This window comes from Salvelinus alpinus, chromosome 21, assembly GCF_045679555.1.
Source record: "Salvelinus alpinus chromosome 21, SLU_Salpinus.1, whole genome shotgun sequence".
NCBI lineage: Eukaryota > Metazoa > Chordata > Actinopteri > Salmoniformes > Salmonidae > Salvelinus > Salvelinus alpinus.
The window spans coordinates 27,271,644-27,399,511 of NC_092106.1; the positions used below are offsets into that span (position 1 = coordinate 27,271,644).

The 127,868-nt window shown below is 43.7% G+C and overlaps 3 protein-coding genes across 5 annotated transcripts in view; 1 reads left to right on the forward strand and 2 right to left on the reverse strand.

The window, feature by feature from the left end:
- LOC139548158 (collagenase 3-like) overlaps nt 1-4,883 on the forward strand; it is a 4,926-nt gene extending 43 nt beyond the window's left edge. The window contains exons 1-10 of the mRNA XM_071357608.1: nt 1-91; nt 418-662; nt 874-1,022; nt 1,256-1,381; nt 1,472-1,627; nt 3,253-3,373; nt 3,473-3,606; nt 3,777-3,936; nt 4,055-4,158; nt 4,273-4,883. The exon at nt 1-91 is cut by the window's left edge and continues 43 nt beyond it. Coding sequence (XP_071213709.1) covers nt 1-91; nt 418-662; nt 874-1,022; nt 1,256-1,381; nt 1,472-1,627; nt 3,253-3,373; nt 3,473-3,606; nt 3,777-3,936; nt 4,055-4,158; nt 4,273-4,373 — 1,387 coding nt within the window. The 3' untranslated portion in view covers nt 4,374-4,883. The remainder of the gene's footprint in view (nt 92-417; nt 663-873; nt 1,023-1,255; nt 1,382-1,471; nt 1,628-3,252; nt 3,374-3,472; nt 3,607-3,776; nt 3,937-4,054; nt 4,159-4,272) is intronic.
- Nucleotides 4,884-21,538: 16,655 nt separating this feature from the next.
- Nucleotides 21,539-32,995, reverse strand: LOC139548159 (tsukushi-like). Of its 2 annotated transcripts, none has more exons than XM_071357609.1 (2): nt 32,670-32,995; nt 21,539-24,584 (listed from the first exon to the last, which is right to left on the reverse strand). In XM_071357609.1, exons 1-2 carry the CDS (start codon nt 32,676-32,678, stop codon nt 23,529-23,531), a joined length of 1,065 nt encoding a protein of 354 aa, XP_071213710.1. In that variant the 5' UTR covers nt 32,679-32,995; the 3' UTR covers nt 21,539-23,528. The 2 variants fall into 2 exon arrangements, with proteins under 2 accessions (XP_071213710.1, XP_071213711.1); XM_071357610.1 differs by lacking the exon at nt 32,670-32,995 and adding an exon at nt 25,696-25,874.
- A 2,259-nt stretch (nt 32,996-35,254) lies between these two features.
- LOC139548160 (serine/threonine-protein kinase ULK2-like) lies at nt 35,255-85,770 on the reverse strand. Of its 2 annotated transcripts, XM_071357611.1 has the most exons (26): nt 84,424-85,770; nt 76,214-76,306; nt 75,964-76,005; nt 59,668-59,700; nt 54,829-54,865; nt 52,764-52,937; nt 52,238-52,311; nt 51,997-52,098; nt 50,733-50,791; nt 50,539-50,621; nt 50,373-50,423; nt 50,140-50,228; nt 49,597-49,765; nt 49,247-49,301; nt 44,165-44,311; nt 42,370-42,518; nt 42,168-42,251; nt 41,074-41,336; nt 40,776-40,957; nt 40,580-40,689; nt 40,106-40,249; nt 39,477-39,691; nt 39,203-39,381; nt 38,864-38,982; nt 38,401-38,694; nt 35,255-37,947 (listed from the first exon to the last, which is right to left on the reverse strand). In XM_071357611.1, exons 1-26 carry the CDS (start codon nt 84,511-84,513, stop codon nt 37,883-37,885), a joined length of 3,102 nt encoding a protein of 1,033 aa, XP_071213712.1. In that variant the 5' UTR covers nt 84,514-85,770; the 3' UTR covers nt 35,255-37,882. The 2 variants fall into 2 exon arrangements, with proteins under 2 accessions (XP_071213712.1, XP_071213713.1); XM_071357612.1 differs by lacking the exon at nt 40,106-40,249.
- Between the last annotated feature and the right edge of the window lie 42,098 nt (nt 85,771-127,868).

The following is a 127,868-nucleotide window of genomic DNA, read 5'->3' on the forward strand; positions in this document are numbered from 1 at the left end:
CACAGCTTTACTGCTTCTTGTGGTGGTTGCTCAGTCATTTACTATGCCTCTGTCATCGCTGGAGGAGACTGACAAGTGGCTATTAGCCGAGGTAAGCCAATTAAAGCTGTGGTTCTGATGTCCTTTTGTTTATCAATGTCTGTTTGGTGCACTGAATATTTACGTTTTAATATTGATTTTACACTTATCCTCATACTCGAAATAAGGATAAATGCGATAATGTATAGTATCAACAAAATGAGCATTGTTTTATTTAAACAAAATTGTTAATTGCATACAATATGCCAGACGTTGTTGAAATAATATAACCCCTCAAATTGAACCCTATGTTTCTCTTGTGATTTTGCTCCTTAAATGACCATATTTAACAGCTACATATCATGAAGGTGTTAACTTATGTTATTGTTTCCTCTTCAGAAATACCTCCGCAAGTTCTACCACCTTCGAGCTGGACTTCAGGGAACCCCGACCCACAGGTCGTCAGATGCCATGCAGGCTAAGATCAGGGAGATGCAGTCCTTCTTCAACCTCCAAGTGACAGGGAGCCTGGACACTAACACCCTGGAACTGATGAGCATGGCCAGGTGTGGTGTCCCTGACGTGGGGGAATACAACCACTTCCCCCGACACCTCAAATGGCAGAACACCAATGTGACCTTCAGGTGAGGCTTCTCAAACACTCTGGGTCATAGATTGTGTCATAACCCTAATTTGTGTTTTTTTATGGTATAGGTGTAATAATGTTAATTTACTCCACATACACCACATGACCTTGGAATCAATGGATATTATCAGCTTTCATTACTTTGGATAAAACTTGTCAAGTTTCTCTTGAATGAAGACATGTTTCCTCTCTCTTGAACGGTCCTTCAGAATAGTGAATTATACTCCTGATCTGAAGAAGGCAGATGTGGACAGAGCTATCCATAATGCCTTCAACATCTGGGCTGACGTCACTCCTCTGACCTTCAAGAAACTGCACGAGGGGAAGGCTGACATCATGATAGCATTTGGGACAAAAGGTAGACCAATTTCTTTATTCTGGCCTGCAGTTGATAAACTATACAGAATATATGGAGAATATCTTGATTAGTTTGATAATCTTACTGTAGTTTTGTTCAACATTCAGTGAACATTGTTTAGAGTTGTGCAAGACGCTCTCATAGAATAAATTGATTGAATGCTGGCTTGCTGGCAACACTTACTGAAACCATCCTCAAACATATTATTTTCCCTGGCCTTTTTTTTTCTTTAGAACATGGAGACTTCAACCCTTTTGACGGCCCTGACGGTCTCTTAGCCCATGCCTATCCCCCTGGCAGAGACATTGGAGGAGACACACACTTTGATGAAGATGAACATTGGTCAAAAGACTCAGACGGTAAATATTTGGTACATTTATGTGGGGGATCAAGGAAAATGTATGACATTTAATCAATGATTACTTACTGACATATTTCCTCCCCTGTAGCCTACAACCTTTTCCTGGTTGCCACTCATGAGTTTGGCCATGCTCTTGGCTTGTCCCATTCTTCTGATCCTGGAGCTCTGATGTACCCAGTCTACTCCTACAGCGAGGGTTATCCATTGTCTGAGGATGATGTCACCGGCATTCAAGCTCTTTATGGTCAGTGTTCCACTTATTAACCCAAACAGAAAATAGTTACAGATAATTAAGTCAAAAGAAAAGTCAAAAGTTTGGACACACCTACTCATTCCAGGGTTTTTCTTTATTTGTACTATTTTCTACATTGTAGAATAATAGTGAAGACATCAAAACTATGAAATAACACATATGGAATCATGTAGTAACCGAAAAAGTGTTAAACAAATAAAAACATATGTTATATTTGAGATTCTTCAAAGTAGCCTACCTTTGCCTTGATGACAGCTTTGCACACTCTTGGCATTTTCTCATCCAGCTTCATGAGGTAGTCACCTGGAATGCATTTCAATTAACAGATGTGCCTTGTGGAATTTCTTTCCTTCTTAATGCGTTTGAGCCAATCAGTTGTGTTGTGACAAGGTAGGGGTGGTATACAGAAGATAGCCCTATTTGGTAAAAGACCGAGTCCATATTATGGCAAGAACATCTCAAATAAGCAAAGAGAAACGACAGTCCATCATTACTTTAAGACATGAAAGTCAGTCAATCTGGAACATTTCAAGCGCTATGATGAAACTGTCTCTCTTGAGGACTGCCACGGGAAAGGAAGACCCAGAGTTACCTCTGCTGTAGAGGATAAGTTCATTAGAGTTACCAGCCTCAGAAATTGCAGCCCAAATAAATGCTTCACAGAGTTTAATAACAGACACATCTCAACATCAACTGTTCCGAGGAGACTGCGTGAATCAGGCCTTCATGGTCGAATTGTTGCAAAGAAACCACTACTAATGGATACCAATATGAAGAAGAGACTTGCTTTGGCCCAGAAACACGAACAATGAGATTCTTCGAAGTAGCCACCCGTTGCCTTGATGACAGCTTTGCACACTCTTGGCAAATTTTAGATTTTTGGTTCCAATCGCCTTGTCTTTGTGAGACGCAGAGTAGGTGAACGGATGATTTCCGAATGTGTGGTTCCCACTGTGAAGCATGGAGGAGGTGTGATGGTGTGGTGGTGCTTTGCTGGTGACACTGTCAGTGATTTATTTACAATTCAAGGCACACTTAACCAGCATGGCTACCACAGCATTCTGCAGCGGTACGCCATCCCATCTGGTTTGTGCTTAGTGGGACTATCATTTGTTTTTCAACAGGACAATGACCCAACACACCTCCAGGCTGTGTAAGGGCTATTTGACCAAGAAGGAGCATGATGGAGTTCTGCATCAGATGACCTGGCCTCCACAATCACCCGACCTCAACCCAATTGAGATGGTTTGGGATGAGTTGGACCGCAGAGCGAAGGAAAAGCAGCCAACAAGTGCTCAGCATGTGGGAACTCCTTCAAAACTGTTGGAAAAATATTCCAGGTGAAGCTGGTTGAGAGAATGCCAAGAGTGTGCAAAGTTGTCATCAAGGCAAAGGGTGGCTACTTTGAAGAATCTCAAATATAAAATATATTTGGGTTTGTTTAACACTTTTTTGGTTACTACATGATTCCATATATGTCGTTTCATAGTTTTGATGTCTTCGCTATTATTCTACAATGTAGAATGAGTAGGTGTGTCCAAACTTTTGACTGGTACTGTAATTCCACCCACTAGAGTCCTATTTTGAAACGTTCATTATGTGGTTCAATCCTTTAGGCCCGAACCCCAATCACAGGAAAGTGAAGCCCAAACCAGATGCCCCAAACAAATGTGACCCCATGTTGAGTTTTGATGCTGTTACTGAGCTCAGAGGAGAAACAATCATCTTCAAAGACAGGTAGGGAGTGTGTCCATTCATGAAAAAACTCTTCTGCACAAACTATAAGCTTAAAATTGACAAAATGTATGTGCGTTGATGTTTTCTATTTGATTACAGGTTCTACTGGCGTCTCCATCCTCAGTTTGCAGAGCCTGAGCAAACCCTGATCAAATCCACCTGGCCCTCCCTCCCCAACAAAGTGGATGCTGCCTATGAGTACCCTGAGAAAGACATGGTCTTCATATTCAGTGGTGAGTTACATGCTGGCAACACTGTTCACATAGTCCTCTGTCATTCTGAATATGCAATTACAGTTCTACTTTGCTCATTTTCGTCACATATACAGTAGATATCTAATAAAATTGATATCGGTGCAAGAGACATAGGTTAATTTTGTTGACAAATTTTTATATTTTTCCAGGTATTAGAATGTGGGCCCTGAACGGCTACAGCCTAGTGGAGGGCTACCCAAAATACATCCATCAACTGGGACTCCCCAAGGCCGTGCGGAGGGTGGATGCTGCTGTGTACATCCCAGACACCGGCAAGACCCTTCTGTTCTCTGAAGAGCAGTTCTGGAGGTAGGACGGTATGGTCTGGACTGGTCTGGCTTGGTCTGGTCTAGTCTTGTTGAGAGATGTTATCTGCAAACATACCTGTTCATTATAGGTTATAGTCTTGGTTGTGTCTTATTGACAGTTATGATGAGAAGACTAACACAATGGACAGTGGCTTCCCAAGATCCATTGAGATGGATTTCCCTGGAATGGCAGATGAGGTGGATGCTGCCTTATATAAATATGGTATATCACAATCACTCATTTCAATAATATTCTTATGTAGTTTCCGTTGCATTTGCTTTGAATATATAATAAATAGCGCTCTCTAACAAATTCATCCTTTCTTTCTCCTTGCAGGATATTTGCATTTCTTCCATGAACATACACAGTTTGAATACAGTTACAGTGCAAGGAAGGTCATTCAGATTGTTAGGACAAACTCTTTTCTCAACTGCTGATCCACTGGTGGAGAACTACTGTTATTTTATGGGAAACGTACCAATAGGTAATTTGTGCTGGACTCCTGTTTGTTATTGTTATTTGTAACTCATCTCAAAGTACGCTGGAAAACTGCATGTAAAATGCATGTCTGAAGACTGAAGTAGGTGTAATATTTATTGGGAATGGGAAAATGGTTGGCTTATGCATCGAACAAATGCAGAAACCACTATGCAGGGTCTTGCTTTAGGGTATCAGAAAATGTGCATCATATTCACATACTTGTTATAGTATTGAAGGGTGGGATAGAAACCACTCTGATATACTTTAGAATACTGTAATTGCATTTCTCTCTGTATGTAAATGTTACTTGGGGAAGTTACAGTAATGCGTTGCAGATCCACCAATAGGTGGCATTCAAGGACACCAGATCTAGAGTACGAGCTAATAATGCTTTTTATGGACTGTGAATGTTTTTACTACTAATTTTAATGACACATTTTCATGAATAAAATAATATGTGCAAATGGTATTGTCTGAGTGTTTGTGATTTAAATACTCTATAGCAACATTTAGAGTGAGACGTGTTGGCCCACATCATACTCAAAATAATATTTTTCTGTAACAAGACAAAATGCATCTGTTTGGAAAAAAATATGGTAAGAGACATGATACGATTGGTAAGAGATGTAGGAAAATAGATATAGGGATGGGAAGAGATGGGAATTTATGGGACCACATTCTACACTGGGTACTTGTTTTGGCATGCGTTGTCATACTACCACAGAGTTTGATCTTGGATCATCTAAGGTCATTGTGGTCAGGAAGTATACAAAATAGATAGAGCAGACTGCATAAAAGACTGCTTATGAATCACAAGTGCACACAAACCACCTACACAGCACCATGCCACGGTATTGAGTAACCAGCCACAACTGCCAAAATACTCCCTCTTTGTCATCAATACTGTAACAGGGATGACTTGGCAGCTGAGTTGGCATAGCTCTGCCATTCTGTTGTAGGTATTGACTTTCCCGGCCCTCCCTGCTTGTTTTTACATGGATACATCCTTGTATTGCCATTGGCCAGACAGCAGTTAACACCACAAGAGGGTGCTACGTCCACAACGTTTCCTGCAAGCTCAGTCTGAATCAGAGGAGGCTGGTGGAAGGAGTTATAGGAGCACGGGCTCATTGTAATGGCTGGAATGGAATTAATCCAACACATCAAACACATGGAAACCGCATTCCATTCCAGCCATTACAATGAGCTAGTCTTCCTATAACTCCTTCCACCAGCCTCCTCTGGTGTGAATGGTTGTTTACCGTGAGCTCAGTATGAATGGTGGTTTACTTTGAGCTCAGCCACCCAAACAAAAATGGCATACTCTGAGTAACATGTGTCACTTATTAAATGCTGTGATTCTTCCAAGAAAAGCTCTGCGTGTTAAGATGCAGCCACAGACCCACATACTATGCATCTTAGCTCAACTATGGGAAAATTGACAACCCTATCAGTGCCAAACTGTAGCAGCTTATGTTGCTCAAATGTTTTAGTTCGTTCTGTCAAGCCTTCCATAGCCTACACCTGTAGTAAAAAGTATAAATCAAGTCCATTGACAAAAACATGTACGTTAGAGTGAGCAAATAGAGTTTAAATCTAGTAGTTATATCCTTAGTACATGTTCTTGAGCTGAACTGATCAGAATGGTATATATGATGCATCAGTGAGTCAGCATGAGGCTTCTGAGGTCCAGACAGGCTCCGAGACTCTCCAAGGTGGAACAGTTGCGATCCAAGACTCCCAACAAAAATAGCAATGAAGCTTGTGAGTTTAAGAAACTTAATCTTTGGGCCGGACCATGTGGATGCAATTACAGAGCAGGCCCCTAGTCTTCTCGTTTCCTCGTTAGCTGCGTCACTGATTTCTCTCAGACGAGCTCTGTTGTTGGCCGGTGGTACGTCCCTCTCCCCCGACCATAGCTAAGAAGATATAGGAAAATATCCATAAGGTCTCAAAATGATACAAAACCGGTCATGTTTCATATTGTTACCATCCTGATTCTGACTGATATTGGCCATTTACTGTCTGTCATCGAACCCAATGTACTGTGGAAATGTAACATGTAGCGTGATAACACAATGAAACACCTAAAGAAAATAACTTTCAAATGAAGGAATGAGTTGTGTTAAGAAAACACCTCAGGCAGAGTAAAGACCCACAAATAGTTAACTGCATGGATGTGTTCTATTGTGTCCTGCTGGAAGTAACTCCAGTCTTGGCACCTCTGATGGAAACCAGATGGGAGGAAAAGAGAGAGAGAGACGCCATACAATCTCAGGATGTGTCCCTTTTCCTTAGGAAAAATCCCATCTCAGACCACCACTACTGAGAGTGATGCAAGCTCTTTAAACTTCCCCCCCCCCATTCCCCGCAAGCAACACAGTTGGTGGAACTGATTATTTTGACAGTGAGTACGCATCAGGCCTGCTAGATTAGAAAGGGTTTGGAAAGAGGAGAGCGTGTGAGGAATTCCTAGACAACAAACCAACATAACAACCACATAATAACATAACTCGCTTGTGTAATCAATTTGTATGAACTATTAAATCACCCCCTCTTAACATACAGTACATGTTTTATTCATGTTTCTGTCGTCTATGTAGTTTAGTGTTTTGTATGGAACAATCTTTCACCACACATCAAGTTCCCTATCAGGAATTAAATACCTGGGGTGACAGGTAGCCTAGTGGTTAGAGCGTTGGGCCAGTAACCAAAAGGTTCCTAGATTGAATCCCTGAGCTGACAAGGTAAAAATCTGTCGTTCTGCCCCTGAACAAGGCAGTTAACCCACTGTTCCTAGGCCATCATTGTAAATAAAAAAATCTAATTGATTTGAATAAAGCCTGCCGTATTACAAGTACAAACATTTATGCACTCACTACTCTAAGTCGCTCTGGATAAGAGCGTCTGCTAGATGACTAAAATGTAAATGTAAATTGAATGAGATTATAATCTGCTGTATTCTGCAATACACATACCTGACGTGTACTGTATACAATGCCCTTCAAAAAATGTATCCTCAAATCAAATGTTATTTGTCACATGCACCGAATGCAACAAGTGCAGACCTTACTGTGAAATGCATAACTACAATCCATTATCCAACAATGCAAAAAAATAAATAGAGTTGATAAAATATTACTTTTGTTTATTTAGTTTTAAAAAATTGAATCCATAAAAAAGTAACATGCATTTACATAACAATAACGAGGTTATATATCAAATCAAATTCTATTTGTCACATGCACCGAATACAGGTGTAGACCTTACAGTGAAATGCTTACTTACAAGCCCTTAACCAACAATGCAGTTTTAAGAAAATACCCACAAAAAAATTAAGAGATAAGTTTAACAATTAATTATAGAGCATAAGTAAATAACAATATCGGGGCTATATACAGAGGGTACGAGTTCAGAGTCAATGTCAATGTGTGGGGGTACCGGTGTCGAGGTAATTGAGGTAATATGTACATGTAAGTCAAACCAAATTTATTTGTCACATACACATGTTTAGCAGATGTTAATGCTAGTGTAGAGAAATGCTTGCGCTTCTAGTTCCGACAGTGCAGTAACATCTAACAAGTAATCTAACAATTCCCCAACAACTACCTAATACACACAAATCTAAAGGGGTTGAATGAGAATATGTACATGTAAGTACATGGATGAGCGATTGCCCGAGCGGCATAGGCAAGGTGCAATAGATGGTATAAATACAGTATATACATGTGATATGAGTAACGTAAGATATGTAAACATTATTAAAGTGGCTTTATTTAGAGTGGCATTGTATAAAGTGACTTGTGATCCATTTATTAAAGTGGCCAGTGATGGGGTCTCAATGTAGGCAGCAGCCTCTCTGAGTTAGTGATTGCTGTCTGGGCCTTGAGATAGAAGCTGTTTTTCAGTCTCTCGGTCCCAGCTTTGATGCACCTGTATTGACCTCGCCTTCTGGATGGTAGCGGTGTGAACAGGCAGTGGCTTGGGTGGTTGATGTCCTTGATGATATTTTTGGCCTTCCTCTGACATCGAGTGCTGTAGGTGTCATGGAGAGCAGGTAGTTTGCCCCCGGTGATGCGTTGTGCAGACCGCACCACCCTCTGGAGAGCCTGACAGGATGCTCTCGATTATGCATCTGTAAAAGTTTGTCAGGGTTTTGGGTGACAAGCCAACTTTCTTCAGCCTCCTGAGGTTGTAGAGGCGCTGTTGCGCCTTCACATCACTGTGTGTGCGGGTGGACCATTTCAGTCTGTGATGTGTACACCAAGGAACTTAAAACTTTCCACCTTCTCCACTGCTGTCCCTTCGATGGGGATAAGAGGGTGCTCCCTCTGCTGTTCCCTGAAGTCCACGATCATCTCCTTCGTTTTGTTGACATTGAGTGAGAGGTTGTTTTCCCGACACCACACTGTGAGGGCCCTCACCTCGTCATTGTTGGTAATCAAGCCACTACTGTTGTGTCATCTGCAAACTTGATGATTGAGTTGGAGGCATGCATGGCCACACAGTCGTGGGTGAACAGGGAGTACAGGAGGGGGCTGAGCACGCACCCTTGTGGGGCCCCAGTGTTGAGGGTCAGCGAAGTGGAGATGTTGTTTCCTACCTTCACCACCTGGGGGGGCCCATCAGAAAGTCCAGGACCAATTGCACAGCGTGGGGTTGAGACCCAGGGCCTCCAGCTTGATGATGAGCTTGGAGGGTACTATGGTGTTGAATGCTGAGCTGAAGTCAATGAACAGCATTCTTACATAGGTATTCCTCTTGTCCAGATGGGATAGGGCAGTGTGCAGTGTGATGGCGATTGCGTTGTCTGTGGACCTGTTGGGGAGGTATGCAAACTGAAGTGGGTCTAGGGTGGCCGGTAAGGTGGAGGTGATATGATAGTCTCTCAAAGCACTTCATGATGACAGAAGTGAGTGCTACGGGGCGTTAGTCATTTAGTTCAGTTATCTTTGCCTTCTTGGGTACAAAAACAATGGTAGACATCTTGAAGCATGTGGGGACAACAGACTGGGATAGGGAGCAACTGAATATGTCCGTAAACACACAAGCCAGCTGTTCTGCGCATGCTCTGAGGATGCGGCTTGGGATGGAGTCTGGGCCATCAGCCTTGCGAGAGTAAACACGTTTAAATGTTTTACTCACGTCAGCCACGGAGGAGGGGGGGGCAGTCCTTGTTAGCGGGGCAGTGATGGTGGCACTGTATTATCCTCAAAGCTGGCCAAGAAGGTGTTTCGTTTGTCTGGAAGCGGGACGTCGGTGGCTGGTTTTCTTTTTGTAGACCGTGATTTCCAGTGGACCCTGCCACATACGTCTCGTGTCTGAGCCATTGAATTGTGACTCCACCTTGTCCCTGTACTGGCATTTTGCTTGTTTGATTGCCTTGCGGATGAAATAACTACACTGTTAATTTTCAATCATTTTCCCAGACCTCTTTCCATGGTTAAATGCGGTGGATTGCGCTTTCAGTTTTGAGCGAATGCCGCCATCCATCCAGGCAACCCTTGCTCTAATTTCGTCTACCTTGTTGTCAAGAAACTGAACATTGGCTAGTAGTATAATCGGGAGCAGTGGGTGATGTGCACGCCAATGGAGCCTGACCAGGTGGCCGCTTCGTCTGCCCCATCTGCAGCGCCGTTGTTTTGGGTCAACTACTGGAATTAGATCCATTGTCCTGGGTGGTGGTCTGAACAGTGGATCTGCTTCGGGAAAGTCGTATTCCTGGTCTTGATGTTGGTAAGTTGACGTTGCTCTTATATCATATAGTTATTCCCAGCTGTATGTAATAGACTTAAGATTTCCTGGGGTAACAATGTAAGAAATAATACATAAAAAAACAAAATACTCCATAGTTTCCTAAGAACTGGAAGGTGGAGTTATTAAAGTGACTATAAATAGATAATAACAGAGAGTAGCAGCAGCGTTCCGGGGGGGGGGAGGCAATGCAAATAGTCTGGGTAGCCATTTGATTAGCTGTTCAGGAGTCTTATGGCTTGGGGGTAGAAGCTATTTAGGAGCCTCTTGGACATAGTCTTGGCGCTCCGGTACCGCTTGCGGTGCTGTAGCAGAGAGAACAGTCTATGACTAAGGTGGCCTTGCGGTCAGAGGCCGGGCAGCTGCTATACCAGGCAGCCCGTCAGGATGCTCTTGATGGTGCAGCTGTAAAACCTTTTGATGATCTGAGGACCCATGCCAAATCATTTCAGTCTCCTGAGGGTGAATAGGTTTTGTCGTGCCCTCTTCACGACTGTCTTGGTGTGCTTGGATCATTTTAGTTTGTTGGTGATGTGAACGCCAAGGAACTTGAAGCTCTCAACCTGCTCCACTACAGCCCCGTCGATGAGAATGGGGGCAAGCTCGGTCCTCCTTTTCCTGTAGTCTACAATCATCTCCTTTGTCTTGATCACGTTGAGGGAGAAGTTGTTGTCCTTGCACCACACGGTCAGGTCTCTGACCTCCTCCCTATAGGCTGTCTCATTGCTGTCAGTGATCAGTCCTACCACTGCTGTGTTGTCAGCAAACTTAATGATGGTGTTGGAGTTGTGCCTGGCAGTGCAGTCATGAGTGAACAGGGAGTACAGGATTGGGCTGAGCACGCATCCCTGACTACCCTTACCACCTGGAGGCAGCCCGTCAGGAAGTCAAGGATCCAGTTGCAGAGGGAGGTGTTTAGTCCCAGGGTCCTTAGCTTAGTGATGAGCTTTGAGGGCACTATGGTTTGAACACTGAGTAGTCAATGAACAGCATTCTCACATAAACTCAGCAAAACAAGAAATGTCCTCTCACTGTCAACTGCATTTATTTTCAGCAAACTTAACATGTGTAAATATTTGTATGAACATAACAAGATTCAACAACTGAGACATAAACTGAACAAGTTCCACAGACATGTGACTAGCAGAAATTGAATAATGTGTCCCTGAACAAAGGGGGAGGGTCAAAATCAAAAGTAACAGTCAGTATCTGGTGTGGCCACCAGCTGCATTAAGTACTGCAGTGCATCTCCTCCTCATGGACTGCACCAGATTTGCCAGTTCTTGCTGTGAGATGTTACCCTACTCTTCCACTAAGGCACCTGCAAGTTCCCCGACATTTCTGTGGGGAATGGCCCTAGCCCTCACCCTAAAATCCAACAGGTCCCAGACGTGCTCAATGGGATTGAGATCTGGGCTCTTCACTGGCCATGGCAGAACACTGACATTCCTGTCTTGCAGGAAATAAGGCACAGAACGAGCAGTATGGCTGGTGGCATTGTCATGCTGGAGGGTCATGTCAGGATGAATCTGCAGGAAGGGTACCACATGAGGGAGGAGGATGTCTTCCTTAATACGCACAGCGTTGAGATTGCCTGCAATGACAACAAGCTCAGTCAGATGATGCTGTGACACACCGCCCCAGACCATGACAAACTCTCTACCTCCAAATCGATCCCACTCCAGAGTACAGGCCTCGGTGTAATGCTCATTTCTTCGACGATAAACGCAAATCCGACCATCACCCCTGGTGAGACAAAACCGCGACTCGTCAGTGAAGAGCACTTTTTGCCAGTCCTGTCTGGTCCAGCGACAGTGGGTTTGTGCCCATAGGTGACGCTGTTTTGTGGTGATGTCTTGTGAGGACCTGCCTTACAACAGGCCTACAAGCCCTCAGTCCAGCCTCTCTCGGCATATTGCAGACAGTCTGAGCATTGATGGAGGGATTGTGTGTTTCTGGTGTAACTCGGGCAGTTGTTGTTGCCATCCTGTACCTGTCCCGCTTGGTGTGATGTTCGGATGTACCCATCCTGTGCAGGTGTTGCTACACATGTTCTGCCACTGCGAGGATGATCAGCTGTCCATCCTGTCTCCCTGTACCGCTGTCTTAAACGTCTCACAGTATGGACATTGCAATTTATTGCCCTGGCCTCATCTGCAATCCTCATGCCTCCTTACAGCATGCCTAAGGCACGTTCACGCAGATGAGCAGGGACCCTGGACATCTTTCTTTTGGTGTTTTTCTGAGTCAGTAGAAAGGCTTCTTTAATGTCCTAAGTTTACTTATTTTGCTGAGTTTTGGTATTCCTTTTGTCCAGGTGTGAAAGGGCAGTGTGGAGTGCTGTGGATCTGTTGGTGCGTTATGCAAATTGGAGTGGGTTTAGGGTCTCTGGGATAATAGTGTTGTTGTGAGCCATGACCAGCCTTTCAAAGCGTTTCATGGCTACAGACGTGAGTGCTACGGGTCGGTAGTCATTTTTGCAGGATACCTTCGAGTTCTTGGCCACAGGGACAATGGTGGTCTGTTTGAAACATGTTGGTATTACAGACTCAGATGGGAGAGGTTGAAAATGTCAGTGAAGACACTTGCCAGTTGGTCAGCGCATGCTCGGAGCACACGCCCTGGTAATCCGTCTGGCCCTGCGGCCTTGTGAATGTTGACCTGTTTGAAAGTCTTACTCACATTGGCTGCGGAGAGCGTGATCACAAAGTTGTCCGGAACAGTTGATGCTCTCATGCATGTTTCAGTGTTACTTGCCTCGAAGCGAGCATAGAAGTTATTTAGCTCATCTGGTAGGCTTGTGTCACTGGGCAGCTCTGGGCAGTTTTCCCTTTGTAGTCTGTAATAGTTTACAAGCCCTGCCACATCCGACAAGCGTCGGAGTCAGTGTAGTACGATTCGATCTTCATACTATATTGACGCTTTGCCTGTTTGATGGTTCGTCGGAGGGCATAGCGGGATTTCTTATAATCTTCCGTGTTAGAGTCCCGCTCCTTGAAAGCGGCAGCTCTACCCTTTAGCTCAGTGCGAATGTTGCCTGTAACCCATGGCTTCATGTTGGGGTATGTACGTACAGTCATTGTAGGGAAGACTTCCTCGATGCACTTATCGATAAAGCCAGTGACTGATGTGGGGTACTCCTCAATGCCATCGGAAGAATCCCGGAACATATTCCAGTCTGTGCTAGCAAAACAGTCCTGTAGTTTAGCATCTGCTTCATCGGACCAGTTTTTTTATAGACCGAGTCATTGGTGCTTCCTGCTTTAGGTTTTGCTTGTAAGCAGGAATCAGGAGGATAGAATTATGATCAGTTTTGCCAAATGGAGGGCAAGGGAGAGCTTTGTACGTGTCTCTGTGTGTGGAGTAAAGGTGGTCTAGAATTGTTTTCCTCTAGTTGCACATTTAACATGCTGATAGAAATGAGGTAAAACTGATTTAAGTTTCCCTGCGTTAAAGTCCCCAGCCACTAGGAGTGCCACCTCTGGATGAGCGATTCCCTGTTTGCTTATGGTGGTATACAGCTCATTGAGTGCGGTTTTAGTGCCAGCATCGGTCTGTGGTGGTATGTAGACAGCTATGAAAAATACAGATGAAAACTCTAGGTAGATAGTGTGGTCTACAGCTTATCGTGAGATACTCTACCTCAGGCGAGCAAAACCCAGAGACTTCCTTAGATATCGTGCACCAGCTGTTGTTCACATATATGCATAGGCCCCCGCCCCGTGGCTTACCAGTGGCTGCTGTTCTGTCCTGCCGATGGAGTGTATAACCCACAAGCTGTATTACATTTACATTTAAGTCATTTAGCAGACGCTCTTATCCAGAGCGACTTACAAATTGGTGCATTCACCTTATGATATCCAGTGGAACAACCACTTTACAATAGTGCATCTAACTCTTTTAAGGGGGGGGGGGGGGGTTAGAAGGATTAGTTTATCCTATCCTAGGTATTCCTTAAAGAGGTGGGGTTTCAGGTGTCTCCGGAAGGTGGTGATTGACTCCGCTGACCTGGCGTCGTGAGGGAGTTTGTTCCACCATTGGGGTGCCAGAGCAGCGAACAGTTTTGACTGGGCTGAGCGGGAACTGTACTTCCTCAGAGGTAGGGAGGCGAGCAGGCCAGAGGTGGATGAACGCAGTGCCCTTGTTTGGGTGTAGGGCCTGATCAGAGCCTGAAGGTACGGAGGTGCCGTTCCCCTCACAGCTCCGTAGGCAAGCACCATGGTCTTGTAGCGGATGCGAGCTTCAACTGGAAGCCAGTGGAGAGAGCGGAGGAGCGGGGTGACGTGAGAGAACTTGGGAAGGTTGAACACCAGATGGGCTGCGGCGTTCTGGATGAGTTGTAGGGGTTTAATGGCACAGGCAGGGAGCCCAGCCAACAGCGAGTTGCAGTAATCCAGACGGGAGATGACAAGTGCCTGGATTAGGACCTGCGCCGCTTCCTGTGTGAGGCAGGGTCGTACTCTGCGAATGTTGTAGAGCATGAACCTACAGGAACGGGTCACCGCCTTGATGTTAGTTGAGAACGACAGGGTGTTGTCCAGGATCACGCCAAGGTTCTTAGCACTCTGGGAGGAGGACACAATGGAGTTGTCAACCGTGATGGCGAGATCATGGAACGGGCAGTCCTTCCCCGGGAGGAAGAGCAGCTCTGTCTTGCCGAGGTTCAGCTTGAGGTGGTGATCCGTCATCCACACTGATATGTCTGCCAGACATGCAGAGATGCGATTCGCCACCTGGTTATCAGAAGTGGGAAAGGAGAAGATTAATTGTGTGTCGTCTGCATAGCAATGATAGGAGAGACCATGTGAGGATATGACAGAGCCAAGTGACTTGGTGTATAGCGAGAATAGGAGAGGGCCTAGAACAGAGCCCTGGGGGACACCAGTGGTGAGAGCACGTGGTGCGGAGACAGATTCTCGCCACGCCACCTGGTAGGAGCGACCTGTCAGGTAGGACGCAATCCAAGCGTGGGCCGCGCCGGAGATGCCCAACTCGGAGAGGGTGGAGAGGAGGATCTGATGGTTCACAGTATCACAGTATGTTCTTAATGTCGTCATTCTGCCACATGACTCGGTGAAACATACAATATTACAGTTTTTAATGTGGGATATATGTGCTTTCAGCTCGTCCCATTTATTTTCCAGCGATTGAATATTAGCTAGCAGGACGGAAGGCAAGGGCAGATTAGCTACTCGTCGCTCGTCCTCACAAGGCACCCAGATCTTTTTCCACAAAATCGCAGTTTCCTTCTCCAGCAAATCATGGGGATCTGGGCCTGGTCGGGTGTCTGTAGTAGTATATCTCTCCCGTCTGACTCATTGAAGAAGAACTCTTCGTCCAGTTTGAGGTGAGCAATCACAGTTCTGATGTCCAGAAGCTCTTTTCGATCATAAGAGATGAACAATGCGAAAAAACAAACAAAATAGCATGGTTGGGTAAAAGCCGATAAGACGGCAGCCCTTCCCTCCGGCTCCATCGTGACAAATGTTTTATTTAAAAAAAATGGTACTGAGTCAGTGTGCGGGGGTACAGGATAGTCGAGATTATTTGTAAAGTACTGTCAATGTTGATAGTCGGTTGGCCATTGGATTAGTTGTTCAGAAGTCTTTTGGCTTGGGGGTAGAAGCTGTTAAGGAACCTTTTGGTCCTAGACTTGGTGTTCCGGTACCGCTTGCCATGCGCTAGCAGAGAGAAGAGTCTATGACTTGGGGACTGGAGTCTTTGACAATTTTTTGGGGCCTTCCTCTGACACCGCCTAGTATATAGGTCCTGGATGGCAGGAAGCTTGGCCCCAGTGATGTACTGGGCCATATGCACTACCCTCTGTAGTGCCTTACGGTCAGATGCTGAGCAGTTGCCATACCAAGCTGAGATTCAACCGGACAGGATGCTCTCGATGGTGCAGCTGTAGAACTTTTTGAGGATCTGGAGACCCATGTCAAATCTCTCCAGTTTACTGAGGGAGAAAAGGTGCTGTCGTGCCCTCTTCACAACTGTCTTGATGTGTTTGGACCATGATAGTTTGTTGGTGATGTGGACACCAAGGAACTTGAAACTCTCGATCCGCTCCACTTTAGTCCCATTGGCCCTCCTTTTCCTGTAGTCCACTGTCGGCTCCTTTGTCTTGATCACGTTGAGAGAGAGGTTGTTGTCCTGGCACCACACTGCCAGGTCTTTGACCTCCTCCTTATAGGCTGTCTCATCATTGTCAGAGATCAGTCCTACCACTGCTGTGTTGTCAGCAAACTTAATGATGGTGTTGGAGTCGTGCTTGGCCACGCAGTCGTGGGTGAATAGGGAGTACAGGAGGGGACTAAGCACGCATCCCTGAGGGTCCCCAGTGTTAAGGATCAGCGTGGCATATGTGTTGTTCCCTACCCTTACCACCTGGGGGCGGCCCGTCAGGAAGTCCAGGATCCAGTTGCAGAGGGAGGTGTTTAGTTCCAGGGTCCTTAGCTTAGTGATGAACTTTGTGGGCACTATGGTGTTGAACGCTGAGCTGTAGTCAGTGAATAGTTAATTCTAATATGATGCTGACAGAGCCAATAGCTCTCTTTCCCATCAGGCCCAGCCCAGCCAGCTGGACAGGTCATGCTCTCTGGAGGCAGTTGGAAGGAAATTCTAACAGCAATTTTAAACGCTGTCCCTGAATAAGACCCATAGAGAAGAGCCAGAAAAGAGACATTGTGAGTTGTACATGACATTATTTTCCCCAAAATAGGGCTTTGACTTTTGACTTGAATTTAAGAGAGTATTACAGACATCTCATTCACAGAGGAAAAGTGGATTATTTTAATACATTAGCGTTATCAGTTCTGCTTTATCATGCATAAATACATTATTATTTGATCACAGGCAATAATGAGTCACCTGTGTAACAAACTCATAGGGTCATGAGGAACATTCTAATTTGCCACTTTGCCCATGTTCAAAGTCGTAACACTACTGCCATCGTCTTGCAAATGGTAACATCCTGCATGAATTTGTTTCTTCAGAAATTCACTTTTTTAAAGTTTTGTTTAGTGAACAGTAGGTCAGAACAGGTTGGTTACCATACCCAAACAGTCTACATACCAGCCCGTTTGTTCGTCCCAGTTTGAAGGCTAGAGCTTGGTTTAGGCTGCTGATAGTGACTCTGCTTTCATGTTGATAAAGAAAACCTTCAGTGAAGGGAGAATCGCTGGCTAAAAACTCTCAAAGACACATTCTTTGATGTTCTTTGCATGTTCGCCACAGACACATCAATCAGAGATTATCCTGAACAGAATGTTAACAAAGTGGTGAGTCTCATTGGCTCAGTTACTCAAATCAGAGGGATCTTCATAGGCTAGTGTACAATAGTTATTGTAGTACTTTTATTATAATGGCAAATCAAGTTTTAAATATACAAAGGAAGTGTCTGGCATGGGGATTTGTGGTTGAAATCCCTGTGAACTGCTCTTTGGCCTTCGGTTAAGAATTTGGAAGGCTAATTCTCATCCGCGTACTATTATTCAAAACTATGTATAAAGGCCATACAAAACAAATAACAAAGATTGGATTGGAGGTATCTAACAATGTGAGCTGCATTCCAAAATGCAGCACTGGTCTCCAGCCAATTTGATTTTGGAATGAAATATGATCAACATAATGTTCATGTAGTGGCAGGTAGCCCAGCGGTTAGGAGCGATGGGCCAGTAACCGAAAGGTCGCTGGTTCGAATCCCCAAGCCGACTAGGTGAAAAATCTGTTGATGTGCCCTTGAGCAAGGCACTTAATAATGATCGTTCCTGTAAGTTGCTCTGGATAAGTGTGTCTGCTAAACTGATGACTGGATACCATAGCCTACATTGTATCTAATGTCACAGAAATTAACACCGGAAAGCAAACCACACAAGTCCAGTAAGTCTGTTGTAGTTGTCTGACACGACAATGGCACGTCCTCACAACCCGTAACATAGTGTGTCAGCTCCCATTGTTGCCCTGCATAGAAGCCCTAAACATTGTGTTCATTCACCCACTGTTTCCTGCCAGGCAGCAAACAATATCAGGTTGGCCTGTGCTGTCTAAACAAACCCCAGCTTTATGAGGAAAGAAATATCATTTTCCCTTGAACTGCGGCAATCCTCTAAGGCCATACAAATCCTGCAGTTTACAGAGAACCATGAAGCAATAAGCTATGTGAGCTAAATGAATTAGCTGCTTCAATAACTCTCTGCTCTAGAGGATCTGTCCGTTTTAAGGTCAGATTGCATCTGTCTGATAGCGGTTCAAGCGAGCGTGGAGAAGTTAATAAAGACACCCTGGTCTTGCATGCCTGAACTAATTACACACCCCAAAAGCTCCCTCCCTTTGTAGTAATTACATCTCAGAGCCAAACCACTGTGGCACAGGAGCCCGTGGAGGACACAATTATTACCTCTCTGGCCTATTTCAATCAACCCAAATAACCAATAAGGATAATAAGAACCCTTACCCTATAAAAGTCTTATGAGCAGGTCAGAGGTAGATGGAGATGTGCACACACCTGCTCAGGTGCTGTATCATTCCCACAGTCCGTGAGAATAAGGTTTTTGCAGATTGTTTGCCAATCCTCCTTCCCTCTATTTTACCCTCCCTTGTTACAGTTGTATTATTGTGCAAAAGGTGATAAACTATCCTACATGAAATAGGGCAGTGTAACCAATTTCTCCACAGGACCTGCTACAGTGGGTCATTTACTGACTGCTTAGAGTCATGTCTGAAGCCTTGAGCTGGCTGATTGTGTTTCTGATCGTATCGCTTTAGCTCTCTCACAGGAAACAGAAAACAACACTTCATGGCTTACATGCCCCAATTTCAACTCCAGCAGAGGTAACCGTAAAAGGGCAAATGTATTCATGTAGTTTCTTCTTCTACTGTACTGTATGTGCCATTGTAGTAGGGCTAAGAGATTCAAAAAGTGGGTCATCCATCAACACATGGGCTAAAGCGGAACAAAGAAGGCACTTCATGTGTGATTATTAATAGGCCAGCTCCTTGGATCTGATCTACCCATGGGTTTAACATCATCACATTTCCTATTCACATGACATTAGAGACGGAAGAGGAAGCGAGATCTCAATCACTCCTTTTTTTCTGGTTCGTATACAGTCAATGAACTAAGCAGACCAGACCCAGCTGCTAATGCATTGGTGCCTATGGGAAAGCCATCCTTTAAGCAGACCGGAATTGTGACATTTTTCTTTCAATCGTAAACGGCCTGAGTTATCCACCATCTTTGTGGAATGCTTCTCTGTCTCTCTTGCTGAGATTCCCTAAAAACACGCCACTTCGATTCAGCTACCACCAGAAGTCACTGTTTTTGCAGCAGGTTAGAAGAATTAGGTTCAGGTTATGAAAGGGTTAGTGAAAATGCTCTACTAATCTGCTCGGAAAAGACACTTCCAGTTGTAGCTGTATCGAAGTGGCATGTTTTTAAGGAGTCCCCTCTCTTGTTGGCAATAGATGTATAACTTCCTACTGTCAGGTGACCGGCCAATCAAAATCCTCATCCAGGCTGTATCACATCCGGCCGTGATTGGGAGTCCCATAGGGCGGCGGACAATTGGCCCAGCGTCGTCCGGGTTTGGCCGGGGTAGGCCGTCATGGTAAATAAGAATTTGTTTTTAACTGACTTGCCCAGCTAAATAAAGGTTAAATATTTTTTGTTGTTGTTATAGTCAAGCCATATCCAGAGGCAAAGAGATTATGTAGATAACTGGGCGATTGGTAAGGGTGCTGCTGTGGTCTTTAAAATATATTTTGCCAAAACATGACATTAGTTCAGTGCAATACAAATGCCAACACGATATATTGTATGTATGCAGATAGCTACTGTAGCAGATAGCTACTTAGCAACCACTCTTAGACATCCAGGTTACAGTATGATCCTTTTCTGTGAATTCCACATTATGTTACTCTATTTGTCAGATGAAGACACATTGTCATAGAAAGTGTAATGAAAATCTTCACATTTACTGGGAAGCATTGGTTTTTCTCAGCCAGTGAATCCATAATGCATGGAGCAAATGGCCAGCTGTGTGTGTGTTTGTGTGTATCTTATATTTTAGAATCCATTATGAAGTGCCCTGGGGATGTTGAACATGTCTCCAGAGGGTTCAGTAAGCAAATCACTGCTGCATTAAAACATCCCAGGAGAGTTGAGCCTTTGGCTCACTGATCTGTGCTCTATTGGGCTACCCTGATACAGTAGTTCTGAGTGTCATGACCCCTCATATACCTGAACCTTTTATATTGCCCTGGAGAGACATGTGGGTATCATTCTATTTCAAAACCAAAGATAAAGTAACAACCAAGGTACTCAGCAAATTGAGTCACTGGATTACAAACATGTAAATAAATGGTAAAGAAAAGTTCAAGACTCCTTTGTGACTCTCTTATGACTAATTTATGCTAAGCTGATTAGTTGTATTTGGATTGCAAATGTTTGTTGTAATTTAACACCGTTCAGGTTGATCCTGGCAGGCTGACCTGAGGGAGGTAGCTGTGATTGACAGCCCTCCAACCACCCCGCCTCCAAATTCCTGCTCTCCAGGAGATGGACAAATGGCCCAGACATCTGGAACTGGTTTACTAAATGGGACAATCCGCAGAGGGCCAAACTCTCAGAAAATCACATTTGCTCTTCTTCTCTCTCTCTCTCTCTCTCTCTCCTTGGTTGGCAAAAATATATCTAAGAGTATAAACTGAAGCAAAATCATAGCAAGCTTTTCCTACAAAGCCGTACTTTTCCAGAGCAGGATGTTGTAATATAGGAGATGTAATCTGGAGTAAACCTTTTGTGGAGTCAAACTTCTTTTGGCTCTGTCTTTGGCACACGGGTCTCTTAGAATTTCAAAGGACTGTGCTTTGGCAACCACTGCAAGGAGCTGAGGGGATATCTGAATGCTCTCTGTGTCTTTAAGGAGGAGCACACAATGGAACACTCTCAGAGCACAGAGATCTGTGGAGTTACAGCCAGCCGCCATTACACAAAGTCAGGCCGTTCTCCTCCTTTCCCTCTCCCCTTCTCTTTCCCTCTCACAGACTTCATACATCAGTCCACAGTATCATGGTTCCCTGCCTGGAACTAGTGTCTCTGACTGCTTCTGTTTAAGGACCTCTCAAGACCACTAGTGTGTGTGCGTTTACAGGAGGAGTTTCAAGTAAATAAAGGAAGGATGTTAGGCAGCATGTGAAAGTAAATATAGTGCTGCGCTAGGCACTGAGTAAGACATAAGTGCTATTGTTACAGGACACACCCTGTGAGTCAGTAAAGCACACAAAATGAAATCACATGAATCCAGCTCTATGAAATACAGGGAATTCTGTGAAATTGTGAAACCCTTTTGGAGTGACAACAGTGTGGTGTGAGTTGAAACCCTGACAATTTATATATTTTCATATACAGACACACCTAGCAATTGTGGAATGCCACAGGCTGTTGGGGACAGGGTAGTAAACAAAGCTTAAAATTATTAAAAGTTAATACATTTATGTAAAGTACACAGATGTGTAGAATAATCCATCTATTTTACATCTATACAAAGTTATACACCGAATGTACAAAACATTAACACCTGCTCTTTCCATGACAGACTGACCAGGTGAATCCAGGTGAAAGCTATGATCGCCTTATTGATGTCACTTGTTAAATCCACTTAAAATCAGTGTAGGTGAAGGGGAGGAGACAGGTTAAATAAGGATTTTTAAGCCTTGAGACATGGATTGTGTACATGTGTCATTTAGAGGGTGAATGGCAGAACAAAATATTTCAGTGCCTTTGAACAGGGTATGGTAGTAGGTGCCAGGCGTACCAGCTTGTGTCAAGAGCTGCAATGCTTCTGGGTTTTTCACTCAACAGTTTCCCATGTGTATCAGAATGGTTCACCACCCAAAGGATATCGAGCCAACTTGACAACTGTGGGAAGCATTGGAGTTAACATGGGCCAGCATCCCTGTGGAACGCTTTGGACACCTTGTAGAGTCCATGACCCGACAAATTGAGGCTGTTCTCAGGGGTGAAACTCAATATTAGGAAGGTGTTCTTAATGTTTTGTACACTAAGTGTATACACTATTGATAAAGAAATATAAAACAACGCAGATGTTTAACATTCAAAACAGTTCAAGTGCAGTTATGTCTCTTTCAGTCCATATTATACCACAGGGATAGCAACCAAGGCAGGTGTTCAAACATGCAGTTGTTGTTGCACAGAATATCTGAAGGATTTTGGCCAATGTAGATCCAAAGTCGATGCTGTAGAATAGCTGCGACATTTATAACATTTCAAAGTAGGGTGAATAATACAATGCATCAAATACATCACGTATAGTGTTTCAGTTAAAACACACTTCTCTGTCAGAAGAGATAAGAAAATACAGGACGAAACATGTCTGTGTCTATTAAACTGCCTGGAGACAATTTTATGTTTCGAAATAAATGGTCACGGTCATGGGAAACAGATTCAATAACAGAGCAGCAAAAATCCTAGGTGACGTTCAAGAATTTGTTTCTGCATTGATTTGTTCAGATCACATTTCAACCCGTTGTGTAACAGCTCTTTGATACAGAACAGGCAATGTTGACTTCCAGGTCTTAGGCCATGTAAACATGACTGAGGAAGATAGCAGGAGAATTTGTCCACAATAATATCTGATTGAAATGACAACTAGACATCCGAGGAGGGTGGTGGGAGGAGCTATAGGAGTACAGGCTCATTGTAATAGCTGGAATGGAATAAATGGAACATGGTCAAACATGTGGTTTCCATATGTTTGATGTGTTTGATAACATTCCAGATTTTCAACTCCAGACATTACAATGAGCCTGTCCTCCTATAGCCCCTCCCACCATTCTCCTATGCTAGACATACATAACTACATACTCTACATAAGATGTTTACCTTTTGGTCTGACATAAGAGTGGTCCTTGCACAGTAATGTGCATACTGATGATTGTTATGGAACATAATATGTTTCCTAGTGGCTGAGGAATCTTTTTTAGTTCCAGGTCCTAAAATCTCCTTAAAAATTGGAAGAGGAAAAGCTAAATGGTTTGAAGATAATATCCATCAATGCTATTGCTAGCTTGTTACTGTAATTGAAATACATGATTTATGCATAGCAAGCATGACATGATAGTGTATCAACAGTGGATTTAAATAAATACCTCAGGCCTTCGGAATAAAAGCAAAACACACAAATGTAATTAAAATTTAAACAAAACTGTTCAAATAGTAATTATCATGTTTGACGGCAATAACAAAAAGTGTTCTTTGCATATAGTGGTATAAGGCACAGTTTTAGCACTAATGTGTTAGCTAGATGTCCATACTGAAGGCAACAATCCCAACACATTCACGACACAATGCCTTTAACGTCACAGGTTAGCACCTCGTCATGTTTCTGTTCCTGTCCGAGCTGCCTGTGAAACTGGCCCTGCTTTTGAGCCCTCCAACAATGGATATTCTGGCCCAGGGTAATACTCTTGATGCTTGGCAAGTGACTTAGCATGTTATTTGGCAATGACGTTACACCAGAGTTGGACAGATTGAGCTCCTGTAGAGACACAAGTCCACTGAACACAGCTGGGCTCAGTGTCTTTAGCTTGGCATTGTTGGACAGGTCCAAGACCTGAAGGTTCTGAAGGCCTCTGAAACTGTTAGGCTGGATGTCAGAGAGCTCAGGAAGCGCACTGAGGGATAGGTGAACCAGGTCCTTGAGGTCCTCAAAGGCCCCCTCCTCAATGCGCAAGATAATGTTCCCATCCAGGCTTAGGTCCCTCAACGGGATGCCTTTTAGCTTGGGCACGGCCCTCAGCTGATTGGCTGCTAGAGTCAGGCTCTGGACATGTAGTAAGGGGCTCCTAGAGGAACTCCTGGAGACCACCGTCAGCTGGTTGTGGGACAGATCCACGTTGATTGGCTCTCCGTGACCTTTAGTGATGAACATATCGAGGTCAAACTCCCGGAAGTGGTTGTGGCTGAGGTCCACCTCGGCCAGAGGGAGGCCAGAGAAGCAGCCCTCATCCAGGCCCTCCAGGAAGTTGTGGCTGAGGTCCAGAGACTCCAGGTAGCGCAGCCTGGACAGGGCCTTGGGGCTGACCATGGAAATGCGGTTGTTGCTGAGGTCCAGGCTGACCAAGGTGGTATAGCCAGGTCCAGAGAGCATGTTGTCGGTCAGCAGGAACATGGAGTTGGAGGACAGGTCCAGGTGGGCCGTGTCCAGGGGGATGGGGATGGGGCTGGTGCCCACTCCCCTGCAGTCCACCCTGGTCAGGCTGAAGCTGTCGAACAGGCCGAAGCTCTCCACCTCACAGTGGCAGCTTGGGTGGCAGTTCTTCACAGCTCCAGCCTGGCCATGGACAGCCAGGAGCAGCCACAGACTAACACACAGGGGGAACGCCATCATGCTCTGAAGGGGACACAAATACAAAACAAAGATGTTACTTCTAATGTATGTTTGGGCTATAAACAAATGATATATTGTAGTGACTAGCAGATATCTGAGAAAAGGTCAATGGAGAGATACATGGAATACGTGACTAGTAATCTAATGTCTTCCATTCTTTCAAATGAAAAGGAACAGCTAATTGGATATTATTCTGTGACCCAAAATAAACAAACACAGTATATGGGTCATTAACAGCACTCTGCATCATCCAGTGAACAGAGCAACATCCTGATAAACTAGAGGAGATTGGGGCTCCATAGACACTACAGGGAGTAAAAAATGTCTGTGAATCACAATGATATGCACTCCATTACAGGGATACATTAAGGATATAAATACATACAGCTAGCGTTAAACACATCATGCATAAATATAATCTCTACATACACATTAAATACAAAATAATATGACAAATGTGGTAATGGCCATAAGTGACTAATTTATTTTTTATTTAGCAGACACGTTAGCAGTATTCCTTCCCTCAAGCCGCTTCTCTGAACAACGTAACAAAGATTACTCCCGGAACAGACAGTAAATGTAGTGTTAGAAAACTGTAATGTAGAGTTTTTCCCTTTCAAAATGCCACCTGTTACCGGAAACACGGCAAGCTTTCCTTGCAACACACACCAACAGCCCAGATTTCTCTTTTCTTTGGGCTCCCAATGGATTGGACCTCATTTTCCTGATCAAAGAGCTCATTTCCACTTCTTTTTCTTAGTTTACAACACAAACTATTCATGGTTGTGAGGATGCAAAAGGAGACATCATCACTCAAGGTCCTTATAATATCTGTGTCTCATCTCTAAAAGTGCTTACACTGGGAAGAAGGAAATGTGACTTCATCATCAGTCTGCTCCAAGCAGACAGTTCTGTATTAAGATGTCTGAGACACCAGTAGCTACTCATTAGAAAGTTCACATTTACATCTTAAGTACTGTGTGTCAAATGGCACGCATTGATGACTACCGTATCCAAAATAACAATGGAATGTCAGGCAAAACAGCTAACCCTGAAAACATGTAAATATGTTTAATAACCAAGCAATAACTAAAACAGAACATGCACTTCATACCTCTATTTTCTGTTGTTGTCACTAGTCTCCTGTTCACTCCACAGCGCTAGATATCAGACTGAGAAGAAGGCTGGTGGTTCACAGGACTTTTGTTTCCAAACGCACCTAACCCGCGTCCTTTGTGGAGGTAAATGATCTGCTCCTAAACCTATTAGTTCACTTGGCAGCAACACTGCCATAATGAGCAAAGCACAGAGTACCCACACGCAACACATGGAAATTGTGCAAAGGTTAAAGGGGCAATCAGCAGTTTTACTTAGAAATTAATGATATGTACCCATTGAGTACTTTAAAAGAACATAACTTAGAAATGCCTCATGAGCTTAGTTCAACTGTTGTACCCCATCAGAACCCAAAATATAAGCTTGTTTTACTCCAATGTTTGTAAACAAAGTAAATGTAAACAAACACTGCATTGCCTAAAAACATGGATAAAACTATAATTTTGATGTCATGGATGGTCTGTCCTATAACTTAGTCTTTGAATTTGAGAGTGGTAACATTTTTTTAGCCCCATCCCAACCGCTTTTTACCGAAACAGTGGTGGGGAGAACGGTTTGATATTGTTTAAACGGCTCATTGCTGCTTTAACAATTGTAGTTGTATAACAACTGAATAAGCGTTCACTGGTCAGGACGTGTATACCCAAGCATGACCCAGCAGAAAAGCCATTGAAGGGTTGATCATTAATTTGTGCAGTGGGCCAAGGTTAGGTACTGTATAGTCTGTGGAAGGTTGTCACATCAAGCTTTCGTGCAGACAAATTACCCTCTAGTGGCCTCATGGGTGGAAGGTTATTACTTTGCCAAGATAATGCATCCACCTAACAGGTGTGGCATATCAAGAATCTGATTAAACAGCATAATCATTACATAGGTGCACCTTGTTCTGGGGACAAAAGTCCACTAAAATGTGCAGTTTTGTCATACAACAATGCCACAGATGTCTCAAGTTGAGGGAGTGTGCAATTGGCATGCTGACCACAGGAATGTCCACCAGAACTGTTGCCAGATAATTTAATGTTAATTTCTCTACCATAAGCCTCCTCCAATGTGGTTTTAGATAATTTGGCAATACGTCTAACCAGTCTCACAACATTTCCCAGTTATTACATGGCCTGCAGGTTTGGGATGCTCTGGATCGTCGTGTACGACAGCGTGTTCCAGTTCATGCCAATTTCCAATACACCCATTGAAGAGGAGTGGGACAACATTCCACAGGCCACAATCAACCGCATGATCAACTCTGTGAAGGAGATGTGTCGTGCTGCATGAGGCAAATGGTGGTCACACCAGATACTGACTGGTTTTCTGATCCATGCTCCTACCTTTTTTTAACAAGGTATCTGTGACCAACAGATGCATATCTGTATTCCCAGTCATGTGAAATCCATAGATTAGGGCCTAATGAATATATTTCAATTAACTGATTTTCTTATATGAACTGTAACTAAGTCAAATCTTTGAAATTGTTGCATGTTGCATTTATATTTTTGTTCAATATATATAGTGTAATATTGGGACGCAAACTCAAAATTGAATACATACTATATTTGACATGGTACAAGAGTCTTCTTTTTTTAAAGTCTAACCATGTGTGAGAGGTGTATACTTTTGTTTCAAATTAGATGTGTTTAAGACTACCAAGAAACACTGGGTGACCCTGATTTAGCCCACAGCAGTAAAATGTTGTAAGAGTTATCAGGTATGTTAATCCTAGATTGCCTACAAAGGATACAGAAGGTTATTATGTAACAGGGGATGTTGGATAATCAAAAAGGAAATCTGGAATACTTTAGATTCAACATGAAGACTGATGTGGTAAGCTGCCCAGAAACTCTGATATACTCAACTGGAGCTGTTCATGTTGTGTGGCAGATGAGTGAGTTTATTCTATTAATGTAAAAAAATAATAATAATAATCATGCAAGTTTGTACAGAATTTCAGTAATGTAGCAAAATATCATCCCGCAAAGATCCATCTTGGATTTCCATATATACTAAACCAAAATATTAACGCAACATTCAATAATTTAAACGATTTTACTAAGTTACAGTTCTTATAAGGAAATCAGTCAATTGAAATAAATGAATTAGGCCCTAATCTATGGATTTCACATGACTGGGCAGGGGCGCAGCCAATCAGAATGAGTTCTTCCCCACAAAAGGGCTTTATTACAGACAGAAATACTCCTGTTTCATCAGCTGTCTGGGTGGATGGTCTCAGACCATCCCGCAGATGAAGAAGCCGGATGTGGAAGTCCTGGGCTGGCGTGGTTACACGTGGTCTGCGGTTGTGAGACCGGTTGGACGTACTGCCAAATTCTCTAAAATGACGTTGGAGGCGGCTTATGGTAAGGAAATTAACATTCAAATCTCTGTCAACAGCACTGGTGGACATTCCTGCACACAGCATGCCAATTGCACGGTCCCTCAAAACTTGAGACATCTGTGGCATTGTGTTGTGTGACAAAACAGCACATTTTAGAGTTGCCTTTTGTTGTCCCCAACACAAGGTGCATCTGTGTAATGATCATGCTGTTTAATTGAACCTTTATTTAACGATGCAAGTCAGTTAAGAACAAATTCTTCTTTACAATGAGTCTACCGGGGAACAGTGGGTTAACTGCCTTGTTCAGGGGCAGAACGACAGATTTTTACCATGTCAGTTTGGGGATTCGACCCAGCAACCTTTCGGTTACTGGCCCAACGCTCTAACCACTAAGCAGCTTCTTGATATGCCACACATGTCAGGTGGATGGATTATTTTGGCAAAGGAGAAATCCTCACTAACAGGGATGTAAACAAATGTGTGCACAACATTTGAGAGAAACAAGCTTTTTTTGCATATGTAACATTTCTTGGATATTTTGTTCCAGCTCATGAAACATGAGACCAACACTTTACATGTTGCGCTTACATTTATGTTCAGTATAAATAGCTCAGCTTCCCCGTCTTGAGTTGAGCCACTCTGTCCTCGGTGTGTGAAAGAGAGAGAATGTGTTTTCTTTGGATTTGTTGACTCAAAGCCGGAATCCCCCCTACCATACAAGATAGGGCAGATAGACAAAATAAGTAGAAGATATCAAATGACGGTGAGTGAGTATTTCCCCATTAAACAAGATCAATAGATGTATTATGCTTCTGGTTGCCACAAATCCAAGATAAGGTATGTATCTTTCATGAGGTTTTGTTTTCACAATACTAGATGAACTTTTACTACTCATTTGTTTCCATTTTAATAAAAACAATTACTTCAACAGGGAATCATCCTCCGCCATCCTCCCATCCCACGTTTACAAGCCTGCATACTCCCCAGACACGGACTACACCCTGCCGCTATGACATCGCTTGTCCATATATGTATATATTCTTAATGTCATTCCTTACTTAGATGTGTGTGTATTGGGTATATGTTATGACATTTTTAGATATTACTGCACTGTCGGAGCTAGAAGCACAAGCATTTCGCTACACCCGCAATAACATCTGCTAACCATGTGTATGTGACCAATAAAATGTGATTTGAGTGACTAGCTTTATTAGAACACAGATGAGGGGGCAGTCTAAAGCCATGCAGTGGGAATCTGTGGCTAAAACTAAGTGCTCATTTAGTTCAGAAGTCTATTCTACTACATTGGTGCTAGCTAGTGTATTTTCACACTCTCTTCATTGTCCATGAAATACATCTGCTGCTCTTTTACTGGGGATATTGAACTTCTCCACACCAGGTGTTCCTCTCATCCTTTCACCAATAAATTACAGCAAACAGTAAATGGCTGTTAGGCCAGACTTACAATCAGCCCACTATAATTACTTGACAACTACGGCTGTCCGCGCCTCAACTCTCCTCAGGGGAAATTGTAGGCCACAAACACATCTCACTTTTAGGATCTTGTCTTTCAACATGCTTATATCCTCAAAAGACACCATATACATTTCATCTGACTTTCCGTATTCTTTAACGCTCAACATGTGAGTAATGCTAAGCTACAGTGCGGCAAAAAAGTATTTAGTCAGCCACCAATTGTGCAAGTTCTCCCACTTAAAAAGATGAGAGAGGCCTGTAATTTTCATCATATGTACACTTCAACTATGACAGACAAAATGAGAGAAAAAAAATCCAGAAAATCACATTGTAGGATTTTTAATGAATTTATTTGCAAATTATGGTGGAAAATAAGTATTTGGTCACCTACAAACAAGCAAGAGTTCTGGCTCTCACAGACCTGTAACTTCTTCTTTAAGAGGCTCCTCTGTCCTCCACTCGTTACCTGTATTAATGGCACCTGTTTGAACTTGTTATCAGTATAAAAGACACCTGTCCACAACCTCAAACAGTCACACTCCAAACTCCACTATGGCCAAGACCAAAGAGCTATCAAAGGACACCAGAAACAAAATTGTAGACCTGCACCAGGCTGGGAAGACTGAATCTGCAATAGGTAAGCAGCTTGGTTTGAAGAAATCAACTGTGGGAGCAATTATTAGGAAATGGAAGACATACAAGACCACTGATAATCTCCCTCGATCTGGGGCTCCACGCAAGATCTCACCCCGTGGGGTCAAAAGAGAATGTCATATGGTCAGATGAAACCAAAATAGAACTTTTTGGTAAAAACTCAACTCGTCGTGTTTGGAGGACAAAGAATGCTGAGTTGCATCCAAAGAACACCATACCTACTGTGAAGCATGGGGGTGGAAAACATCATGCTTTGGGGCTGTTTTTCTGCAAAGGGACCAGGACGACTGATCCGTGTAAAGGAAAGAATGAATGTGGCCATGTATCGTGAGATTGAGTGAAAACCTCCTTCCATCAGCAAGGGCATTGAAGATGAAACGTGGCTGGGTCTTTCAGCATGACAATGATCCCAAACACACCGCCCGGGGAACGAAGGAGTGGCTTCATAAGAAGCATTTCAAGGTCCTGGAGTGGCCTAGCCAGTCTCCAGATCTCGACCCCATAGAAAATCTTTGGGGGGAGTTGAAAGTCCGTGTTGCCCAGCAACAGCCCCAAAACATCACTGCTCTAGAGGAGATCTGCATGGAGGAATGGGCCAAAATACCAGCAACAGTGTGTGAAAACCTTGTGAAGACTTACAGAAAACGTTTGACCTCTGTCATTGCCAACAAAGGGTATATAACAAAGTATTGAGATAAACTTTTGTTATTGACCAAATACTTATTTTCCACCATAATTTGCAAATAAATTCATAAAAAATCCTACAATGTGATTTTCTGGATTTTTTTCCCTAATTTTGTCTGTCATAGTTGAAGTGTACCTATGATGAAAATTACAGGCCTCTCTCATCTTTTTAAGTGGGAGAACTTGCACAATTGGTGGCTGACTAAATACTTTTTTGCCCCACTGTATGTGGGAACTGGGAATTATGTTTTATTGCATTTTCCAGTGTAATTTGATGTCCTGGCATCGGAGGATGGTTTGAGCCTCATTAGAATAGGTCTAAGTAGGCCTTTGCAATGTTGCTCATACCTGATCTCTGCAGCGCAGACAGCAGGTCTATCACAGTTCAGAAGCATTGTCCATGTGATGGAGTACACTACCAGAAAAAAGGGTTCCAAAAGGGTTATTTGGCTGTCCCCATAGGAGAACCCTTTTTGGTTCAGATAGCACCTTTATTTCCCTAAGAGTGCATTTTACCAGCTAAATCCCAAAGTCAAAGCCTACAAACAATTTAATTAGGAGAGATTGTGTGGGCACGCTAATCCATTTAAGCCAAATTAATCCATGACATTAAGAAGAGCCAGGTTTAATGTGAGCTTGAAGTAGTGCAGAAAACAGTATAGGCTAGTCTCATCAGGACAACAAGTAAGTCCTCAGTTTCCATGATTAATAGGATTGAACTATTGCACTGATTGCACAGGCTATATGTCAGTGTTGTCACCGTAGGGTTAAAGTTTACAAAGCATTTCAAGACTTCAAAAGTGATCTTCTCAAGATGAGTTCCACACCATCTGTTGTGAAGATCCAGCTAAATGACTCAATCCCAATTATATGGAAACGATGGGCACAAATTTGATAATTTCATACACTAATTTCATAATTTCAGATGGGCCTATCTTTTCCATTCATTTGGTATTGAGGAATACACAGTATGGTGCATGTGTGGCATTGGGTGAGTCCCCCGTGGATGGTGGTCTCTGAGCCCTCTAGCTATGTCACAATGAGACGCCGGAATATCGCGTCCTAGCGTCAGTGGACTATGATTTAGTTTAAAACATATTATATAGATATGGCATGCAATTATCTCAATATTAAACCTATTTTGAGTCATGAAAACTTAGATTTAGAGTGAATTCTTCAAAAAGTAATAATCGTTAAGCCATGGCAATGTCTTGCTTGCATTCTTTAAATAAAGTCTGACTCAAAGCCCTGTGCATGCATTTCCACATAGGGTGACTAAACGCCCCTTTCAATAAAAAAAAGCGGTATTTAAGCGCAATATGAACTGCCCTCGGTGAGTAAAACAAGGCTAGCAAATTGACTTCGTTTGCCACTGGAGATCAAATTTCCTGTAGCCGTGGCAAACCTCGCCTTACCTTGCAGCCTGCCGACTTTTCTGAGACTGTCAAACTCATCCGTGTGGTACCTGAGAAATGAATCAAATCTCATATGTACCAGACTACTCCCAAGTCCCGCCACCTTCTTCTGTCAATTATCACTCGACTTGTCACATTTCCATGAAGCACATCACTCAACCAAGTTTTACGCATTTGGCCCGTGAATAAGTATTCTTCAATGTTTTAAGTACATGATTATAAGTGTAATTAACTAATAGGTACAATTTGCACATAATAGCCTATCAGAGGAGGGCGCGCAGTTTTTCTAAGAAATCAGAAATATGATCTGACCTCCGTCGTTCCAAGGCTTGAAAACCTTGAAATCCAAAGAAAAGTTTAAAATACCGTTGATAATAAGAACTATTCTAACTTGCTCACACATTTCTGACATACCTTTACCATGAAATAGGAATTTAGACCGTTAGCTCTCCTGGACAATCCAGTTTACTTCACCACGCCAAGGAATCTTGCAAGAGACTCAACCTCCGCTCCCATTTTTGAAAATCCCATATCGTTGTGCGGTTCAGGCAAATTAGAGATTTCTTGCGGTTTTATATTAACTGGCAGTGCTGCAACTATCTATCCTGACTTGAGGTCGAGACGAGACTCCCCAGACTTCTTCGTAGAGCACTGAAGTCCAGATAGGTTTCCGCCAGCATCGCTTTGAAGTCGGACACGAAAGAGGCGCACTCCAGTGGCGAGACTGTTGCTTCGGCGACCGACATGAAATTATTCTATTGTTACAGATACTCTATGAAGAATGTTGTGCAATAGAGCCCCACAGTGGAGGTGTCGTAATACCCATAATACATAGGGGTCAAACAGGGAAATTGTTCCAAATGTTTTTCCACTATTAATTTTTCCCAAAGGGGATTTTAGAAACGCTTAAAATAACGGCTGTGTTTCGTGTATGCTTACACCGGTGTGACGTTTGGATGACCATGCAAATCTCTCTCAGGCAAGGTGACTTTTCTCAATATTTTTGGCTCCATTTACTCTCAGATTCGAAAAGTAGACATCATGCAAAACTACAAATCCCTGCAAGCTCCTGCACATCATCTCTAGCTGACACCTTTGCTAACAGGTATTATGTAAATTAAAAACTTTCACAAGACAGTTCACAGAATTGTCAATTTAAAGAAATGTAGCCAATTTATTGATTACTCCATTTAGCTATCATTAGAGAGTTAATCTAGAGATGATCATCTATGCCTCGAATCGACAGTCTCGTCCAGATCATCTTGGCAAATGTAGTTCTTTATAATAGCCACATTAGCAGCTAATTAATGTGTGTGTGTGTGTGTGTGGGGGGGGGGGGGGGGGGGGTAAATTCAGGCAAATATATTGATAAATGTCACCTTGTCCTAGAGAGAGATTTACACTGTTATCAAAACATCATGCAGGGTAAGCCTACACGAAACACAGCCCTTATTTGAAGTGCTTTAAAATCCCATAGTAAAAAATTGTGGGAAAACGATTGGAACCATTTCCCCGATTGACCGCTAGGTTTTATGGGTATTATGACTCATAATGTGGTACTCTATAGGATGTCTGTTTTTACTCGGGCAATGATGGGGTTCTACTTTAGGAAATATAGCCCTTTACCAAAAAATATTCTCAATTTATTTTAGCCAACTTGCGCACCTTAGGGAAAATGTGGCTGATGATGAAAATGGAAAATAGGAAACCCCAAATAGATAATAGATACTGTAAGCTACAGACAGTAGGCTATCTAGAAACCCTTTATTATTAAGGGAATGCTTAACAGAATTTCACAATGTTATGTAGCCTTTAGCCTAAATCTTAAGATAGCTTTTAGGAAATCTAAGTAATAAAGGGCTAAATATTTAGTTTGGGCAATGGCAAACGTCCCCAATAATGCAGACTAATGGATTCCATGCTTTTAGTTTTTTTATATTTACTGCAGCCTCAATGTGGTGATGAAGGCCATCCATAGCAACTGACAAATGGTTGATGTAGACATAAACAACAGGGGCTCTGCTCTGGGTGGTAACAAAGCTTTAAGAGGAAGCGAGAGGGATGGGAAGGCCAAGTGGGAGAAATTGATCAACATCTGCTGCAGCACAATACTGGGCTCCCCGCTGTCCACCTGTGGGTTCTGGGCTACATTCATTGTTTTCACAGTATGATGACAGAGAGTGGGCCCCAACACACACACATACCTACAGACAGATGAAGAGGCAGGTATGAAAAATATTGAAGTTGAGAGAGAAAACAATATGTTTATTCAACTGTGGGCTTACCTTCTTTTTTCGCAGAAATGGTCTTGTTGTCAGCAGTATTTGGGAACCTGGCCGCATCTATCCTCTAACTGGACTTGTTCAGGTCTGTAAAAATAAACAGCTGAAGGTGAGATTAGAAGGTTGCCACAAACAGTTTGTGTACTAGATCCATTTGTATGCCGCATTTGTTTCAAGGATAAATAATTTGCTGACTGTCGTCAGAAAACATTGGTAGTAACAGTCCCCAAAAATATCCCTCCCTCCCCATCTGTCACTTTCTATTTGGCAGTGAATAGTGAAGTGGCTGGAAGAGTTAGAATAGTTCCATAGAGAACCGTGTGATTTTGGAATCCTGTTAATTTATTAGGCGATGTTCAGTGAATGAGACCCTTGTGTAGCTAATTATGCTATCTGTGGTGAAAGTTTTGCTATCAGAATCTGTAGGGATGGGGATGCTTGATTGTTAGACAGATAAAAAAGTTACTCCAGCTATGGGGCTGGAGAAATGTAACCACACTTAAACTGTATATAACCACCATAACTATGGACTGATGGTCCATGAGATTGACATTGTTTGAAACACACAGTATTTTGAAGCAGGGATTTGGCTCCATCTAGTGAATGTGAGTGAGAATGACTGCTCACTGGCTCAAATGGGGCCCGGCTTTTCTAGTGTTAATAAGGGACCCACAAATGTTAGATTAGTATTTTCCATGAAATAATACAGACCATGCATGTAGTTCCAACTTTTCTTTTTAATTAACAAAGGCTGCATTTGTAGAGTTCCATAAAGAAAGATGCCCTTTAACTCACATCAAGTAACACATCAACATTTCTCATTGAAAAATAGGTGTGGAAATTCAGTTGCATTGTCATGGTCGGTTCAGGAGAGGGGGCTTAACCATCACAAGGGTTGGTATGCATTCAGCTGGAGTCTGAGGTGTAAATGACTGGGAGGGTGAATACATTCACTCTACGGGATGTAACATGTGCTTAGTACCAATGGTTCGTCTCTGAAACAGTCCATCGTTAGTACTCCATTCTTAATAAACTACTGCTAGTGAGGGAGTGTGGCCTAAATCTACAGCGCTATAAATAGATGCATGGATTTGGTAACTTCAGACAGTTTGACTATTGTGTTAATGTACTTCTCCCTCCACTCAGTGTGCAGAAAAGGCTTTTTGTGGTGCGGAGTGCTCACGAGCAAAGGGAGAGGGCACAAGAGCAAAAACTACAAGAAACTTGGATATGTCTAAAAAAGGAACAGTACGTCATAGAAAGAGCTAGTGGCCACCAGTTGTAAGTTTACGCATTAACAAACTATTCACACGTGTACAATAGGAAATCAAAGGAGTCTGCCCACTTTTCAAATAGGCTTACGAGGCAGCTCTTCTTCTGTAATGGACTTTCTATGATCACTGGCCTTTTGTATACCTGACGTGTGCAGACTCACTGAAATTACTGCATTGCAAGCACAGCGGCTGCTTGGGGAGAGAGCAGAGCAGACTTGAATGGATGCTAGGCAGTGCCTTTCTTTACTTCCAACACAGTAGATTTGATCTCTCCACACAGAATCCCCATCCGGTATAGTATACAAACAGTCCTAGTATAAAGAAGAGGTTGTGTGGCGATGTTTGGAGCAGCTGCCTTGTGATTGGCACATTCCTCTGTGCCAGGGACCTCTAGTGGGGATAGATTGACTTGAACCCGTGGCAGGCGTGGTTAAAAGTACATAAAAATGTTTGTGCTCTTTGATCGAGAGGCAGGGCATCCAATGGCGTCGTCTCGCTCACTGACCCCCTCACTCTCTCACTGTGCTCTCACACACACATTCACTCAGGAAAACAAAATCACATGCACAACATACAAATATTTACACTTTTGCAAACATCAATTTACTTGGAAATGAGTTCCAGTTATTCATGTATGAACATAAAAAAAGCTTGTTTCTGTATTATTTAGTGAAAACTACTCAAGTAATTTGACTGTTGTATCTTGATTCACCCTGGAGAGGGGCGTTCCCCCTTGGTTTACTGATCAGGAACCCCTCCTCCCCAAATGCCTAGGGGCATGTGCTGGTCAACGCTAAAAGTTCCAGGGGCAAAGAAAACATACGTTTTAGTCCGATTCTCTGTCACCCACAGGGTTCTTCTTGCCATACTATTCTAAAAGCCCACCAGTGGTGTGGGATGTGTAGAGACTGGACGTTTCTTACAACCCCTCACCCCATTTCCACGGCAACACTTAACAGTCAGAGTGTGCGAGCAGGTTGCGCAGCAATGAGAGGGAGAGCTGTGGCAGGGCAAGTGGTGTTGTGGGCTGAAGAGGGTGAGAGAGGACCCCCCCCCCCACCCCCATCCCTTTAACCAACCTGAGCTACCACTAACAGCCTTCACATTTCTCTTTCCTAACCTGTCAGGACAAAGTGTCCCCCCCACTTTTCACAATAAAGTGCTTCAGCTAACAAATGAACAACAAAAAAGATCTAATTACAAATCTACATGGTTGTTTGCTCTTCAGGCTTCCTTCCATGTGTGTAAAACTGTGTGTTCTTGTATGTACATGTGTTGTAAAGTGTGTGTTTTGGCGTTTGAGTGTGTGTGTGTATTTGTTACAGGGTTGGCTAGACTGACTGCCCTTAAATTGACTAATCTCATACTCCTTTAAATTGACTAATCTCATATACACCTTTAAATTTACTAATCTCATATACTCCTTCCTTCCACTTCAATACTAAAGACCATGTCAGACAGGCATCACAACAGCCTCCTCCTATTCCAAAACAATAAATAATCACAACAGCAATACTAATACAGAGTAAAAACCTTTACATTATAATAACCTCTGTGATTTGCATTAAAAATCTGTATTTTTCATGGGTGTATAAGTCTCTGGGCCCATGATAGATTGTCATTGTCCTTATATCAATCTCTTTCTTCTGGTACAAAATTAAAAAATCCTGCAAGTCGGATACAAAAAGCTGGGTAGAGTTTGTGTCCTCGTCCCACTCTCTTCAAGGAGTCGGTTGACAGACAGCACGCAAGAAGATGCCTGCGTCTTGTTCATGTCCTATGAATGTCTCAGTTCCATTTGATCATCTTTGGTAGTGAATGTGTGCATCATCTCTCGCGCACTTCATCGTTCTGTCTGCGATGCCAAAGAAGGTGTTATACTATCTGCCGTGTTGTTTCCTTAAACTCAGAAAAATATCAAAACGGAAAGGTGCTTGGACTGCTACGTGAGGGAACATTGGGGTTCCGTACTTGTCCTCAATGTTCTACTGTCAGGGTAGAGAGTGGTCCCTCTGGGCAGAGAAGGGGGACAGAGAGTTCACAACTGCCCCTGATATGTGTGTGTGGTCTGCTACTCGTACAGTGTGACGGTGCAGTAGCAGAGGGCAGAGATTCTCCGGTCCACACTGGCCTTGTCTGTTGAGGAGACACAAACACACAGTCAGATCACAGTGACTGTAGCTGCTGTTCTATGTCACAATGACCTGGCTACCATGCCACACACACCTTCAGAGAAGCACAGTGCACTCTAAACCTCATCTGATTGAAGCCTCATCTGAAAGAAGCTCAGAGCTGGACCAAGTGGTTCAAGTAAGCCTGTGAGTGCTGATTAAAGATAAGAGGTCAAAGGGATTTTTCACAAGAGACTCTAGTTAACACACTTGACTGTCCATAATCATATCCATGTCCACTACACCAGAGTCTCTGTTACAGTACAATGTGATGAGCTTGTCTGGTCTCTGACAGAGCCTGTTGGGGGAGCCTGGTTGTCAGATGGATTTGTGCTTTGGCCATACATGACATAACAATGGCGTAGCAGAAACAGACTGGTCTTCAGTCTACAGTTAAAGACGGCACATGGATACTTACACTTGGCCACATTTTGGATGTCTGCAGGGTCCTGGAGGATCTTGGACAGGCCATCTAGCAGCATGGCAGCCTTGTTGTAACGGTAGGCTATGTCCTCCGTCTGCTGAAACATCTCATCCAGAGCTGCAGACTGCACCGTTTCCACAGCGTGGTTATAGATGAGTTTCTCTGCGGTCACGCTGTTGATCTCGTCTACGAAGCGCTGCTTGTCTGAGAAGAAGTGGTTCAGCTTGTCTGTGAGCCGCCGACACAGGGAGATGCAGCTCTTGTAACGCTCGTTCAGACTCTTCACCACTGAGGAAGGGGGTGAGGAGGGAGGGGGAGAGAAAGTTAGCTATGCTCAAATAAAAATTAATTATATCTAAGTATTATACATGTATATTTTAAGTGTTTTAAGTTTGTATGCAGTTTATAAATACTATAGTGCAATGCCACTGTACCGGTCTGGGGACTTTTGTCTTACCCTGCTTGACGGCGCTGGAAGGGTTGAGCTTGGCTGATTTGATCTGGGCCTTGGCCAGGTGGAGGGAGGAGGCCAGGAGTTGGGCAGCCTTCATGTACAGCACCAGCTGCTCCACCTGCCTGTAGAGGGCAGTACAGCACACATTACTAACCTATACGGCTTCCATGGCTTTTCTTTCTTAAAAACGTCATAATTGTCTTTTACAACAATAATTTAAATTGTGATGAAACTGATGTTTTTGTGCCTCACTATGATGAAATGCTACAGGTTTGGGTCCAAACTAAAACCAGAATACTTTCAGTTAAACTGTGAACCCCCCATTTTTGTTCTCTCCCTTACCCCCACTCCTTGCTGAGCTGGCTGATCTGGTCCACTACCACACTCTCCTGAGGGGGGTAGAGGGAGGCAGCCGATACGCCCAGGTCTGCCCCTCCTGCTCGCACCGCTGCGATCTCCAGCACACAGTCAGTGAAGGACAACATCATCCGTAGGTGCATCAGAGTGTCTGTGTGCTCTCGCTGTAGTCAGAAACACATGATACAGGTCAGATATTACATAAAGACATGTGCAAATAGAAATGCCACACACACACACAAAGGGCCCCCTCTCCCACCTCCATGAGTGTCTCCTCAGGCAGCTCTGGGGCCTCAAAGGTGATGAATCCATCCAGGCTGGGGGGAGAGGTACCGTAGGGGACATAGCGTAGGCTGCTGGGACCTGCCTCTGCACCCCCTGGGGGAGAGGTCCCGATGGCCATGCCCGGAGGAGAGCCCACGTACACCCGCCCACTGGTGGAGCACAGGGAGCCTGCCGAACTGTTGGAGCCCACTGAGAGAGAGGGAAAGAGAGCACGAGACAGATGTAGGCCTATCACTTTGGCATAATTTGATTGCGCCTTTCATTGGCTGAATTTGAATTATAGAGAATTTCAGATTAAGATAACATAATTACAACATTTTCCAGAACAAAGTTCAGTCCACTGAGACACAGAGTTATTATTGATAGTACCCACTAAGATGAACAGCACAAGGAGAGGGAGAGAGACTGCCCACTAAATAGCAGTTATGTATCTCAGGGCATTGGAACCACCACCACGGAGTCACTTCACTCCAGGTAGGAAACATTGAGTGGAGTCGTAGTAATTAGCATTAGCAGGTTAGCTAGGAGGGTGTAGCTTTGGGAAGTGGGGTTTAGCAAGCGGTTAGCCTAGCAGTTAGCCGCTGATGCAGTGAGCGGTCTCACCTGATGTGGTGCGCGGCCGGGTGCCCAAGTGGCTGCAGGTAGGGGGGGTGCTGCTGTTGGGGGGCGAGCCCACGGTGAAGAGAACGGTCCGGGGACTCGCCGCCCCGCCCCGAGGCTGAGCCAGCCCAAACGGTCCTGCTGGTGCTAGGGAGGGAGGGAGGGGCGGTCATTCACACTAAGCCAATCAAGCTCTCTGTTACACAGGAAGGTCCTGTCAGAGCAGCCAATCCAAGCAGTTCATGCAGGGCGAGAATCCATAAAGCAGAGAGACTGGTGCGTGTTTGTATTTGTGTTGTTCTTTGGGACAATGGGTAAGTATTATCTACTAAACCATTGATGTCCAGGTCAGTTTCAGCTAGGTTATTTCACAACTCATTTTCAGTCTCCAGCTCTTTTCTAATTAATGGTAAAAACATCTGTTCCATTATTTATACCTGGGAGGATGAAACTAGGACAGTGTGTGTGTATATTTACCTGTATCCATGGGCCGCTCTGCGTTGAGGCTGTCTGTGCTTCCCTGGTAGGGCTGTCCCCCTAGAGTGATTCTGACTGGCTGTTCAGACAGACGGCCAGTACTGACAGACCTGGGGAGAGAAACACATTGAGAAGAGATATTACCCACACAGAGAGAATGAGGAGACAGAGAAAAAGACAACAGTGCACCTTTTACCTGCCAAACATGGTCCTGCTGGCCTCAGGGGCAGACTGGCGCCCACTGGGGTAGGCGGTACAGTGGTGGGCACAGATGTCCCGTGCGTCTGCCAGGGTCTTAGTGGGTGTGGGACTGTCTGCCAGGGCCATCAGGTTACAGGACGCCTGCGTCTTAGGGATCTTAAATGGGGCAGAGATGGGCTGAACCGGGACATAGAGGTCAACAGTTACTGGTTGTGGTAAGTAGGACACACCGTAGCAAAACAGAATTAGGCTAATGATTAAAATATGCCAAAATGGTTATCAACTCAACCGACCTTGGTGGGGGAGCCAATGATTGTGGGCAGAGGTGACTTCGTCAGCCAATCAGAGGAGCGGGGGGAGGAGCCCAGGTGTTTGGTGGGGGAGGTGCCCAGGTTGCCAGGGCGACCCAGGTGGGGGGAGTGGCTGGGGGGGTAGTTGGAGGGCTGGATGGGGTCTGACAGCTGCTTGTGGAGTTTCTGTCTGGTGTGGTAGACCTCAGTCAGGGTGGGGGCACTCTGCAGGCGACCCAGTAACTGGGACGACGGCACTGGAGAACCTAAAAGAGACACACAGAGAGTCATTCATACAAGTCATTTTTTTATCACTTAATGTAAAAGTTTAAGTTTCACATTAATAATTGTTTTAGTGGCGATCATTAATGTTAGTATTAGTTACATTAGTGTTAGTATAGTGTCAGTGGCGTTAGCACATACTGATCTAGAGAAGATTCAAAATTCACCACTAGATGGCTCTACAGTCTTGAAATGTGTATTTTTCTACTGTAAACCAAGTCAAAAATAGCAGCATAAAGGGCCACTAGGTTTCTGTTTTGATGAGCGTCTTGTTCATTCACAGGATTGCTGCTGAGAAGTTCAAAAAGACCCCGGAAACTTCTGTTTTTTTCTTTAGTAGGTCATCAAGTTTTCTAAAGGAGACTAAGTACTAACTGTATGTATCTGCACTGGTTTGCTCAGGGTAAGTCCCACCTATATCACTGGGGTTGCCATGGATACTGGCCTCTTGACTCAAATAGTGACACACTTGTGAACACTGCGTGGATGGGTGGGTGAAACAACTCCCATACACACAACCTCCTTCCCAGAGCGTTAATGGAACACCTGTTACTTAAAAAATAACCTGACTCATGGCATAAACATCCGCCTCGGGGGAGGACGGGAGAGGACGGGAGAGGGAAGAACATGTAAACACTTCTGTAGCTGGCTTTGTCTCCTTAAAAAGTCATCCTGGGTTGGGTTTCCCCAGAGCATAATATCACTAAGATCATATTTAGTTTCAATGGAATTAAGATGATCTTAGTGCCATGATGCTTTTGGGAAACCCAGCCTTGTTCTATCTGTCTGTATGTCTGTCGGTCTACTGAACTCACCTCCTGAGGAGCTGCGGCTGCTGGACTCATGGCCCTGAGGGTGTCCACAGCAACAGTGACCCAGCTGCTCTGGGATGGTGCCCACTTAAAGAGAAACACATACATATTAATGCAGTTTCAATGAGAAAGTTTCAATGTGAAATAATTGATGCCAGGAGTGTTGAATGATATGAAACGGGGACATGTTGGGGCATGTTCTTACCCAGAGGTGAGGGGGAGTATGGGCGGGAGCTGCCTATAGAGAGACGTCTGCCTGTCATCTGAGGGCTGCAGTCTGCAGAGCTGGGGGACCCAGAGCAAACCTTAGGGAAACCCATGGGACTGGTATTGGATCGCCTCACTGTACCAGACCTGCATAGACAACAAGCACACACAATGGAGGTTTAGATATCACAAATATACAGAACATGCATACCAAAAATGTTACACACATTCATTGTTAGTCCACCAGAACCAACACCACCAAGCTTCATTACTTGTCTAACAGTTCATGAACACCCTTATTTTCAGCTTACAGCAAAGCTCTAGTTTCCAACCACTATCCTTCATGTTTATCATGAAATAACACTTAAATAACCTTTCTGAAACACCTGAAAACATTAACATTTAATAAACCTTTTGGCAATGAGCTTAGCTAGATTCCATTCCCTCAGCTCAGTGTCTAACTGTTGCCTTTTTCACTTGGTTCTAATTTAAACTTCCTGAGCGACCGTCAGTTTGCTGCCAAGACAACCCTGTCACGCTGCAAAACACAGCTGTTAGCCTATCCTCACGAAAACTGTTGTGCTGATAGCGAGTACTCTTCCACTCTTTCTCCTGCACTTCCTCTCTTGAGATGTATGGAGTTTCAAAAAGAAGATGGCGAACAGAGAAAGCGTAAGCAGCAGCCGGGCACATATAGAAGCCAGTCTTCCCCTGAGATGTCTGCACACTGTCTTTCTGCTAGTCTGCTGTGCTAGCTCTCTGCATTCCTCTCTTCTTGTTAGCGCTAACTTGTTAACTAGCTCAGACACGGTCAAGGGACAGGGTAGTCGGTCTATGACAGAGAGCTTAATCCTCCTTGGAGGACTCAGAGTCAGACCCAGGGCCAAGGGAAATGGGGCAGCAGTTGGGGAGGCTGGCTACTCAGTACCCGCTGCCCAGGCTTTGGGGCCCTGTGGTGAGGGTAAGTAGTGGGTGTAAAGTTGATGGTTCACTGTGGAGCTAGGCTACTCCAGTGCCACATTTCCATTGAGGATTTACCCCAGTAGCTTACCCAAAAGGCTCAGACTTTTCGGTTTCCATCTATGTGGGCCAGTACCCATGTCTCACTGGGCCATGGCTCCGGCAGGCCTGCTCCAACTTGGAGCCAAGGTAAGACCCTGGGTACTTTTCAGCTTGCATTTACATAACACTGGCTAACTTTGAACATTAACACATTCTTGCAAAGCAACAGTCTTGATGATGCAGAGGTTGTTGATTCTTCTCAGGACAAGTCTCTAGTGTCCCACTCCTGATGGAAACACAATAACACTAGAGCTCACATTAACATAAAACCCTGTCTGCCCACTGGTGTGGGGGTAAGTCTCAATGGAAAAACACCACAGGAACTTTATACTAATCGCTGTGGCAATGTTCTTATCTCCTCTCACAACAGTCAATAGAAGTACAACAATAAAACTAATTTGCCTCGAAAGGAGATTCGAAACCTTTTCCTATTCCCTCCCTTTCTATACATGTCTTGAAGCACTTCCCCCCCACCACACCACAAGCAATATCCACTGACTGAACTGATGAAACTTAATTGCCTGATGCAATAACTGACAGAGTTGAAGATGAATTTTCCAAACCCAAAGGTTAGTCATCAGAGATCAAACAACAAGATAGACTAGTCTCTGAACTGCCAGGTGTGAGGACTGTATGCAGCCACAAAACAAACAACTTCTTAACCATGACAGCTGTACTTCAGGGAACCCCCCAGGATAGTGGCACCTCCCAAACCCTCCCCAGTCTCTTACCTGTGTGAGCCGTAGAGCGTGGTGGTGGGGCTGTTGGAGAGGTTCTGTTTGATGCGCTGGTAGTTCCGCACCTGGGTGGGCACAGGGATGGGGGTAGTCTCTGCCCGGGGGGACACCATGGGGGTCTGTCCGGTGGTCTGCGGCTGCCTGGAGTGGTGAAGGGGGAAGAGCAGGAACATTAGCCAGTCTGTCTGCTAGTTCTTCCAAAACTGCACCATCTGTTCAGGAATGATGACACCCATAGAACTCAATGTTTTAAAAAAAATAATTAATTACTTCTGACACAGCATTTGTATAAATAGAACATGAAGACTGACTAGAGGTTTCTAGCTAGGCTATGTCTCCGAGTTATTTTAATTGAATTTTTTACACATATGGCATTTTCAATGGAACTAAACTTCAGTCTTGCAAGGAGGCTGGCCCAACCCAGAGGGGGCAGGGACATTGCACACATGCACACACGTGTCTGCCCAATCAGTGGGGAGCAGTCAGTGCTAAGAGGAGTTATGGAAGAGACTGTGGTTTGAGGGCTCAGCCAATAGCACGTGCTAAGCCCACCTCCTTTCTATCAGACAGAGGGACAGGAGGAAAGAACGCTGGCCTCATTTACATGCCTTTGTTATTCCATTGGTCCAAAATGTTCCCTGAGCTAAAGTCATACACGGGTCAACCATAGGGGGTTCACTTGGGTTTAGAAAGAAAAAGGGAAAGAGAGAGGAAGGGGAGGAGGAATATAAATGTTATAGAACAGGGCAGATTTAACAGTAGCAGCATTATGTAATAAGATGGTTAGCGGGGGAGGGTGTAGACCAGAGAAAGGGAATAGACCGAGGGATACACGTGAGGCACACGACCACCCGTCTGTCCTGTACAGCAGCAACACACAGACAAAGACACAGAGGGTTTTCTTTGTCTGCTTTCCACTCCGAGAAGCAAAGAAACACATTTTAACACAACACACATTGACATAGCTTTTGGTAAGACACTTCTAGTTCCAACCAAAAGTAAAAAGGGCCATAAAGGTTCATCAAAGTGGCATTTAAGAAAGTGGCATATCCGTGGTTTATTCTATAACCTCAGTGCACTGTATTACCCCATGCAGTCATTCAGTTTAACACATTCATTTCTCCCCAGAACAAGTTGTTAAAAGCTGATGTGTTCTAACAACAGAAGCTAATGGGGACACTAGAGCTACACAGGATGCTCTCCCTAACAATAGGCAGTTTTGTAGGTCAGTCATGACCATCTTCTTTGAGAGGAGAGAGGGAATCTGTTTGTCTTTACTGCATCTACCCAGAGGGGAATGGAAACACAGCACTGTCTTTTCCCTCTCCTCTGTGTGCACTCCCTCTGTCTCTCTCTAAATACTCTCCACTTTTTCTATTTGCTTTGTCTCTGCTCGTTGCCCTCTCCTCATTCATTTTGGGCAGCTGCTCTCTTTCTTTCTCCTTATCTCCCTTCCTTTCTCCATATTCATCCTTAGTAGTGGCTCTGTCTCTCTGCACTCTCCCTCCCCCCTCGCATTCCCTGGCCCAGGGATCGATTAAGGACAGACAGAGCACAGGGGAAAAACAAGTGACTGTGGGCGGTGAGGGGAGCTGAGGTGATGGGAGCCGACTGAGGGGTGGGATCCTCCAGGAATAGAGAATGACTCTATTGGCACTCATACAGACTAGCTCCTCACCTCACAGCAGAAAGACAGGTCACAGAAGGACAGGCTGAGTGTTAACCACCTGGCAGCACAACCAGGGAACCAAGGGAAAGAGAATGAAGAGAGGGGAGGGATGGGGGAAAGGGAACAGGTCGAGAGAGAATTAAAGATGCAGTCCAGGATCTTAAGTACTTACAAATTCGTAACATATTGTACAAATTTCTATTCATAACTTGAGGATCTCTTTAAGCGTCAGGGTGATAGGGAAAAGAGGGGGAAGAGAGAAACTATCACCCCAAAGATGAATATAGAGAGATGGTGAGAAAGGAGGAAAGCAGCTATATGATTGAGGAGAGAGTGACAGGGGGAAACAAGCAAGGAATAGACCAAATGAGTGTGAATACAAGACAGGGAGAGAGAAACAGAGAGTTAGAAAACAGTATTACTGGAGGCCATTTACAAAGAGAGAAAAAGAGCATTTGAAAACAGTATTACTGGAGGCTATTTACAAAGAGAAACAGAGCATTAGAAAACAGTATTACTGGAGGCTATTTACAAAGAGAAACAGAGCATTAGAAAACAGTATTACTGGAGGCTATTTACAAAGAGAAACAGAGCATTAGAAAACAGTATTACTGGAGGCTATTTACAAAGAGAAACAGAGCATTAGAAAACAGTATTACTGGAGGCTATTTACAAAGAGAAACAGAGCATTAGAAAACAGTATTACTGGAGGCTATTTACAAAGAGAGAAACAGAGCATTAGAAAACAGTATTACTGGAGGCTATTTACAAAGAGAGAAACAGAGCATTAGAAAACAGTATTACTGGAGGCTATTTACAAAGAGAGAAACAGAGCATTAGAAAACAGTATTACTGGAGGCCATTTACAAAGAGAGAAACAGGGAGAGAAACAGGGGGAGCGAAAAGAAAAAGAGAGTGATAGATGAGGGTGGAGAGCCTTGTGATGCTGCAGGTTATTTACAAACAGAGAGAGAGAGTGTGGGGTCACAGGAGAGGAGGAAGTGACTTTGGGGAGAAGTGGTGTTTGTGTCTCTGCTCTGTGTGTATGAGACAGGCATTTGAGGTGCCGTGACATTTGCCCACAGCGATTTCCTGTGTGTAAGAGATCTATTCTTATACCACAGACCTGCCCAGTCTGGTTTTGTTTAGGATACACAGTAGCCGTTTATCTGAGACATCTACACAATATAAGCACAAATCTAATCGATTTTGACATGAACAAAATATATTATTTAGCCTTTGACATAGTTTAATGTAAAAGGAAGACTAATATATTGCTTTCAGACACCAATATCATGTAGTTTATGACTATGGGGTATAAAATTAACACAACACAGCTGCTGTGCAGACTGACAGTGATGACACCAGTAGAGTTATACATTGAAATGTCCATGTGGAGTAGACAGAATGCACTTACTCATGCAGAGCCCGTTCACAGCTGACGGACACACGTCACTGCACACACACAAACCTGATATCTGGGGCTGAAATAGCAGCATGCACGTCAGACTGGCTCATATCTCCATCAGCTACTCAGTCTATTTCTAATCTTGGTCCTTGTCAACATCTACCACACATATTTATTATGTTATGTTTTGTGACAATCATTGTTAGATCTGTCTAATGTGCTATAAATCTAATTGCTCAAATACATAAAAAAAAAAAAAACTTGCCCATTTCCTGAAATATCCCAGTTTAGGGACACAGGTCAAACACTGTTTATTAATCCTTTCTGAGCTTAAGTTACATTTCCATGACGCAACAAGTCAACAGTGAAAACATGATAGATTTCCAATGAGCATGGTGCAACACAGTCAAGCCCAGGGGAGTCAACAGAGAAACTAGGTCAGGTCATCTAGATTTTGTGCTGCAAGGATAACCAGAGGAGGTGCAGGGACAGGCTGTATTTTCCTTTCTGAAATGGTGGCCGGCCCAAATCAGACAACAAAGAGTTGGACAGCTTTAAAACACTTATTTTACATACATACACACACACACACACACACACACACACACACACACACACACACACACACCACATACATACATACATACACAGTACCAGTCAAAAGGTTGGACAAACCTACTCATTCAAGGGTTGATCTTCATTTTTACTATTTTCTACATTGTAAAATAATAGTGAAGACATCAAAACTATGAAATAACACATATGGCATCATGTAGTAACCAAACAAGTGCTCAACGAATCTAAATATATTTGATATTTTTCAAAGTAGACACATTTTGCCTTGATTACACCTTTACATACACTTGGCATTCTCTCAACCAGCTTAATGAGGTAGTCACCTGGAATGCATTTCAATTAACAGGTGTGCCTTGTTAAGACATTTGTGGAATTTCTTTCCTTCTTAATGCATTTGGGCCAATCAATTGTGTTGTGACAAGGTAGGGGTGGTATACAGAAGAGAGCCCTATTTGGTAAAAGACCGAGTCCATATTATGGCAAGAACAGCTCAAATAAGCAAAGAAAAACAACAGTCCATCATTACTTTAAGACATGAAGGTCAGTCAATACAGAAAATGTCAAGAACTTTGAAAGTTTCTTCAAGTGCAGACGCAATGATGAAACTGGCACTCATGAGGACCGCCACAGGAAAGGAAGACACAGAGTTACCTCTGTTGCAGGGGATACGTTCATTAGAGTTACCGGCCTCAGAAACTGCAGCCCAAATAAATGCTTCACAGAGTTCACTAACAGACACATCTCAACAACTGTTCAGAGGAGACTGTGCGAAACAGGACTTCAAGGTCAAATTGCTGCAAAGAAATCACTACTAAAGGACACCAATAAGAAGAAGAGACTTGCTTGGCCCAACAAACACGAGCAAAGGACATTAAACTGGTGGACATCTGTCCTTTGGTCTGATGAGTCCAAATTTGAGATTTTTGGTTCCAACCGCTGTGTCTTTGTGAGACGCAGAGTACTGTAGGTGAACGGATGATTCCCACATGTGTGGTTCCCACCGTGAAGCATGGAGGTGGTGTGATGGCACACTTAACCAGCATGGCTACCACAGCATTCTGCAGCGATACGCCATCCCATCTGGTGGGAACTCCTTCAAGACTGTTGGAGCATTCCAGGCGAAGCTGGTTAAGAGAATGCCAAGAGTGTGCAAAGCTGTCATCAAGGCAAAGGGTGGTTACATTGAAGAATCTCAAATATATTTTGATTAGTTTAATACTTTTTTGGTTACTACATGATTCCATGTGTTATATCATAGTGTTGATGTCTTCACTATAATTCTACAATGTAGAAAATAGTAAAAATAAAGAAAAGACCTTGAATGAGTAGGTGTGTCAAAACCTTTGACTGGTACTGTACATAAATACGCACACACACTGGCTGAATCTATGCTAAGAGCTGAAGTTGATGACGTTACACTCACCCTCCACACCACTCTCCAGACGGCCGATGCCCCACTGCTCCCATTGGCTGGTCATCTGAGGAAGAGGGAAGTGAGCCAACCAGACAAGAGTATAAACCATGGCACATAAGTTAATTAACCGACTACCCATACTGCCACTCAAAATGTGTTTCTATTTGGTCAACTGTGTGTGTCAAGTGTGAGTAGGTGCTCAGTGTGCGTTTTATAGCAGGTGCCTTAGTCTAAGAAGAGTGTGTGTAGGTGCACAATGTACATGTGGTGTTGTCAGTAGGCCTAATTAGTGTAATAAGGAGTAGCAAGTGTCCAGTGTGTGTGTGCATGTCTGCATGTGTGTGTTCCTGCAGACTCACAAGACTCTGTGGAGAGGTGTGGCACCAGGACAAAGTCGTCCGTGTCGCTTGAGGAGTTCTTGCTGCTGGTGCTTCCTCCAGACTCCTTAGACAGCTGCAGGTAGTTTGGAGGGCCCAGGGGGGGCGACGACAGACAGTCCTCAGGTAAGGTCTGCATGTCAGGGAGAGACTGGAGAAGGGAAGGGGTATGTGTGTGTTGTAGTGAGCAAAATGTGTGTTTATGTTGGTGGGGGTAGGTGGTGTGTGTGTTAGGAGGGTAGGGCAAGAGAAAGAAAGTGAGAGGATTAAAATCTCAGTGAGAGAGAGGGCTTGGGCTGTACAATTCAATTAGTGCCAGACTGGGCTATGTAGACTGCCAGTATAATGCAATCACAGTGGACAGAGAGAAAGAGTACATCCCTGGGAAACTCAGTTTGTCCATTTTCCCACTGAGCTACTGTACAAAGTCTAGATTGTTAAGCGCTGCTATGCCTTGAGGTACGGATAAACCCACTGGGTGTGGAATGCAACTATGAGGTGTATAGACAATCAGGATGAACTTACGGCAGGGGAGTTGTAGCGAACAGAGGGTGAGCTGCCACATGTGATGTCGGTCATAGCGCTAGGGCAGTTGGGTACTGGAACAGGACATGCTGGAGAAAAAAACATACAAATACACGTTTTCACACAAGACCTAAGTGCTCTCAACATCAATGCCACCTCACAATACAGCTGTGACACCACAACAGGTATTTCCCCCTGTTATTGATGAAGGAAGTTCTCATCTGTCTACTCACATTTTTTGATGGCAGACACTGGATCTAAGAAAGGATGACTGAAAAATGCATCTGAAACAACAAGACAGAAGTGTGAATGTTAGAGAAGTAATGTACAATTTATAGATAACAAACATTAAGTATTAAATCATTTTCTTTCTAGAAGGGAAGTGATGTCAGAACTGACCGAAGTCCATCCTGTCCTTCTGGTTCCTCTGCAGCAGGCCTAGCAACAGGTTGCCAAGGGAAGGAGACGTCTCCCTCGGGATGCTGAGTAATAGAGGAACAGACATACATTCTAGGTAAAAACATGATTTTCAGCCCAAAAGGCCTCTATCAGATAGTTAAATCATTCCTAAATCCTATCATCTGTTGACCTACATGGGTAGCAGCGACTTGTTCTTCTCATAGAACATCCTCAGGTCCTGTGGACTGTTGGCCTAAAGACAGACAGACAGAGAGAGAACAGAGTGACAGGGGGTTTGTATACTACTTCTATAAACACACATCATGGGTGACATATTTCATATTTAATCTGTGCACACAGATCCACAGATGATGCAATCTATTGCACTCCACACTGTCCTTTCACACCTTCACTCATGACTACATGGCCAGGCACGAGTCCAACCCCAGTGGTAGGCCTGATCTCCCCATAGGCTGTCTCATCGTTGTTGGTGACGGTCAGAGACCTGACCGTGTGGTGCAAGGACAACAACCTCTCCCTCAAAGTGACCATGACAAAGGAGCTGATTGTGGACTACAGGAAAAGGAGGACCGAGCACGCCCCCATTAACATCAACAGGGCTGTAGCGGAGCGGGTTGAGAGTTTCAAGTTCTTTGGTGTCCACATCACCAACAAATTAACATGGTCCAAGTACACCAAGACAGTCGTGAAGAGAGCACGACAAAACCTATTCCCCCTCAGCAGACTGAAAATATTTGGCATGGGTCATCAGATCCTCAAAAGGTTTTACAGCTGCACCATCGAGAGCATCCTGAAGGGTTGCATCATCGCCTGGTATGGCAACTGCTCGGCCTCAAGGCACTGCAGAGGGTAGTGCGTACGGCCCAGTACATCACCAGGGCCAAGCTTCCTGCTATCCACGATCTCTATACCAGGCGGTGTCAGAGGAAGGCCCTAAAAATTGTCAAAGACTCCAGCAACCCTAGTCATAGACTGTTCTCTCTGCTACTGCATGGCAAGCGGTACGGGAGCACCAAGTCTAGGTCCAAGAAGCTTCTAAACAGCTTCTACCCCCAAGCCATAAGACTCCTGAACAGCTAATCAAATGGCTACCCAGACTATTTGCATTGCCCCATCCCTTCTACACTGCTGCTACTATGTTATTATCTGTGCATAGTCACTTTAATAACTCTACCTACATGTACATATTATCTCAATAGCGGTGCCCCCGCACATTGTACTGTACCCCCTGTATATAACACCGCTACTGTTATTTACTGCTGCTCTTTAATTATTTGTTATTCTTATTCTTAAAACCGCATTGTTGGTTAAGGGCTTGTAAGTAAGGATTTCTCTGTAAAGTCTATACCTGTTGTATTCCGCACATGTGACAAATACAATTTTATTTTATTTGACATTTCACACAGTTTAATGCTGCTCTCTCACTCTCCATCCTACCTGGAAAGGGGGCTTCCCTACGAGACACTGGTAGACGACAGTTCCAATGCTCCACAGGTCTGCCTTGGCGTCATAGTTCTGAGACATGATCACTTCTGGGGCCTGGTTAGAGGACAGAGGTTAGAGGTCACGCTCTGAAAGGACCATTCCAGCTGCAGGTTGCTGGAGAACAAGAGACTGCAGACATGACACCCTTACACACACAAACACTAAACACACACGCACACCTGCACCCACCCACCATGTACATGGGGGAGCCACACAGCGTGGCAGCCATCATGTTGCTCTGGAGGTATCGTGCGAAGCCAAAGTCAGCTGAAAGAGAGAAGGCCGTCAGTCTGTTGGTCTGTGTTATTAATAGCTACTATTGTCGGAGTGTCACGACTCCTATTACCAAGCCTCTCAGACACTAGACAATTGGGAACGCAACACACAACATGAGTCACCACACCTTGCAGGAATAGCACTGTGCAAACTAAATATAGCTGTGAGGTTCAAAACAACTAGTCATGACCTTAGCTAGCTGTCACTGTGGGGCATCTTGATACATGATATATGACACTTGTGTGAGACAATAAGACAAATCATATGATGGCTAACAGTTCATGGATAGGCCATCTCTATATATACACAGTATAAACAGTATTTATATATCATAGAAACATTATGAAGTTGTGAAGAATTAAAGGGATAGTTGTCTTTTTGAAGGTTTAGCTTAGTTTTAGCTGAGTGTGTGTTGTGTTTGAGGGGCTGGGTTGGTCAGTCACCTATTTTGATGCGGATGCCGTTGATACTGGATCTCTTGCGGCTGGTGTATGACAGCAGGATGTTCTGTGGTTTCAGGTCTCGGTGGATGATGCCTTTACTGTTGAGGATCCTCATTGCTGCTGATATCTGCTGGAGGAACACCCTCAGAGTGTCTTCTCTCAGTGTCCCCTTGGCTAGGGAGAGCCAAGAGGGGAAACTACTTACCCACAATCCTTCATTACACAGTACAAATGTATTGGCACATAATGTATGATGACCAGGGATGTAGTGGTAAAAGACTACTACACCCACACTGGCTATTAGCATATTTTATTCATACAAAACTACATTACCAATACTGCACAGAAACTCTATAAAGGACATTATCCACCCACTATGCACTAGTCTAGAGGCCATAGACAACTTTTTACAACTATTTCACACACTAATGTTTCACTCACACCAATCATTAACATGTTTTTACATTTTCAGATTGAGATTTTAGTCCTTTAGCAGACACTCTTATCCAGAGCAACTTACAGTAGTGAGAACATCCATTTTCATACTTTCCCCCTGTGGGAAACGAAACCCACAACTCTGGCATTGCAAGCACCATGCTCAACCAACTGAGCCACATGGGACCCATACCAAACATTTGCCAGCAGTTATACACACTCAATACCTCCATCTCCCTAATGTATTGCATTAATTACTGATTGCCTCAGCTTACATTTAAGTGATTTAGATGCACCTATATCAATGAGAGAAATGCATTAAAACTTCTACATCAGGATGCATTGGGAGAGCTCTGTCACCACAACTGCACACAGAATCCAAGGGAAAGCAACCTGCACAAAATGCTTATTCTGCAAGTAGTGTACATCTTCTATGCAAGCACAACCAATTAGAGTAGTAATTGTTTCAACATTAGCAGCCTAAGTAATAAGAGTATTAACAGTGAAGATTACTGTAGTTAGCATAAGAGGTCGGGCAGTGGAGTGTGTCTGGTCCTGCATGTACTGGTTGCAGTGAAACAATAACATTAGCTAATCACGTGAGCTGCTAGCTTAGAGGATTCCTGGGTCTCTAAAGAGTAAACCAAACCATTATGGTCACAATGGATCTTGTGTCAATCTAACCATGCTTACACATATTAATCAGGGATTTAACAACACTCTCTAAAGTACAACAGTGACAACTTCTTCTAAACGCAGCAAAGTTGTGTAATTAATGAAATAACAACATGGTTGTGTGACAATATTATACAATGAGGGTTTATAAAGGGAGAGAGAGAAACAGAAACAGAGACCGCAACAGAGGGAGAGCGCAACAGAAAGGGGGAGAGTGCGACTGTGCGTGCGCGCTAGAAGAGAGAGGTACAGACACTGTACCGTGCCCTGAGGTGATGTGAGAGCGTGCACCTGTACAACATAAAAAAAAAGTTCCCCTGATAACAAGTGAATCAGAACACAACATGAGGACCAGAGTCCACAACACTGCTTTCCTCTGTTCACCAGTATCTACACTGAACCTGGTGCACTGGGACGTTCTGTTCCTCAGTACCTTTTTAGACTCCCCGTTGACCTCTTGTTATGGTGCCCATTTCATGATGAGCTCTTTCTTTCTCTGTTACTAAACTGTAGCTCTGCTGGGATTAACGCATAACTACCTGCTGTTGACCTTGACATATATATATATATATGCACATATGACCCAAAGCAACAGGGAGACAGGTGTGTGTTATGCAATTCGCTGCCATACCAATAACATCAACGATATACCATGTAGACCTCCACAAGCAGTATCCTATTAAGACGTTCAGTGCTTGGTGCTTTCTTGGGAAGCATTATGAGAGAGGAGTGACCTTTGAGACTCAGCTATGCTGACCTTGGTGCTGAAGAAGGAACCCATTGTGTCATATCACTGTGTTGGCTCCTACACACAACATTCCCTTGCATTGGGAACACACAACACACAGACGGCAGATAGAGACGTACACAAAAGTACCCACACTCCTCTCCACCGCTAGTTACTTTGTTTTGATGAATAATACCCAGTGTGTATTGAGATTAGTGCGATGCTTACCTTGCAGATAGTCAGCCAGATCGCCACCGTTGCAGTACTGTGGGGAGGAACAAGACAAACAAAACCATTCTATTAGCAGGCTGTGTAAGAACAACACAGATTAGCAGTATCAAGCTGTGTGTGTGTACGTGTGTGTGTGCGACCACAAAGCCCAGATAACGAAGGGTCTCATCAATTAAAATCTGATGAATGGCTGTGCTGTTATCAGTACTGACAGTCTCTGTTAATCCTGGCATTAGTCAACAGAGAGAGCAGTAAGGACAGAGTGTGATGGAGAATAGTCCAAGAAAGAGAGTGAGAGAGTTAGAGAAAATGTGCAAGGGAGCAGGGGAGAGAAAAGTAGAGAAACAGAGGGGAGCTAAGGGTAGGCTAAATTATGCTAGCATCTACCCCGTCTGTCCACCATTTTCCAGTTCCGTTAGTTTAACCGTAACAGTAAAAGCCTTCGTTTCATGCATGTTAACATCAGAAGCCTCCTCCCTAAGTTTGTTTTATTCACTGCTTTAACACACTCCGCCAACCCTGATGTCCTAGCCATGTCTGAATCCTGGCTTAAGAAGGCCACCAAAAATTCAGAAATTTCCATCCAACTACAAAATTTTCCACCAAGATAGAACTGCCAAAGGGGGTGGAGTTGCAATCTACTGCAGAGACAGCCTGCAGAGTTCTGTCATTATATCCAGGTCTGTGCACAAACAGTTTGAGCTTCTACTTTTAAAAATCCACCTTTCCAGAAATAAGTCTCTCACTGTTGCCGCTTTTTATATAGACCCCCCTCAGCCCCCAGCTGTGCCCTGGACACCATATGTGAATGAATTGCCCCCCATTTATCTTCAGAGTTTGTACTGTTAGGTGACCTAAACTGGGATATGCTTAACACCCCGGCCATCCTACAATCTAAGCTAGATGCCCTCAATCTCACACAAATGATCAATGAACCTACCAAGAACAACCCTAAATCTGTAAACACGGGCACCCTCATAGATATCATCCTGACCAACCTGCCCCCTAAATACACCTCTGCTGTCTTCAACCAGGATCTCAGCGATCACTGCCTCATTGTCTGCATCCATAATGGGTCTGCGGTCAAACGACCACCCCTCATCACTGTCAAACGCTCCCTAAAACACTTCAGTGAGCAGGCCTTTCTAATCGACCTGGCCCGGGCATCCTGGAAGGAAATTGACCTCATTCTGTCAGTAGAGGATAACTGGTCATTCTTTAAAAGTGCTTTCCTCACCATCTTAAACAAGCATGCCCTATTCAAAAAATGTAGAACTAAGAACAACTATAGCCCTTGGTTCACTCCAGACCCGACTGCCCTTGAACAGCACAAAAACATCCTGTGGCGTACTGCATTAGCATCGAACAGCCCCCGCGATATGCAACTTTTCAGGGAAGTTAGGAACCAATATACACAAACAGAAATAGCACAAACTACAAAAAGTTCTGGGACACTAAAGTCCATGGAGAATAAGAGCACCTCCTCCCAGCTGCCCACTGCACTGAGGCTAGGAAACACTGTCACCACCGATAAATCTCCGATAATCGAGAATTTCAAGTATTTTTCTACGGCTGGCCATGCTTTCCATCTGGCTACCCCTACCCCGGTCAACAGCTCTGCACCCCCCCACGGCAACTTGCCCAAACCTCCCCCATTTATCCTTCACCCAAATCCAGATAGCTGATGTTCTTCTGAAAGAGCTTCAAAATCTGGACCCCTACAAATCAGCTGGGCTAGACAATCTGGACCCTCTCTTTCTAAAATTATCTGCCGCAATTGTTGCAACCCTTATTACAAGCCTGTTACAACCTCTTTCGTATCGTCTGAGATCCCTAAAGACTGGAAAGCTGCCGCGGTCATCCCCCTCTTCAAAGGGAGAGACACTCTAGACCCAAACTGTTACAGACCTCTCTCTATCCTACCTTTCTAAAGTCTTTGAAAGCCAAGTTAACAAACAGATCACCGACCATTTCGAATCCCACCGTACCTTCTCCGCTATGCATTCTGGTTTCCGAGCTGATCATTGGTGCACCTCAGCCACGCTCAAGGTCCTAAACGATATCATAACCGCCATCGATAAAAGACAATACTGTGCAGCCGTCTTCATCGACCTGACCAAGACTTTCGACTCTGTCAATCACCACATTCTTATTGGCAGACTCAACAGCCTGGGTTTCTCAAATGACTGCCTCGCCTGGTTCACCAACTACTTCTCAGATAGAGTTCAGTGTGTCAAATCGGAGGGCCTGTTGTCCGGACCTCTGGCAGTCTCTATGGGGGTGCCACACGGTTCAATTCTCAGGCCGACTCTTTTCTCTGTATACATCAATGATGTCGCTCTTGCTGCTGGTGATTCTCTGATCCACCTCTACGCAGACGACACCATTCTGTATACTTCTGGCCCTTCTTTGGACACGGTGTTAACAAACCTTCAGACGAGCTTCAATGCCATACAACTCTCCTTCCGTGGCCTCCAACTGCTCTTAAATGCAAGTAAAACTAAATTCATGCTCTTCAACCGATCGCTGCCCGCACCCTCGTCTAGCATCACTACTCTGGAAGGTTCTGACTTAGAATATGTGGACAACTACAAATACCTAGGTTTTGGTTAGACTGTAAACTCTCCTTCCAGACTCACATTAAGCATCTCCAATCCAAAATTAAATCTAGAATCGGCTTCCAATTTCGCAACAAAGCATCCTTCACTCATGCTGCCAAACATACCCTAGTAAAACGGACTATCCTACCGACCCTCGACTTCGGTGATGTCATTTACAAAATAGCCTCCAACACTCTATTCAGCAAATTGGGTGTAGTCTATCACAGTGCCATTCGTTTTGTCACCAAACCCCATATATACTACCCACCACTGCGACCTGTATGCTCTCGTTGGCTGGCCCTCGCTTCAAATTCATCGCCAAACCCACTGGCTCCAGGTCATCTATAAGTCTTTGCTAGGTAAAGCCCCGCTTTATCTCAGCTCACTGGTCACCATAGCAGCACCCACCCGTAGCACACGCTCCAGCAGGTATATTTCACTGGTCATCGCCAAAGCCAAGTCCTCATTTGGCCACCTTTCCTTCCAGTTCTCTGCTGCCAATGACTGGAACGAATTGCAAAAATCACTGAAGCTGGAGACTTATATCTCCCTTACTAACTTTAAGCATCAGCTGTCAGAGCAGCTTACCGATCATTGCACCTGTACATAGCCCATCCCACCCAACTACCTCATCCCCATATTTTTTTTCTTCTGCTCCTTTGCACCCCAGTATCCGTACTTGCATATTCATCTTCTGCACATCTATCACTCCAGTGTTTAATTGCTAAATTGTAATTATTTTGCCACTATGGCCTATTTATTGCCTTACCTACCTAATCTTACTACATTTGCACACACTGTATATAGACATTTCTATTTTGTTATTGACTGTACGTTTGTTTATACCATGTGTAACTCTGTGTTCTTTGTATCGCACTGCTTTGCGCTATCTTGGCCAGGTCGCAGTTGTAAATGAGAACACCAATTAAATCCTGTTGGTTACCAAAACTTCCTCTGATCAAAGCATTGGTTTGATCTGGCCTTAAAGAGCCTCTGCCTTATCACAGTGACCGGTAGGATCTGACTCCAGTTCAGTTTATTACCACACCATGTTGTTTACCCTTTGTACAGGAAAATCAATTACAGCTCAGATCCTTATTATATTAATTATTATATTAATTCTTATCCTTATGCTCTGTGTGTATGTCCATCCTTTTACTGCAAGCAGCAGAGGCATTGAGCAGGGTTGCAATAACACATTCTCAGGGGTCCGCCATAACCACAGAATTCTAGGGTAACAATATATTTCACTATTATGGGGGTGCCCACATTGATTGCTGTAAAGTTTGGGATGCCATGAATGGTTAAGGGCCCATAATTCTATTCTAGTGAATCTATCCGATTAAGTTCTGTGTGAGGACAATCATTTATGAGGTACACTGCATACAAATAATGTTTGTTCAAATAAGAAGACTGCTTTGCTTCATACTGAGAGTCAATGTTGCAGCTAAAAGGGCATCGTTTCCCTTAAAACAGTATTATTTTTAATGTGTTCCAACCGCTGCCAAAAGACTGGAGTGTGAGCCCTGCGCGCTGATTGCTTAATAAGTGACTGCTTAATAAGTAATCTGCTCCCTCCTCTAACCATTGCGTAAAACAAGCCTTTCTTACTAAGCAAAACAGGCAGTCTAGCAAACACCAGCCAGATTAGCATTCATGCTAGCCTAGTGTTGATACCATCTATGCCCATCATCTCTCTTGGAGTGCTATAGCATTGATTAAGCAGCCTTCTATCTATAATACCAAGGTTGAATGGTGCTCAGAGGCTACAAAGCCAGATTTATGTCTGTTTCTTCTCTTGTGCCAGGAGACCCCGCCTCCTTAATGTCAACAATCTAGAACACCCCAGGCAGGCCACGGTAACAGGTACCAGGGTCCCAAGACACCTTGCACAGCCAGTTACCTTAACAGCTTGAATATGAGAAGGGCAGAATAAGTATTTCAGGGCTAAATATAAGGCAAACAAACACAGTTTGCTGTTGGATAACAGTATTCCTGGAAAGCGGGTGTGGGTGTACAGGTATGTTTTTTGAGGGCTACTTAAGGTGACATAGTTTTTTCCTTCAGGCGCTTTGTGGAATTTTGTGGTCTTGAGCAATGAGAGGGAGGGGGAGAGAGAGAAAGAAGGGGAAGGAGAAAGGAGAAGGGAGAGGTATCAACACAAAGATAGAGACCCTGGCAGCTTACAGGCAGCTCAGCAGAAGAGGTTGCATTCTGCCAGTGTGACACCACCTACCTCCATGACCAGGAACACAGAGTTGGGAGTTTCCTGAATGAGAGGAGAGAAACAACATGTGTTAGAGTGATCTCTCACAACACCTGTCACATCCACTACTGTAGAGGACCAGCTTCGTCAAACAGACTGACATGTATGTACAGATACAGACAGATATAGTCTACATACAGTACAGATGGATCATATGTGTACAGTACAGAGAATAGGATTCCCTTGCCACCAAGCATGAACTGAAGCCCATAGCACATAACTGATCTGGATTAGATCCGTACAGTAGAGTAGCTGGCTCCAATCTACAGACACATTGACACCCTCATCCTTCATCTCACACTGTGCGACTGACATGGGGTTTAAGATCAAATTGGCACACCTCAAAGAAAATGTGCCGTCCTTAGTGAACCCCTCACCTCAAAGCTGTGTTGTGCTATCGTCTACATTCTTGAAGGGAAAGGAACGGAGTTCATTACACAGCAGGGTCAAGCTGAGATTGTTGGGGTGTGTGTGTGTGTTCGGGGCTATTGGGTTCAAGGGAACTGGGCAATGTGACAGATATAGGGGACACCTTGTCAACATGGTGATGGAGGAGCTAAGAAGACGCTGGACAGGAGCCAAGTAACACAAAATCAGGCCTCCAGGTTAAGCAAGCAAGCTCACATGTATTTGGGGGAGTGTGTGTGTGTGGTGTCAGGTTGAGGGTACTGCATCATATGGCAGATCAAGCAGCTTGCCATGTGCATGAAGTTAACAACAACCATAAAAAACAACAACTGTCGTCACACATTTTCCAATCCCTTCAGCGCCATTCTAAGTAGGCTATCTATGAATAGATCCAGAAGTGTTTCTTGTGACAAGACCATGCAAACCCCTTTCCATGATTGAATCTAGGTGAAGGAAATAGCCTGTCACATGAAAGGCTTCTTTAATCTCTAACGAGTGTATGAGTTCAAAACAATTTAATGTCATTATTTTCTGTGTACCATACTAACAAATTAAAGGGTCTCAGAAAATCAATTCCTTGACTACCAACAGCCATTCTAGTCATTTATTGGACTGCATTACTCTCTGGTTCTAATGATCTCTCAGCCAAGGTCTCCAGTTGGAGAGCAAAAACCACTGCTTTCGCTCTGCAAACCAGCCACCCATTAATTCCATTCCCTTTTTCCTGTCAGCTGACCTGTCAGCCTGCACCAGGCTTATTGGCTGGGCCCCTTCCTCCCTGACCAATCCCATTGGCCCGTGGCTGTGGATACTAGGAAAATGGATTTCAAGGATGTTGCTGTTGGGTTGTAGCAATGGGGGAGGGGAGACGTAGGGAGGCCCCACCACCATTATCTGCTCTGATCGGTGTGTGTGTGTGGTGGCTGGTATTGGCCTGGGGACTAGCCGTTTTCAGCCCCTGTACTATACTGGTTGATGGGGGGGGATGGGGACTGGGAGAGGAAGAATAGGAGGAAAGGAAAGAAGGGAGTTGGCCAGGCTGTACACTGTCCTGGAGGGGGAGGGTAACTGATATGTGAGAGGCACAAATACAGGACAGCCTCACCCCGTTTAACCTCCAGCCCTTAGTAGGTTGAAAATGAACTGTCTATGCCACCATAAAATGTATCCTAAAATAGAGTCCAAAACCTCTTCCATGGTCCAAATCTAGACTAAGTGACACTCTGTATTTTCTAAGGCAGTGGTTGGTTACAGCTGTTGCTATTATCAACATGTTTACCACAAGAGAGGAGACACCTAATGAGTCAGAATGTACTGTTACTCAAAACACTATCTGTTAAAGAATTGGACACAAACAAGACCTGCCAACAGGGTTATTCTACATAACCCTCCTTCCTCAAAAGGAATACGCCAAAACAAAAACAGCAGCACAAACAATTCTGCTTCATGCTATCCAACATCAGCAGCCCCACAAACACAGGCAGTCATATTCCACTTATAAAAGCATTTCACAATCCTTCTATTCCCATCCACTTGTTAGATGGAAAACCACTGAGTCACCAGGCGATCCAGCCAGAGTTATGCTACAAACAAGCTTTGATCGATGCTCTTCTAGGAAACACTGGAAGGAAGTGTACTACATCAGCTCGAAGAAATGTTGCTGTCTTGAGGGAAACTCAAAACATCCCCCAAGCATTTTCCACCGCTTCAGCCCTCCACCTCAGACAGTTTTAGAATGCCAACAACAACAACGTATTCTCAGTGTGTCGGTCCTGCTTGTTGCGTCACACGATTGACTCCATGAGCGCTGGGCTACATAAGAATGAAGGGAGGGAAGGGAACAGAGGGAGAAGAGAGGGGAGGGGGCCGGCTTGGCTCAGTTTAAAATTGCTGAAGACTTTAGAGAATAGGGTTCCATATGTGGACTGGAAATCCACCCGGCACGCATCTGTTACGCAAAGAGCATTCTGAGAACCAAGTATCTAGCCTAGTCTAATATTACTGCACGCTAGATACATAGCTGTGTCACACCCTATGACAGACACTGTGGTGATTATATGACGCATGCTATGATGATTATAACTTGCTGAGAGAGCGTTGTTCTGTTAATGTGTTTCAGAGACAGGGTGAACCCTTAGGGCAGCGGTGGACATACTGCTTTGTTATTGGTGGCACGTGACCTGTTGGTGTTTTCATCACACATGTGCACAATAGACACACACACACACACACACACACACACACACACACACACACACACACACAGGTGATCTACTCACAGTGGAAGGGCACTGACTGTCCCTATGGGAGAACCTAATGTCCTGCAAAGGCATCACATCAGATACACCCTGGCAATGTCTCTCTATGAGATCACCGTTTTAGGTCACGAGTGTCCAGAAATTAGGCCAAATAACAAGAGGTATCCTGCTCCTCTTCCCTCTCCTTAGGCCAAAACAAGGCAGAGGAGTATAGAAAAGACAGTACAATAAAGAATGTCAGGAAAATATTGACTCATGAAATTAGATGCCTCTAGCACAACACTTTCTCCTTGCTTGGTGCATATTGAACCAAATATGCATGTTTGTGTGTTATTTTTCCTCACTTAGGGCGAACAAAGCACACAACTACAGTACTATAGTTTACCATCCCGTCAACTTTTTCCAACATTTATCTTTATTTTTTTTTATTTTTTTTAGATCTGAAAGGTATTGCCGGTATCAAAGCCAAATGACCTAGTTGCTGTAAATGAGAATGTGTTCTCAGTCAACTTACCTGGTAAAATATGGGTTAAAGAAAATTTAAAAAATAACATTTCGGTAAAGTTCTGCCTACGGCTTGGTATAAAACATAGCCATAATGCTGAGGCGGCATTGGCACACGCTACGCTCTTAAACTCTTGCTAGGCAGCGCCCTGTTACCATCCTCCTGGCAGTTCTAAACTTTGCAAGGCATCTAGCCCATCTCTTGGCATAGCCCACCACTAAGCATGCACTGTTTTCTTAACCACAATGGGATGGATCCAGAAATAATTACAGTGGGAATAAATATCACTGAATTATGAAAATACTGGAATGAAGTAGGCTAATGCAACTGAAGGCATGTATCAAATGGCTGCTTACTGAAACTCCCAAAGTAATCCTTGAAATATATTTTAAGCAATAGCCTACCTGCGTGTGGTCAACTAGATGACCATTTCAGCACCATTTTGATTGGGACAGCGCCATCGCTCTGATTTGAGACAAGCGTGGGGGCTCATCTTGACAGATTAATCTGTCAGACTTTTGTTTTCACTGAATCTTCGTTTGGATATTGGTTGGGCTACAATTAGGCTAGAGAAATGTTATCTATGTTGAGGTGAATGCTGCTCATCATCATCTTGTCTAGTTGGCTCATTTATTACAACATTTTGCCATCGTATCTAGTTTGCGAGTGAAGAGAAAAATAATCCACTTGTTAGTCGCTTAGTATCCTAGGCCTACTCCCAACCAAAAATCTGTGACTTCACTGGCTTGTCTGATAATCAATCAATGTGATTTTGTGTCACTGAATCTTCATTACTATAGGCTATTTGGTTAATTGGTTTGTGGATGGGAAAATAAGTGGAGGTGGTTCTCATCTATTTATTTGCACATCCATCACTGATCAGAAACATTTAGCATGCAATGATAATGCCTAAATCAAGAGTAGGCCTATTATTTTGCTCAATCGCGTATAGCCAACTCCAAAAGCCTGCATAGGTTGTGAAATATGAACACCAGACTTGCATGCTTTTGAAAATAGGATTGATATTTTTTTATCGGTATGATGAAGACCCTACGCCTGCTCCCTAACAAAGTGTAGTGAGGGTAGGAAAGAGATGAAATGTGGATAAAAATAGCATGGGCTTGAGCTCCGTTTCAAAATATATATATATATTTTTTTATATGACAGCGGTTCCACATGTTCCCATGATCTAAGCTGTGTGGGAAGAATATTTTATGTATTTTATATTCCATTATAAAAAAAACAGTCTGTGACTGTGATCAGGTAAGTGTGTCTTTTCAGTTTAACTGAACAAAATAACGAACTACTGATTTCATTTGGATGGCTTAGCCATGGCTGCACAGACCAGTAACATTGGCCTAATTAAACTCAAAATAGCCATTCTATTCCTTAGAAAATATATTTTATTCGTCTTATAATGTTTCTTAGGACCTGCCTAAACACATTAATAAAGGATTTCCTTTTGATGGTGTATAATCTCAATGGATTTATGAAAATAGATGCCCACCAAGATCTCCACACCACTACTACCACTCATCCCTGGCATGCGCACGGGAGGCATTGTATATAGACTCACATTGAGTCATTGCTCACATTGTATATAGACTTATTTTTCTACTGTATTATTGACTGTATGTTTTGTTTATTCCATGTGTAACTCTGTTGTTGTATGTGTCGAATTGCTATGCTTTATCTTGGCCAGGTCGCAGTTGCAAATGAGAACTTGTTCTCAACTTGCCTACCTGGTTAAATAAAGGTGAAATAAATAAATAAATAAATAAATAAATAAATAAAAGGTATAAAAAGGCTATGCAGGCAAGACTGTGGTAAAAAGGGGCATGTTTGTAAGGGTGTCATTAACATTGCCCACTTTGTTTTACACGCTAAATACTATAAATCTTATGTGAAAGCAGTATGTGTGTGTGTGGGGGAGATTTGAGTGTGCTGGGAGGGAGTTGCTAACTGCTACAGTATGGAGAATGTTCTAACCCATTTAACGGGCTGTAAAGAAAAGCCAGATGATGAAATACAGAGGGGCAGACAGTTAGTTTTCTAGGAAAACCGACAGGATTCCTGAAATCTCCCATGTGCGCCAAGAACAAGTTCTACTGCCCAAAGCCCACCCCTTATTTTATCAAGTCAGCCCCCCCCGCCCCGTTTACCTAGCTTTACCTCCCCTTCTTTCCACACACACACACACACACACTCTCACTGATGCTAGGATACAGTGTTCTACCAGAGTTCAGAAGAGGTTTTGAAAGCTTCCACCACGGGACTGCCTCACAGACGCATGACTCTTAAACTTCATAAACAAACCCACCTCCTACCCTGCCTCTCTTCTTTCTATGGATGCACATTTTGGTCAATTTACCTGCTCACTAACTGACCCTCATTAACCAGTAAAAATAAATAATCCAAACAGTAAAATGACCAACAGAAAATACTATCAAAGACATGTATATAATGACGAGATGCTCATGTTTCCGCCCTAACAATGGTAATCGTCCCAAGGCGAGAAGGCAGACGACAAGCTAAGGCCCAAAATAACCCCATAGAAACGCATTGGACTTATTTTGAACAGATTTTGGTGAGAGTGAAACCTCTCACATCACCTCTTCCTCTCATGCATACAAGGACCGGACATTTTTCATTAAGAGCTTAATAGAAACATGCAACAATATCAAGCCTATCTTCTTCCAGTCAAAAGACTGTAGCTTATTATTCAACATGCAACTCCTGTAATGCAGCAGCTAATAAAATGTCATTTTCAAACATTTACCAAAATGCATTATGGGGAAGACACAGTTGTAAACAGCACACCTAATGCGAGCAGTTCCATATGTAACAGAGATGAACATCTAATAGCAACTACTATGATGGGTTGCTAATATGACTAAGATTGTGCTTCTGGACAAGGAAAGAAAGTTGATATGAAAACCAATACAAGAGGAGAGAAATGCTGATTAATGGCACGAGGAAGTCTTTATAAAATAATTGCCACCACGTTTCTGTGGATGGATTTTCGCAAAGCTACTTTGAAGCAAGGTAAGACATGCCTCATTATTTGAAGTAAAGTGAACAATTACACTGCCTCAAGCTGACATTGCAAAGTGGTGGGTCACGTCTGATAGTCAACGGTCGACAGGCATCCAGCCGAATGGCGAATGGGAGGCACGGTTTACCATACCAGTTGAGATTGAGAAATAAAAATAGATCTTTTTTAATCTTGGCACCAAAGTTAACACGCGATTGAATTTAGCGTTTGTTATTGGTTGCACAATGACTGGGCTTACAAAAGCAGGTTTCACTCCCGTAGCCTGACCACTTTTTGAGGAGCTACTCTCGTGCTGACTGACAGGTTGTAGGCTATTCCGCTCCTCAAACTAGGCTCTGTATGCGTGTGATAAATAAAATGTATGACGACTAACAAAAATAATGCAAATTAACCTGTAGATCTACTTCTTTCTATTTTCGTTGTGGCTCTTATTGGTCAACCTCTCCCTCTCCAGTTTCATGTCTGGTGAATCAGTGTGGGCTGTGTACCAGGCTAGTGTCATAGATGCCAATTCAAGATGGTCTCGAATCCATTTCAATGCCTTATGGGTCTACCACTTACACACTCTCGCTCTCTGCAGTGAACCTTTAATGAAATAGCAGGTATGTACCGAGCAATGCTGTACAGTCTGGGCTCTGTCAGCCTGGAGAGAGACTCTGTGATTACTGTTCTCTGCATCACACTGCTGCCTCACTCCCACTTAACAGCTCCATAAAGAAGAGCAGGGACAGACGTAGCCTAGCTAGTGTTGCATAGGCCTGTTATGATATAAGCCTAATGAGCAGAACACCTCAGGATCAGAATAAGCTCTGTAACCTTCCCGTCACCCAGCCCTACTCCTACACCCATACTGTCTTTATAAACATGACTCCTTTCTGAAAACACTCTAATTAATTAGTTATATTGAGTCATTTATCAGACGTTGGTTTCATTTCCACAGAGACTTCCAATACGTGCAGAAGGAGATAAAAACAGTCGGAAATCTCACACGCACAGGGATTCACAAAGAATGTGTGTGAAACTAGTCAGTGCATGGTTAGAGACCACATTCACACTAATGTGTCACTGAGGTATTAGCACACAGTGGTGTAGGCCAGAAGACCAGGAATAGCAACAGTGTGATTATGTGAGAGCATGCGTGTGTGTGTACGTGATAGATGGAGTAGTTCTGTGTGTACTAGTGATTGCTGTGTGTGTGTACGTGAGAGTAGTTGTGTGTGTGTGTACTAGTGATTGCTGTGTGTTGAGCATGACAGATTCATTTGTTTGAGTGTGTATGCTCTGTGTGTGTGTGTGTGTGTGTGTGTGTGTGGTCTCTGCATAGCCCTCATAGGGTATACTGTATACTACACATGAATGTTTGCTATCACAAGGTCTGTGATGTTTGTGTCTATAGGCTAGGCTTTATGTTTTGCCAACATTAAGATCTAAAGGAGCCCTCACCGTGAAGCGGGACTTTCAAGCAGCGTTCTCTAACGAGGCACCACCTCACACTCTTACAAACACGCAGTGACAGTCCTCCTACCCTCAGCTAATGACTGTCGACTGTAAACAGACCACACAAGCTTAATTGGCCTTTCAGGGGTGTGGCATCGGTAACCACTAGCGGCCCTCCACCTCAACTAAGACTGAAGAGTAGGAGTAAGGACAGGCTAATATCTAGGCCTATATCTGAATCCAGATGTCAGGTCTAGTTTTTGTTCTTTTACTATTTGGACAAAAACATTTTTTTTTTTTTTTAAATTAAACAATACCAGGAATTCAGCCCAAAAATATATAATTGCAGAAATCTCAATTATTTAAAAAAATTATAATAATCTGTTCCAAAGTAGGAAAGAGGATAATGGCGGACGGAAGACAGGGTGGTGCGGCAGGTGCCGCTTCTCATACGAATGCTGTTATTTTATCTAAAACATCAGGTGTACGCCGACCCCAGCTAAGTAACTCATGCAAAGAGTTAAAGCACAATTATGTGTTTTATCTCCAGTACTTTGCCATGATTGTCAGTTATGTAGCTGCTCTACTGATAATCTCAGTGCGTCCTCTTACCTCTTATCTTACCTCGGCAAGACGGAGCTGCTCTTCCTCCCGGGGAAGGACTGCCCGTTCCATGATCTCGCCATCACGGTTGACAACTCCATTGTGTCCTCCTCCCAGAGTGCTAAGAACCTTGGCGTGATCCTGGACAACACCCTGTCGTTCTCAACTAACATCAAGGCGGTGACCCGTTCCTGTAGGTTCATGCTCTACAACATTCGCAGAGTACGACCCTGCCTCACGCAGGAAGCGGCGCAGGTCCTAATCCAGGCACTTGTCATCTCCCGTCTGGATTACTGCAACTCGCTGTTGGCTGGGCTCCCTGCCTGTGCCATTAAACCCCTACAACTCATCCAGAACGCCGCAGCCCGTCTGGTGTTCAACTTTCCCAAGTTCTCTCACGTCACCCCGCTCCTCCGCTCTCTCCACTGGCTTCCAGTTGAAGCTCGCATCCGCTACAAGACCATGGTGCTTGCCTACGGAGCTGTGAGGGGAACGGCACCTCCGTACCTTCAGGCTCTGATCAGGCCCTACACCCAAACAAGGGCACTGCGTTCATCCACCTCTGGCCTGCTCGCCTCCCTACCTCTGAGGAAGTACAGTTCCCGCTCAGCCCAGTCAAAACTGTTCGCTGCTCTGGCACCCCAATGGTGGAACAAACTCCCTCACGACGCCAGGTCAGCGGAGTCAATCACCACCTTCCGGAGACACCTGAAACCCCACCTCTTTAAGGAATACCTAGGATAGGATAAAGTAATCCTTCTAACCCCCCCCCCCCTTAAAAGAGTTAGATGCACTATTGTAAAGTGGTTGTTCCACTGGATATCATAAGGTGAATGCACCAATTTGTAAGTCGCTCTGGATAAGAGCGTCTGCTAAATGACTTAAATGTAAATGTAAATGTCCTTGCTGGGATGACACAAATCTACTGCCGGAGAATATCAACACCAAACACATTGGTTCACCGTTCCACGGGAGCGGACAGTACACAGCATACCATGAATTCTGAATAATGGCCAAGTCTACCTCACTCCCTATTCCACTGAACCGCTTAGGCGTAACAAACACAAGTCCAACATTTATCGGAAACTGTTAAACTACCTGTTCACTACCCTCCTGCTCTCCGGGGATGTGCAACTCAATCCTGGGCCTAACATCACCAAGCCAGCGATACTCACCAGAGTGGAAAGCAGTGGATGGCCTCGTCCACTGATCGTCGCCGCTGTGGAAGTGGGTGAGTGCTATGGTCCCATGGTTTCTCTCGACTCACCCGGCTCCAGGATAGATTTTTACTCTTCAAACATACCCAAGTCGCTATATGCAATCCCTGACTCTGCTTCTGGTACGCAAGCTGTTTTAATTAGTTCCCCGCATCCAGTGCAGGCGGGAGGGATTGTTAAAATGTGATCAAATTCAACATCTACTCACAGACTCCAACCTTGACTTCCTCTGCCTCTCATAGACATGGCTCCATAAAAACTCCCCATATGCTGCTTTGATTGTGCCTGGCTACAATGTTTTCAGGAGAGACAGGATTGAAGGAAGAGGGGGTGTGATGATTTACATTAAAGAACATATCCGATGTAAACAAATTGAGTGGTCATGTGATAATGAACTAGAATGTATTGGCCTGAATGTTACACTGTCTCCCCAAATGTCTTTTACCCTTATTGGAATGTATAGGCCACCTTCCACCAAAAGTGTGTTTTTTGATCATTTTAATAACATGCTTAGGGAATGTGATTTTGGGAAAGAGGTCATCTTAAATGGGAGATTGTAACATTAATTATGAAGACAAGTCTTGTAGAAAAACCCTCAAACGGATCACTAATACCTTTGACCTTACACAGCTAGTTAAAGGGCCAACCAGGGTGACTTGTTGCTCTAAAACACTGATTGATTTGGTGTTCAGTAATAAACCAGAGAGAGTGACTAAATCATTCAATATGGTTACTGGGCTATCTGATCATAATCTGACACTTATAGCCAGAAAGCTGTCTAAGAGCAGGTTTAACCTCTACTGTTAAAAAGCCGGATCAACTAAGAATACCTAAGAGTGAATTAAACTATTTTGAAAACGCAATTAAGGGAAGTAACTGGAATGATCTCTTGTCCTATACAGATGTGGAAGCTGATAGTCAGGTTTTTCTATCCACAATCCAGACTACAATAAATGGTTTCCTAAAGAAAATCAAATCCAAACCTGGCCAAAAGAGCACCCTTCCTTGGCTAAATGGAGAAATCTGGAAATTGATGAAAGAACGAGATTATGCTCTAAAAATAGCCCTAAGATCCAAATTAGAGCATGACAGACATAGGTTTACCACGTTGAGAAATAAGGTGATGAAAGAAATCAGACAGGCCAAGGCAAACTTTTTTATTAACATAATTGGTGAAGCAAAGGGAAATTCTAAATTGATCTGGGAGAATCTAAAAAAGTTAACAGGGAAAAACCATAGTAACACTGCAAAAAGCCTAGAAATCATGGTGAATAACAATCTAACACAGGATTCAGTCGTAATAGCAATAGCCTTCAATTCCTACTTTATTGACTCTGTCAGGGTACTGACACAGAACCCCTCCACTGGTTTCTTGGGCTCAGTGCTAGTGAATGACGCTCAACCTGTCTTCATCATAAGGGAGGTTTCTGAGTCAAAGGTGAACAAGGTGATTAGCTCACTAAAGAACTCTAAAGCCAAAGATGTGTTTGGGCTGGATTCTACCTTTCTTAAAAACTACAATGAGTCACTCATTGGCTCCATTACTAATGTCACCAACACATCTATTGGTCTCGGGGTGTTTCCAAGGGTATGGAAGTCGGCCATAATAACGGCCATCTTTAAATCAGGCGACCCTGCTGACGTGAGTAACGATAGGCCCATTAGTATACTACCTGTGGTGTCAAACGTTGTTGAAAAGTGTGTAGCAGAACAACTGATTGCCCACCTCAACAACAGCCCCTTCACATTACACTCCATGCAGTTTGGCTTCAGAGCGAAACTCTCCACAGAAATGGCCAACTGCTTTCTTCTGGAAAATGTGAAGTCCAAGATGGACAAAGGGGGCGTTGTTGGGGCTGTGTTTCTGGACCTAAGGAAGGCTTTTGATACTGTTAACCATGAGATTCTCATCACAAAATTGTCCAAGTTCAACTTTATCCCCGATGCCTTGAGATGGATGAAATCATACCTTGAAGGCAGAACTCAGTGTGTCAGAGTGAGCAATGAGCCCACTCTTAGCTATGATGTGGGCGTGCCCCAAGGGTCAATACTGGGGCCCCTCCTGTTCAGCCTGTACATTAATGATCTGCCTTCTGTCTGTACTGGGTCTGAAGTTCAAATGTATGCAGATGATACAGTGATATATGTGCATGCAAATAGCAAACAACAAGCTGCACAAGAACTCACTACTGTAATGGTCCAGGTTACAAAGTGGCTCAGTGACTCGTGTTTGCATCTCAAAGTGAAAAAAAACTGTTCGCATATTCTTCACAAAGAGGGCAACAGATGCTACTGAGCCAGATGTCTAAGTGTCAGGGGAGAAGCTCCAGGTGGTATCTGATTTTAAGTACCTTGGCATCATACTTGATTCCAACCTCTCTTTTAAAAAGCATGTGAAAAAGGTAATTCAAATAACCAAATTCAACCTAGCCAATTTCCGATTTATACGAAATTGTTTGACTACAGAGGTAGCAAAACTGTACTTCAACTCTATGATACTCCCCCACTTAACATACTGCTTGACTAGTTGGGCCCAATCTTGCTGTACAACATTAAAACCTATTCAGTCTGTCTAAAAATAGGCTCTCAAAGTGCTTGATAGGAAGCCCAATAGCCATCATCACTGTTACAGACTCAGAAAGCATGAGCTCCTGAGTTGGGAAAATCTTGTGCAATACACCGACGCATGTCTTTTATTCAAGATCCTAAATGGCCTGGCTCCCCCTCCACTCAGTATTTTTGTTTAACAGAAAACCCAAACATATGGCAGCAGATCCACAAGGTCTGCCATGAGAGGTGACTGTATAGTTCGCTTAAGGAAAATCACCTTTAGTAAATCCGCTTTCTCTGTGAGAGCTTCCCATGTCTGGAATACACTGCCATCAGACACACATAACTGCACCACATATCACACTTTCACAAAATGCATGAAGACATGGCTAAAGGTCAATCAGATTTGTGAACATAATCCCTAGCTGTGTATTGCCACTTCCCATGTTGTCTGTAGCTTGTGAGGTGTGGAAACACGTTGTTGCTTTTATGAATTTTGTCTTATGTTTCTCTGTCTGTATGCTATGTCTTGCTTGTCCTATGTTGCTCTGCGTGTGCTCACTGCTCAATGATTGTAATTATTTTTAATAACCTGCCCAGGGACTGCGGTTGAAAATGAGCCGGCTGGCAAAAACCGGCACTTTTACTGAAACGTTGATTAATGTGCACTGTCCCTGTAAAAATTAAATAAACTCAACTCAAGTATTCCCACAAATAAATATGTGATCATGTCTCAATGCAAATAATGTATGAAATTGTTATTTTCAAATACAATCTCTTTTTGGGCTTAGTTGCAGTGTCAAATTAATATAATTATGAAAAAAAATCAGCCCATGGCTGAATCTAGATACCTACCCCCGTGCTAGGCCTTGCTAAATGTTAAAGCTACAATATTTAACATTTTGGGCAACCTTACCAAATTCACATAGAAATGTGAGTTATAGATCTGTCATTCTCAATAAAAGCAAGTCTAGGAAGCAGTATAATCGGTTCTGTGTGCACTATTTCTATGTTTCCTATTGTTGAGTTAAATTTTTGCGTCTTTTACTATTGGTTTTGAACACCAGCTTCAAACAGTTGAAAATACATAATTTTTGGTTATTGAATTATTATTTTTTTTACTGTGTTTGAGATTAAATGGTGGAGCGATTTATGCATATTGCACCTTTAACCGGGGCTCCATAAACATCCACAGGAATGAGGGCAAAGATACATGAGCACCTGCTATCTTCTATTGGAAAGATACGGTGGCAGCTGTCTTAGGTATTTGTCTCACAACAGCGACCTAGCCGACAATGGCAACTATTTTCCTTGTCAGTCAGAGGGAGAGGGGAGGGTGCCCCAATGCCCCCGCAAGGACAATGCTGTAACTCTGTCTGGTGGTTGTTGCACAAGCCCTATCATTTACAGCTCTCTGGGTAAACTGAGTGACCCGGCGCATGTAGTGCAAGCCAGAACAGCTGAAGAGGCTGGGCAGAGGCCCACAGAGAGAGAGAGAGAGACGAGAGAGTATGGTTAGAGAGATAAAAATAAGGGAGATTGAAGAGTGAAAGGGAGAGAGAGATAGAGAGAGATGTATGGAGAAAGAGAGTAGGAGAGGGATAGATAAAAAAGGGAGGAAGGGAAAGAATGACAGGGAGAGAGAAACCCAGCAGTCACAAAGCCAGAAGCCAGCGTTCTCCCACACTTCTCCATTACGGTCAGGCTGCACATTCAGATGGTCACAGAGAGGGGAATAAACAACATACCAGACAGACATACAGAAAGGCCGAGATTGTAACTGGTGACTGGAGAGGGGAAACCATGACCAGGGGAACAAAACAAAGGAGAGAAATGAGAGAGAGTGCAATAGAAAGAGAGACAGAGTGAAAAGAAACCCTAGAAAGAGAGAGGGCGCTTGGAGGCCTAACACCCATCAATAACACTGCAACACTATCTTCGTCTCCCTCTAAAACGCCAAAGCTGCAGTCTCTCCTCTCTTCCCTTTCAGACGACATCTCTAAGCCCCACTGCCTGTGTGCCAAAAGTGACAGCTGCAGAGGGGAGAGATGGCCCAGGGAGGGTCCTGCCAATGGGGGGAGAGGAGAAGAGGGGGGAGAGAAAGAGAGAGACTGACTAAGACACACTACACACAAAGCCCAAACCAGTGTCTTCAATTATGGTTAGTGTTCTGTGGCATTCCTACTCACTTCCAGGTAGAAGTTGCCCGCTCCCCTAACCACATACAGTTTATATACACAAAAGTATGTGGACATCCCTTCAAATTAGTGGATTCGGCTATTTCAGCTACACCCGTTGCTGACAGGTGTATACAATCGAGCACCCAACCAATGCAATCTCCATAGCCAAACATTGGCAATAGAATGGCCTTACTGAAGAGCTCAGTGACTCAACATGGCACTGTCATAGGATGCCACCTTCCCAACAAGTCTGTTCGTCAAATTTCTGCACTACTAGAGCTGCCACGGTCAACTGTAAGTGCTGTTATTGTGAAGTGGAAACCTCTAGGCGCAACAACGGCTCAGCCGATAAGTGGTAGGCCACTCAAGCTCACAGAACGGGACTGCCGAGTGCTGAAGCAAGTAGCGCGTAAAAATCATCTGTCCTGTTGCAACTCTCACTACAGAGTTTCAAACTGCCTCTGGAAACAACGTCAGCACAAGAACTGTTCACCGGAAGCTTAACAAAATGGGTTTCCATGGCCGAGCAGCCACACACAAGCCTAACATCACCATGTGCAATGCCAAACGTGGCTGGAGTGGTGAAAAACTCACCACCATTTGACTCTGGAGCAGTGGAAACACGTTCTCTGGAGTGATGAATCACGCTTCACCATCTGGCAGTCCGACAAAGGAATCTGGGTTTGGAGAATGCCAGGAGAACGCTATGACTTTTGAATTAGATATTCACCGAGCAGGTGTCCACATACTCTTGGTCAAGTAGTTATGATCAGACTCCCTGACCCCCAATCTTAACCTTAATCATAAGGGGTATGAAAATATATTGGCACCTAGTGCCTGTATTAGTTGGTTTAACCTACTTCCATCCATTCAGTCCATTCAGTATTGATAAGGGGCTTTTCAAACTCATTATACATCACACGCTACATTAGTATAATGAAAGGTCTGACTATACGTGGTGATCACATCAGGGGTGCGGATAGAGGGATGAAGGGAGGAGGGTCGGATGGGTAGAGCAGCAGGGTCCCGGTGGGAGGCTTACATAAACAAAGAAAGTGCCTCACCATGTGGGCAGCGCTGCTTGATCATGACTTCAATAACTTTCTCTCTTTACCGCTCTTTCCATCTCTCCCTATTGGCTGGAACCCTACTGGAAAGGCTTTTTATAAATAGAGAATGCAGAGTGAGTCATAGGGCTATCTGCTAACCTTGGAGTGAACAATAAAACCCACGCACACAGAGAGCTCTTGGACTGAGGGCTGAGCTAAGCTGGTTTTCAAAGGCTTTCCTGCTCTTTTATAGAAGGCTCTCAGTGATTTCCATGGTGAACCAAAGCTAAGGTCATGGTGAGAGACTAAAACCTGACCTTTGGTGGCAGCCATTTTGTCACCCACCTTGAAGTGGACGACCCTGCCCCCTGTTACATCACTGAGGACGGTCAGCGGTGTGTGCTGATTGACGACCAGCGGAGGTGATGGGCGGTACAATGCATGATGCTGGTGTAACCATGGCCAGTCATGTGACTGAGAAGCTCCACCAGTCAGTCAGTGGTCACAGCCTTGGACCACCAGTCAGAAGTCTTATCGAAGTTAATGGTTTACACATGAATGTCCACTAACATTACACACATACTTCTGCTCTGGTAATCTGCAGCCAGCTCCACATGGACCGGGCAAACAGAGAAAAGGTCTACTCAGGAGCTTGGCAACCCATTATGTGTCTGTCTGTCTCACTGGTGATCTAGTGATTGTGAGTGTTCTGCTTGTATACAGTTGCACTGCACTGCCCATGCACTGTCCCATTTGGCTAGTTATAATGAATAAAATAATTGGATTCTAGCCATGTAGATCTAATTGAGCACTGTTGAAGAGAATGGCTAGTTGAATCGAAGAGCGATCATCGTAAAAAGCACCAGAGTGAACTAGATGCTGTCAGCACGCAGCCTACGGGCTTTAGTGAAGTTAGGCTAAATCAAATGCAGTAGACACATCCAGTCTGCCTGCAATCAGCTGAGCTCAACCTTACTTCAATGGAAAACCAGATAAGCACTTACCTGGACATCGTAAAGTGCCACAATGTTCTCATGTTGAAGTTCCTGGGAAAAGTAATGAAGAAAGAAGCACATTAGTGACGCATTAGCTACTGTACTGTTGACGTGACGACTGGCTTCTATTTACATTTATAACAAGGAAGTCAAGGCCTTTCAGTCAAACATGCTGACTGATGGAGGATCGATGTCAACTAATTCTTTAAATACGTTTCCAAGATAAATGACAAGCAATTAGGTTAAGCATACTACTCACCTTGAGGATTTTGATTTCCTTGCCAAGCAGGATCTGGGACTTGGAGAGGTTCTTCTTGTTAATGCTCTTGACGGCCACCTCCCAATCCGTCTTCTGCAGATGGAGCAAGGAGAGAAATAAAGAACAATTAGTTAAAATCTCTTTAGATGTGTTCAGTTCCCCCATCACTCACACTAATGTTAAGGGAAGTGTTTGTACATGCGTGTGTGTAAAGCCTAGGCCAGCTGGCCTTTAATTGCTTTGTGTGCACTGTGCATCATTGTTTGTGAGAGAGAGATGCGGGGGAAGAGAGGACATCTTAGACATTAAATCAACACAGGTTTCTCGTGTTTCAATCAGATAGGCCTCTGTGACACTGAATGACAAAACAGTCAAAAGAATACTAGAACACTGAGTTATCATGCGAGGTATCCCACTTCCACTAAAACCTGAGCGAGAGACCTATTTTCTACTCAAGTTTAGAGATACCGTTTCCATGCTTTCATTACTCACATGAGCCCTTAGTGTGACTGAGTAGCTTGTAAAAAAAATCACTATTCAAGCTCACGACTCAAAATGCTTGATTTATTTGCCCTTGAGCTACAGAGACACTGAGCTTGGACAATGACCACAACTAGCCTAAATTGTTAGGTGGAATGGATGGTGTGGAGGAGGCATGGAGGCTAGGTGGAATGGATGGTGCATTGTAAGACTTTCCGAGAGGAATTCTATGAATAAAAAGGGCTGCTGCTTTCCATATGAATCTAGGTTAATAGGAGAGGTTTTAATTCTGTGTTTCAATTGCCTCTGCCGCTAGGCAGGGTTCTACTGGTAGTAGCACAGGGAGGCAGCACGTGACAGCATGCCCCAGCCAACCGTGACATATACCGAGGCAGTGCAGCAAACAGAAACCCCATACAATAGAATCACCCCATTGGCCTATGGTGTAATGCTGAGCAGAGGGTGGTGGGTATTGTTCGCACCAAATCAAGTTAATGACCAGGCTCCTGCTATGATGACACAGACAGTCAGAGACTGAAGGGCAAAGTAAGTACTTTCCATTGGACTTTTTTTTATTAGTTAGATGTAAAATTGCACAACTAAGATCTCCTCTGCCAATTTCTTCAGGTATCTTAAATTCATTTGAGGAAGTGCATAATGGCTCCGGTGCCTCAAGATGGACTATTGCTGTTTTTTATCTTGTTTTTCAAGTGAAGGTCTTTTAAAGGGAGTATGTGAGCACACCCGTTCGGTTCAACTATTAGGTGCCAGCCGAACCAAAGCATGTGGAAGCCTTTAATGTCAGCAACATAGGGATGGGCATCTCTCCCTTTCAAGGCGATTCGATACACATCTAGACACATGGGCTCCGATACAATACGGGAACAATATGTTTTGGTTTGAAATTATTTGGTGCGATTCGGTTTGACTAGAGAATTAATTGTTGTCATTCAGTTTGATGCGATACGATGCACAAACATACCTTTTCCATTCTAAATTAAAATCTTCTGCTGATGGAGCTCATGAGCTGGGCCTCTCTTAGCTGGATCTGTCTGAGCTGACTAAATCACCATCACCTACTAATTACCGTGTTTTTGCAGATTAAAAGTTTGAGCTAGTAATATATCAATATTTATCATTTACACAAATTAGCTATGGCATTATCAACTTTACCCTTTATCTTAAAATTACCATATACACTGATTGTTTGAAGCAAAACTACCAAAACTATTGCTGACGTTGAACCAGAACAATCCAAATAAAATCTATTGTAAGCCCCTTTCAGCAGGTATAGCCCAATGAGGCTCCCGAGTGGCACAGTGGTCTAAGGCACTGCATCTCAGTGCTAGAGGCATCATTACAGACCCTGGTTTGATTCCAGGCTGTATCACAACCGGCCGTCATTGGGAGTCCCATAGGGCGGCGCACAATTGGCCCAGGATCGTCTGGGTTTGGCCCGGGGTAGGCCGTCATTGTAGATAATAATTTGTGCTCCAGGGGACGTCGACAGATTTTTCACTCTGGGATTCGAACCCGCAACTTTTCAGCTACTGTCCCAACGCTATTAACCACTAGGCTATCTGCCGCCCTGACTACACTGTGTAAGACAAAACCCACAAAGAAAATACAACAGGCAAATGCATATGTGATCTCAATAGTGACGGCATGGCTAGTTCAAACTGCAGGACTTAGTGAATAGATCACAGGAGACAAAGTGAGAGACAATAATGAATAAAGATGTTCATACATGCACGTGTATCTGTAGTGAGTGGGCCGCATGAAAGCCCTCGGATCAATTTCCAATTTAGGAACTAATTCGGGGTCTCAACTTACAAGTTGCAAGTTACAATACATCAGGTGCAATTTATAAATTTGGATGTGCATTAGCATTTTCTCTTGTTAAGTACAGTGCCTTCGGAAAGTATTCAGACCCCTTGCCATTTGCCACATTTTGTTACGTTACAGCCTTATTCTAAAATATATATATATCCTCAGCAATCTACACACAATACCCAATAATGTTTTTATTTTTTATTTTAGAAAATGTATTAAAGATAAGTATAAATAACTTATTTGCATAAATATTCAGACACTTTGCTATGAGACTCGAAATTGAGCTCAGGTGCATCCTGTTTCTATTGATCATCCTTGAGATGTTTCTATAACTTGATTGGAGTCCACCTGTGGTAAATTCAATTGATTGGACATGATTTGGAAAGGCAAAAATGTCTATATAAGAGCCCACAGTTGACAGTGCATGTCAGAGCAAAAACCAAGCCAGAGCATTGGACTAGTTAACCGTGAGGTTGCAAGATTGAATCCCTGAGCTGACAAGGTAAAAATCTGTCGTTCTGCCCCTGAACAAGGCAGTTAACCCACCGTTCCTAGGCCGTCATGGAAAATAAGAATGTGTTCTTAACTGACTTGCCTAGTTAAATAAATGGTGTAAAAAAATTACCGATTTCCGATTGTTATGAAAACTTGAAATCGGCCCTAATTAAACGACCTCTACACTGTACGTCACTGACAGTCAGTCATTTAGCCCATGTCAGCTAAAATTGTTTTGATTGCTAAATTAGTTTTGCAGCCAGCTATCGAAACTTGCTATTATGGTCGAATTACCTGCTGTCTCTCCACTATCAAACCAAGAGGGGGGGACAAAAATGTTTGCTGGCAATTTGGGGGGGGGGGGGTACACAGACAGCGAGTAACTGTGGCCCCTCATGATGTGTTCAGATTTTTTGGTGGCCCCCACCCCATCAAAGTTGCCCATCCCTGGTCTAAACAGTGACAGCAGGGCTAGTTCACACTGCAGCAGGATGCTTAAAAGATGAGGCAATTCATCTGCCCTGTTAAAAGTGGACCTGGCATCATGTGATTGGAATATTTATAACCCTGCATCGGCATGCCTTCTATTTATAGGATTATTTCCACCTAGGCTAGGAGATGGAGGACAGACAGAATAGGATGTTATTGGTGCTTACATTTTAACCAGCTCAAGAACGTCACACAGCTTCAAATGTACACTAAATTTAGCTGCTGTGTTCTGGTCACAGGCAAACGCATAGGGCTAGGTACAGTATGAACATAAGCTACACCCCAGCTCAGGCTCCTCAATAACAGTGAAATGTACAATACTATGGTGTTACCATGTCAACCCAGCTATGACACTATAATGTAGGTGTTCCTATAACGCACGTGTCAAACATAAGGCCCGCATGCAGAACCCGGTCCATGACACATTTCTATCCGGCCCACAGTGATTTGGGTTGTCAATTCATTTCGGCCCGCTTCCATACGCGATGCGCTGCACTACAAGTCCCAGCAGGCACTACCAACGTGCTGCACGCCAACCGGTAGTGCATTGTCACACACACACCTCTTCTCCCAGAGCCACACACACCCACCCACAAGCTAGCCAGTGCGCTGTATCATCATGAATGCCACTGACCTAATCTTCTACCAGACTGAAAGTTTAAACTGTTGTAGGCTAAATGTCCATGCCAAGTGTTGGTTCTAACAGTTCATTGCTGTAGCACACAGAATTTTATCTTGGTTGTCAAAAAGTTACAAGATAAAGGATTCACACACAGGTATAAGTTACTACTAAAGGACAATAGGACACACAATGAGTATAAATGAGTCAACAGTTGAGTCATCTACTTTATGAAATTACAGCCTGATGCGCTTGCGTCAATGAATTGAAAGTCCTAGCTAGACTACTACACTGAACAAAAATAAACGAAACATGCAACAACTTCAAAGATTTTACTGAGTTACTGAGTTCATAAGTAAATCAGTCAATTTAAATATATTAATTAGGCTCTAATCTATGTATTTCACATAACTGGACATACAGATATGCATCTGTTGGTCACAGATACCTTAAGGTTGGAAAAAGGTTGGGGCGTGGGATCAGAACATGAGCCTCAGGATCTCTGTCCATTCAAATTGTCATCAATAAAATTCAATTGTGTTCATTGTCCGTAGCTTATGCCTGCCCATACCATAACCCCACCATGGGGCACTCTGTTCACAAGGATGACATCAGCAAACCGCTCGCCCACACGATGCCATACACGCTGGTCTCAGACACTCCCGCGTGAAGAAGCCAGATGTGGAGGTCCTGGGCTGGCGTGGTTACACGTGGTCTGCAGTTGTGAGGCCGGTTGTAGGTACGGCTAAATTCTCAAAAAACGACATTGGAGGCAGTTTATGGTCGAGAAATGAACATTAAATTCTCTGGCAACCGCTCTGGTGGACATTCCTGCAGTCAACATGCCAATTGCACACTCCCTCAACTTGACACATCTGTGGTATTGGGTTGTGTGACAAAACTGCACATTTGAGTGGCCTTTTATTGTCCCAGGCACAAGGTGCACCTTTGTAATGATCACACTGTTTAATTAGCTTCTTGATATGCCACACCTGTCAGGTGGTCACTAACAAGGATGTAAAAATAAATGTGTGTACAGAATGAGAGAAATACTATTTTTGTGCATATGGAACATTTCTGTGGTCTTATTTCAGCTCATGAAACATGGTACAAACACTTTACATGTTGCGATAATATTTCTGTTCAGTGTTAAATGTTGCAGTCTGGCTTTGGTTTTTAAAATGTGACAACTAATAACCAAAAAACTAAACCTGCAACAAAACGCCATGCAGATGCAAAACATGAAGGCCTATTACAAAAACACTTGAGCAGTAGCCCAGGCTGGATACTCAACAAAGTAATACATGTTGAGTGCACCATACATCAATGCTGCATTCAACAGCACTGGTGATCCAAATTTTTACAGCATGTCACATGTGCAACCAAGGAAAAAAATAAATCCTAGATCACCTTTACTCCACACACAGAGATACATTCATAGCTCTCCCCCGCCCTCCATTTGGCAAATCTGACAATAATTCTATCCTCCTGAATCCTGCTTACCAAGCAAAAACTCAAGCAGGAAGTACCAGTGACTCGCTCAATACGGAAGTGGTCAGATGAAGCAGATGCTACAGGACTGTTTTGCTAGCACAGACTGGAATATGTTCCGGGATTCATCCAATGGCATTGAGGAATACACCACCTCAGTCATCGGCTTCATCAATAAGTGCATCGATGACGTCATGCATCGATGACATCGGCCCACAGTGACATTGACATTTTCAACCTCTCCCTGACCGAGTCTATAATACCTACATGTTTCAAGCAGACCACCATAGTCCCTGTGCCCAAGGAAGCGAAGGTAACCTGCCTAAATGATGGGAGGTCATGGCTCACATCAACAGCATCCTCCCGGACACCCTAGACCCACTCCAATTCACATACCGCCCCAACAGATGACGCAATCTCAATTGCAATCCACACTGCCCTTTCTCACCTGGACAAAAGGAACACCTATGTGAGAATGTTCATTGACTACAGCTCAGCGTTCAACACCATAGTGCCCACAAAGCTCATCACTAAGCTAAGGACTCTGGGTTAAACACCTCCCTCTGCAACTGGATCCTGGACTTCCTGACGGGCTGCCCCCAGGTGGTAAGAGTAGGCAACAACACATCTGCCACGCTGATCCTTAGCACTGGGAACCCTCAGGGGTGTGTACTTAGTCTCCTCCTGTACTCCCTGGTCAACCACGACTGCGTGGCCAAACACGACTCCAACACCATCATTAAGTTTGCTGAGGACACAACAGTGACAACGATGAGACGGCCTATAGGGAGGTCAGAGAACTGGTAGTGTGGCGCCAGGACAACAACCTCTCAACGTGAGCAAGACAAAGGAGCTGATCGTGGACTACAGGAAAAGGCAGGCCGAACAGACCACCATTACCATCGACGGGGCTGTAGTGGAGCGCGTCGAAAGTTTCAAGTTCCTGGGTGTCCACATCACCAACGAACTATCATGGTCCAAACATACCAAGACAGTCCTTTTCCCCCTCAGGAGACTGAAATGATTTGGCATGGGTCCCCAGATCCTCAAAAGGTTCTACAGCTGCACCATCGAGAGCATCCTGACCAGTTGCCTCACCGCCTGGTATGGCAACTGGTCGGCATCTGACCGTATGGAGCGACAAACGGTAGTGCGAACGGCCCAGTGCATCACTGGGGCCAAGCTCCCTGCCATCCAGGACCTATATAATAGGCGGTGTCAGAGGAAAGCCCATAAAATTGTCAGAGACTCCAGCCACCCAAGTTATACTGTTTTGTCTGCTACCGCACGGCAAGTCTAGGACCAAAAGGCTCCTCAGCAGCTTCTACCCCCAAGCCATGACTGCTGAACAATTCATAAAATCGCCACCGGACAATTTACATTGAACCCCCTCCCTTTTGTACACTGCTGCTACTCGCTGTTTGTTTGTTACCTATGCATAGTCACTTCGCCCCCACCTACATGTACAGATTACCTCAACTAGCCTGTACCCCCGCACTCTGACTCAGTACCCCCTGTATTTATCCTCGTTATTGTTATTCTTATTGTGTTACTTTTTATTATAGTCTACGTGGTAAATATTTTCTTCTTCTTGAACTGCAGTTGGTTAAGGGCTTGTAAGTAAGCATTTCACGGTAAAGTCTACACTTGTTGTATTCGGCGCATGTGACAAATAAAGTTTGATACTGCACAGTGGCAATAGGGTAGCATGATGACATCATCCCTTTCATGTAAAAAGTCTGGCCCGCAAATTCCTTGTTTTATCAATATGGCTCGTGTGTGAATTTGAGTTTAACACCCCTGTTATTGTATCCATATTTTCTTAATGTTGACATATCTTCACCATTGGAGTAGCTACCTACTGTATTATGAATCTTTGCATACTGATGTTCTGCTCTCATAGAATAAATTAATACAATACTGTACACTACACAGTGGCAATAGGGTAGCATGGTGACATAATCCCTGGATGCATCACACAGTGAGATAGATGTGGAGCAGGCTCAGAAATATATAACATTCTCTCCTCTCTGACCGTCCTTCAGCTGCACCTTGATCAACAGAACACTGTTTGGTCCACATCCCCATCACGGACAGTCACCATCACGGACAGTCACCAGAGTCCTGTCAGTCAGTCAAGATGCTTTGTTATCACTGTGTGGCCAATCAAGCTAATACGATGAATGTATCATCACTAGACTGTATCATCGCATTCCATTGTTGATATACAAAAAGGATTACATTGATATGTAGACTATTGCTCATATCATGACTGAAGATGGAGAAAGAAGACCTTGAGGAGGAAAAACAAGCAGACATGCTCCTTTTCCACCTTATCTAGGCTGGCTGGCTACGTCAGCGAGCTATTCACTGCTGTATGAGTCATCCGTTTCATGAATGAATGGCTCGCATCTCTCTGCACCCAGTGCCAGACCATAATGCAAGATTGCACAACATCATCACATGATCGAGGCTTATGAAACACAATAACATGCATGATCAAACATGTATATAACATTGTTATATTTGAATACAGTGAAGACTATGAATGGATAGAATGGATTTAACTGCAATTTTTGCATCACTATCGTAACTAATATTTATGTCTAGTTAGTTGAAGAAAAACTAATCAAAATTATGCCAAATGACAGTTTATTTATTGCAGTACAATGCCACTGACCTAGATTTATATAAACGTCACTACTCTCACATAACATCATGCAGAGAAAAAAAGAGGAGGGAGGGTGCAAGCAAAGCAATGGGAAAGATGGAGATGCAGACCTTTTATGTTTCAGATAGTTACCTTTCTGTGCCTTCCTTTGAACACCACAGCGAAAGCCCCATGTCCCACCAAGTCCTTTCTGCTGTATTCAAAGTCTCCAACCGTCTCCATTGTCAAAGTAACTGTCCAATTTAGGTCAGGTGTGGAAAGATTCTTTCTTCAGTGAGGCACGTTGAAGGATGCTCTCTTTTGATATGAGAACCCTGGTGCAACAATGTATCCACCCAAACGTTGCTTTAGCTGTCAAGCAAACTAGTGATTGTAGCGTTTACACAATACAAGTCAGTTTTACAAGGACAAGCGTGCATTCCAGTCCACCTTTGATATTGCCTGAGAAACAGCCATGTGATGATATAACTGATCACCTTTAAAAGGGGATGCAAAACTGGAGCTAGTGTCAAATTATTTCCTGTCAGTAGCCAAGTACAACAGATTCTGTAATGTTTGACGTTTAACTATTTCCACAATCAGACAATGCAGTCAGCTTTACGCATGGCTGGACACAATCCCAAGGTACACAATGTCAGTCCCTACTGCCAGCTGTCATTTTCTGACCCAAATTGCTAACGTTATACACTGGCTAGCTACCTAGTTATATGTACATTTAGTTAGCAAACAAATTAGCTCAAAACTGCTTTGCTTGACATTCTACATGATGTCAAGTATTCTGGATAAATAGATTGCAAGCTTCAAAAACCCAAAGCCACTTCTACTATATAAAAAGAGAGTGACATGCTGTGACATGCGTCATGTTGCCCATTGTTGCTTGCAAACAACCATGCTAACAGCATTTTATATACAGTAGCTAGTTAGCTTTAACGTTAGCTTCATGCTACCTAAACAGAATATCAATTGAATTGACGGATCACAACTAGCAATGATCCGATTATCGCAGGTTATTGTAAGAACATCTAAAATACATATATTTTCCTGAAAAGCTATGACATGCAACACTACTGAGTTTCAATAGAATTCGTGTCAGTCAGTTTACTGTCATAATAGTCCTCTGGTGAGATGTTCTATCCAGAAGACGTCTCTCTGCTTGGAAAACATTGACGTTCGTGCGATTCTCTTCAATGTTATCCAAATCGCATCTATTCAAATTCCTTGATTTTCATCATTAGTCATCAAATCTCAGTCACAGGGAGAAAATACTTGGGTCAGCAAGAACATGGCAACCGATTCAAATTCACCTTTACCGTACGACAAGTAAAACCATTGAATGTATGTCCCTTAATATAGTTAATCTGCTATTTTGGCTTCGTCTTTCCCCTTCCAATCACATTGGCCAGGTACAGCCTTGTCTACTGACATACTTTACCTATGTCAATACATAACAAATGACGAAAAGAGTACGGTGACAAATCTTTTCGTCCATATCCTTCCGCGGACTACATCAATGCGCAAGATGCCCTCCGCGACGAAGGATAGTTCCACGATGTCGTAATTTAGGTCATCTGGGATAACCCAGAACTAAAACCTCGTGTTGTGGCTTTGATTTGATTTGAATAAAAACACATGACATATTTCATTGTTATTAATGAAGTAAAACATGTAATTACTTAGCTCGCTCCAAAATATCTTCACAGAGTCACACTCATAAACAATGTGTATAAAAGTTTCCCCTACTCCTACTTAATTAATAGGTAATGTCTTTATCTTATCTGGTGAATTTTAAATACACAAAATAAAATAATTTAAATCTGTTCCCAAATGCAATATTTTTGTTGTTGCTTGAAATCGAAAATGTACTAACATCTCTAGGTTTAGTCAATGACAAAAATCAAAATAAATGCATTCTTACAACTGTACCATAGGTTTATACAAATGTAACCCCTGACCTTTTTTGTTTTATTATTTTGATATATTTTGTTTCATAAGAATACAATATAATTGTAGTGATGTCTTGTTTATTCGTTACTGTAATTTGAATAATACCAATATATTTTTTTTTACTAAAGTCTCGTGTAATTGGTCATATGATCGATGTACGTAGTCTGTCCACGAAATATTATAATTTAGGCTACACATTTTTTGTTGTTCATTTAACTGGTATGTATCTACCAGTATCGAGGTATGTTTGATTAAAAAAACTGAAACTTTGCAATTGTTTGACTATGACACCCTTAAAATAAATGCCGCGTTCATGTGCAGGTTGGAACTAGGAAACTTGAACATGTCCGAATTGCTGATTCGTTGAACGCGGCATGTGTATAACTACAACATAATAATTTCCAAGTGATTATCTACTTCAAATAATTGGGATATATGAATGAAAGTATTAGCCTACATCAGAGGTATTCAAATCTTACCTAGGTCCGGAGCCTGCTGGTTTTCTAATAATTAATTGCACCCACCTGGTGTCACAGGTCTAAATCAGTCCCTGATTAGAGAGGAACCATTCACAAAAGCAGTGGATCTGGTTTACAGGTCCAGAGTTGAGTTTAATGGGCCTACAGTATCATTAACAAATATAGCCTATCGATTGTCATCCCAAAGTGAACAGTAATATGATAGCCCAATCTCACTATGTTTTGAAATTATATTTCAGAGCCCAAAGCCCACGTACCCCAATGATGTATTGGTACCCCATTGCATGTTCAGCCCCATCTAGCGTTAGAGTAGTATAGACAGTGATAGGCTACCAGAGATTTACATTATGTTCAGGCCTCTATTTGTAGCTCAAGACTGGTCCGTCATTCCTTTGCTTTGTAAATGTTTCCCCCTACTGGATTTATTCAGGTATGACATATATCCCTTGAATGCGTTTGAAAAATAAAAACTGCTGACTCCCTTGTCACTGAGTGTCCTGGATCCTTTATTATTTAATTAATTTATAAACCAAACAGGCCTATAGTTTATTAGTGTGACTTGCTCTAGATATTGCACTTACTTCTTATTCATGCGACTAGCTGTTTCTAAATGGAGATCCATTAGCATTTTACATTTGTTTATGCTAATTTGATTTCTGCACAGGAACGGACATCAATTTAACAGGAAAACGAAGGCAGTACGGCCATCAATGCAATTATATTCAATCAATTGGCCAATACATTAGTTGGGTTACTTGCTCTTTGAGGACCGTTGTAATTGCTTGGATAGCCCTTTGGTGATGGCGGAAAATATATATTGTTCTTATTTATTTTTTATTTCACCTTTATTTAACCAGGTAGGCTAGTTGAGAACAAGTTCTCATTTATAATTGCGACCTGGCCAAGATAAAGCAAAGCAGTGCGACACAAACAACAACACAGAGTTACACATGGAACAAACAAACATACAGTCAATAATACAATAGAAAAAGTCTATATACAATGTGTGCAAATGAGGTAGGACAAGGGGGGTAAGGAAATAAATAGGCCATAGTGTCGAAATAATTACAATTTAGCAATTAAACACTGGAGTGATAGATGTGCATAAGATGAGTGTGCAAGTAGAGATACTGGGGTGCGAAGGAGCAAAATAAATAACAGTATGGGGATGAGGTAGTTGGTTGAGCTATTTACAGATGAGCTATGACCGGGGCAGTGATCTGTGAGCTGCTCTGACAGCTGGTGCTTAAAGCCAGTGAGGGAGATATGAGTCTCCAGCTTCAGTGATTTTTGCAGTTCGTTCCAGTCATTGGCAGCAGAGAACTGGAAGGAAAGGCAGCCGAAGGAGGAATTGGCTTTGGGGGTGACCAGTGAAATATACCTGATGGAACGCGTGCTACGGGTGGGTCCTGCTATGGTGACCAGTGAGCTGAGATAAGGCGGGGCTTTACCTAGCAAAGACTTATAGATGACCTGGAGCCAGTGGGTTTTGGTCACCAAACAGATGGCACTGTGATAGATCATCCAATTTGCTGAGTAGAGTGTTGGAGACTATTTCGTAAATGACATCGCCCGAGTCAAGGATCGGTAGGATAGTCCGTTTTACGAGGGTATGTTTTGCAGCATGAGTGAAGGATGCTTTGTTTTGAAATAGGAAGCCGATTCTAGATTTAATTTTGGATTGGAGATGCTTAATGTGAGTTTGGAAGGAGAGTTTACAGTCTAACCAGACACCTAGGTATTTGTAGTTGTCCACATATTCTAAGTCAGAACCGTCCAGAGTAGAGATGCTAGACGGGCGGGCGAGCGCGTGCAGGCAGCGATCGGTTGAAGAGCATGTATTTAGTTTTAGTAGTTGGAGAGTAGTTGGAGGCCACGGAAGGAGAGTTGGCATTGAAGCTTGTCTGGAGGTTTGTTAACACAGTGTCCAAAGAAAGGCCAGATGTATACAGAATGGTGTCGTCTGCGTAGAGGTGGATCAGAGAATCACCAGCAGCAAGAGCGACATCATTGATGTATACAGAGAAAAGAGTCGGCCTGAGAATTGAACCGTGTGGCACCCCCATAGAGACTGCCAGAGGTCCGGACAACAGGCCCTCCGATTTGACACACTGAACTCTATCTGAGAAGTAGTTGGTGAACCAGGCGAGGCAGTCATTTGAGAAACCCAGGCTGTTGAGTCTGCCAATAAGAATGTGGGGAGGCTTGGGCAAGTTGCTGTGGGGGGCGCAGGGCTGTTGACCGGGGTAGGGGTAGCCAGGTGGAAAGCATGGCCAGCCATAGAAAAATGCTTTTTGAAATTCTCAATTATCGCGGATTTATCAGTGATGACATTGTTTCCTAGCCTCAGTGCAGTGGGCAGCTGGGAAGAGGTGCTCTTATTCTCCATGGACTTTACAGGGCCCCAGAAGGTTTTGGAGTTTGTGCCACAGTATGCAAATTTCTGTTTGAAAAAAGCTATATCCTGATAAGAAGGACATGTTTGTCATGCTTCTCCTGTTGAAAGGTGGAGGAGAGATCCTATGGGAATCCAGACGTGGCAGCATATGTCACTATGTTGGGTTCTTTTTTAGGGGGTCTACAGATCCTCAAAAAGTCCTAAAGCTGCACCATCAAGAGCATTCTGACTGGTTGCATCACTGCTTAGTATGTCAACTGCTTGGCATCCGACCACAAGGCGCTACATAGGGTAGTGCATATGGCCCAGTACTGTATATCCCTGGGGCAGAGCTTCATGACATCCAGGACCTCGATACCAGGTGATGTCAGAGGAATGCCCTAAAAATTGTCAAAGACTCCAGCCACCCAAGTCATAGACTGTTCTCTCTGCTCCCGCATGGCAAAACAGAAGGAGCACCAAGTCCAGCACCTAAAAAGATCCTTAACTGCTTCTACCCCCAAGCCATGAGACTACTGAACAGTTAATCAAATGCCTACCCGAACAATTTGTATAGACCCCCTTATTTTATTATGATTTATATTTATTTTTGGCACTGATTCTCTGGCACAGGCTCAATGTAAACTCACTGGACTCTAACCACACACTCACAAATGCTACACTGACACTCCAACACACACGGACACACACAAAACACACACATGTATATTGACGCCACACACACACACACACACGCACACGCACACACACACACACACACACACACACACACACACACACACACACACACACACACACACACACACACACACACACACACACACACACACACACACACACACACACACACACACACACACACACACACACACACACACACACATAGGCTCGCGAGTGGCGCAGCAGTCGAAGGCACTGCATCTCAATGCTAGAGGTGTCACTACAGACCCTTGATTGGTTCCAGGCTGTATCACAACCGGCCGTTATTGGGAGTCCCATAGGGCAGCGCACAATTGGCCCAGCGTTGTCCGGGTTTGGCCGGGGTAGGCCGTCATTGTAAATAATATTAACTGACTTGCCGAGTTAAATAAAGGTACAATTAAAAAAACACGCATTTACATTCCTTCACACTCTTCACATATGCTCCTGCTACTCTCTGTTTATTATTATTGTAGGCAGTCCTACAATCTAAGCTAGATGCCCTCAATCTCACACAAACTATCAAGGAACCCACCAGATACAACCCCAAATCCGTAAACATGGACACCCTCATAGATATTATCCTGACCAACTTGCCCTCCAAATACACCTCTGCTTTTTTCAATCAGGATCTCAGCGATCACTGCCTCATTGCCTGCATCCGCTATGGGTCCGCGGTCAAACCACCACCTCTAATCACTGTCAAACGCTCCCTAAAACACTTCTGCAAGCAGGCCTTTCTAATCGACCTGGCCCAGGTATCCTGGAAGGATATTGACCTCATCCCGTCAGTCAAGGATGCCTGATCGTTCTTTAAATGTAATTTCCTCACCATTTTAAATAAGCATGCCTCTTTCAATTTTTTTTAAAACTAAGAACAGATATAGCCCTTGGTTCACTCCAGACCTGACTGCCCATGACCAGCTCAAAAACATCCTGTGGCGGACTGCAATAGCATTGAATAGTCCCCGCGATATGCAACTGATCAGGGAAGTCAGGAACCAATACAAGCAGTCAATCAGGAAAGCAAAGGCTAGCTTTTTCAAACAGAAATTTGCATCCTGTAGTTCTAACTCCAAAAAGTTTTGGGACACTGTAAAGTCCATGGAGAACAAGATCACCTCCTCCCAGCTGCCCACTGCACTGAGGCTAGGTAACACGGTCACCACCGATAAATCAATGATAATTGAACATTTCAATAAGCATTTCTCTATGGCTGGCCAGGCCATGCTTTCCTCCTGGCTACCCCAACCCCGGCCAACAGCTCTGCCCCCCAACCGCAGCTACTTGCCCGAGCCTCCCCCCAGCTTCTCCTTCACCCAAATCCAGATATCAGATGTTCTGAAAGAGCTGCAAAACCTGGACCCATACAAATCAGCTGGGCTAGACAACCCTCTCTTTCTAAAACTATCCGCCACCATTGTTGCAACCCCTATTACCAGTCTGTTCAACCTCTCTTTCGTATCATCCGAGATCCTTAAAGATTGGAAAGCTGCCGAGGACATAGACCTATATCCATCCTGCCCTGCCTTTCTAAGTCTTCGAAAGCGACGTCAATAAACAAATCACTGACCATTTCGAATACCACGGTACCTTCTCCGCTGTGCAATCCGGTTTCCGAGCTGGTCACGGGTGCACATCAGCCACGCTCAAGGTACTAAACGATATCATAACCGCCATCGATAAAAGACAGTACTGTGTAGCCGTCTTCATCGACCTGGCCAAGGCTTTCGACTCTGTCAATCACTGTATTCTTATCGGCAGACTCAATAGCCTTGGTTTCTCAAATGACTGCCTCACCTGGTTCACCAACTACTTTGCAAACAGAGTTCAGTGTGTCAAATCGGAGGTCCTGTTGTCCGGACCTCTGGCAGTCTCTATGGGGGTACCACAGGGTTCAATTCTCGGGCCGACTCTTTTCTCTGTATATATCAATGATGTCGCTCTTGCTGCTGGTGATTCCCTGATCCACCTCTACACAGACGACACCATTCTGTATACATCTGGCCCTTCTTTGGACACTGTGTTAACTAACCTCCAAACGAGCTTCAATGCCATACAATACTCCTTCCGTGGCCTCCAACTGCTCTTAAACGATAGTAAAACCAATTCCATGCGTTTCAACCATTCGCTGCCGGCACCCGCCCGTACGACTAGCATCACTACCCTGGACGGTTCTGACTTAGAATATGTGGACAACTACAAATACCTAGGTGTCTGGCTAGACTGTAAACTCTCCTTCCAGACTCATATTAAACATCTCCAATCCAAAATCAAATCTAGAATCGGCTTTCTATTTCGCAACAAAGCCTCCTTCACTCACGCCGCCAAACTTACCCTAGTAAAACTGACTATCCTACAATCCTCGACTTCGGCGATGTCATCTACAAAATAGCTTCCAATACTCTACTCAGCAAACTGGATGCAGTCTATCACAGTGCCATCCGTTTTGTTACCAAAGCCCCTTATACCACCCACCACTGCGGCCTGTATGCTCTAATCGGCTGACCCTCACTACATATTCGTCGCCAGACCCACTGGCTCCAGGTCATCTATAAATCTATGCTAGGTAAAGCTACGCCTTATCTCAGCTCACTGGTCACGATAACAACACCCACCCGTAGCACGCGCTCCAGCAGGTATATCTCACTGGTCATCCCAAAGCCAACACCTCCTTTGGTCACCTTTCCTACCAGTTCTCTGCTGCCAGTGACTGGAACGAATTGCAAAAATTGCTGAAGCTGGAGACTTATATTTCCCTGACTAACTTTAAACATCAGCTATCTGAGCAGCTAACCGATCGCTGCAGCTGTACGTAGTCCATCTGTAAATAGCCCACCCAATCTACCTACCTCATCCCCAAATTGTTTTTATTTACTTTTCTGCTCTTTTGCACACCAGTATCTCTACTTGCACATCATCATCTGCTCATTTATCACTCCAGTGTTAATCTGCTAAATTGTAATTACTTCGCTACTATGGCCTTTTTATTGCCTACCTCCTCACACAATTTGCACACGCTGTATATATACTTTTTTTCTATTGTGTCATTGACTGTACGCTTATTTATTCCATGTGTAACTCTGTGTTGTTGTTTGTGTCACACTGCTTTGCTGTTGTAAATGAGAACTTGTTCTCACCTAGCCTATCTGGTTAAATAATGGTGAAATATATATATTTTTAAATAACAGCAATATGTTTAGGCTACTACATGATACTAAAACATTTCCCTATACCTATCATGAGGTTGCTACAACCTAGCCTGTGAATTAAAGTTTGCAACGTAGGTGCACACAAGTCGAGAGAAAAATTGGAGGTGACAGGCAGTGATACATTCAATACTGCCTTGCACACTCTTGTCTGCATCTAGCTGATATAGGGTGTAATCATTAGTCCAACAGTTGCAAAAAATTGTTTCTATTGGACAAATTTAGGTATGTTTATCCCCGTTTTGTTCCGTTTGATTCTGTTTGCGAAATGACGGAATGAATACACGACTGATCACGCGTCAACACAGTTCCCTTTCATAGCAGCCACGTTTTATCCTTGTCTCACCTTGTCCCTTCGCTTGTGGACTTCAATGTACAACACATCAGCTGTATGTGACCTGATGAAGAAACCTTTCCAAGCCAAACCCTATCATAACCACTACACACAGCCCACATCGTTGTCGCCATTAGCTAAAGTAACGTCATAGTCAACAAAGCTAATAGAACTAATGTTAGTAAACCTGCTACAATCATGCAGCAATGTTACAGTGTACAGTCAGTAAGTAGTTTAGCACTTACACCGGCAGGCCCCGGTGGCAATACATCAGTAAAATCAAAAGCTTACCTTGATTTCAAATCAAATCTAATTAGTCACATGCGCCAAATACAACAGGTGTAGACCTTACAGTGAAATGCTTACTTACGAGCCTCTAACCAACAGTGCAGTTTAAAAAAATATGGATAAGAATAAGACCTAAAAGTAACAAGTAATTAAAGAGCAGCAGTAAAAAAATACAATATATACAGAGGGGTGCCGTTACAGAGACAATGTGCGGGGGCACTAGTTAGTTGAGGTAGTATGTACATGGTAGGTAGAGTTATTAAAGTGACTATGCATAGATGACAACAGAGAGTGGCAGTGGTGTGGCGGGAGGGGGGCAGCAATGCAAATAGTCTGAGTAGCCATTTGACTAGATGTTCAGGAGTCTTATGGCTTGGGGGTAGAAGCTGTTTAGAAGCCTCTTGGACCTAGACTTGGTGCTCCGGTACCGCTTGCCGTGCGGTAGCAGAGAGAACAGTCTATGACTAGGGTGGCTGGAGTCTTTGACAATTTGTAGGGCCTTCCTCTGACACCGCCTGGTATAGAGGTCCTGGATGACAGGAAGCTTGGCCCCAGTGATGTACAGGGCCGTTCGCACTACCCTATGTGGTAGGAGGCTGAGCAGTTGATGCAACCAGTCAGGATGCTCTCGATGGTGCAGCTGTAGAACCTTTTGAGGATCTGAGGACCCATGCCAAAACTTTTCAGTCTCCTGAGGGGGAATAGGTTTTGTCGTGCCCTCTTCACGACTGTCTCGGACCATGTTAGTTTGTTGGTGATGTGGACTTGAAGCTCTCAACCTGCTCCACTGCAGCCCCGTCGATGAGAATGGGGGCATGCTCAGTCATCTTTTTCCTGTAGTCCACAATCATCTCCTTTGTCTTGATCACATTGAGGGAGAGGTTGTTGTCCTGGCACCACACGGACAGATTTCTGACCTCCTCCCTTGGAAGAGTTCCAGTGTTGTGTTGGATAGTCATAGCCAGCTAGCATCCCTCTGTTTGAGCTGGGTGTTTGAGTAGGCTTAACTAGGTAGCTGCATTTGCTAGCTAAGTAAATGAAACTGAAAGAATTTCAATTTCTCACCCATTTTTCTTTTGCTTCTCCTTCATTTTGGAAGCAATGTATTTGTTCAAAACTGTTCAACTATTGTCTTTCTCTATCTTTGAGTCAACTACTCACCACATTCCGCCTTCAGTACTAGATTCATTCTCTGATTCTTTGATTGGGTGGACAACATGTTAGTTCAAGCTGCAAGAGCTCTGATAGGTTGGAGGACGTCCTCCGGAAGTTGTCATAATGACTGTGTAAGTCTATGGAAGGGGGTGACAACCATGAGCCTCCTAGGTTTTGTATTGGATTCAATGTACCCAGACGAGGACGGAAGCTATCTGTTCTCCGGCTACACCATGGTGCTACCCTACAGAGGCTGTTGAGGGTTCTGCCGACCTTTATTGCAAAATAGTGTGTTTTAATAAATGTTTTTGTGATCTGTGATTGTATTTAGTATAGTTTATTTAAAAAGGAAAACTTTTTCAATGTTTTATCATTTTTATGAAATTCACTGAGGAGGATGGTCCTCCCCTTCCTCCTCTGAGGAGCCTCCACTGATATAAACATGATATATTACACAGTATATAAAGTATATATTAGATATGTAGTATATAGGCTGACAAGGTAAAAATCTGTCGTTCTGCCCCTGAGCAAGGCAGTTAACCCACTGTTCCCCAGGCGCCGAAGACTTGGATGCTGATTAAGGCAGGCCTCTGCACCTCTCTGATTCAGAAGGGATGGGTTAAATGCGGACGGCACATTTCAGTTGAATGTATTCAGTTGTACAACTGACTAGGTATCCCCCTTTCCCTTTCCTTTCCCGTTATATTTTACTTTTTTTACTGCAACCGCCAACCACAAGAGGATTCAGGAGCCTCCTCTCAATGAGTGTAGACAGCCTGCTGCTGCCTGCTGCTGCTCTGCTAATCGTCAGATGGGGGGAGGAGAGGAGCTAGGGGGCCCACGTGATTGGGTAACTGATTAATAAAAAATAAACGGAATAATAAATAATAATAAATAATGTGACAGGTCAATTGTGTGAGTCAGGGGCTGGGACCAAGCCCATACAGGGCCCAAGAGGGGAAAAAACAAAAACAATGACTTTTATTATTATCATTACTATTCATTTTCTATCCAACCACAGAGTGGGTTCCACTCTCCATTGTTCAAAATACACCAGAGAGCATAATGTAGCCACAGAGGATCAATAGTTTAAAAAAAACAACAACATTTGAATTACATTTTATCACAAGCACATACAGGTAACTGCCAGAATAAAGAAAATACCAACATAAAGTGTCTTAAAAGGGTGTTGGGCCACCACGAGCTGCCAGAACAGCTTCAATGCACCTTGGCATAGAAAACATCTACCCGACATAACATTAACTTTGTATCCCTCATTTACTCAAGTGTTTCCTTTATTGCGGCAGTTACCGGTTGCCTAGCATGCCAAATATACAGCTTGTTGTGTTGTGGCCATAGACATATAATCCATAGAACTGTTTTGCAAACCTCTTACGCTTGAAATTTAGTGTTAAACTCATGGGTACGCTAGCAATGGATGCCAGTTATGTATTGAATGGGAACTGCCATCTATTGACTATATCTCTATGGTTTGGTTGTGGCTGTCTGTTTGCCTACTCCATTTTTTTGTTTTTCAAAGTAGCTCATTTTGAGATAGGCTATTGCCAAGAGGAGCGCATTGGCCATCACCGTCAGTAGTCGGCAATGGCTTCAACTTCGTCATTAGGTGAGTCAGTGTGCCACTGGAAATTGTATTTAAAATTCAGAAACTTTTGGTCAAAAAATTATGCAGAAAAGCTAATCCATGTTTTTGTCACTTCTAGATTAGACTGCTGTAAAGCTATACTCTCCGGCTACCCAGATAAAGCACTAAATACATTTCAGTTAGTGCTAAATATGGAAACTTCACTAGAACCACATTTTTGTATCATATTACTCCAGTGCTAGCCTCTCTACACTGAATTCCTGTTTAGGGCTAGGGCTGATTTCAAGATTTTACTACTAACCTACGAAGCATTACATGGGCTTGCTCCTACCTATCTTTCCGATTTGGTCGTGCCGTACATACATACACGTACGCTACGTTCACAAGATGCAGGCCTCCTTACTGTCCCTGGAATATTCTAAGCAAACAGCAAGAGGCAGGGCTTTCTCCTATAGAACTCCATTTCTATGGAATGGTCTGCCTATCCATCTGAGAAATGCAGACTCGGTCTCAACCTTTAAGTCATTACTGAAGACTCATCTCTTCAGTAGGTCCTATGATTGAGTGTTGTCTGGCCCAGGGGTGCAAAGGTGAACGGCAAGGCACTGGAGCGGCGAACCGCCCTTGCTGTCTCTGCCTGGCTGGCTCCCCTCTCTCCACTGGGATTCTCTGCCTCAAACCCTATTATGGGTGCTGAGTACCAGGCTTACTAGTGCTCTTCCATGCCGTCCCTAGGAGGGGTGCGTCACTTGAGTGGGCTCGTGCATTGAAGGAGATCTTCGTGGGCTATACTCAGCCTTGTCTCAGGGCAGTAAGTTGATGGTCTGTTGATATCCCTCTAGTGGTGTTGGGACTGTGCTTTGGCAAAGTGGGTGGGGTTATATCCTGCCTGGTTGGCCATGTCCGGGGGTATCGTCGGATGAGGCTACAGTGTCCCCCGACCCACCCCTGTCTCAGTCTCCAGTATCTTTTTGTTGTTGTTGAAAACTCTGTTTATTCAGTTTTACACACATAATAAGGCAACACAATAAACAATATAAATAATATACTCAACTAGAAAACAAAAAAATAAGAATAAAAAGAATACATACGTATAAAACACACCGTACTTTAGACTAGTTAAACACACTGAGCAGACGGGTACAGAAATTAAATGTCAATCTGTAGTTAAGAGACGCGGGATAGGGGTGGAGAAATGCAACCACTCACAGACGGTCATGGTCATAGACTGATAATCCGCTGGACCAAAATTTAAGTTTTCAATGTTTTTTTGTAGTTTGTTTTGTGTAAACAAAATAAAAACATGGTAAAATAAGCTCACATTTTAGGCTCTGACAGGGCAAGAGGAATAAGGCATCCACAAGCCACATTCAATAAGAATCAATTGGCACATCACCAACCTCAATGTCCTCGCAAAGACCCACAAAGAAATTATCCTCCAACCAGTAAGTCACATGGGTGTCAAATACAGACTTATTTTTGTTTTTTATAAGAATGCCATCAGAGGGTGGACTGTTCAAAGGAAGACCGGAATGGAGCACAAACATCATTAAACAGTTTGTAGTTTCCACGTGTATTGAATTTTTTCTAATTTCAGAGAGCACAACCCATCTCCCACCAAATATTTAAAAGATGGGGGAACTGCCATCTTCCAGTTCTGGAGTATTAGCCATCTAGCTAAAAGAGTTGTATAAGCAACAGTGAGTGTCCAGTATCTATGCTGCAATAGTCTATGTGCCGGGGGGCTAGGGTCAGTCTGTTATATCTGGTGTAATTCTCCTGTCTTATCTGGTGTCCTGTTTGAATTTAAGTTTGCTCCCTCTAATTCTCTCTCTCCCTCCCCTCTCAGAGGACCTGAGCCCTAGGATTATGCCTCAGGACTATCTGGCATGATGACTCCTGTCTGTCCCCAGTTCGCCTGGTCATGCTGCTACTCCAGTTCAGTTTCAATCGTTCTGCCTGTGGCTAGGAAACTCTGACCTGTTCACCGGACGTGCTACCTTGTCCTGGACTTGCTGTTCGTTCTCTCTCTCTCTCTCTCTCTCTCTCTCTCTCTCTCTCTCTCTCTCTCTCTCTCTCTCTCTCTCTCTCTCTCTCTCTCTCTCTCTCTCTCTCTCTCTCTCTCTCTCTCTCTCTCTCTCTCTCTCTCTCTCTCTCTATATATATATATATACTGTATATATATACTGTATATACTGCTATCTCAACCTCTGAATGCTATGAAAAACTATTGAGCTGATGACCTGATTACAACCACTGATTATTATTTGACCCTGCTGGTCATCTATGAACGTTTGAACATCTTGAAGAACAATCTGGCCTTAATGGCCATGACCTCTTATAATCTCCACCCGGCACTGCCAGAAGAGGACGGGTCACCCCTCAGAGCCTTGTTCCTCTCTAGGTTTCTTCCTAGGTTCCTGCCTTTCTAGGGAGTTTTTCCCAGCCACTGTGATTCTACATCTGCAATGTTTGCTGTTTGGGGTTTTATGCTGTGTTCCTGTATAGCACTTTGTGATCTGCTGATGTAAAAATGATTTTATAAATGCATTTGATTGATTGATTGATTTGATCTCTCTTTACTTTGCTCCGTTCATCTTTACCTCGATCCTGACTATTCTCCCAGTACCTGCCGCTGAAAAACATCCCGCAGCATGATGCTGCCACCACCATGCTTCACCGTAGGAATGGTGCCTGGTTTCCTCCAGAAGTGACTCTTTGGCATTCAGGAGTGCTGCAGAGATGGTTGTCCTTCTGGAAGGATCTCCCATCTCCACAGAGGAACTCTGGATCTCTGTCGAAGTGACCATCGGGTTCTTGGTCACCACCCTGACCAAGGCCCTTCTCCCCCGATTTCTTAGTTTGGCCGGGCGGCCAGCTCTAGGAGGAGTCATGGTGGTTCCAAACATCTTCCATTTAAGAATGATGGAGGCCACTGTGTTCTTGGGGACCTTCAATGCTGCAGAAATGTTTTGGTACCCTTCCTCAGATCTGTGCCTTGATAAAATCCTGTCTCGGAGTTCTACGGACAATTCCTTCGACCTCGTGGCTTGGTTTTTGCTCTGACATGCACTATCAACTGTGGGACCTCATACAGACAGCTGTGTGCCTTTCAAAATCATGTCCAATAAATTTAATTTACCACAGATGGACTCCAAATAAGGTGTAGAAACATCTCAAGGATGATCAATGGAAACAGGATGCACCTGAGCTCAATTTCGAGTCTCATAGCAAAGGGTCTGAATACTTGTGTAAATATCTATTTTTTCCATTTTAGAATTAGGCTGTAACGTAACAAACTGTGTAAAAAGTGAAGGGCTCTGAATACTTTCTGAGGTATTGTTTGATAACAATTTTGAAATACTCCTATCATTCTAGTATTGTCACGTCTACTTCCGCTCCCCCTCTCCGGCGCTCTACGTCGCCAGTTTACTTATCATTACGCACACCTGCCACCATCGTTATGCGCACCTGTGCCTCATGAGACTGACCTGGACTCCATCAATTATATGATTACTTCCCCTATATCTGTCAATCCCTTTGGTTCTTTCCCCAGGCAGTATTAGTTATGTTTTTCATGTCCAGACGCGACTCTTGTTTTGTATTGTTCCATGTTTATTGTATTATTAAATTCACCCCCTGTACTTGCTTCTTGACTACCAGCTTCTGCGTTGCAAGTATTGAAAAGATGAGAGCTGTTTGAAGGCCCAGCTTGTGTATAAAGATGAACCCTGCTCCTTTATGACCAGTAGTAGGAGGGGCAGGCACACACAAACACACACACATGCACATACACACACAACACACACACAAGGGTTTAGCCAGCACTAGCCGGCTTTTGGCTGATGAAAGTGCAGTATGCATTTTGAAAACATATACTTAATTGTGTGAAACCTGAAAGTTTACTTCATATTATGAGGCATGTCTTACCTTTCTTCAAAGTAGATTAGCCAAAATTAATTTCTATAGGTAAATGTGGAAGAAATTATTTTATAAATACCTCCTTCCATATGCCACTAAAACAAGTAGCCTATTTCTCTAATATTCTATTCATTTCAATTAAACTTTCTTTCATTGTCCAGTAGCCAAAGGCACAATACTAGTCATATTAGCAACCCATGCTAGTTGTTGCATCTTTAGATCTCCCCTCTTTCTAAATTTCTAAGAATATTTTAATCTCTTTCACACGAAACCGCTGGCATGCACAGTGCACTTTTGACATTGGTGTTTTCCCGCTAATTGCAATAAGGAACGGACATTCCTGTGTAGCATACTGACATGTGCGCATTTTTGCGCTTAAAATGTGAAGAATAATAGTTTATCAACATTTTAAGCTAGATGTTCAGATCTGTTGCATCACCCTCATTGCTTATTAAAGTTTTTGTTGATGTACTGGTTGTATGAATTTGGGATCTCTCATTCCACAACTGTCCCAGAGTCTGCATGTTTGGAATAGGTTATTTATTTCTCACACAGAACAACAAGCTGACCAATAGAATAGGACAAATGTTTTTTACTATGTAACCTTTATTTAACTAGGCAAATCAGTTAAGAACAAATTCCTATTTACAATGATGGCCTACTATGTGGGGTGGTACATTGCCAAAGGCTGTTCGATACTCGTCTTGTTGGCTGAGGAAAAGTAAATGTGGACAGATGTTCTAACAATTTCAAAGTGCGCATCGGAATTCAGTAAGAAGGACACACTGCATCCTGGAGTTACGTACATATTCTGTTGAGATTAATTTCTGTCATTCTGAGCACCGTGGGTAGATGCCCATGTCAGGTTATTCACCCAGTGCATATGGGTCTGGTAAAAATTTCTCAAATGTCCTGGAAATTAAAATGCTCCCGGTCAAATGTCCAGCGCCACATTTTCCTAATGGAAACCCTGACACACACACACGCACACACATGCAGTATTCATTGAGGGTGGGGAGTGGCTGAGTAACCTGAGCAATGTTACCTAGGTGAATTGAAACTAGATCAGACCAAAGGATCAGATACAGAAACAAGCCCAGATCTTCAGAGATCTCTCGACACAACTACACGAGTCTCCTTTTGTACTTACATTTTTTATTTTTTATCCTGCTTTCTTTGCCTATAGTGAGCCTACCGTAATCTCTTAAAGGCCAAGATGAAAATATAACTTACATTTATATTTTACTCAAAAACTATATTTTAGTATTTTGTTTATTAGTCCACTTAATATGATCCCAACATGTTTTCCATGTCACCAGTCACATTTTGAAGATAGAGCACTTTAAGTATAGAGCAAAAACTGTGATGATAAGGCAAATTATATACACATGATTACAAATATTTACTCAAACGTTTTTTTGTAAAATATCCCTTTAAACTAAATGCATGCAAATATGTATACAGATTAGTTGGTATTAGTACATACAAAACCATCCTTGACACTTTTCTAAAGCTGTGTTTGTTTATTCCTACGGTCTTGCTAGCTGCCTGTTACCTTTGGTGTGTCTAGATATAGCTACCTCCAGCATTCCCCAGTCTGAAGTGCAGTTATTGTGCTCTATCTCTGGATGTGTTTACTAAGCCAGCCACAACTCCATGTGGACACAACTTCTGCATGGCCTGCATCAGTGGATACTGGCTCAAGGCCTGGAAGCTCAATCCTGGAAGTTCTGACTGGTGTGTCTGACCTCTTACTGTGAGACTCACCTGCAGCCTCATCAGATATCCCCAGCCCTAAAGAGACACACTCTGATTGACCGTGGACAACCTGGAAGAAGACAGGATGTGTAAGAAACACAACAAATTCCTAGAGATGTTCTGTAGGACTGACCAAAGATGTGTGTGGCAGTTCTGCATTGAGACAGACCAGAAATATCACCACACTGTTCCTCTATGGGAAGAGAAGAAGGCTCAGCTGGAGAAGACATAGGCTGAAGTGCAGCATCTGATCCAGGATCTGATCCAGGAGCGACTGCAGAAGATTCAAGAGATGAAACACAGTAGATCTCAGAAAGTAATACACAGAGAGAGAGAAAACAAAAACCATAGAACCCTTCACTGATCTGGTGCGCAGATTTGAGAAAAGCCAGACTTACTACATGGAGCTGGTCTAGGTACCGGAGTGCCAAGTCTAGGTCCAAAAGGCTTCTTAACAGCTTCTACCCCCAAGTCATAAGACTCCTGAACATCTAATCAAATGGCAACCCGGACTATTTTCATTGTCCCTACCCCATCCCCCATTTTTACGCTGCTGCTACTCTCTGTTTATTATCCATGCATAGTCATTTTACCTATACCTATATGTACATATTACCTAAATTACCTTGACTAACCGGTGCCCCCGCACATTGACTCTGTACCGGTAGGGTTATTTTATTGTTACTCCTTAACCACTTCTACCTTCTCCAGAGCTCTGCATCCCTCTGTAGCTTTCCTCCCACCATGGACTAGTCTCAGATCAGTATTTACACTAAGCTGTGTGTAGGAAACCTGAGGGGAGCTCTGTATCAGCTGGAGGAGGCTCTGAGAACCATGCCCCAGCTGTTGGAAACAGTGAGGACTTTACATAAGTCATTGTGTGATTCTGAGCAACAGAGGATGCATCAGTATGCAGTGGATGTGACTCTGGACCCTGATACAGCAAACTGCAAACTACCTGCCTGAGAATGGGAAACAAGTAAGACTTGGTGATATAAAACAGGATCTTGCTGACAAACCAGCAAGGTTTGATACTACTTCCTTTTATGTCCTGGGAAAGGAAGGTTTCTTGTGGGAGGTTAAGGGGAAGACTGACTAGTCTATATTTATTTTATTTTACCTTTATTTAACTAGGCAAGTCAGTTAAGAACAAATTCTTATTTTCTATGACGGCCTAGGAACAGTGGGTTCGGTTAACTGTAATATGAAAGCCAGAGAGTCCATCAACAGGAAGGGGAAGATTACATTGAGCCCTGGGAATGGATTCTGGATTCTGTCACTGAGGAATGGAGATGAGTACAGCACTGGTGCTTCCACGTTTCTCCCTGAGAGAGAAGTCACAGAAGGTGGGAGTGTTTGTGGATTATGAAGAGGGTCAGGTCTCCTTCTGTGATGTGGAGGCCAGGTCTTTCATTGACTACACCTTCACTGAGAAACTCTATCCATACTTCTGCCCTGGTAAACGTAGTGAAAATTCTGCCCCTCTGATCATCTCTACTATCGATGAAATGTAACTTTTTCAGGTCAGCTGATTGTCATTCCTTATTGGGGTTGTCCAAAGAGAGGGAACATTCCCAGTAACTTTGGAAATTTACCAGTAATCAAGAATCTGGGGATTTCTCAATAAAATGTAAGATAAAGAAAAAGGATAAAATTTAAAGGATGATGTTTTTTATATTTTTTACATCCAGAGCGACTTAAGTGCCTTGCTGAAGGGCACATCGACAGATTTTTCACCTAGTCGGCTCTGGGATTTTGGTTACTGGCCCAACACTCTTAACTGGTTGGCTATCTGACGCCCTTATATTAAAAATAGAATCTCAAAACTGTAAAATATTAACCTAAATATAACCTATCAATCTAGTGAATATAGTTGCTGAAGATTTCAACAGGGAAAAAACTTTATATTGTTAAACTTTCTTTCTCTTTTATATATCTTTGTGGTTATTTTTGGGGGCCGAACTGGTGTCAGTTGACTGTGTCAATAGTTCAATTGTTTCAGAGTTGCTTTAAAATGCCATCATTGTTGAAAATATTTTTGTTTAATGAAAAAGGCAATTTTCTCCTGAACCATGTGGTCTGTCCACTAGACTATTTAAATTTGACTCTGGTTTCATGATTATCTTTTAGAATGGTTCAAGGGAACACCTTACAGATACAGGTATTGCCCTTCAGAGTTTCTGTAGTCTGCACAAAACCCTGGGAATCTGTGCACTGACTCTTCTATTCACATTCACCACTGTCACACTCTGCATCTGTCATACAGATGTAGGATCTTAATTTGAGCCAGTTTTCTACAGCAGGAAAATAACCCTGCAGCAACAAGACATTTTAATTTTTATGTGTATTATAATTAATGGACATTATTGTAGGGGTTGACGCATTTTTCGTAAAGGAAAATCTAACCTGAAATTTCAAAGTGGAAACCGCAAACTTCCGAAACCTTTTTAAACCTCAAAAACACTACATATTTAAAATTTCCTGCATCGCAGGAAAGTTCTCCTGCAATAGGGTGATCAAATTAAGATTCTACATCTGTAATTGGAGAATTCTCACTGAAGTAATATTTAATAATACTAATGATAGTTATTCTACTGTACACAATTTATGGAGATAATGTCGTCAGAGTGCATGATTTATCCAATGCAACAAAGTTAAAACACATCACATGTTCAATATTTAATATTTGTGGCACATGTGGGAACTACCACATTTTTGGTTGGCGTAGACAGCATATTCCAAGCATGCCAGACTGAGCGGCCAGATGGTATTTAATGATGAATGGATATCAAATGTATATCTGTCGTTGAATGATATCCATCAAATGGATGTCAAATACATGCCCACTGCTTTGAAGACTCTTAAAACAGTAAGTGGTACAAACAGTTAATACGTGACCTCACCAGCCCCCATCCCTTTATTACTTGTACACTATACATCCAAAAGTATCATTATTGTCCATGGTGCTGAATCTCAGATTGCCTCAATTGGCACCCTGCCTCTATAGGCGCTATTTGCTTGTTTGTTTACGTATACCATTCCTAATATGAAACACACATGCACACACACCATCCCCTGTTTCCTGGTGTCTAAAGAGATGTTGGCCTACAGCATAGAATGGCATATTATAAATCAAATTTAATAGGATATCTGTGGCCTACAGTGGCCTATCAATCCTGCACCATGGTTCATGCACCTTTGTGTAAGTGACCCATCTTTCCATCTGTCCTCCTCAACTGTTGCCTAGAAACCAGCAGTGGATTAGAGTTGGAACATGGACGATACAGTAGATCATCACAATCAGATGTACCCAACCCCCGGGATACAACCATAACAGTTCTCCCAAGGTGGCAGGACTTTGCCTTATAGGTTAATGTCTTGGACTGCTCTTATGTCTCAGTGTCTCAGAAAGCAAGATGCATCCTGTTACACTTTTGCTCCATTTGTGTTAAGGACAAAGAGCCTTAAGGCCCGCATCATTCCCGATCACCCGCCACCTGGTTTGATAATAAAATGCTGCAGGATTAGGTGGAAACGAGAAGCCGTTATTATGGTGATCCTCACACTCAGTGATGTAATAGTACCTTGAAAATGGACACGTAATCTGGGGATTAGCCACATTAACATGCTTGAAGTAAAGTAAACCTAATTTCCATAGAGCCACCCAACAACCACTGTTTCAGAGGTGGCAGTTAGCCAATGTCTGCTTCTGCTCACATTATGTCATATAGGCCTATAATGCTGAACAGTGGAGGCTGCTGAGGGGAGGACGGCTCATAATAACATCTGGAATGGTATCAAACACATCAAACACGTGGTTGATACCATCCCATTGACTCGATTCCAGCCATTGTTATGAGCCGTCCTCCCCCCAGCAGCCTTCACCGGTGTGGAGGTGTAGGTATTGGTTAGGATGAGCATTTGGTTGATTTATCACACATATAGTCAACCTTGTTGAGTAATGTGGAGATTAAATTCAGTGATTTCAGAGTACTGTTGGTTCTTCCTAGTGTAGCAGGTGGTTGCCTATATGACTGTGTACTTTCTTATGACTAGGTGAGTCCTTTCCAAGATGGCAACAGTGGAGAAACATGTGTAGATCTTGGGCTCTATACCTAACCTGAACTCTCAGTTACATCATTAAGTTTAGTCCTTATTCAGCATCATGGCCAGCTCCCTCCCCTCCACAGACTACAGACTACAGACCACAGACCAACCTTACATTAGAGGCCTTGAGACCATGTGACAGAGCCAAAGCTTATTCAGTTGAAGTCGGAAGTTTACATACACCTTAGCCAATAACGTTTAAACTCAGTTTTTCACAATTCCTGACATTTAATCAGAATAAAAATTCCCTGTCTTAGGTCAATTAGGATCACTACTTTATTTTAAGAATGTGAAATGTCCGAATAATAGTAGAGAGAATTATTTATTTCAGCTTTTATTTCTTTCATCACATTCCCAGTGGGTCAGAAGTTTACATACACTCAATTAGTATTTGGTAGCATTGCCTTTAAATTGTTTAAATTTGGTCAAACGTTTCGGGTAGCCTTCCACAAGCTTCCCACAATAGGTTGGGTGAATTTTGGCCCATTCCTCCTGACAGAGCTGGTGTAACTGAGTCAGGTTTGTAGGCCTCCTTGCTCGCACAAGCTTTTTCAGTTCTGCCCACACACATTTTCTATGGGATTGAGGTCAGGACTTTGTGATGGCCACTCCAATACCTTGACTTTGTTGTCCTTAAGCCATTTTGCCACAACTTTGGAAGTATGTTTGGGGTCATTATCCATTTGGAAGATCCATTTGCGACCAAGCTTTAGCTTCTTGACTAATGTCTTGAGATCTTGCTTCAATATATCCACATAATTTTCCTCCCTCATGATGCCATCTATTTTGTGAAGTGCACCAGTCCCTCCTGCAGCAAAGCACCCCCACAACATGATGCTGCCACCCCCGTGCTTCACAGTTGGGATGGTGTTCTTCGGCTTGCAAGCCTCCCCCTTTTTCCTCCAAACATAACGATGGTCATTATGGCTTAACAGTTCTATTTTTGTTTCATCAGACCAGAGGACATTTCTCCAAAAAGTACGATCTTTGTCCCCATGTGCAGTTGCAAACCGTAGTCTGGCTTTTTTTTATGGTGGTTTTGGAGCAGTGGCTTCTTCATTGCTATGCGGCCTTTCAGGTTATGTCGATATAGGACACGTTTTACTGTGGATATATATACTTTTGTACCTGTTTCCTCCAGCATCTTCACACGGTCCTTTGCTGTTGTTCTGGGATTGATTTGGACTTTTCGCACCAAAGTATGTTCATCTCTAGGAGACAGAATGCGTCTCCTTCCTGAGCGGTATGACGGCTGCGTGGTCCCATGGTGTTTATACTTGCGTACTATTGTTTGTACAGATGAACGTGGTACCTTCAGGCATTTGGAAATTCCTCCCAAGGATGAATCAGACTTGTGGAGGTCTACCATTTTTCTGAGGTCTTGGCTGATTTCTTTTGATTTTCCCATGTTGTCAAGCAAAGAGGCACTGAGTTGGAAGGTAGGCCTTGAAATACATTCACAGTTACACCACCAATTGACTCAAATTATGTCAATTAGCCTATCAGAAGCTTCTAAAGACATGACATAATTTTCTGGAAATTTCTAAGCTGTTTAAAAGCACAGTCAACTTAGTGTATGTAAACTTCTGACCCACTGAAATTTTGATACAGTGAATTATAAGTGAAATAATCTGTCTGTAAACAATTTGTTGGAAAAATTACTTGTGTCATGCACAAAGTAGATGTCCTAACCGACTTGCCAAAACTATAGTTTGTTAACAAGAAATGTGTGGAGTGGTTGAAAAACAAGTTTTATTGACTCCAACCTAAGTGTATGTAAACTTTCGACTTCAACTGTAGCTATGTGTGAAGAAAGTGACTGCATTGCCAATATTACATCTCCCACTGGGCACACACTGGTTGAATCAATGTTGTTTCCACGTCATTTAAAATAAATTACTTTGAACAACGTCAAATTGACATCTCTTCTCAGTGGGCTGAGAAACATTCTTGGCCACTCCCTCATTCTACATGAGATGGTCTTGTGTAATTACTCTTAATTTGATCTGGGAAATTATTCAAACTCAATGAGACAGATAGAATCCCACAGTCTATCAAAGGCAATCACATTGTCTTTTTCTCACTCGCATATCACTCTCTCCCTCTATCTTTGTGTGTGTGTGTGAGTGTGTGCGCATGCGTGATGTGTGTGTAACTGACTGTAGTTAAAATAGAGGGTTTCTTCAGACTGAAGTTGCTCCTACTGTATACTTGGCAACAGAGTGGGTAGCCCTTCTCAACTCGACAGGCGTATGAAGTGACATGTGGATGAGAAATCCATTTGTTGCACTCTAGTAATAAATAAAGATGTGTATTTTGTAAGAGTGGATTATACTCAACACTCAAGAGTAGGGAGAGATTTTATTGAAGTCCAAAACCTCAGACATGCAAATTTTTGGTGACTGGTTGATTAGCTAGTGAGGTGCAATATAGCAGGGCTAGCACAAAAATGTGTGCTCCAAGGTATCCCCTAGGAATGAATCTAGAAATACTGGTTTACACAGTAATGGTACCCATGTTGGTTTGCAGTTGTGCAGTACTTCTATTTTACCACATGATGGCAGTGTGACTCAGGTGCTCACACTAACGTCAATGCTTCTTTCTTTGTTCTCCTGCCAATTTTGTGCTATTCAGTTTTTTCCTATAATGCCTATTAAAGAAAAAACGAACACATTCTGGGGTTAAAATAAATAGCCTTCCACAGTTCATTTAATTGACTTTTTTGGTACATAATCAAGGTAATTCCGTCTAACGCAAACAAGAATAGCACTGCTTGTGCGATTGGTTGCTAAATAAAGCAAACACTGTCTGACAAACTACTGCTTTAGTCCAACAACTATGACACCTGTTTTCATGAACATTTGTATAACGTTGTCAGTAGCACTTCGTTTAACGGTGCCATTTCCTCTATTTCCTGGTAGGAAATGATGTGGTAACAAATGGGTACATTTGGCTACTTCAAAGAAGTACAATTGTAACTACCTGGTACAGAACAAGTGCATGTTTTGATGAATTCCAAAGAAATAAAAAAGTTATTAATAAGTTATTATTATGTAATCCATTTTCACCATGTGTTAGTGTTATCTATATGTATTTTCTTCATGTCGCTACTGTGTATGGAGTGGGAATCGAGGTCATAGCTGGACTTTGGTCCCCTTCTCAAGGTATCTTCTTAATTATCCTGTCCCCAACCCTGTCTGGTGTGTGTGTGTGTTTGTGTGCCTGGTCTGTCCGAGGTGCTGCTGTCCTCACCCCCTGCAGGTGTGGTGGGTTACCCCACGCTGATGTGTTTAATTGTGTACAAGTCCCATGGCTCGCTGGCGACTGTGTGTCCCCGCTGTGCCAAGGAGGACAAGGGCGACACAGGGCCCAGACGTGCTTGGCTGCGTATAGTTTTATACTTTTGATCAATATTACCTTCTCCCTTGTCCTATTAACAAATTAATGAGAATAAGTCCCACCCACAGCCAAAACAGGCCTATTTTAGAAAACATTCTATCCACCCCTCACTCCTTCAGCCCAGGCCAGCTGAACCGTCTCTCTAGGCAGTGGGGTGGATATTTGTATTTATTTATATAATTGTGGAGTGAAGCTGACTGGCTATGGCCTGCCCCTTCTTCTTCCCCTCATCCTCCATCTCGTCCTCTTTCCCTCCCTTCCTCTCTCTCCCGCTTTCTCTCTCTTCCTCCCTCCCTCCGTCGTCCTCACCCATCTGGGCTGGTAAATAAGGCCGGGTGTGTGAGAATCTCATTACCGCGACACAAAGCAGCATTTCCTCTGAGGATTCAGTATGTGTGTGTGTGTATCAGAGTGTGCCGTGTGTGTGTGTGTCATGTGTGTTGTCTGTGTGCCGTGTGTGCGTCTGTGGCGTGTGTGTGCCGTGTGTTTGTTAGCCAGGTTCAATCACCACTCCGCTGATAGGGAGGGAGGGAGAGGCAGCTGGGGCCTCCCTTGCCCAGGCCTTCAATTTCCCTCCCAGTCCAGCCACTGGAGTGTGTAATTACTATGGGGGGGCTGGCATGGAGGTGTGATCCCTTCTCCTGGTAACACCACCCCCCACACATCCCACCATTCCTCCCTCTACCCTCCATACAGGCACCCCCTTCCACCCCCCAAGTTACACACTGAGCACCCATGATCTCCAACTGAGACCTCCGTGACTCACTCTTCCATGCATGCACGCACGCACGCACGCACGCACGCACGCACGCACGCACGCACACGCACACGCACACACACACACACACACACACACACACACACACACACACACACACACACACACACACACACACACACACACACACACACACACACACACACACACACACACAGTCTTCTGTTCATACACTCATACCCTTCCTAGTTACAGTGTATTGGTGTGTATTCACTTGTACAGTGTACTCTGCAGTATGCTGGCGCCAAGTCCTTTGTTGGCACCATTTAGCATTTTCACACTATCGTCTTGCTGTATGAACACTTCTCACAGGTACAGTGTGCAGAGGAGAAGGGTCTAAAAGGTCACTGCAGCTATGGTTTGAGGAAACTGTTTGATAGGATACAAACCTATTATATTGACAGGTTATGTTTGTTTGATGTTTATGGTTGTTCCTTTGTAAAACTCCAACCAAATGCAATGCACCATAAAATGTGTTTTCTGAGATCTCCCTGCAAGACCCATAAATGAGAAGATACAGCACGCTCGCTCTTGAGTCACTCACGATACACACACAAACACTTACATATATGTACGCACACACACTTCCCTATATGGACTGCATAGATCTAACCAACCCTTGTCTATAATGTTGGCTATACATGCAATTCATCATGAACCCAGCCCTCTCTGTCTTTCTCTCACTCTCTCTCACATACACGCTCTCTCACACACACTCTCTCTCACACACACTCTCTCTCACACACACGCTCTCTCACACACTCTCTCTCACGCACGCACACTCTCTCTCTCACACACACTCTCTCTCACACACACTCTCTCTCTCACACTCTCTCTCTCACACACACTCTCTCTCACACACACTCTCTCTCACACACACTCTCTCTCACACACACTCTCTCTCTCACACACTCTCTCTCACACATTCTCTCTCACACACTCTCTCTCACACACACGCTCCCTCCCACACACACACTCTCTCTCACACTCTGTCTCTCTCTCATTCTCGCTCTCTCTCTAGTGTATGTGTGTGTGTGTGCTGTGTGGCTGTGTGACAGAGGCTGGCTCTTTGAGGATTCTGTGGCACTTGCCTGCATTCCCCTTTGAAGCTGTTTGATGACCGCACAGGGCACTCCACCACAGGAGGCAGTGGAGGGGTGTGCTGCATGGCTGTCATTTGTATACAGCTGTTTCTTTCATCTAGTCCTGCCTGCCCCCCACCCCACACCCTTCCCTCCTGTCTCCCTCCATTAAAACCCAGATTCTGGCCTTTCTTGAGTTCTGTGCTAGTCGTGAAAAAAAGAATAATGTGGACTGACTGCTGCTTGGCTGGAGGGAGGATCTAGAAATAAAAGTGACAGCTATAGATCTAGGAAATAGAATGGCCATGATCAGTTCAAAATGCATCAATCAATCTTCATCATACTGCATAGGCCACCTACAATAAATATCAACGAATGTCCCATACATTCATTGATACGATCACATCCACACCAGGGTTCTGTGCTCACCTGTCTGGTGGCTAGTCATGTCTCAGAGAGACAGGCTGAGACATGGGCCAACTGGGGGCTGACAAGGTCCACCTGGGGCATCTCTGTGTTACACCACAGCACACACTCCTGCTAACATGGCCCGCTACACACACTGCACAGGTGCTCCGCGAGCCAGTGTTAATTGCTGCTAATTGATGTAGCGGCGCATTGAGGCATATGTGGTTTCTGTGTGTATTCTAATGAGAGCAGAGAGGAAGGAGGTTTGGAGGTGCTGTACGCTAACATGGCAGACAAGTCATGACAGTACACTACTGTACGTGACAATAGATGTTTCTAGTTTTGGTACCAAACATAGAAATGGATAACTTCACAGGGGTATCTGCATTGTCTCCATGACCAGAAAATCTCAAATCTAACTGTCAGAAAGGTTTGAATAATTGAAACTCCCTTCTCACTGTATTTCTGTTATGTATTGTGTATCATGATACCTTGACAAGAGGCAATAGTTTCTACGACAACTAAGTTAGAACACAAGAACAGAGTGATAGGCAGCTAGACAAAGTGATACTAGTCGAGGGAGACACATCTCTCTCTCTCTTTCTCTCTCTCGCTCTCTCTCCTCTCGCTCTCACTCTCTCCTCTCTCGCTCTCTCTCTCTCTCCTCTCGCTCGCTCTCTCTCTTTCTTTCTCTCTCTCTCTCTCTCGCTCTGTCTCTGTCTCTCTCTCTCTCTCTCTCTCTCTCTCTGGCTCTGTTCCACAGAACAAGAACTTTGAAATAATTACTCTTTTTGATTGTAATTCTGCCTCAAAGAAAATATGCTTGATTTCCACTGTGAATTATTCTAGTTTTAGTGGCTGATTTATCAAAAAAGGAGGGTTGCATTTGTAATAAAGCAGAATAATTTATTTCTTGGTGTTAATATTGGATATTTGATTGAAAGGATACAGGAGCAGTGTAAAATTGTCCAGTAAATTATTGTGTTGCAGCCAGGCTTGCTATTCTGAGGCGGGCAGGCGGGCTCAGAGGATATTGACAGATAATGGCTTTTCTCTTTGCTAAAGATTGGTAATTACAGAGCCCTTATTGTCATTACCAACCCATTTTCATTGTTCTGTGTTGAATGAGGAGACTTGATTTCCTTGGATTATCTTATTTTTGCTATGTATGTGTTTGTGTGCGTAGGTGGACATGGTGCGCATGCGTGTGTTTGTGTGCCTGGGTGGACTTTGTGCGAGCGGGTGTGTTTATGTGCGTGTGGGTGGACATGGTGCGTGGGTGTGTTTGTGTGCGTGGGTGGACTTGGTGCGAGTGGGTGTTTTTGTGTGCGTGGACATGGTGGGAGTGCATGTGTTTGTATGCATGTGGGTGGACATGGTGCGAGTGTGTGTGTTTGTGTGCGTGTGGGTGGGTGGACATGGTGCGTGGGTGTGTTTGTGTGCGTGGGTGTGTTTGTGTGCGTGGATGTGTTAGTGTGCGTTAGTGGACATGGTGCGAGTGGGTGTGTTTGTGTGCGTGGGTGGGTGGACATGGTGAATGGGTGTGTTTGTGTGCTTTGGTGGACATGGTGCGAGTGGGTGTGTTTGTGTGCGTTGGTGGATATGGTGAATGGGTGTGTTTGAGTGCGTGTGGGCGGACATGGTGCGTGGATGTGTTTGTGTGCGTGGGTGGGTGGACATGGTGCGTGGGTGTGTTTGTGTGTGTGGGTGGACATGGTGCGTGTGGGTGTGTTTGTGTGCGTGGGTGGACATGGTGCAAGTGGGTGTGTTTGTGTGCGTGGGTGGACATGGTGAGTGGGTGTGTTTGTGTGCGTGGGTGGGTGGGTGGACATGGTGCATGGGTGTGTTTGTGTGCGTGGGTGGACATGGTGCGTGGGTGTGTTTGTGTGCGTGGGTGGACATGGTGCGCGGGTGTGTTTGTGTGTTGTACATCACAACATGACATGTCAGTGTCCATCTCATTTTCCCAGCTAGTTAGTGACAGTGGGAGACACACTACTGTTTAGAGCAGTTTTGTTTGGTGTGTAATCACAATCCTGAGTTTGGTGTTTTTGCTAATAATGCATGGTCCTCCACACCTTGTAAGTGTAGATACATATTTACCATGTTAATAAACCAGTTTGAATAGAAGAGGGGGAGGAGAGAGAGCAAGCCAGAGTGAGAGAGGGGGAGGAGAGAGCAAGCCAGAGTGAGAGAGGGGGAGAGAGAGAGAGCAAGCCAGAGTGAGACAGGGTGAGAGAGGGGGAGAGAGAGCAAGCCAGAGTGAGAGAGGGGGAGAGAGAGCAAGACAGGGTGAGAGAGGGGGAGAGAGAGAGCAAGACAGAGTGAGAAAGGGAGAGAGAGAGCAAGACAGGGTGAGAGAGGGTGAGAGAGAGAGCAAGACAGAGGGAGAGAGAGAGAGAGCAAGACAGGGTGAGAGAGGGAGAGAGAGAGCAAGACAGAGTGCGAGAGGGAGAGAGAGAGCAAGACAGAGTGAGAGAGGGAGAGAGAGAGAGAGAGCAAGACAGGGTGAGAGAGGGTGAGAGAGAGAGAGAGAGAGAGAGAGAGAGAGAGAGAGAGAGAGAGAGAGAGAGAGAGAGAGAGAGAGAGAGAGAGAGAGAGAGAGAGAGAGAGAGAGAGAGCGAGAGAGAGAGAGCAAGACAGGGTGAGAGAGGGAGAGAGAGAGCAAGCCAGAGTGAGAGAGGGGGAGAGAGAGAGCAAGACAGAGTGAGAGAGAGAGAGAGAGAGAGAGCAAGCCAGAGTGAGAGAGGGCTAGAGAGAGCAAGCCAGAGTGAGAGAGGGGTAGAGAGAGCAAGCCAGAGTGAGAGAGGGGGAGAGAGAGAGCAAGACAGGGTGAGAGAGGGAGAGAGAGAGAAATACAGGGTGAGAGAGGGGGAGAGAGAGAAATACAGGGTGAGAGAGGGGGAGAGAGAGCAAGCCAGAGTGAGAGAGGGAGAGAGAGCAAGCCAGAGGGAGAGAGGGAGAGAGAGAGCAATACAGGGTGAGAGAGGGGGAGGGAGATAGCAATACAGGGTGAGAGAGGGGTAGAGAGAGCAAGCCAGAGTGAGAGAGGGGGAGAGAGAGCAAGACAGAGTGAGAGAGGGGGAGAGAGAGAGCAAGACAGGGGGAGAGAGGGGGGGAGAGAGAGCAAGAAAGAGTGAGAGAGGGAGAGAGAGAGAGCAAGACAGAGTGAGAGAGGGGGAGAGAGAGCAAGACAGAGTGAGAGAGGGGGAGAGAGAGAGCAAGACAGGGGGAGAGAGGGGGAGAGAGAGCAATACAGGGTGAGAGAGGGGGAGAGAGATAGCAATACAGGGTGAGAGAGGGGTAGAGAGAGCAAGCCAGAGTGAGAGAGGGGGAGAGAGAGCAAGACAGAGTGAGAGAGGGGGAGAGAGAGAGCAAGACAGGGGGAGAGAGGGGGGGAGAGAGAGCAAGACAGAGTGAGAGAGGGAGAGAGAGAGATCAAGACAGAGTGAGAGAGGGGGAGAGATAGCAAGACAGAGTGAGAGAGGGGGAGAGAGAGAGCAAGACAGGGGGAGAGAGGGGGAGAGAGAGCAAGACCGAGTGAGAGAGACCTATGGAGAGAACATTAATTGTCCATGACTCTGTGACTGTGTCCTCCCCTGTTTGCCTGCCACTAGCCAATCAATAGTTAACCTAGTCTGATTATAGAGGGAACACCCCCTCTCTTAAAGAGGCATTGTACACAACATCAATCAATAAGGCCACTGAAAGGCAGCTCTCCGTGGGTGCTCTATGAGTCAGTGTAGGAAAACATGTATTTACGTGACGGGTAGAGACACAAACAAAACCACAATTAACGTAAACACAAATCACTGTTTTATGTTGTAACGTAAATGTTTAGTCTGGTTACATGTGGAGCTAATTTGAATTACCATAGATTTTCAGCTTGCATCTTTCCTATAGTACAGTACATAAAATGTAATTTATGACTATGGTAGTATTGTGTAGTAAATATAGGATGACTACAGTAGTATTGTGTAGTAAATGTAGGATGACTACAGTAGTATTGTGTAGTAAATGTAGGATGACTACAGTAGTATTGTGTAGTAAATGTAGGATGACTACAGTAGTATTGTGTAGTAAATGTAGGATGGCTACAGTAGTATTGTGTAGTAAATGTAGGATGACTATGCTGCCCTACCAAGCAAAAAGGCAGTAACTGCTCATTTGGTTTAAAATGAGTTCATGTCATTTTTGCTATGTTAAATACATACTTAATCATGTGGACAAGTATCCTGCCTATATTGTATTGTGTTTTGGGGAGAATGGGGGGTCATGTTAGCAGTAATTGCATAAAGTTACTGTTTAACCAAGGTAAATAAAAGCCATTTTTCTCAGTTCCACGCTATGAGCAGTTACTGCCTTTTTGCTTGGTAGGGCAGTATAGTAGTATTGTGTAGTAAACGTAGGATGACTACAGTAGTATTGTGTAGTAAATGTAGGATGACTATGGTAGTATTGTGTAGTAAATGTAGCATGATGATAGTATTGTGTAGTAAATGTAGGATGACTATGGTAGTATTGTGTAGTAAATGTAGGATGACTATGGTAGTGTTGTGTAGTAAATGTAGGATGACTATGGTAGTAGTGTGTAGTAAATTTAGCATGATTATGGTAGTATTGTGAGGTAAATGTAGCATGATTATGATAGTATTGTGTAGTAAATGTAGGATGACTATGGTAGTATTGTGTAGTAAATGTAGGATGACTATGGTAGTAGTGTGTAGTAAATGTAGCATGATTATGGTAGTATTGTGTAGTAAATATAGGATGACTATGGTAGTAATGTGTAGTAAATGTAGGATGACTATGGTAGTAGTGTGTAGTAAATGTAGGATGACTATGGTAGTATTGTGTAGTAAATGTAGGATGACTATGGTAGTAGTGTGTAGTAAATGTAGGATGACTATGGTAGTAGTGTGTAGTAAATGTAGGATGACTATGGTAGTATTGTGTAGTAAATGTAGAATGACTATGGTAGTGTCGTGTAGTAAATGTAGGATGACTATGGTAGTATTGTGACAGAACTGTGGGGGTCATCTTGAAGGTCTGTGAAGTTCTGTGGAGTTCTGTGAATCCTCTTCTGTCCTCTTTGACCTGAGACCGGTATTTCTGTCTCCTGTCTTTCCATTACGGCCACCAAACCCCTGCCTCCCCATCTGCCTGCCTCCTGCCTAACTCTCTGCATATACTAAATGGAAAAAGATGAGAGTCGAATCTAAACCTAAATTATGAAGGCTTTTTGGGGCTTTTGCACTTTGTTCTCCCCCTAAAATTGCGTTCCCCACAATTTCCAACCCTCTGCAATTTACCAATTTGGGAAGGGAAATTTACCATTGCTAAATAGATTTGAGGAAGTATGGTTCAATTTCCGACATCTCAAATTCATAATGCTTCCTGAATAAGAAATAATAGCAAAAAAATGCAGCTACATTATGTTATGTATTCCAATGTTCTTTGGAAATGCTTTTTGGGTTCAAGAACGGAGGCAAAGTAAAGCTAAGACATAGAGGATGGGAGGAGCGGTGTAGCTGACCCTGACCCTTCATCTTTGACCTTTGATCTTGCTGTCATAAAGCCTGCGGGCCTGTGGGGGCCTGTGACTGGGCCCCCACTTGGTGAACCCCGGAGGGTATGGCAACGTTGAGGGAGAGAGGGGGCAGAGAGGAGTGACTCTACTCTCCAAAATGTTCTTCTCTTTGCCATGCAGGGCTCTTTGCGTATGGCAAAGGGTGCAGACACTGTGTTAAGAGGATTAGTGACTTGAAAAAGGTAGCCGTCATTTAATTGAAGGCTTACAGGCTGCAGCAGAAAAGATGAGCAGTCAAAGTGAAGGTAACCCAGCCCAGAACATCCTGAAGAGACCACATTTGCCAAAGTCCATGTTTCCCTCCTCTCCTCTCGCCTTGCCCGCCTCCTCTTCTCCCTTAGTAGCAGCACATCATGCTTTATCACCAGGCCCCAGCTTCTTAAAAGACGTTTACACATTTCACAATTTTAATCTCTTCCGCTGGTGAAAAAGGTGCCTTCAACTCGATTTATTCAAGTGCTGTGATCTCTGGGACTGCCTAGGCTGATTCCCTCCCAGTGTAGCTGGGCCGTGTTGGAGGTTTATGTTACATGAGCAACTAACTCTGCTGCCTGTAGAACACTTTGATTATGATTATGTGGCAGAGCACAGTTGTATATCTCTAGGCAGAGCAGATTTAGACCTCTCTGAGCCACAACATGCTTTGTCTGGTGGTCGACTCTCCGATGCGTGCACTTGTGAGACATCTCGGGCTCTATTTGATGTCTGTGTCCGGCGCTGTGGAAGCCAAAGAGGTTGTAAACTCCTCCTTAAGTGCACTGCTCGCCGGATAAAATGGGCCACTCAGACGAGTGGAAGAGGTGGAAGTCAAATATGATAATGGGAAAATTGTAAGTTGCTGGGCGGCTGCGCTCGGCAGTGTGTGTGGTGAGAGGAGCAGTGGCGTGAAGGAGAGAGAGAGAGAGAGCTGAAACACCATGGCCTCACGAGACAGCCCAGCCCGGCCCTTTTGTGTTCCTTTGTGAAAATTAGGATCATATCACTATGAGTGACTGCCGGACCGTTGGTGAAAGAGGTGGGATCAGATGGAGGTAATGCAGGTAAGGGATGACCTAATCTGTCCACTAATAACCTGCTTCACACCCACCGCCTGCCTGATTCAGCAGAAGTATGGTCTGACTGATAACAGGAGGAGAGGAGGGGGGGGGGGGGGAGAGGCCCCAGCAACCCTCATTATCTGACACTCTGAGGCTGATTAGCCCTGTTAGACTCTGAACTACTAGCGGTCGCTGGCTTGTAGGGGGACCCTCTAACTCTTCCTCTCAATCCCACTCAGTCTCTCTCTCTCTCTCTCTCTCTCTCTATCATCCTGCTGCACTCAACTGAGACATCACACATACACACTTCCAAATATACACCACACGCACGCATGCACGCACTCACGCAGGCACACACACACACACACACACACCAAAAACACTTATTTCTGTCATCCAGCACTATAAACACGTACAAAACAATGTTGTTGATGTGAATACATATGCAGTAAGCACAATGCTGTTGATGTGAATACATATGCAGTAAGCACAATGCTGTTGATGTGAATACATATGCAGTAAGCACAATGCTGTTGATGTGAATACATATGCAGTAAGCACAATGCTGTTGATGTGAATACATATGCAGTAAGCACAATGCTGTTGATGTGAATACATATGCAGTAAGCACAATGCTGTTGATGTGAATACATATGCAGTAAGCCACTCTGTCCCCATATAGGTATCTCAAGGCAGTCTTTGATTTTATTTCCATTCACACTGACTGGACAGTATTTCTCTGAGAAAGTCACTGCTTCCACTGTTTCACTGTATCAACTAATAGACAACAACTTAGGTTGAATGTCTTGTTACTCATGTAATACTACTAATTGAAATTGTGCAGTTTGCACCAAATGGTTTATTCATAACAGTACTGCAGTGCACTTCCAATATTCTTGCCAAATGGCATTCATAAGTCTATGTACAAGGTATATGTGTGTATGAACCCTTCACCCCCCTTTCCACTCTTCTCACATCCCTGAATGTGGCTAGAAGACAACAAGGCTTCATGTTTTCCTTAAATGCTGGGATTAGTGCCTCCAGCATCATTTGATTAGACAAGGCATGGCCTTGATTGCACCCAGTCCTATTTGTTTCCTGGCCCTAGGAAGTAATCACCCTCGTTATGTGTCTCCTCCTCCTCCTCCTCCTCCTCCTCCTCCTCCTCCTCCTCCTACTGTATTTGTCAGGTGTTCCTGTCTCACGCAGGAGAATGTGCCATGGCCCAGTCTTCCATTGGCTTGGCTCCCTGTCTCCCTCCCCCATCACTGCTGAATGAAATCCTATTAAATGATCCTTCACTCTCTCATAGTTGCTTTGTTTTCTGTTTAAAGAGACCCTGGCTGTGTGTGGTGCCGAGGAGAACAGAGGAGGAGAGGAAAGTGGATTATGAGTCACTCACTGCCAAACAGGGGGAGTAGGGGGTAGGAGGGAGGAGAGAGAGTGGGGATGGGTATTTGTGTGAGGCACTGATGCATGGCATGGCACCACCAACACACGTTCATTTATACGCACAAAAATAATCACAAATGTATGCATGCACATATGCATAAGCACACATAAATACACACAAAAAATCACACACTTGTATAGAGACACACACAAACAGTGACGCACGGACACACACACACACACACACACACACACACACACACACACACACACACACACACACACACACACACACACACACACACACACACACACACACACACACACACACACACACACACACACACACACACACACACACACACACACACACACACAGGCACACTTGGACGAATTGTAAATACAAATTGCTGGGTGCAATGCCGTAAAACTACAGCCGGCCCTCCAGTAATGAAAATTGCAGTGTAGCCGTTGGCTATGGCTCTACCAAATCAGAACGCTACAAGTGATGCTGCCAATAGTGCCTGGGTGGCCTGGTGTAGGTTTGTATGTCTGTGGGAGCTCAACTGCAGCGCTAGTGATATGATGCACAATCATTGAACTAGCCCAATCAGCAAGTCTCTGTACCTAACAGACCATTGTCTAGGGACTAGGCCCCCCAATGACCTTTGACAGACAGCAGACATAGTCCCTCATCTCAGATCACTTTACAGCCGCCTTTGTACACATGTTTTATTCATCCAACAGGTGATTTCTCCTATAGGTGGTCAGCGGCTGATGACCAGCTTCTATTTACTGTAATTTACTCTAAACACTATGAGGCCAGTCCCGGAGACAGATGAATCCTAATCTCAGTTTTATATTTACTGTAATTTACTCTAAACACTATGAGGCCAGTCCCGGAGACAGATGAATCCTAATCTCAGTTTTATATTTACTGTAATTTACTCTAAACACTATGAGGCCAGTCCCGGAGACAGATGAATCCTAATCTCAGTTTTATATTTACTGTAATTTACTCTAAACACTATGAGGCCAGTCCCGGAGGCAGATGAATCCTAATCTCAGTTTTATATTTACTGTAATTTACTCTAAACACTATGAGGCCAGTCCCGGAGACAGATGAATCCTAATCTCAGTTTTATATTTACTGTAATTTACTCTAAACACTATGAGGCCAGTCCCGGAGGCAGATGAATCCTAATCTCAGTTTTATATTTACTGTAATTTACTCTAAACACTATGAGGCCAGTCCCGGAGGCAGATGAATCCTAATCTCAGTTTTATATTTACTGTAATTTACTCTAAACACTATGAGGCCAGTCCCGGAGGCAGATGAATCCTAATCTCAGTTTTATATTTACTGTAATTTACTCTAAACACTATGAGGCCAGTCCCGGAGGCAGATGAATCCTAATCTCAGTGTTCTATTTTCACACAGATCTTGCATCTTGGTTGTGAAATGAAATGTTCTATCCAGCAGTGAGTGTTTACAATGTGCTGAGGCCTCCCCTCTATCAGAGACTTCTTCCAAGTCGCTGGTCTGCAAATCAAATCAAATGTTATTCGTCACGTACAGCAGGTATAAAAGGTGCAGCGAAATGGTTGTGTGATAGCAACATTCTAGTACAATAATCAATATCAAGAATAAAAAAAAATAATAATAATAATAAGTAGTAGAAGAGGTAGTATAGTAATATCCTGATATATACACAGTAGGATATACAGCATAGATAATGAATGTGCTATGTCAAGAATGACTGTATTTACAAATACATAGTGGGTAGTATATTCAAATCAAATATTATTTGTCACATGCACCAAATTGTAACGGTTGATTTCCTCCTCTTCGTCTGAAGAAACGCTTACTTACGAGCCTTTAACCAACAATGCAGATTTTTTTCTAAAGTACCAACATTTTTTTAATAATAAACTAAAATAAGAATTTAAAAAATGTAATAATAACAATAACGAGGCTATTTACAGGGGGCACCGGTACAGAATCAATGTGTGGAGGTAAAGGTTAGTCGAGGTAAATTTAGGTATTATGTACATGTAGGTAGGGATAAAGTGACTATGCATAGATAATAAACAGCGAGTAGCAGCAGCGTAAAAAAGGGGGTCAATACAAATAGTCCGGGTAACCATTCAATTAACTGTTTAGCAGTCTAATGGCTTGAGTGTAGAAGCTGTTTGGGAGCCTTTTGGAGCTAGACTTGGTGCTCTGGTACCACTGGCCGTGCGGTAGCAGAGAGAACAGTCTATGACTAGGGTGGCTGGAGTCTTTGACAATATGTAGGGCCTTCTTCTGACACTGCCTGCTATAAAGGTCCTGGAGGGCAGGAAGCTTGGCCCCAGTGATGTACTGGACCATACGCATTACCCTCTGTAGCACCTTGCAGTCGGATGCTGAGCAGTTGCCATACCAAACGGTGATGCAACCAGGCAGGATGCTCTCAATAGTGCAGCTGTAGAACTTTTTGAGGATCTGAGAACCCATGCCAAATCTTTTCAGTCTCCTGAGGGGGAGCGGGCGTTGTCATGTCCTCTTCACGACTGTCTTGGTGTGTTTGGACCATGATAGTTTGTTGGTGATGTGGACTCCAAGGAACTTGAAGCTCTCAACCCGCTCCACTACAGCCCGTTGATGTGAATGGAGGCGTGCTCGGCCCCCCTTTTCCTGTAGTCCACAATCAGCTATTTTGTCTTGCTCACGTTGAGGGAAAGGTTGTTGTCCAGGTACCACACTGTCAGGTCTCTGACCTCCTTCCTGTAGGCTGTCTCATCATTGTCAGTGATCAGGCATACCACCGTTTGTGTCGTCGGCAGACTTAATGATGGTGTTGGAGTCGTGAGTGGCCATGCAGTTGTGGGTGAACATGGAGTACAGGAGGGTCTAAGCATGCACCCCTGAGGGGCCCCCGTGTTGAGGATTAGCATGGCAGATGTGTTGTTGCCTACCATTACCACCTGGGGGTGGCCCATCAGGAAGTCCAGGATCCAGTTGCAGAGAGAGGTGTTTAGTCCCAGGGTCCTTAGCTTAGTGATGAGCTTTGAGGGCGCTGTAGTGTTAAACTGTAGTCAACAAACACCATTCTGAGCTTCTAGTCAACAAACACCATTCTCACGTAGGTGTTCCTTTTGTCAAGGTGGGAAAGGGCAGTATGGAGTGCAATGGAGATTGAGTCATCTGTGGAACTGTTGGGGCGGTATACAAATGTTGATGTTGATGTGAGCCATGACCAGCCTTTCAAAGCACTTCATGGCTACAGACGTCAGTGCTACGGGGCAGTAGTCAGGTTACCTTGGCTTTCTTGGGCACAGGGACTATGGTGGTCTGCTTGAAACATGTCATTATTACAGACTCGGTCAGGGAGAGGTTGAAAATGTCAGTGAAGACACTTGCCAGTTGGTTAGCGCATTCTCTGAGTCCTGGTAATCCGTCTGGCCCTGCGGCCTTGTGAATGTTGATTTGCTTATAGGTCTTACTCACATCAGCTACGGAGAGCATGATCACACAGTCGCCCGGAACAGCTGGTGCTCTCATTCATGGTTCAGTGTTGCTTGCCTCGAAGCGAGCATAGAAGGCATTTAGCTCGTCTGGTAGGTTACGTCACTGGGCAACTCGAGGCTGGGTTTCCCTTTGTAATAGTTTGCAAGCCATGCCACATCTGACGAGCGTCAGAGCCGGTGTAGTAGGATTCAATATCAGTCCTGTATTGGTTGCGCAGTTGAATAAATAGCATAGAACAGCAGCGTTGACTGTGTGTTTGTGTGTATGTGTGTGCTTGTGTGTGTTTGTTTATGGGTGATTGTGTGCATGTGTGATTGTGTGTAAGGGTTTGATGTGTGGAGAGTCAGTGCAAATAGTCTCTAAGGTGCACACTGTACAGTATTTACAGTTGCTAATTGACTCACAATGCATTCACCATTAAGGACTCTCCAAGTACCAGGCACCCAATTTCCCAGGCTTGCTGGATAGTTAGCGGTGTCATTAGGCTAGGTCTCTCCCCGATCGTTCTCCAATCTCCTGCCTAGCGGGGGGCCTCGTCGGGATAATTCCAGGGCATCATCAGGATTGTTTTCACAACATTGATCAGATTAGTGCTCAGTGGGAGCCTCTTGCTCGGGCACACAGGGCTAAAATAGACCCCCTCCACCCTGTCCCTCCACTCCGCCCCTACACTAACTCATCTGCACGTTTTGACAAGCAAAGTTAACTTGAAAGGAGCATATTTGCAAGTTGTTTTTTGAAGAACAGACACAAAAGTCTCTGACTGACGTCAATACTGAATTTCACCACTCTATTTCTCCCTCTCTACCCTCCTCTCGCTGCCTCTCTATCCTCCCCCCTCCTTCTCTCCCCCCTTCTCTTTCTCCTCCATGCTGTATGTCTGCTGTCTCCTTCAGAGTGCTGATTTGCATCTGAAACAACTTTGGATCGATTCTCTGTTCTCTCCATCACACACGAGAGGCATCTGGCCGAAATAACAGTGGTGTGGCGTGTTTGTATAGACCAGTCTCTCTACATGTCCAGAGTACTCAGGAAACTCAATGCAAAACCATCATTTAGGTCTGTGCAGGCAAAACAGTGAGGATGAGTACACTGGAGAGCCATGACATGGTTTTATACAGTATCCCTGGCATGGAGAATCCAATCTGCCATTTCATATGCTCTTAAAACATAATCTTCAGCAAAAAGCAAATCAGATGTCAAAATGTAAAATGTCAAAATTGCATTGAATTGTCTCACATTTGTGCGTAGTCAATTGACGCATGCAGGGTATTTAAGTTGTTATTTTTGCAGTGGGTTGAGGTCTTAGGTCATCACATGTTGTTCCCTGTCTGTCCCCCGTCTGTCCCCGCGGCATGCTGTGAGTGTTCTCATGTCTGTTCTGGACAGGCCAGGCCGAGCCATGGCTCCTCGAAAGCTGCCTGCCTCATTACTGTAATGAACTTTTTAATTACTTTCACCCCCTCTGAGAAAAAACGACACCCATTAACAGGATGTGATTGCCTTTTATATCATTTACTTAGCCCAGGCCACTAACCGGCAGCTATTTTCCATCTCAATAAACTCCTTATCTTTCAAGCAGTTGATCGCGTTCCCTTTTTCTTCACATTCAGACACAGCTAAAGTAGTTGTCCAACGAAAAGAGTTGGACTGAATGCTTGATTGGAAGAGGAAAACTTCAGGTACAAGATTGGGCCTATAACAGTCCTTAAGTTCTAGGCTGGAGATGCTAGCCTGTGTGTATTTTTGTTACTCTCTGGCTGGCCTAATTGGATTGTCGTGGACTATTTGCAGATGTAACTGACTTGCATTTATTGGTAATTGCCGCAAACAAATTACAAATGGTATAAAAGTAACTTGTATCAAAATGAATAAAAGTTATTTTCAATCTGCTCCTTATTATTATAAACCCACTGGTATTTAAAACTTAACAATGTAATTTTGAATCCATTAAAGCATAAGGGTTTCATTACATTGCTAATATATAGTTTTGGTACCTTGATATTCACATTTAATTGTACAAAGTTATTATAGGGCTTGTTTGTTCTTTATTAAACACAGTTATAGTCACTGCTCTGCAATAATGCATATACATGTTATGGCTTGTAAATTACTTTTTGTAATTGCTTTTACAAACTCTAAATTTGTATTTTATAACTTGTCTTATTGGCTTATTTCCATAATCATTAGTAGCCATGAACAAGAAGTAATCCCAACCCATAGACGATTGACATTACAACCATAAACTCATACACAGGGATGGAGAATTAACATTACAACTACTGCTTTTTAAAACATGTTTTATAATTATTTCACACAACCTGGCAAGTAGCCTCAGTAGTGAATAGAGACATATGGGGAGGATTTCATTCCTTCTCTATTTAGAGTTGCCAGACAGCATTAAACAGGGATCCAGTTGAAACATTGTATTCACTCTCCTTAATTAACACTTATACCAGTGTAGATGTGAGGCAAGCTCGTTCTTGCCTCCGAATAATGGGCACCATTTTCAGTGGTTGGGTTTGTGGACAACATTGCCTGTTTTTAATTCAAAGACAGATGATATTTGGAAGGCTGCTGTTTTTGCCCCTGAAATCTAGAGCTGGGAGGATGAGAGGGATGGAAAGGTTTTGTCTGCATTGTTGCAGTAGTGTGAAAATAAATATATATAAAAAATATATATATACAGTGGGGAGAACAAGTATTTGATACACTGCCGATTTTGCAGGTTTTCCTACTTACAAAGCATGTAGAGGTCTGTAATATTTATCATAGGTACACTTCAACTGTGAGAGACGGAATCTAAAACAAAAATCCAGAAAATCACATTGTATGATTTTTAAGTAATTAATTAGCATTTTATTGCATGACATAAGTATTTGATACATCAGAAAAGCAGAACTTAATATTTGGTACAGAAACCTTTGTTTGCAATTACAGAGATCATACGTTTCCTGGAGTTCTTGACCAGGTTTGCACACACTGCAGCAGGGATTTTGGCCCACTCCTCCATACAGACCTTCTCCAGATCCTTCAGGTTTCGGGGCTGTCGCTGGGCAATACGGACTTTCAGCGCCCTCCAAAGATTTTCTATTGGGTTCAGGTCTGGAGACTGGCTAGGCCACTCCAGGACCTTGAGATGCTTCTTACGGAGCCACTCCTTAGTTTCCCTGGCTGTGTGTTTCGGGTCGTTGTCATGCTGGAAGACCCAGCCACGACCCATCTTCAATGCTCTTACTGAGGGAAGGAGGTTGTTGGCCAAGATCTCGCGATACATGGCCCCATCCATCCTCCCCTCAATACGGTGCAGTCGTCCTGTCCCCTTTGCAGAAAAGCATCCCCAAAGAATGATGTTTCCACCTCCATGCTTCACGGTTGGGATGGTGTTCTTGGGGTTGTACTCATCCTTCTTCTTCCTCCAAACACGTCAAGTAGAGTTTAGACCAAAAAGCTCAATTTTTGTCTCATCAGACCACATGACCTTCTCCCATTCTTCCTCTGGATCATCCAGATGGTCATTGGCAAACTTCAGACGGGCCTGGACATGCCCTGGCTTGAGCAGGGGGACCTTGCGTGCGCTGCAGTATTTTAATCCATGACGGCATAGTGTGTTACTAATGGTTTTCTTTGAGACTGTGGTCCCAGCTCTCTTCAGGTCATTGACCAGGTCCTGCCGTGTAGTTCTGGGCTGATCCCTCACCTTCCTCATGATCATTGATGCCCCACGAGGTGAAATCTTGCATGGAGCCCCAGACCGAGGATGATTGACCGTCATCTTGAACTTCTTCCATTTTCTAATAATTGCGCCAACAGTTGTTGCCTTCTCACCAAGCTGCTTGCCTATTGTCCTGTAGCCCATCCCAGCCTTGTGCAGGTCTACAATTTTACCCCTGATGTCCTTACACAGCTCTCTGGTCTTGGCCATTGTGGAGAGGTTGGAGTCTGTTTGATTGAGTGTGTGGACAGGTGTCTTTTATACAGGTAACGAGTTCAAACAGGTGCAGTTAATACAGGTAATGAGTGGAGAACAGGAGGGCTTCTTAAAGAAAAACTAACAGGTCTGTGAGAGCCGGAATTCTTACTGGTTGGAAGGTGATCAAATACTTATGTCTTGCAATAAAATGCAAATTAATTACTTAAAAATCATACAATGTGATTTTCTGGATTGTTGTTTTAGATTCCGTCTCTCACAGTTGAAGTGTACCTATGATAAAAATTACAGACCTCTACATGCTTTGTAAGTAGGAAAACCTGCAAAATCGGCAGTGTATCAAATACTTGTTCTCCCCACTGTATATATAAAAAGATATAATAAATATGTGTGTGTGTGAAACAGTGGTGAAGCATACACAAACCCCTGTGCTGTGGCTGAAAGACACTGTCATTCAATCATGTTTTAATATGTGTAGCCTACTAGAGAATACTGGGAATGTTGAATGGAGAGAGAGATTCATTTCTTCGACAACACATTCAAAACAC

Excerpts from the sequence above, each read along its gene's own strand:
- LOC139548160 (XM_071357611.1), bottom strand. The coding sequence starts at position 84,513 with ATGGAGACGGTTGGAGACTTTGAATACAGCAGAAAGGACTTGGTGGGA. Across the intron at positions 50,229-50,372 it reads AGTGTCTGCCATCAAAAAAT|CATGTCCTGTTCCAGTACCC; the intron begins GTGAGTAGACAG and ends TTTTTTCTCCAG. Across the intron at positions 49,302-49,596 it reads ACACCTCTCCACAGAGTCTT|ATGACCAGCCAATGGGAGCA; the intron begins GTGAGTCTGCAG and ends CCTCTTCCTCAG.